At 48.0% G+C, this 144,179-nt stretch overlaps 1 protein-coding gene across 2 annotated transcripts; it reads right to left on the bottom strand.

Moving 5' to 3' along the window:
• Positions 1–37,496: 37,496 nt before the first annotated feature.
• DYRK1A (dual specificity tyrosine phosphorylation regulated kinase 1A) lies at positions 37,497–115,377 on the bottom strand. 2 transcript variants are annotated; one of them, XM_056119375.1, is made up of 11 exons: positions 115,292–115,377; positions 71,367–71,563; positions 66,174–66,293; positions 64,376–64,564; positions 61,127–61,274; positions 56,393–56,679; positions 54,066–54,212; positions 52,516–52,656; positions 44,384–44,690; positions 44,143–44,267; positions 37,497–40,816 (listed from the first exon to the last, which is right to left on the bottom strand). In XM_056119375.1, exons 1-11 carry the CDS (start codon positions 115,299–115,301, stop codon positions 40,196–40,198), a joined length of 2,292 nt encoding a protein of 763 aa, XP_055975350.1. In that variant the 5' UTR covers positions 115,302–115,377; the 3' UTR covers positions 37,497–40,195. The 2 variants fall into 2 exon arrangements, with proteins under 2 accessions (XP_055975350.1, XP_055975351.1); XM_056119376.1 differs by having other exon boundaries at positions 66,174–66,266.
• Between the last annotated feature and the right edge of the window lie 28,802 nt (positions 115,378–144,179).

The following is a 144,179-nucleotide window of genomic DNA, read 5'->3' as shown; positions in this document are numbered from 1 at the left end:
TTTGATATCCATGGGAACTGTAGTGCTGACCCTTCTTTCACTTATGACATTAATTATATGTCTTCTCTCTCTCTTTTTTTGTAGTTTTCCTGGGTATGTACTTATCAATTTAATGAATCTTTTTTAAACATTAGTTATGGTTTTACTGATTTATCTGATTTTCTGGTTTTAATTTCTACAGTTGGTACTCCACCTTTATTGTTATATTCGACTTTGCATTTAATTTGTTCCTCATTTTCTAGTTTCCAGGAGTTAAGACTGAGATTATTGATGTTAGATTTTCTTTTTTTGATCATGTGTTTTCAGTGCTATAGTTTTCCCTCAAATGCTGCTTTCACTGCAACCCACAAATTCTGGTAACTTGTGTATTTATTGTTTAATTTACTTGAGATTTCTTCTCCGGTCTATGTGTTATTTGGAACTGTGCTGTTGAATATCCAGGTATTTGGGGATAGTTTCCATCTGTCTTTCTGTTACTGATTTCTGGTTTCATTTCACTGTGGTCTGACAGCAGATAGTGTGTGATTGCTATTCTTAAAATCTGTTAAAGTGTGTTTTATATGGCTCAGAATGTGGTCTATCTTGTAAATATCCCATGCAAGTTTGAGAAAAAAAATGTACCTAACTGCTGTTAATTTCCTTGTCTTTTTCCATGACAAAAAAGCATTTGAATCCTATGGTTTCCACTTTGGTGATTCTATTATCGGTCGGGTCTTATATCACCATCAGTTCTACACTTACCCTAAATGGCCCAGATATTTTCACTTTGAGTCTAATTTCTTTTAGCAGTTTCACTGATTTCTTTGCTGGCTGTGATGAAATTTCATCACCATCCAGCATCCCTCATCAGCTAAATCTTTCTCCCTTCTCTTCTACCAAACCAAAATCCTTTCAACAAATGGTGAGTTGTGAATAAGGTTCTTTCTAAGGAAATGAATGCTATTTGACAAGTGCAATATCCTCTTCCACAACATGGAAAGTCTCAAGGAAGTTTAGAATTATTGATAAATGGTGTTTGCCTGCATCTTGCTCACCTTTCCACGATCACATAGCTTCAGCACTGACAACTGGCTTTTAACATGGGCATAGCACCACTCTCCTTGAAGCATGAGTCTAGGACCCCAGATATAGGGACTTGTACATATATATGTATACGCTAATACTAGGTGAGGTAAAACTCTTAAACCACATCAATTTCAGTTCAGCTATTTTATTTTAGTCTTATCACTCTTTCCCACTATTAACTGAAAGATAACTTAGTTTCTCTTTCTAATAGCACAATACTAAACCACAAAATATTGACAATGCTCCAGTAAAATTCAATGTTTATTTATTATGTAAGCCATTTCCTCAGATAGAAACTTATCTGGGAAGCTAAATTAGTCCCAGAGTTCAAAACAAGTTCTAAGTTTTAAGATCTTTTCAACACTGGCACTAGAAAATTGAGGACACATCAGCATTGGGCTGGAGAGTGACAGGTTTGTTGACATTTGTATTTCTATTGACCTGGAAGTTCTCATTCTTTCCATCACACAGAACTGCCAGGGAGCATTTAAGCAAAACAAAGACCAGTCACGCTCAGAAGTGGGACAGCATGCTGGAGCGTCAGGGATATGTGTGACTGCTCCATCTCCAGCATCCATTCCTAAAAAACATAACTCTCCTTAAAATTAAAAAAAATTAAATATATATGGCACAGATGTCCTTGATTTCAGCTGTGTTCCCAGAAATTATTCTAAGAACTTGAGTTCTTTTATAAAATATTCACACCCAACAGTTAAAGGAGATGTCTTTTGTTCAAGGTGTGTGAGATTTGTCCATGCTGAGAGCAGGCACCTCCTGTATTTTCAGTCTCAGAGACCTAAGCAAGTCACTCACATCAGACAAGGACAAAGCACACTTAAAATATTCAAAAAGGAGGCCGATACCCGCCCCCCACGTTCTTTTTCTGAATATCCACTTGCTTGGCTGGATGCTACAATATAATGGCCAGTGTCTCAGGCGAGCGACTTGGATGATTAAGAGAGAATGGCATGTCCTCTGCTCGGAAGGTCATGAGCTCCTGACATCCATGTGACAGCACTGTGCCAACTGCATGGGACCACACCAAGCCTATGAGCAAACAGACTCCCACTTGGCAAATGAAGAACTGGAGGCTTTGTGGAGGTCATTTTCTTCCTCTAGTTTTAGGAGTAAGACAAGCTATTAGAGGGAAGAGACTAACTCGGGAGATTTAAAGAAAGCAGATCAGTTTTTGTGCAAGCATTTCTAAAATAATGGCTTCACAGGGATGGAGGGACAAGTGCATGACTTTCCTTGAAATCAAGAAGGGATTCAGAAAGCAGAGGTTTAGGGAGGCGGTGGCTTCTTTTCATTCCTAGCAGCCGACCTCCAGGGTCCAAAGATTGACACTGTGGAAGCAAGACTGGGAGTGATGCCTAGGCCAGCCAGAAGCTTGAAGAGTTTACTGCAGGGTTTGTTCAAATCAGCATTTCTGAAAGCTGGTGCTAACTTGTCAGCGTCTGAGATTCCAGTTTAAAGATCATAAACTCAGGAAAGAATTGTATATCAGTATTTGTTTATAAATATTTGCCATAGCATGACAAAGGCTTATAAGTTTTCAGGTATAAATTTTTCAAAAGAATAACTTCCACTCTTCCACTGGGGAAAAAAATTTAATTTCCTTGACAAAATGTTTTAGGAAAATCCTAAACTTTAGGGTTTTAGGAAAACTTTAGGGCTTTCCCAAAGCAAGGGTCTACGGAAAAAAAATTGTAGATCTTGAACAATACAATGCATGAAATAATGCTTAATCTGAATACAAACAACACAAAGTAAAATAAGGAAGTGTGTTTTTCAAGTAATTCTCCAAAAGGATCCAGAGAGATAGCACACTGGGTAGGACACTTACCTGCATGTGGTCAGCCTGAGTTCAAGCCCCAGCATCCCATATGGTCCCGCAAGCATCACCAGGCATAATTCCTGACCATAGAGCCAAGAGTAACCCCTGAGTATCACCAGGTGTACCTGCCTCCTCCCCCAAACAAAGAATCCTCCCAAGGCTCTGTCTTCTCTTCAAAATACCTAAATAAGGTTTGCCTCCAGCTCAGCATTGCCAATCATTCCACCACCCATAAGAGAGCCAGGCAGTGCTCAAGGCCTGGTTTAGCTCCTAACCATCCCTGGTCCACTTGTAACTCCCATTAGTCAACCCCAAGTACATTTGGGCAAGGAAAATGAGACGAAATCATGTTCACTGTGGAAGCACAACCATTTATTAAGAAATCACTACAAAAAAAAAAAAGAAATCACTACAATGCCAAAAAAATTTAAATAAAGAATAGGTATCTTCTAAAACGCTGTGCTCGCAAAACTGCTTACATATTGAGTACATATTGAGGTGTTCCTTTTTTTTCGGACTGGGAAAATAAATACTTTTATATGATCTTGATTGCTTCTTTGTGTGTGTGTGTGTGTGTGTATTTGTGTCTGGAAGCGCGCGTGAGTGTGTGTGTGTGTGTGTGTGTGTGTGTGTGTGTGTGTCTTTTCAAAGAAGCTGATGGGACTTCCTCCTCTCCAGCAGGGAATGTAAATCACTTTCAAAGAGCCATATCCTGCCACAGAATTACCCAGAATGCTGGTCCTCCCATGCAGAATCCAAGGATTTGAAAAAAACAATCTGCTCCTTTTTTTTCTTCTCCTTCACCTCTTCCCCCACCTCTTCTTCCTTTCTCTCTTCCTCTTCCTCCTTTGTTCTTCTCTTTATGTCCCTTCCTTCTCTTCATTTCTGTCCTCCTCCTTCTTCCTCCTTCTTCCTCCTCACCTTCTTCTTCCTTCCTCTTAACCTCCTCCTCCTACTTCTTTCTCTTTGTTCTCTTTTCTCTATTCTGTCCTTCTCTCTAGTCTCTTTCTTGTGCCTGTCTCTGTCTCTCTCTTCCTCCCTCCACTCCCTTTGTCCTTCCTCTGCCCAGGTTCTGCCCATGACCAGTTCCCATAGAGACCCATCCTGCTCCTTCACTCTCTATGCGTGAGTCTATCCGCCAAGGCAAGACCCACTCACCATCCGTTTACCATTTACACCTCACAGGATTGTTTGCTTCTTGTTTATTTGTTTGTTTGGGGGCCACCCCCGGCAGTGCTCAGAACTAACTCCTGACTCTGGCACTCAGGGTTCATTCCTGGCAGGACTCAGGGAACCCTATGGGATGCCAGAGATCAAACATATCTCAGCCTTGTGCAAGGCAGATGTCCTCCCTGCTGTAGTATGGCCCTGACCCCTCACAGGATTTTTAACCATGATAGTACTTGTAGAGCAGTCTGGAAACTCTCCATCATCTAAGTGCCTTCGCCAGAGGAATCCAGCAGCAGGTGGTAAGACTCAGTGCTGATTGAAAGTAGCATTCCAGGAGAGTCAACCACATTGCCACTACCTTCCATGGGGCGGGCCTGGCCCTACACAACCCCTCAGCCTGGACCCTCTCCCAGGAGACCCCCAACCAGAGCTCTTGAAGGAGCATGAATAAAGGTTCTGGATCCAGTCACATTTTCAGATGACACGCTGGTCCCAGAGTGATGTGAACAAGAGAAACGGCGACGAAGCGGCAGCAGTCACACCTGCCCTTGGGCACCTGATCTATCATGGCACCCTTCATGGGCCCAATAGTGCCCCTGACATAGAAAGTATCAGGCTAAGGGAAATGAGTCAGAAAGAGAGGGACAGACATAGAAGGACTGCACTCATTTGTGGAGTATGAAAAAACATAACATGAGACTGACACCCAAGGACAGTAGACACAAGGGCCAGGAATTTTTTTAAAATTTATTTATTGAATCACTGTGAGAAAAGTCACAAAGCCTTTCAGTTCAAGTCTCGGTCGGTCATACAATGATCAAACACCTGTCCCTTCACCAATGCACATTTTCCACTACCAAGAAACCCAGTATACCCCCCTCCCACCCATCCGCTGCCTGTGTGGCAGATTTCCACTTTACTCTCTCTCTTTCTATATTGATCACATTTATTATTACAACAAAAGACCCAACATTGTTATTTGGAATTTTCTCCAACATTCAGACCTGCCACAAAGACATCATTAGATAATTTGTTTTCTATTGCTGATTATGAAGAGCATATGATGTTATGTGGCCGCAATAGCAGCCACGTGAATTTGGATTTCTGATATTTTAGTAACAAACCTAGAGGGATTACTGCCAGAAGCCCCTGGGTTCCGAGATTGGTATGTGTGCCTCTGAGTTCATGGTCAATCAGAAGCCGGAGGAGGCGTTTGAGGGTGGCAACCCGGAGCATTGTCATGCCAAGAAGCAGGGCCGATTGAGGGACAGGAATATTGCCCCATGGTTGGAAACCTGTCCCATGAACTGGGGGAGAAGGCAACTGGGATAAAGAAGGAATCACTAAGTCAATGATGGTTGGAGGAATCATTCGGATGGGAGATGTGTGCTGAAAGTAGATAAAGGACCAAACGTGATGGCCTCTCATTATCTGTATTGCAAACCATAATGCCCAAAATAAGAGAGAGAGAGTATGGAGGAAATTGTCTGCCATAGAGGCAGAAGAGAGGTTGGGAAAGTGGTGGGGTATACTGGGGAGATTGGTGCACTGGTGGAGGGAAGGGTGTTTGATCATTGTATGACCGAAACTCAAACATGAAAGCTTTGTAACTGTATCTCACAGTGATTCAATAATAAATAAAATAGTGTTGCCCAATGGATAAAGTGACCCAACCCATCCCCTGCATGGCCCCTGACCCTGTGGACATGTTCCACTCAGCCCTGCCTCAGCCCTACAGAATCCCACAGAGAGGAGCATCTGTTTCTCCTGGAGCCCACAGGAAGAGCACTCTGCCCATCTCCGCCCATCTCTGCCACCCAAAGAAGCTCTGGGGACCACCGCACACCAGCCCAGAGACATGGTATAAAGTGGCTTCCTGGTCAAAGGCATCCCTGGACCCCCTCACCTACCCCTGAGGGGTTCCGGGCGAGCTGCAGAAACTATTCTCTGGAGGAAGTCTTCAGCAGGACTCGGTATTTATTTGTTTATTTTTCATTGATTAATGTCTTGGTTTGTGGGTCACAGCCAGCAGTGCTCAGAGCTCACTCCTGCCCTTCATCAGGGATCACTCTTGGTGGTGCTCAGGGGCCCCTAGGTGGTGCCAGGGGTTGGATCGGGGTCGGCTGCGTGCAAGGCAAGTGCCTAAATCCCTGTGCAAGCACCGTGGCTCCCAATCGCTGTGTTTAGATCGGACAGAAGTCAGGCCACATCGCTGCAGAAGCGTGACAGGTGGGAGCTCGGCCCCCTCCCCCCAGAACAATGTGCTCCCCCAGGGGCACCCATCCTCTGAGAAAAGATTAATAGCAGTCACTGTGCAGTGTGGTGCTCTGATTCTTCAGCTGAACCAAGACTGAAGGGCAGGTTCTGGGGCCCCTCTCCAGACGAACACACCATCCCGTCCGTCAATGTGCTGTGGATGTGACATTGGTTCCCAGACACAGATCCTGAGACCATTCAAAGGTACACGCGCCTCCTACCGAGATGCCACTTTCTCTCTCCAAGTGCAATTTCCCTTCTCAGCACCATCACGGCTGCCAGAACCCACCGCCATCCTGGCTCCTGGCCCTGCTTGCCAACGGTGGGGAAAAAAGGACGGGATGAGGGCAGGTCTGGGGGCTCATGCCCAGTCGGAGTTGTCCAGGAACCACCTCTCCATCTTTTTTTTTTCATTGTGTGTATTGTTTTTTGTTTTTTAACTTATTTTACAGACTTACAAATTTTCATGTAGCACTATAGCATTGTCCTTCCATTGTTCATCGATTTGCTCGAGCGGGCCCAGTAACGTCTCCATTTTGAGACTTGTTGTTACTGTGTTTGGCATATTGAATACATCACGGGTAGCTTGCCAGGCTTTGCCGTGCGGGCAAAATACTCTCGGTAGCTTGCCGGGCTCTCCGAGAGGGGCAGAGGAATCGAACCCGGCTCGGCTGGGCCGTCCGCGTGCAAGGCAAACGCTCTACCACTGTGCTATTACTCCAGCTTTACGTTTCAATCAAACAAAGTTCAAGTACCCGTCCCTCCACCAGTGCCCATTCTCCACCAGAGTCCCATTGTCCCTCCCACCACCCCCACCCCTTCCCACCCCTTGCCTCTGTGGCAGACACATTCCCTCTTTCTCACTCTCCTTTTGGGTGTTATGGTATGTAATATAGGCACTAAGCAGTCATCATATTTGGTCCATGGTCTACTTTCAGCACACATCTCCCATCCGGAGTGAGTCCTCCAACCACCGTTTATTTAGTGGTCTCTTCTCCATCCCAACTGCCCCAGCACATGATATTGGCTTGCAAGACATGGTGCCACCCTCCTGGCCCTTATCTCTACTATCCTTAACCATCTCTCCATCGGCCGTGGAGGTGGGCTGGGGGAGTATGTGCTGGCCTTGAAAATGAGCCCCCCAGAACCAGCACTGGTGATGCATCATGGGGGTGTGACATGTTTCTCATTTGTATGAATTTAAATATCTTTGGTTCCCCAGAGGCACTTTTGTTTTTTTTCTGGTCCATAATTGAGTTTTTATTTTCTGACTCTCTATGACTGGCAAACTCCCCGTGGTGTACCCAATATGCCAAATACCAGTAACAATGATGGGTCTCATTCTCCTAACCCTGAAAGAGCCTTGAATATGGCACTTTCAAAAAAAAATCTCAGGGTTAGGATGAAGGAGACGTTACTGGGGCCTGCTCGAGGCAATCGACGAACAACAGGATGGTCGTGATCGTGATCATGACTGGAAGAGAGATGAGAAAATGAAAGACAGCATTGCCCCAGATCTGCTGTGTGCCGGGAAGCCACACACAGCTTTAGCCCTGGATCTTTAGGCGAAACAGCGCACACGGCTACTGAGAGAAGGCAAAGGCCCAGAGACAGTGGAGTGCTCACCCGACACACCACAGAAAGGCTGGAAGCAAACAACGCCAGCTCTCACCCCACACTTCCTTCCCAGGAAGTCTCTGGAGCAAAGTATAAGAAGGAACAAGAATGTGGAGAATAGGGACTGGAGCAATAGCACAGCGGGTAGGGCATTTGCCTTGCAAGCGGCCCACCTGGGTTCGATTCCCAGCAACCCATATGGTTCCCTGAGCACTGCCAAGGGTAATTCCTGATTACAGAGCCAGGAGTAACCCCTGTGCATCACCGGGTGTGACTGAAAAAGCAAAAAAATGATATGGAGAATAGTGGGGAGGGGGCGGGAGGGAAACTCGGGACACTGGCAGAGGAAACGTACCACTGGTGAAGGCCTGGGCATTGGAAAACGGTATGACTGAAACCCAGTCATGAACAACCTTGTAACTGTGTCTCTCACAGTGATTTTGATTTAAAAAAAAATGCAGAGAAAATACTTGGTTATCATTTAAATACTTTTAGGTGCGACCATAATCAAGACTGGTAAGAAAACAACCAAAAGGCCAGAAACCTTCTGGTTCTGCAAGATCACAAAATAGAAACAAAATCTTTGCAAATCATTTTTGCTGCAAAAGAAATGTTAAGGGAAATGTCTGGGGAGTTATTCTTAGACGCCAAGAGTGGGAAAATTAGTGTCAGTGTAGTCGAGCCTGGAGCTGGTGAACTGAGAGCAACAACTGGGGGATGAGCATGTGTGTGTGTGTGTGTGTATGTGTGTGTGTTTGTGTGTGCACGTGCTCATGTGTGCATATGTGTATGTGTGCATATGTGCGTGTGCATGTATGTGTATGTGTGTGCATGTGTGTGCATGCATGTGCATGCATGTGTGTGAGTTGTGCCCATGTGTGTATCTGTGTCTGTGTGTATCTGCATTTGTGATATAACTGTGTGTGCATTTGTCTGCAATACATCTGTATGTGCCGGTGAGTCTGTATACGTCTGTGTCTCTGTGTGTTGTGTTGCTGGGTCAGTATTTGTGATATGTCTGTGCCTGTTTGTGTTTGAATCTCTGTTTCTTTCTGTGTGTGTGTGTGTGTGTGTGAGAGAGAGAGAGAGAGAGAGAGAGAGAGAGAGAGAGAGAGAGAAAGAGAGAGGAAAGGTGAGGAGATGAAGAGGATAGAGGAGAAGCAGAAGGCAAGGGGGAAAAAGATTTGCAGAGACTGCCAGAATCAAGCACCACCAACGAGGCTGGGACAGTCGCTTCTCCCAACTGTGAAGCTGAAGCTGAGACAAAGGTGTCAGCAGTGTTGGTGTCATCAGTGCTGATGAAATTTGTCTCCTCATGGGCCTGCCTCAGTTCTAACTTCCTCCTTCCTGGAAGACCACCAGCCAATCTGGATGAGGGCACGTCAATATACCCCCGCACCAATCTCCAGCCTTCCCTGCCTCCTTAAAGATACTGTGCCAGTGCTGGAGAGATAGCACAGCCGGTAGGGCATTTGCCTTGCACACAGCCAGCCCAGATTCGATTTCTAGCCTTCCATATGGTCCCCTGAGACCACCAGGAGTAATTCCTGAGCACATGAGCCAGGAGTAACCCCTGTGCATTTCTGGGTGTGACCCAAAAAGCAATAAATAAATAAATAAATAAATAAAATAAAACTTAGAAAAGTAGAGGTTTTTGTTTAAAAAAAAAAAAAGATCCAGTGCCACCTGAGTCCCAATTGTAGGCACCAGACTGCAGAGCTTCAACACGTGAATCTCAGGGGAATGCAATCAAGCCCCCATGTGAAGGAACTAGTCTGGGATTTGGGGGCGCTGGTACACTCACAGGTGGTGACATGGCCTCTCGTCCTGCCAGGATGCAGAGAATCACCCTCTACAAATCTCCCAAACCAATGGACATAACATTTTTTATTTTTTTATTGAATCGCTGTGAGCTACACTTACAAAGCTTTCATGATTGAGTTTCAGTCATACAATGAATGAACACTCATCCCTCCACCAGTGTACATTTCCACCACCACCACCAATGTCTCCAATATCCCTCCCTCTATATCCCTGCCTCTGTAGCAAGCAGACAACTGCCCTCTTACTCTCTCTGTCTCTCTCTGTCTCTCTGTCTCTCTCTGTCTCTGTCTCTCTCTCTCTCTCTCTCTCTCTCTCTCTCCTTATGGGTATTATGGTTTGCAATACAGATACTGAGAGGTATGGTCCTTTACCTACTTTCAGCACACATTTCCCATCCCGAGCAATCCCTCCAACCATCACTGACTCAGTGACCCCTTCTCTATCCCAGCTGCCTTCTACCACAGCTCATGAGGCAGGCTTCCAACTGTGGAGCAATCTTCCTGGCCCTTGTTTCTACTGTCCTTGGGTGTCAGCCTCATATTATGATATTATATATTCCACAAAAGAGTGTAGTCATTCTATGGGCATAATATTTTTATCTCTCCAAATTCCACCATTAAAAACAGAAAAGCAACTAGTTTATCAAATAAAAAAGAATTGAAACTTCAACAACTGGACAGGAGACCTAGAATCCCAGGGGATCTCGGAAAGCCAGTGGCATGGGTCACCAGCAGCTACGTGGATCCCAGATGGCTGAGGCTCAGTGAAGACAGAGAGCAGGAGGGGACTTCAACGGTGCGGAGAAAACCTCAGAATGGCTGAGCACATTCACAAAAGCAGACAGTCCCCTGGAGAAGGGTAGGACCCCACCCGTGGAGACCAGACCCACCACTCAAAGTGCTGAGTGCTGAGCCAAGCCTCAGCCCAACCCATCCTGAGGAGACCAGGAGAGCAAAGTGGCAGCAGGGAAAAGTATGGGAACCCAAGTGTGAGATCTCAGAAAAGACAGAGCCAGTGTTGGAAACCTTAGTTTCATAATAAAATTTTCTAAGGAGAAAGAGAAAGAAAGAAAGAAAGAAAGAAAGAAAGAAAGAAAGAAAGAAAGAAAGAAAGAAAGAAAGAAAGACGACAGGGGCTGGAGTGATAGCACAGTGGATAGGGCATTTGCCTTGCATGCAGCCGACCCAGGTTCGATTCCCAGCTTCCTATATGATCCCCTAACACCGCCAGGAGTATTCCTGAGTGCATGAGCCAGGAGTAAACTCTGTTCATCGCTGGGTGTGACCCAAAAAGAAAAAAAGACAGAGCAACGTCAGGTTTTCAGTTATTTTGTTGTTGGTTGTAGTTTTTTAGTTTTTGGGTTTTGGGCTTGTCTGTGTCTGTGTGTGTCTGTCTGTGTGTGTCTGTGTCTGTATCTGTGTGTTTGGTGGGGGGGGGGGGGTAGATGTCATACCCAGTGATACTCAGGGGTCACTCCTGGCTCTTCACTCAGGAATTATTCCTGGCATTGCTCCCGGGGACCATATGGGATGCTGGGGACTGAACCCAGGTTGGCCATGTGCAAGGTAGCCACCCTCCCTGCTGTGCTATTACCCCAGCCTCCATTGTTGTTTTCAATCACTTTGCAAAAGCAGCAGAAAGGGGAGTGCTAGAGCCAGGAGGTTGGAAATCCTGTTGTGACCTGCCCTTCCCTTCTGTAAACACAAACTCACTCCACTTGAACAAGGAGCAAGGTGCTGGTGGGAATGCCGACTGGTTCAACCCTTTTGGAAAATAGTATGGACTAGTCTCAAAAAATTAGAAATTGAGCTCCCATTTGACCCAGCAATACCACTCCTGGGAATATACCCCGGAGAGGCAGAAAAGTATAGTCGAAGTGACATCTGCACTTGTTTGTTCATTGCAGCACTGTTTACAATAGCTAGAATATGGAAAAAACCTGAGTGCCCAAGAACAGATGACTGGTTAAAGAAACTTTGGTACATCTACACATGGAGTACGATGTAGCAGTTAGAAAAAATGAAGTCATAAAATTTACATACAAGTGGTACTACATGGAAAATATCATGATAAGCAAAATGAGTCAGAAAGAGAGAGACAGACATAGAAAGACTGCATTCATCTGGGTAACATAAAGTAAAAAAATAAGAGACTAACACCCAAGAACAGCTGTGATAAATACCAGGTTGTTCACTCCGTGGTTTAGAGGCCAGCCGCACACTCTAGGGGTAAAGGCAGCTCAGATAGAGAAGGGAGCATCAAATAAAGGGTGCTGGGAAGATCCGCCCAGGATGGGAGATGCCTGCTGAAAGTAGTCTATAGACCGAACATGATTGCCACCCAATGTCTCTTCTGCAGACCACAGCACCCAAAAGGAGAGATAGAACAAAAGGGAGTGCCTTGCCACAGAGGCAGGGTGGGATGGGGGATGGGGGGGTTGGAGGGATACTGGGATTGGTGGGGGTGGAGAATGGGCACTGGTAGTGGGATGGGTACTCGATCATTGTACAACTGAAACCCAAGCACAACAACTTGTAAGTCTACAACTGTACCTCATGGTGTTTCACTAATAAAACAACAACAACAACAACAACAACAAAACAAGGAGCAAGGGGCTGGAGCGATAGCACAGAGTGTAGGGCATTTGCCTTGCATGGGGCCAACCTGGGTTCAATTCCTGGCATCCCATATGGTCCCCCGAGCACCACCAGGAGTAATTCCTGAGTGCAGAGCCAGAGTAACCCCTGAGCATCGCTGGCTGTGACCCAAAAGGCAAAAAAAAAAGAGCAAGAGTGGACCATGGCCAACTCTAACAGGATGACCATAACAGAGAAGGAAATGAGAACGTGGTCTGTGACAGGGAAAGAGACTGTTCTTACACGTGAAAGGTGATGATACGACTTAGGAAAATGACAGGCACTAGGAAAGCACACCAAAGTCACAACTAGAAACAATCATTTCAAAAAAGAAAAGGGACTGGAGAGATAGTACAGCCATCATGAAGCTCACCTAGGCTGGAAACCCCAGCCCTGCCAGAAGGAAGTCCTGAGCACCAATGTCACTGTCACTGTCACTGTCCTCCCGTTTTTCATTGATTTGCTCGAGCGGGCCCAGTAACGTCTCCATTGTGACAATTGTTACTGTGTTTGGCATATCGAATACATCACGGGTAGCTTGCCAGGCTTTGCTCTGCGGGCGAGATACTCTTGGTAGCTGGCTGAGCACCAAAGGGTATAGTCAAAACCAAAAAAGCAAGGAATTTCTGTAAGAAGCAATGTCAGGCCAGAATTAGAAATACTTAGAAAACCAAGAAGGACCAAGCAACAAAACAAAGTATGGTGCTATTGGAGGCAATAAGGAGGGAGGGATCAGGTCATTAACATCTACAAGGGCGTAGATTATCTGATTGGTGTCCCACAAAACTTATTTGCTTGAGGACCTATGTGATCAGATACACCATCCCACCATTACCCTATCCCCCTCATTCTCATTTGCATATACAACCAACTGGCCTCTTCAGTTGGATGGAGATAGGATGTAACCAATCAGACATCAGAGACAGCTAAGGGAGCAGGAATACATAATATATATAGACCCAGGCCGCTGTATAGGTGGAGACAGATGACAAAATGAAGCAGGGGAGGAAAGTAGCGGTAAACTGAGCAACGAACAGAGGAAGGCAAACGGGTGATACCAGAATGTGAAGAGAAGAGCTAAGAAGAGGAAGGACAATTGGGTTTCCTGTCTCAGACGCAGAGATTCCTGCTCCCACAGCTGCTGATAATTACGCTGAAGAGCCAGGCCTCAGAAAAGCACTTACATGAACTGTGAAGTAAAGAGCTGTAAAATAAAAGCTGTGACGCTGAAGACATCTGGTGGTTGGCACGCTGATCTTACACACTGTCCACAAGAAGCTGCAGTCTGCTCGAACGCTGAAACAGCAGCATGAGGAGAACTCTCCATGTTAAAGCAGGAAGGTCCAAAGCAGAAAGCAATGAAGAGGTTCTATCTGGTTAGGATGGAAATAATAGTAAAAGACTCTCCCGCCCAGCAGAGGAAGCACTGGATACATCTTCGTCTTGTGTTTTATTTTGTTGTTGTTGCTTCTTGGTTTGGGCACTACACCCAGTGGTCTTCGAAGCTTACTCCTGGCTCTGTTCTCAGGGATCATTCCTCGAAGGGTTTAGGGGACCATATGCAGTGCTGGAGCCTGACGCCAGATCAGCCATGTGCAAGGCAAGTGCCCTACTGTTGAACTCTCTCCGGCCCATCTAAAAAGGTAAAGGTAAAGGCCCTCCCATTGTTCATCGATTTGCTTGAGCGGGCCCAATAACGTCTCCATCGTGAGACTTGTTGTTACTGTGTTTGGCATATCGAATACGTCGTGGGGAGCTTGCCAGGCTCTGCCGTGCGGGTGAGATACTCTCGGTAGCTTGCCGGGCTCTCCGAGAGGGGCGGAGGAATCGAACTCGGGTCGGCCATGTTGGCTGCGTGCAAGGCAAATGCCCTACCGCTGTGCTATTGCTCCAGCCCATCTCTGGCCCATTTATTTTTCTTTAAAGCCACTGGAAGATTATAGATTCCCACAGGTCCTCAGTGTTCAGAGGGAAGACCCCAGTCCAGTGGCCCCTCTCCAACCCCCAGGCCCAGTTCTTCAGCCCCAGCTCAGCAGAGCAGGCTGGCTCCAACAAGAGAAGAAACTAAGAAACTGTCCAGCTTCTGTGCAAATGGGTCTTGGAGCCCCAAACATAGTGATAGACACCCCGATATCCCAACCTCATGCCAAGAAACTTACAGAGCCAATCAGGTAAGGGAAGCGAGGGATGGGCCGCAAAGCCAGAGGGGAAAGGAGGGAAGATGAACTCTCAAGAAAGACAACAGAAACCAGAGAAAAACTAAGGGAATTCAAAAGGCAAGACTTCGAATTGCCAGCTCAACTCTTTTTATTTTTTTTTAATGTAGAAGTACTGCTATTTAGCCATTGATTAGTAAAGTAAGTAAAGTAAAGGCCCTCCCGTTGATCGTCGATTTGCTCGAGCGGGCCCAGTAACGTCTCCATTGGAGACTTTGTTGTTACTGTGTCTGGCATATCGAATACTCTCGGTAGCTTGCCGGGCTCTCCGAGAGGGGCGGAGGAATCGAACTCGGGTCGGCCATGTTGGCCGCTTGTAAGGCAAACGCCCTACCCGCTGTGCTATCGCTCCAGCCCTTGATTAAGCTGATTGAATTGGATATGAACTCCACATAACTTTTTTTTCATTGAATCACCGTGAGATACAGTTACAAAGCTTTCATGTTCGAGATTCAGCCATACAATGATTGAACACCCATCCCTCAACCAGTGCACACTTTCCACCACTAGTGTCCCCAGTATTTCCCCCTGCCCCATCCCAGTCCTCGCCCTGCCTCCATGACAGGCAATCTCCGGGATACTCCCTGTCTTCTTTTGGGCATTATGTTTTGCTTGAATTTTGCCACCACCATTCAAGCCTACCTGCCAGGGGAAGACGCTAGATCGTTTATGGTCCATTGCTCATTTTGAGTATCATGAATACTGTGTCCGTGCACTTCTGAAATGCTATATTGTAGATGGTTGAGTTCCAGAGACATCTCTATAGGGCACTCATCCATTTTGGGGTTCAATTGGGCATCTCTAGACCAGGGCTGTTGGTGCCGTAAGATGGCGCCCAGAGGCACATTGTGGATATGACAGGCAGGCGGACAAGCGGGCAGGGAGCCAGGGAGGGACAGCCCAGCATCTCTGCCATCATGCAGCATGGAGATTTAGTCCTGGAACCCGCATGCCTGGGCCTTGCTTGTGGAAGCTCTTGGTCACCAGGATTCCATCTGGAGCAGGTGGGGAACTACACCTGCTCCATCTGGGGTGCCCCAGTGAAATTGGCTCAGTTTGGGGCCCGGAGATATATCCAGCGCTGTGGTGTCTTCCAGGACTCACTGCTGTGTCTCTGGGCCAAGCCAGCTCAACTCTTGGTTACGCTGCAGAGCTCAGAGCGTGTCCCAGACTCCAAGTCCTAAAAGAGCAGGAAGTTCCTGGAGGGTGCGTTATTTCCTTCCCCTGCTCTGTTTCACACACAAAGCAGCATTTTTTAAAAAGAGAAGAATTCAGTGAGTGGGCTTAACGAAAGACTAAAAAAAAAAAAAAGAAGGAATACACTTGAAAATATGTCAGTAGAATCAGAGGGTTTTATTTTACGTGAACCCAAAATAAATTAAAATATTTTTTTTATTTTATAGGGGAGCAGAGGGTAAAAAACAGGAGCCACATCCAACAGTGTAACTCACCTGTAATGGGAGTAGCCAGGTCCAATGGTGTAACACATGTGTAATGAGAGACCAGAGTCGAAGAGAAAAAGCAGCAGTCAGAATCCATATTTCGAGAGATCTTGGATGGAATTTGATTCCAAAATCGATGCAGGACACCAATACTCTGACCCAATCACTGGCTCACTCCCTGGGTCCACTTTTGCATTCCCTGTGACACTTCCTTTTGGATGGGGGGCTGGAGTGGGTGGCTTTCGCATCAGTTGGGAACTGATAGGATGGATGTATGCGGTTCACAATCATTTCCAGGTAAAATTAGTTCTTTTTTAAAAGTTTTTAGGCCATACCTAGCTGTTCTCAAGGCTTATTCCTGGCTCTCTGTACTTGGGGATCACTCCTTGTGGGGCTCAGGGGACCATATAAGGTGCTGGGTACCGAATCTGGGTCAGTAGCATGCAAGGCAAGCACCCTACCAGATGTACTATAGCTCTGGCCTGCAAAATTGATTCTTGCTCTGTAGTCTAGGGTAGAAATTATTTCCAGGACTAGTACCAACTGCAACAACTCACCTGGCATGGTGACAGAATTATCACAATATATTTGCCTTGTGCTGTGCATTTCTTTAATCCCACAGGAGAGAAGACTACCTGCTCCAGGCCCCGAGTTGTTAACTACCATGACAGCTCGCAATAGTTATGCATTTTCTTTTTCAGTTTTGTTGTTGAGTATGATAAGTGTTCATATCAACTCTATTTCTCTTAGGAGAATCTTACTGTACAGACATACCGTTATAAATCTGTTTAAGCCTTGCAGCTTGAATATAATAATATTACAAGTGTTCTACTAAAATATTAATGCACATAATTTATAATGAAGATACAAGAGGGAAACTCAAATACCACAGGAATGTAAAAAATAATTGTTCAGAAAGTTGACAGAGCTTGAGTAGGCCAGTTAAACTGCAATCCAAAAAGACATCTTGGAATGTTTCAATAAAACAAGTGAGAAATTAAAGACTCCTTATATGGATTGGTATGAAAAGTGCCTTTTTGGGGCACTAAATTTTGTTAAAGTGCTAAGAGAAAACACATTAAAATTAATAGAATATTTAAGAAGCAATAAAGGTGAAAAATGAGTAGAAGCAGCTCCACTATCGAAACAAGACTTTTGTTTTTGGTGTTTCACCATACCTGGCAGTGCTCAGAACTTACTCCTTACTCTGTGCTCAGGGATCAATCCTGGAGGTACTTGGGAAATTATAGGGTAACAGGGATTGAATCCATGTTGGCTGCATGCAAAGCAAGCACCCTACATGCTGTACTATCACACCAGCCCCTAAAAAGAGACCTTTAATAATAAAACTTTTAGATTATACCAAAGGCTGTAAGTTGTTAAGACAAAGAAAGAAAATTCCAACTGAGGGGCTGGAGAGATAGCACAGCGGGTAGAGCATTTGCCCTGCACATGGCCTACCCGGGTTCGATTCCCAGCCTCCCATATGGTCCCCCGAGCACCGCCAGGAATAATTCCTGAGTACAGAGCCAGGAGTAATCCCTGTGCATCGCCGGGTGTGGCCAAAGAGCAAAATAAATAAATAAATAAATAAAATTCCAATTAAAAAAAAAGTAAATAGGGGCTAGAGCGATAGCACAGCAAGTAGGGCATTTGCCTTGCATGTGGCCGACCCGGGTTCGATTCCCAGCATTCCATATGGTCCCCTGAGTACCGCCAGGAGTAATTCCTGAGTGCATGAGCCAGGAGTAACCGCTGTGCATCACCAGGTGTGACCCAAAAAGCAAAAAAAAAAAAAAAAAAGAGTAAATATATCTTTGAAATATTTGATAGCTATTGAATGTTGAGAAGTGAAGACAGAGTGTAGTAAAAAAAGAGTTCCACTTCCCACTTATGTCACACCAAATACTGACACTTTGAAAGATAGAGTCTCTACACTGAGGTCACAGCTGGCCATGCGGCTAATGAAGGATGTCAGTTCAAAGACTATTTAAATATACTCACAAGAAAATAATTTTAAAAAAACTTTGAAACCTCACGTGTGTGAAGGAAACTTGACAGACTGTTTTAATTTTAACAACAATTCTAAAACTTTCTACCACATCATGACTAATGAGTTAGGAGACTAATATTTGCGATAGCACAGCGGGTAGGGTGTTTGCCTTGCACGCAGCCAACGTGGCCGACCCGAGTTCGATTCCTCCGCCCCTCTCGGAGAGCCCGGCAAGCTACCAAGAGTATCTTGCCCGCAAGGCAAAGCCTGGCAAACTACCCGTGATGTATTCGATATGCCAAACACAGTAACAACAAAGTCTCACAATGGAGATATTACTGGGCCTGCTAGAGAAAATCGATGAACAACGAGAGGACAGTGACAGTGAAGCTGTCAAAAACAAATAAAGGGCCAGAGTAATAGTACAGCGGGTAGGGTGTTTGCCTTGCACGCGGCCGACCTAGGTTCAATCCCCAGTATCCCATATGGTCCCCCGAGCACCACCAGGAGTGATTCCTGACTACAGAGCTAGGAGCAACCCCTTGGCATCGCCAGGTGTTACCCAAAAATACAAACAAACAAACAATAGTGATGAGTGAGAGAAAATTACCAATCTGGATTCTTTTGGGGGGAGGTGAGGGGTCCTCCCATCTCATGCCTAGGAGGTCCCAATACCCCTCTCAGAAAATTTTAACCAACTGGGCCAGTGCTTTGGTGCAAGGCTTCAAAATTGGGGCTGTGTCTCCCTGCAGTGCTGGAGGGGTTGCCTGCTCCCCACACACCCACCGGTCATGCTCAGGACTCCAAGGTCATACCTGGTGGTTCTTAGGAAACCATGTGACTCCAGGCACCAAAGCAGAGTTGGCTGCATGCAAGGCATGTACCTCAATGCCTGTAATACCTCCCCAACCCCTGTAAACTCTTTTTAAAGATCATGATCATGATCATCCTGTTGTTCATCAATTGCCTCGAGCAGGCACCAGTAACGTCTCCTTCATCCTAGCCCTGTGAAATGCTTTTTCAGGGTTAGGAGAATGAGACCCATCATTGTTACTGGTATTTGGAATATTGAGTACGCCATGGGGAGTTTGCCAGACTCTGCCATGCGGGCAGGATACATTTGGTAGCCAGCCGGGTTGTCCAAAGTAAGAACGAGATAATAAGATGTCGCGCGGCCACGCACTTCCAGGAGCTGGGTTTTATAGCCTCTGGTCTTGGCCGTTGATGGGATTACCTGGCACCGCGGCAGTTGGTGGGTGTGACGCCTGCCTACTGGAAGATGCTGAGCATCCTCCACCCAGATCCCCATCTTCCAGTAGGCAGGCATCACACCCACCAACTGCCCACCCCCCACACACCCTGGCGCCAGGTAATCCCATCAATGGCCAAGACCAGAGACTATAAAACCCAGCTCCTAGAAGAGAACAGCGCAGAGTCTCCTACCCCCGTGCCTGGCTGTCCTCACCGGGGTCCCTTGGAGGGGATGGGTTGAGTTTCCCTCCCCACCCCAAGCAGAGCCCCAGCAGCTGAAGACCTCCAGAACCAGCCACAGCTATGCGAGACCACTCTCCACATGTCCGGACAAACCTCCTGCATGAAGGAACCGGCAGAGGAACCCAGGCATGTGCGTCCCAGGGCTGAGATTGCCCCAGTATCAGTTTTTAGAAAATGCTGCTCAGGACAGAAGGTCTTGAACAGAATTCTTATGAATGTGGCAGATGTGATTTGCTGAAGGTATAAACAGTTATCAAAGAGGAATGAAAGGCAAAGGAAACAGCAAAGGGTGGGGGTGGGGCTCAGGCAGAATAGGGTGGGTTGAGGCAGGGTGGAGTAGGGTGCAGTTTGAGGACCAGAGAGAGTGGTGGATCTAAAGCAACATACAAGCAAAGTGCAGTGTAAATATGATGAAGGCCCTTTCACTAAATATTGGCAAACCCCAAGATACCAAAAAGGTGAATGAGTGGATTTTCCAAAGACTGTTTGAAATATCAGATCAGTGTCAGCTCTGAGACTTGCTCTTCCAGACAAGGAAAGGCACCGAGCGTTTGCTGGCACATCCTGTCAAACATCCACCCACCAGGAATTCTAATCAGCATGGGGTGGGGGGGGGCACGCTCCTGGGGAACACTTCCATGGCTGTAAGGACCCTATATCAGATCACTTGGAGACTGTCAGTGTGTTTGCATCTCTGTCAGAAAAGATTTCAGAGTCGGTTTCAATGGGAAGAAGGAAACGGCATTCCTCAAGGTGAAATAAAAATCCTTAGGCAGTAGAATCCTTCATGCAAAAACCCACTGGAGATCACAATCAAAACAGAAGTCTCAGGAAGGACTAAACAGCTCTGAGAACAGGAGGGCCCCATCTTTCCCGGAGCCCGGATGGCTCTGGTGTACATAAATCTGGGAAGTCGTGGGGATTTATAAGCTCCATGCACTCTCTGAGGCAGAGGCATCTGTTTCAAATCAGTCGGCTGTCAGACCATGGAGTCTTGTGGAGCTTATGAACTTCTGCACTAAGCTTATCTAGAGACATAAAAGTTGTTCAAGAGTTTCGCTCCCGAGACTGGAGAGATAGCAGAGTGAGTAGGGTACTTGCCTTGCCCACAGCTGACCCGAGTTTAATCCCCAGCATCCCATATGGTTCCCGGAGCATTGCCAAGAATAATTCCTGAGTGCTGAGACAAGAGAAATCCCTGAACATCACTGGGTATGACCCAAAAACAGGGTGGAGGGGAGGGGAGTTTCACTCCTGCAACTACTGGGGTACCTGGTAATTTAGAATTCAAAAGTAAAATGGATCTAAAGACCTTATATTTCACAGAAGCCCCAATGAAATCCACAGCAGTATCCTATATTCAAGGATATTAGCATCTCCTTAGCAAAACCTAAATGTTCCACTAAGTAAATAAAACTGGGTGGCCTCAACTCAGAGCAAGATTTTTCCACCAAATTTGCTAAAGGGTTACAGAATAAAATCCATCCAACTTTGTTTTCAGAGCTGGGTGGATTTGAGGGTTGTGGACAAGGGATGTTGGATTGTTGAAATAAGCTTCATTTCCAGGAAAAAAAAAAATGCTTATAACACAGTGAAAGAGAAAATGCTTAGAACACAGCACAGCTCAGGACCTGACACACTCAAACTCTCAGGAATATTCTCCACATGTGAACATTTACAGATAAGTCCAGCACAAGAGGAAGAAATATCTGGGATTTTAGTCCCCAGATTTTCCTGACCTCAAGGGACCTCCACTCCACAGGTGGCCCACTGGATGACAGGATTCAAACTGGAGAGAACAGTGGGAAGTGGCTGTTCTAGAGACTTCGGGAGAAGGGCATCAGTTCAGGAAAGAGGGAAACAGATTGAACATTGTTTGATTGAAACGTAGCACTGTAGCACTGTCCTCCCGTTGTTCATCAGTGTGCTCAAGCGGGCACCAGTAACGTCTCACAAAAAATTGTGAGACTTGTTGTTACTGTGTTTGGCATGTAGAATTAATCACGGGGAGCTTGCCAGGCTTTGCTGTGGGGGCAAGATACTCTCAGTAGCTTGCCGAGCTCTCTGAGAGGGGCAGAAGAATCAAACCCGGATCGGCCATGTTGGCCACGTGCAAGGCAAATGCCTTACGCTGTACTATCGCTCCAGCCCGATTGAAACATAATTTTGAAAATTTGTAAGTCTGTTAACTGTATCTCACCATGATTCATTAAAATAAAATTAAATAAATTTAAAAAATTGAAAAAAGAAGAGGGAAACAGAGGGCAGAGCAGAGCTGGGAGAACTCAAGTGGGACTGGAGGCAATTTTTTATGCAGCTTTTCTGTAGAGTTTGCAATTCCAAGATTCTTCTGCCCTACACACAGACAGACAGATACACACACACACACACACACACACACACACCCCAACAAACTCCCTATATCTATATATTATAAAGTTACACTTAATTTCATGTTTATATACGAGAAGTGCTGTGAGATAGGGGTGTGTGTGTGTGTGTGTGTATGTGTGTGTGTGTGTGTGTGTTTACCAAGAACAAAGACATTCCTGGGGTCAAGCTCCTCTACTGCAGTGAAAACAGACAATCATCAGGCTAAAGCCAACTTCAAAAAATACCAGTAGGGTGATCTACGGGTGACCTGACTCAACTTACGAAGAATCACCACTGCTAAATAAACGAATGGTCCTCCTCAGAAAACAAATGCAGTATTTAGTAATTGTAGCTTCCAATGTCACGTCGGAGAACATCAAGACATAGAACTACCAAGTTACAGTTGACAACAGGACCTAATAGGCTGCAACATAAGCCCCTGCAATCAATCTGCAGTAGACGTAAATGAAGTCACAAATAAAGAGAGTAGGAAGAAGGTTCCAAAGAAGAAGGGTTTCAAAGTCACTGAGACACAACCAGAAGGTTGGAAGATACAGATACTAGCCTGGTGGTTTGGAAGGGAAAAGAAGTGACCAGGGCAAAGGGTCTACACTTGAGGGAAGGAGATGTAAGACCATCTCTGGGAAGCTTAGGGAGTTCTACATTGCAGAAGACCTGCAAATGGACTACAGTGGAAGATACACTTCCACAAAGAAATACTTCCACAAAGTTGGGATATAACCTGCCTTGCAGGCATGAGGCACTGCGTTCAATCCCTGGCACCATCTCACACGCCCAGTGCCACTCTGACAGCTCTTAAGTGTGTAATATATCCCTGGATGTCGCTGTCGTCATCGTTGTATCATCATCATCTCAGCAATAAAAGGAAAGAGAAGGGATGGGAGGAAACGACGCTGAACTCCTGGAGGCAGCTTTGCTCCTTTGGCACCTTCAAGTGCTAACTGGAGAAGAGCAGAAAGACTGATTACAAGAGTTGATTTGTTGGGGCTGGAGAGAGAGCACAGCGGGGTAGGGCGTTTCCCTTGCATGCGCCCGACCCAGGTTCGATTCCCAGCATCCCATATGTCCCCTGAGCACCGCCAGGAGTAACTCCCGAGTGCAGAGCCAGGAGCAACCCCTATGCATCGCCGGGTGTGATCCAAAAAGAAAAAAAAAAAGAAGTTGATTTGTTGATTTAGTTTGGTTTTGGCGCCACCTCCCACGGGATTTAGCCCGTTTCTGACTCTGCTCAGGAAACACTAGTTGTGAGGCTCTGGAGGACCGTATGTGGCGCCAGGGTTCGGACGTGGGGTGGGTCGGCTGCATGCAAGGCAAGCACCCTACTCGCTGTGCTATCTCTCTAATGTAGACTCAGTCACCTGGAGCCAAACCCCGCCTATGCCACAAAACAGCTGTCTGATCCTGGCCACTTCCAGCCTCCTGCATCTAGAAATCAGCTATAGCCTTAAATCAACATTTAAGGCATTAAATCAACAAACGCCTCCCGGGGAGGGGGGGGGGCCTGTTGCTATCATCCACACTCAAGATAGCATCTGCTACCAGGCCAGGCAGACCCAGCCCTCCTCCTCTTTTAGAGATCGGGAGGCCCTCTGGCTAAGGTCCCTTTTTGTTTCCCTGGAAGGGGGGGGGTGGGGGGGCCGGGGGACTCGGTGAGTCGCCCTTGGAGCGGCACAGCTAGGGGAAGGAGCGCCAGCCGGTCATCCCCGCGGGAATCTGGGGGCCTGGGCATGCTCCGCCGCGGAGGAGGGCGGTGCCGGTTTCTGCTTCTCTGCAAACCCAGCCTGGGCAGCCCCGGGGGTGCCCTGGAGGGTGCCTCTAACCCGGGGCACTCGGGAGAGTCCCAGGCCGACGGCCGGCCCCCGAAGCCGTCAGCTCCCAGAAGGCAGAGAGGCCGGCGGGGAAACCCCGCACTAGCGGACACGTCACGACACGACGCCCCGCCCGGCCCGGCCCTGCCCTGCCCAGCAGCAGCCAGCGACTCCGGCGTCCGCACAGCGCCGCGATCGGGGCGGAAGAGACGGGGCCCAGAAACTGCCAGCCAATCGTCGCCGCGGTGGGGGACGGAAAGGGCGGCTCCTCAGGAATACCAGCCAATCGTCGCCGCGGCCGTGAGGTCACGTGCCACTCCGGGCTTCCGCGTTCCCGCTTCAGGCCCCGCCCCGGCCCGGCGCTGGGCCCGCCCCCCCGCGAGGGTTCTCGCGAGAACAGCCCGAGAGCCTGTCCTCTCCTCGGTCCGACGGCGCCCGATTCCCGGGCTCACGGGAGCTTGCGCGCAGTCCCGCCCCGCGCAGCCCCGGGTTTGTGTGTTGCTGGGCGGACTCATTGGCCCGGCAGCCCCGCCGTTGCACCCCTGCTTCTGCTGCCCCGCGCTGGCGCCCGCCGCTTCTTTAGGGGACCCAGAAGATGCCTTTGGGCCGCCTGCAAAGGACTGCAGGGAAAGGGAGGAGGAGGAGGCCGAGGACGAGGAGGCCCGGGCCTCTGGCTGCAAAGCAAAGGCCGGGAAGGCGCACAGAGCCGGCCAGCCTGGGCTTGTCCTGGGAACCGGGCAGCGACCATCCGTCCCGCTGGGTCACGGGAACGGGCCCCACGGCAGAGCCGAGCCCGGCACCGGCACCTTCAGCTGCAGAGCCGAGGTCGCCCTCCCGCCCGCAGGGTCGCCCCTGCACAGCCCTGAGGTGTCGCAGCCGTCCTTCAGGCGCCGGGTGTCCCACAAGGGAAGAAAGCAGCTAAGCTCTGATGCTGCGATGGGAGGCGAGGCCGGTTCCAGGGGTGGGTGGGGGTTGGGGATGGAAGGAGGACACGCACAGGTGGGGAGAGGGGACCCGAAGAGCATGCCGGGAGACAGCTCTGCACCTGGCGCCGGTCAGCCCGCCAGATAAGGGACCCTGGCCTGGCCCCTCACTCAGCGCTCCCAGCATCCGCAGGGTGCGGCCTGCCCCTTGCTGGTGAGGTGGAAGGGCGTTGGTGGGCGCGGTCCCAGGGATTTGGCCCCGAGCTCTTCAGGGAACCATCACCCCCTGAGCAGCCAGAAGCCCCACGAGGTGAATTTTAAAACTAAGGCTCTCCCCAGAACCATTTTTTTGTTTCCTCATTCTGGGAAGTGAAACAAAGCTACAAAGGGTGAGAACTTCAGCAAAACAAGTTACCAGAATGGTGCTAAAAGGGAGTGAGCTGGGGCCAGGGCAATAGTCCAGTTGGGTAAAGACATTTGCCTTGCAGGCCAGCTTTAATTTCCAGTGCTGCGTATGATCCCCTAAACACCACCAGAATGATTTCAGAGTACAACTGGCTGTAGCCCAAAAGCCCTCCCATTAAAAAATAATAATAATTAAAAAAGCAACCGAGTGCAGGGCTGGAGCAATAGCACAGCAGATAGGGCGTGCCTTGCCAACCCAGGTTGATTCCCAGCATCCCATATGGTCCCCTGAGCACCCACTGTGTGTCCCGGTTGATTCCCAGCATCCCATATGGTCCCCTGAGCACCCACTGTGTGTCCCGGCTCCCAGCTGTGCAAGGATCACCCCCCTCCCCCCCCCAGTCCTGTTCATTGCACAGATAAGGGCAGAGCTGCAGCCGCAAGGCAGGGGACTCCCCAGATGTGCTCATGTGACCAAAGGCAAACAGGATCCGCCCACACTTAGATTTTTTCTCCCAATGAAAAAAGTCAAGTTCACCAGCTTGCCGTTCCTCTCTGCCTTGTCCCTTTGAGGGGCCCCACCCCAACACACCTTCCTGAATGCTTCCGGACTAATTCATTAGCTGCTAGGAACTAAGACCCTGGCCACAAAGCCTATTGTCCCAAGGGGGGGGGGGGGAAAGGCGGGGTGGGCAGAGAGGAAGGAAGGAAAGGCACAGGGCACAGCCCTTAGATTTCTGCCTTCACTGAAGTATCCAGTAGATGATTCCAGAACAGTCATGGCACGCAAAGAATCACCTTTGTGGAAAGAGTTCGATTCCCACCCCCCGCCCAATAAAGGGCCCAGGAACATCGGGTGGCTGTGCGGTTGCTCTAGTAATTGATATCTACTAGGACAAATTCCTGCTTGGCTAATGACAGCCTTCTATTTTTAAACTCATCTACATTCTTCCCCCTCCCCACATTTCCCACACGCTCCAGCAAGGGAACACTCCTACCACGGCCTGAACCACCACTGCAGAGCTGTGAATAGCACGCTTCCGGGGTGGGGGGGTGCCCGTGGCCCCCAGAACGCGGGACGGTGACAGAGACCAGTGAGCAAGCCCCCAGACACTTGAGATGGGAAGGGGTGGGGGAACACAGACAGGACCCATGAGTGCAGGTCTTGCCCCACACAGCCCCGTGATAACGGCACAGACGCAGGGCAGGGAGCACTGGGCCAGGGAGTTGGCTTCAGGCCTTGATTCCTGCTCATAGCTGGTTACCATCTCTGGGCTTGTGATCACATCCTAGGTCGCTGCCGCAGTTGCTCAGGCTTTCCCTGGCTCTGTGTCCGTGTCTGGGGGACCACAAGAGGTGCCTAGGATTGGAACAGGGGTTGGCTGCATGCAGTGTGTACCTATCACTGTCCTGTGCCTCTGGTCCCATGGCTTCCTGGTGTGACGCACGAGAAGCAGTCCTGAAACTCAGAGTGCACCAACGTGACCTCATAATACATTTAAAAAATACCGTCGAAATACCCTTTGAATAATAATAATAAATACCCTTTGACTCATGATGAATTTTTAAAGCCTACCTGGAAAGTTCTTCATTTTGGTAGATTTGCCATTCGTTTGTCCCAGGGCATGCATGGAGCTTTCTACGTGGGCATGTGAATAATCCTCAGCTGGCCCACACTCACCTGCCCCTTCCCTATTTTCCCAGAGTCCAAATGTGATCTGTGTTACCATTTATTTGTTTTGTTACCATTTGATTTGTTTACGCAGTGGTATATGCACTCAACAGAATATGACTCAGCTATCAGAAAAAGCAAATTCTAAGCTGAAACAATAGCACAGCAGGGAGGGCACTTGGCAGACGCATGGCCAAACTGGGATCGATTCCTGGCATCCCATATGGTCCCCCAAACACCTTCAGTGGTAATTTCTGAGCGCAGAGCCAGGAGTGACCCCTGAGCATCACCACCTCCCCCACCAAAGAAAAAAAGAAAAAATTGAGACAAGGTGAATGTCTTAATCCTACAAAATAAAAATCTCTTAGCAATTTATTCCTTCAAGTGGGGGGAGATTGGGCCACACCTCTCTGTGCTCAGGGCTCACACGACTCACTCAGATCACTCCCCAGTGCTCGGGGGACCCAGTGCTCAGGTATCTAACGGATGGACCACGTGCAGAACAAATGTCACCCCTGTACACTCTCTCCAGCCCCATTGCCACACTAGCTCTGCATTCAGGGAACACTCCTGACAGGCTTGGGAAACCCTATGGGGTGTTGGGGGTTGAACCCAGGTCAGTTTCATGCAAGGCCAGTGCCCTCCCCACTGTACTATCGCTCTGCACCCCCGCCAGTGCTCATTTTGGAAGAAACGTCATGAATCGTGCAGAGCCCTTAGAAGCTTTTGCTCCAAATATACAAAACAACAAAATCAAGTCTGGATTTGATCCGGAGCACGGAGATGCTGAACCCGCCTTTCAGAAGTCACCGATGGAGCCGTCGCCGCGAGAGCGAGAGCAGGGCACACAGGCACAAAGGCCGGCAGGAAGACGGCGTCCAGGACCCAGCAGGAGTCGCCAGGGCCAGGTCACTGTGCGGCGGTGACCCCGGCTGCATCTGGTCCCAGACACGCGGCAGACAGCAGGAGCAGAGGACAACAAAGCCGCGCACACATGTCCCCTGTCACTTCACCTGCCTCCAGCACTGGGCCACAGCACCAGGCCTGGACAGGGGCACCCAGCGAGCGGGTGGAACGTGTCTGTGCCCACCCACGGCTCAGGGTGAAGACAGCAGCCAGGGGGACTGCAGAGCAACAGCCCCCAGAAAAACCCAGAAGCAAAGGGCTCAAGCCCAGGTCTGGCATGCCCAGGGTCCTGGCTCTCCCTCAGCCTACTGCCCCCAAGAGCCCCCAGGCCTAACCAGAAAATCGCCAGATCCATGTCTCTGGGCAGAGCCGGGAGTAGCCCCCAGACTTGGCTCTACTGGGGGTGACCCCTCTCGAAAAAGAGGCGAGGCCAGGAAGATCGCCCCGGGGCTAAGGCACTCGCCTGGCATGCAACTCACCTGGGTTCCACCATCCCCGCTGCCACCGGAGCTCCCCAACACCACCAGGAGAGACTCCCGAGCACAGAGCCAGGAGTGAGCCCTGAGTATTGCTGGATGTGCCCAACGCCCACCCCCCACCAAAAAAAACACAAAACCTTAAAAGCCGAAATAAATAAAACCGGTAGAAAAATAAAACTTGTATTTCCGCCTTCCCTCCCCCCCACTTCCCCCAGCAGCCTCAGAGCTTATAGGAAAGCCAGGTATGAGACGGCGGTGACGGAGCAACTGCAGTCTCATGGGAAGGGGGGGCAGTACCGGCTCATCCTTCACGCCCTACTGAGGTCATGAGTTGCCCCTCACGAGCGGCTCTCCGGCACAGTCATAACACCAGACACACAGAAACCAATCTCGCAATTATCTGGCTCTTTGCAGAAATCCAAAATCATTATATGATTCTCATAACAAGCTATAGAAAACAAAGTATTTCACAATGCCTTTTCAGCAATTCTGATTGTTGGGGGGAGGGGAATTCTAAACAAAAATGGTGCATCTTTTGTCAAAATAATGAATGTAATCAATGTAGAGAAGAGTTAAGTAGAAATCATCTGCCTCACAGGCATTGGGATGGTTGGGAGGGGGGTATACTGGGGTTCTTGGTGGTGAAAAATGAGTACTGGTGAAGGGAAAGGTGTTTGATCATTGTATGACCGAGACTTAAACCTGAAAGCTTTGTAACTTTTCCCACAGTGGTTCAATAAATAAATATAAGAAGAAAAAAATAAAATGATGGAAAAAAAAAAAACCTCGTGAAACCATGCCGCTTTGACATGGTGAGTCTGGCACAAAAAAAGGGCACTTCAGGGAACTTCAAACACACATGTGAGATGCAACTCAAGAGAAAGACGGTGCTCACGGAAACAGCCTGAATTTCACTGTGCCCTTCCAAGGAGCCCAGAGTGCACAGCAGTTTCCTTCATGTGCTCATTTGCTTCCCCACCCCCCAGCCCCCAACACCCAGCACAACGGACCACGGGGAGCAGGCAGCAGTCTGCCAGGGAGGTCCAGAAGGTTAGGGACACCTCGCCTGTTACCCCTGAACCCCTGGGGGAGGTGAGGACAAGAAAGGCTGTGATAAGATAGGGCCAGAGAGTGGGCTGGAGCAATAGCACAGCAGGTAGGGCGTTTGCCTTGCACGCAGCCAACCCAGGTTCGATTTCCAGCATCCCATTTGGTCCCCTGAGCACCGCCAGGGGTAATTCCTGAGTGTAGAGCCAGGAGTAACCCCTGTGCATCACCGGGTGTGACCCAAAAAGCAAAAAAGAAAAGAAAAGAAAAAAAGATAGGGTCAGAGGGCTGGAGCAATAGCACAGCGGTAAGGCGTTTGCCCTGCACACAGCCAGCCCGGCTGAGCTGGGTTTGATTCCTCCACCCCTCTTAGAGAGCCTGGCAAGCTACCGAGAGTATCTCACCCGCACAGCAGAGCCTGGCAAGCTCCCCGTGACATATTCAATATGCCAAACACAGTAACAACAAGTCTCAAAAAAATGGAGACGTTACTGGGCCCACTCGAGCAAATCGATGAACAACAGGGGGACAGTGTTTGACAGTGTTTGACAGAGTCCGGGGGGCACGCAGCTGACACAGGTTTGACTGCCAGCACCTCATATGGACCCCAAGCCCCACCAAGAATAGTTTCTGAATGCAGAACCAGGAATTGGTCCCAAGCACTGCCAGATGTGGCCCCAAACCAAAGCCACAAAAATAAATATTATGCAATAGTATAGTGAGTAGGGTATGTGCCTTGCACATGGTAGACCTGGATTCAATCCCCGGCATCCCATATGGTCCCCCAAGTCCTGCCAGGAGTGATTTCTAGTGCAAAGCTGGGAGTAACTCCTGAGCACTGCCAGGTGTGGCCCAATAACCAAATAAGTAACCAGAACTGCAGATCAAAAGCGAGCGGCATCACTCTGTAACACCCGCGGGAAAGACCCTGTTGTCCATGGAGAGCATGACTCCAGCTGCCCCATCATGCTGAACCCCAAGACCCAGCTGGTCCCCTTACACAAATCTGGGGTGTCGTGGCCTGTCTGTCACTCTGAGCTCTGTGGCATCCTCCCCACGACACACCTCTAACTCCAGGATCTCCCGCTGACAGGCTTCTCAGACCACCCCTCCCACAGACCCCCCCAGCACAGTGACAACTTCCAGAAACTCCCAAAACTTTTCATCCAAAGAGAATGCTCTATCCAAACCCTTTCTTCCACAGAGAATGGAGCTGAGATGCAGAGGGCCCCTGAAGATTAGGAGACCCTGGCTGTCGGGTCCCAGAAGCCAGGCTGAGATGCCCCGAGGCCGTGTCTACACGGACGGCTGTGTTCCTGGCCACGCTTCAGTTCTCGGCGATGAAAAACGACTCGGTTAAGAGGGTGGCATTTACAAGCCAGGGGAGCACAGGGCACATAAATACCCAGCCCGTCAGACGACAGCCAAGGCAGGACTGTGAGGAATGGACAGCCGCCGAGGGTCCCGGCTTCAGGGGCCGTGGAGAGCAAGGGACACTCTCCCAGAAACCCGCGGCCCCTATGGCCCCAGGAGCAGAGACGTTTTCCTGAGCCCAAGTGTCTCCCGTTCCCGGAGTCCTTTAAGGAGTGAGTTATGGGGCGCTGCCTCGCTTCCTTTAAATTATGCTCATTGCTTGGCAAAGAACTCTTAACTGCCTGGCCATTCATCAGGCCCGGCCATAAATTTCCCGCCTCATTGCTCTGTGGAGAATCCTTCTGGAAGGGTTTCACGCCGTGGAGCTTGGTCAGGCTCAGCCCAGCACTCACAACCCGCCTACAGGAGCTCGGGGGGAGGGGGGCGTCCAGGAGGGGGCCAGGCCACTAAGGGTCGGTCACAGGTTGAAACTACAGGGTAAAGGGGACAGGCAGATGGCAGGGACGCTGCAGGCATTAGCATGGTCAGGGCTCAACCATCTCTGCACTGGTCCCTATAGAAGGCCCTGGAAGGAAGGGGAAGCACAGGGTGTGGGCTTTGCTGCGGTCCAGCCTCCTTCATCCCCTTTTCTCTCTAGAGCCCCATCTAGGCCTCGGCATGGTGCAGGGTTCCAACGGTGGCACTTGGGGCCAAGCCCGTTCTGGGTGCTGTATGACCGTCCCCACAGCCAGAGGTCAGTTTTGGGCTTGGGTATCTCATACTCATTTTTTTTTTTTTTTGCTTTTTGGGTCACACCTGGTGATGCACAGGGGTTACTTCTGGCTCTGCACTTAGGAATTACTCCTGGTGGTGCTCGGGGGACCAGATGGGATGCTGGGAATCGAACCCGGGTCAACCACGTGCACAGCAAACACCCTCCCCGCTGTGTTATTGCTCCAGCCCCTCGTCCCCATTCTTTTGCTCCCCACTCTCTGTTCCCCTATCCCTCTCAGGGTGAGCCCCTCACAATGAAGCGTCTCTGGGAAGCTGTGAAGAAGAAACCCAGCGCCCCATCCAGAAGCCAATGGCAGCTTTTTAAAGACCTGAAAAAATATACTGAAATGTGCATGGAACCATTAGAGACCAAATGGTGAAGCAATCTTCAGGGGGAGAGAAGGAAGGAAAATGGAGGCATATACAATTTCAATACTTTTTATTTATTTTTGCTTTTTTGGGTCACACCCAGAAATGCACAGGAGTTACTCCTGGTTCATGTACTCAAGAATCACTCCTGGTGGTGCTCAGGGGACGTCCTGGGAATCAAAGCTGGGTCGGCCGTGTGCAAGGCAAATGCCCTACCTGCTGTGCTATTGCTCCAGCCCCAATATTTTTTGAATCTATTTTACAGGTTAGTGTTTGTCCCATAAGCACTTAAAAAGATTCTACCAGGACCAGAGAGGCAGTACAGCGGGGAAGGAACTCACCTTGCACGTGGCGAACCAGATTCCATCCCCAGAAACTTCTTAGGTTCTTCCTGGTCCTAGAAAGTAAGACTCGAGCTAAGATGAGGGGCAGGTGTGAGCTCACTTGCCTTGCACACAGCCAACCCCTGTTGGATCCCCTGAGCACCACCAGGGGTCACTCCTGAGCACAGAACCAGGCCTAGCCCCCGAGCACTGCCAGGTGGAGCTCCAGAACCAGATAAATTTGAAAAAATGCGATCTGGACCACAGGGAAATTGACAAGGGTGGGCAGCTTCATGGAGATCCCTGTATGCATGCTGAGGAAAGGGGTGTGAGTGTGTGTGTGTGTGTGTGTGTGTGTGTGTGTGTGTGTGTGTGTGTGTTGGGGGTGGTTTGGACCACATCTGAGGGGCTACACCTGGGTCTGTGCTCAGGAGCGAGTCCTGGAGTTGCTTGGGGGACCACAGGCAGTGCCGGGGGGTGTTTGGGGGAATCAAGGTCCAGGTCAGAGCTATAGTTCAGTAGGGAGACGCTCGCCTTGCACACGGCCACCTGTGTTCTATCCCCCACACATGAGTGCCACATATGAATGCCCATGAGTCTACCAGTAGTGAGCCCTAAGTGAAGAGCCAGGAGCAAGTCCTGAGAACAGATGAGAGTGACTCAAAAAACCAAAGATGGCATGTGAGTCAGACCATGACTTTGAGAATTTTCTTCTGAAATGTGATGTGCCATTATGGGGGGGGGGGGGGGGGGAAGGATCGACAAAGATAACCAGGAAACAAAGCGAGCAGAGTGGGGGGTGGGGGGTGGGGGGGTGGGGAACGGCAGCCCGGGAGAGTGCAGGCTCTGTGGGAACTGAACTGATGCGGGAAGGCACGCCAAGACCCCCACACGCTATGGCAACATGTGAGAAAGTTCGAAGCTCCAGCTCAGGCTGACATCCCCACAGGGTGCAGGAGAGATGGAAAATACCAGCTAATGGGGAAAATGGGGACTTGGAATAAGTTGGACGTTGGAACACCCAGAAAGCCATTTGGGAAAATAGGAAAATTGAATTCACACTCCACACAATACACAATAGAATAAATTCCAAGCAGATCAAAGACCTACATGGAAAACAAAGTAAACAAACAAACAAAAAAAAACCAAGATCATTCAAAATATCTGAACGGGGGAAATCTTTGCAATCCTCAGAGTATCGGAAGCAGATTAGCTAGTTCTACAGAGACTTCAGTGACAAAAGCCACTGCGGTCGACATCTGGACCTCAACAGAATCCTTGTTTGAAGAAACCCACAGTAAAATAGATTTGGGGGAGTGTAGGGACATCTGTCTAGGGACCTGGTGTTTGATGACAGTCAAGAATCATTGTCAATTTTGTTCGGTGTGAATTTTATGTTCGGTGCAAGCAGGAAATTGTCGGTCTTTCAGGGCTGCATACGGAAGCAATTTGGGACAATAGATCATGTTTTCAACAAAAACGCTGTCAAAGTGGTGCCCGTGGATCACTGGCTCGGTGCGAAAGTCCCCAAGCATTCTGCGTGGACAGCTCACTGCCCATCCGCTCCTCCAGGGCTGCTGCAGGCCCCCCCACTTCCGCAGGAGAAGGTCCGGTGACACCCCGCTCCTAAGGGGTACCCCTGAAGATACAAGGCAGCCTTACGTCACTCCAAATGCTCAATGCCACACACCTGCCTCGCTTGTAGCCAGGGTCTGAGACAAGCCCCCGAGCCAGGGAAGAACCTACAACAGAGACCATTGCGGGACGGCTCTCCGAAGTTCCTGGGGGTCACCAGTTCCTGGGGGTCAGGAGGGTAGATCAGGGATCCACTGGAATCCCGCGGGCATGAGCTGATTAGCGCCTGCCACACACCCACAGCTACTGTAATTCCAAACAGCGACTGTGTGAGGGACCCTGCCCTTGGGGGACTGACCTCCTGAGAAGCTGAACCCACTTCCTCCTCCTCCGCCTCAGCTGGTGAGAGTATTTTTGTCTGCATCCCTTTCAATTGGTCCGGGGGCCGCACCTGGGGGTGGAGCTCAGGGGTTACTTCTGGTGCAGGTCCAGGGCCATATGGAGGGCCGGGGAGCAAAGCCAGGATAGGAAACTCCTGAGCCGCTGTACTCTCTTTCTCTGACCCTTCCGTTTACAAAGAAAGGAAAAAGAAATTGGATTCATCTGACATTGAACATTGTGCGATTTAGGGAGTATCATGTATTGTACCACTGTATCACTGTCCTCCTGTTGTTCATCTATTTGCTTGAGCGGGCACCAGTAATGTCTCCATTGTGAGACTTGTTACTGTTTTTGGCATATCGAATGAGAGCGGGGCGGAGGAATCGAACCCAGGTCGGTGGTGTGCAAGGCAAATGCCCTACCCGCTATGCTATCGTTCCAGACCCCCATACCTGGGTATGGGTCAAATAAATTTCTTGCTATGTTATGATTGACCCACACATGTGAAAGGCCAAATGTCATGTTTTTTTTTAATTTTCTGGATCAAGAGGCCAGGTGTGCACGATACTATGTACACATATAATAGATACTCAAACATGGAATCCATAGACTAAACAATAATCGTTGGAGTTCAAGCATAAAAATGAGTGCAAGATTTTTAAAATTTTGGTCTAAAATTAGAATGAGGTTAACTCTGTCTTTCGGCGGTGGGGGCAATGTTCCCCTTCACTGCTTTCAAAGAGTGTTGCCGTCAAAACCAATGCACGCTTACTTGCTGGTGCTGAGTGATACGGGCTTGACAACTTTGCCTCTCCGAGAACGCCTCCCCCCAACAGGAACGGGTCTATAAGCTTGTTTGGGGGTCACGCCCAGCAGTGCTCAGGAGTTACCCCAGATGTTACTGTACTTGAAAAACCGTATGTGGTGTTGGGGTTGGAACTACGCCCACCAAATGCCTTGACCCCATATTCTCTCTCCAGCCCCTACTGACACAGAATTCTAAACTGCGTTTATTTATCACGTGAGAGGCATTTATGGAATCCTATTTGATTTTTCTCCTGATATCTGCCTTTGAAGGGATTAATTACTTCAACAGAAGGCTAGAAGCAGCTCCTCAATGGCCATCCATTAATTCTGAAATAGGGAAACTTCACAAATTGGGGGTTGCACTACAGCTACTGGAACCCTGGTTCGGGCCCAGCTGTTTGTGGGAAGGGATTGATACCAGGAAGGGGCTTCCCTTACAAGCCCCCGGCCAAGGCCCGATCCCTGGCACCACCTGCGGGTTCCCAAGCTCCGCCTGGCGTGAGCCCTGGGCACCAGTCGGTGTCGCCCCAAAGACCGGCTGCTTCCCACATTCCGGAACATTCCCAGTATCTGCTGTAACACCCATTCGTGTGTTCTTCCCCACCTCCATCACCTCCGCCCAGCCCAGCAGCCTTCAGTGGAACCTGGTCCACACTGGCTTCATGGGAACAAAGACCGGGCCTGTACTCACTCGAGGGGCGTAGCGAGGGGCCTTCACACATCCTCTTCCACCACTGCCCGGCTGCTCAGGGGGCCGCTGACCTCTCAGGAACTGTTTCTGCAGGGCACATGGGCTGGGCCACAGGACGAAACCTCCCAGAATGGGCTCGGGTACGAGTCATGGGTAGCCAGGCACAGCCGGGCGAGTTTGTGGGTGGGGAGAATCCGAGCAGATAACGGGTTGGCCAGCTCCCAGAGAGCCCTGTTCAGAACCAGGGGGCCCCGAGCCCACCCCACCACACCCCACCTCACCCCACCCCACCCCAACCCACGGAGGCCGGCGCAGCTGTGCCAGGTCGGAGCCAGGCACGGGGCTAGGCCCGCTGGGTTTGCATGATGATGTCTGTGTCTCACACACTGCCACAGGGCTCAGTGTCCCGCATGTGTTGGACCCCATGACACCCACCCAGGCGCTTCCAGATCCGGTCACACCTCAGGCACATGAGCACCAAGACCCTGACCCAGAAGGTCTGTCTCTAGGATGGTGTGGGGAATCATCTACCCTCGTCCGAGCCGGTGGATGGAGAGCCCCTCGCTCCCTGGCCTACCCACAGACTAAGGACGCGCACCTCTGGCTGCTTTGGGGACACTCATGCTCAGGGTCAGGGGCATGGCGCGGCCCCCTCACTCCCGCTGGGAAAGCAGGAACTAGGAGCTGTGATGAGACACGCGTGCCCTCCACACCAGGGTGTGTGCTTCATCGGTCCCCACCCATGGTGGCTCTGATGCTCTGCCCCTAGAGTCCAGCACCATGGCCAGGCCCCCCTGCGTTGGACAGACAGTGGCCCCGGGCAGTTGGCAGGGACGAACGAGACACCCACAGGGTGAGAGGGTGGGGGTCTGCTCTGCTCCTCCCCAGCCAGCGTGCCCCCAGGAGGGTTGGAAACCCCTCAGCCCTGGAGCAATGTGCCCCTTTCAAGCCCGTCTCATTCGGGCACCGAGAGGAGCGTGCAATGGGACAGGCAGAGAGAAACGGGGGCCCACCTCGGAGCCCCATCTGCTCTGGCCCTAGCACTTCTGAGCGTGTGAAGTGGTGTACCCACAGACAGCTCTCAGACCCTCAAACCATGCCCAAGTTTCCTTCCTCATGTGTGGTGGGTACGACTGGGCAGGCACAATGAACCTCATTTGACTTTTTCAAGCCAAGAGTGTCCTTGTGAAACTGGCCCGACTATACACAGAACAGGGCGATCTCTGAGCAGAGTTTAGGATGGAAAGCGCCTTTCTCCGATTTAGTTCTTAAAGTATGGCTGTCTCCCCGCATGAGGATCTGGGGAAGGAACCACCAAATGGCATTTCTTGACTTTGACTTCCAAGTCACTGGCCAGCTCCTGTTAGCGGAAATCGGCCGACTCGCAGGTACGCCAACCCAGTTAGCTATGGAGCACCGTGCATCAGAAAAGCTGTGACCAGAAAGGCCTCTCTCGTCTCAGTAGCCGAGAGGCCACTCAGACTGACCCCAAGGCCATGTGAGCCCCAGCCCCAGCCCCAGGAGGCCGACTAACACATGTTGTCCAGGCCACGTTGGGCAGGCAGGTAGTGGGCACTGTTTTTATTCAGAAACGCCAAGTTTCTGCCAGCTGTCAACCCCACCTAGTGTGGACATGGGGCAGGGCTACCAAAACCAAGACCAGAGCAGCTGTCACACGGCCTGGCATGCTCGGGGCAGGAAAGCCGCCCTGGGAAAGCCGAACTCCGGCTCAGGAGAGCGAAGGAGAAGGAAGTATAGGAGGGGCCCTTGTCGGGAAGCCTGCAGCCCCCTGACGGGGAGAGTCAGAAAACGCTCCCTCGGAGGGTTGACAAAGGAATCCAAAGGTGCTGGGAAACCGTGTGGGAAACCGCCACGGTTTCCCCTCAGTTCTGTGGCCCAGACCTTCCCTTTGGTATATGCGCCGGGCTGCACTTAGAGCTGGTCTGTACCCGCCAGGCCACCACCTGGTGGAGGTTAACTGCACACAAAGAGTTGCTTCCATTTTCTTTACATCACTTTTAAAAAAGCATAGTGAAGAGTCTGAGGACAAATTATTCAACTGTTTATCATACATAAGACCGCATGACTATAATACAAAGGGGGTTCTTTTTCATTTAACGTTACAATATACACAGCAAGTCCGGACCAGATCTTACAATCTGCACACAGGTATTTAACCTTTTCCATGCTGTTTATGTTTACAATGCACAGAAGTCCTGTAACCAAACCGTGTAGTAAAGCACACAAAACTGGACTGTAACATAACACAGTATGCAGAAGCACTGGATTTTATGATTTCCTTTATGTCAATAGCAGTGTAGAAACCGCTATCTTTGTTGTTGCTGTTTTTTTGTTTTTGTTTTTGTTTTTTTGGTGCTTGCTAAGATGTGGCAACCAGCACAGGGGGAAAAAAAAAGAAAAGGAAAGGGAAAAAAAAAAAGAAAAAAAAAAAGACCTGCCCCATGCTCGGCCTTCGACTCCACCCTGCACAGCAGTGACTACCGACCCCCTCGCTGCCACGCTCCAGGTGGCGTCCTTCCATCCGAGGCACACCTTTCAGGACTACCGAGTTCAAAAATCCATCCACAGGCTTGACATTTAATTACGAAATAAATATGGATTTCCTGATTAACAACAACAACAACAACAAAAAAGGTTGTGTGAAGGTTCCTAAAAACAGGGTATTTCCAAGCTTCCATTCACATTCACGTGGTTCTCAGCCTTCCTTCCGTCGCTGTGCACAGAGAGAGAGAAACCTGCTTCTGTCCCGAGAACACTGACTTAGCCCCACGGCACCTGCGCCCTAGCGGGTGGGTGTGCGGCTGAGCTGCCTCCGACAGGGGTGCGGCAGAGGTAGGTTACTGCTTCCTTCCTAGGCTTCTTTCGCTCCCGGACAGGGAAAAATCATTTCTCTTCATTCTCCCAAGTCAACCGCTCAAAAATACAGCACCCTAAAATGGGCCAATTTAAAAACGGGAACACAAACTGAGTGACTGCCAGACTGCGTTACATTAAGGCAGCAGCATCTCAACGTGAGGCGCCGGCCCGTCCCCTCGGTCACGGTGAGACTCTGCTTTACTCCTGCTCAGACAATGGACCTCTCGGGGCCAGCAAGGTCTTGCTTTCAAGTGTACGAGTAGGTTGATCAGGAATACAAGAACCGACTGCTGGTTCCAAAGCATCTGGATCCAGTATCCCTTTCCCGTCAGAAGCCTGAACATAGTGATAACGTAACCAATGTGGTGATCTTGAGTTAGATGTCAATCTATTATGTTCAGTACACAGATTGCTGTAAATGTATTGGCTATGGATTCAACAACAGTTCCAGTTTTGTTTAAGCAATAGTACAGCCATAATTTTCAACTGACATTTAAAAATGGTCTAGTTACACCTTGTGTCAAAGTGCAGAACTGCTACATTATTGGTTACAGACATCTATGTGCTATAAAAACAGCTTTGGTACAATAAATTATCAAAAAAGAAAATAAATTTTTGTAAAATTCACAGCATAATTGTGAGGCAAAAAAGCAGTCACATAAAATTCTGCATTTTTTAAAAAATGTTCAGGATGAACAGAAGACATCTTTGTGCAGAAGAAATGGTGGAGATACCACGTGCCGAGAAAAAGCAAAAGCAAAGTAAGAAGCAGGAAGGGACACAGCGGTAGCTATTTCCGTCAAAGCAAACCACTACTCTGTGACCTTCAACCGAGAAGGAAGTCAACTTTATGACACACGCAAAGTGACCTCGCAATACCTTACAATGAGTGGGTCACAAAAGTCTATTGGAAAAGAAAGGCCTCTTGAATTACCCATCCTCTGTGTTTTCAGCATTAAGGACTGTCTGCGAAAGCATGTCCAGCGTGATTGCATCTGAAATGGTAGGCTCTTCTCGTTTCGAGTCCAAATCCATAAGGCCAAAGGTTATCCCAAAGACCACCACTCAGACCCCCCCGCCCCGCCCCCCGCCCCGGGACTGGCCACGGCTGACCCGTTGATTGCTTCTCAGTGCACCTCGGTGAGCAGACCAGTCACGCTCCGTCACTCTCTCCGCGGCCTCCGTGCGCCTGCTGCTCTGCTCCTCGCGCTCCAGACAGGAGAGCCCCGACCCCGCCACCGCGCGTGCTTCCTGCGCCTTCTCCCCACGCCAACGCCACCGTCCCTTCCAGTGAGGGTGATGTCTGGGAGCTGGAGGGCCCTCTTCCTTACAGTACTGCATTTCCGTGCCCAAGTGTGTTTGGAGGATTTTAAAACCCAAACTTCCCACCCCCCACCCAAAACAAAACAGAACAAAAGGGGGGGGGGGGAACCAAAAGAAAGAAAGAAAAAAAACACCCTCACGGGGCCCTGTATGCAAATTATGTGCAGTGCCTTAAAAAAAAAAAGAAAGAAAAAAGAAAGTTGGCAAATGACCAAGACCAACATCTGAACATGAACTTGTGGAACAGAAAGACAAAAAAACCCCACCATGACCGGGATGTGGCAAGTTAAAATGGGGGCGGCAAAGAGAGGGCACCTCTGAGCTATCCGTGAAGATGGGCTTGGACATGGCTCTTTTAGAAACTTCATTGTCCCTTTGCAATCTTTTCAAGTGAAAATAAAAAGTCAGCTCTGCCCTCTTGTAGCGGTTCAGTGTGTTAATCTCCTTCTGATTCAAGCAGCTTTGCACTTTGTTTTTTGGAAAAAAAAACACCACTTCTATAAAAACACACAAGAAACAAACTCCAGTTTCAACGTAGTCACGAGCTGGCGACGGGGCTCTGCTGCACGCACACCCCCGTCATGGGGGACTCCTCCCTGTCCGCCCCCTGCCGCATGGCCAGGTGTCCCTCCGTCAGGTAATGTGCAGGGCCCGGGTTGGCGGAGAACTGGTACGTCGGGTGTCCAGCTAGGCCAGTCTCTTGGCGGGGATTGGAGTAGACGGTTAAATTCACGTCCATGGCTCCGTTCTGTCCAAAGTCCAAGGTGTTAGCAGCCACGGGGCGGTTCTGGTAGGCCTGATTGCCTTGGTTCCCAGTAGAGGAGGAAGATGTCGAGGAGGAAGTCGTGGAGGAAGACAGTGACGTCATGGAGTGGTGGCTGTGGCCGACCTCCATGGAGTCCTGGGTAGAGGAGCTATTGGTGGGAGAGCTGTAGACCCTCGGCCTGGTCCGGCTCCCCAGGGCTTGCTGTCCGTGGTGGTGGTGGTGGTGGTGATGGTGGTGGTGATGGTGGGAACTGTTTCCGTGGTGATGATGCAATGCGTTCTGCGGAGGGGCTACGTGAAAGGTCGTTTCTTGAACGGGATGAGTTTCCACAGTGACCTGTGGAGGCGCTTCAGGGCCCGACCAGCCGAGGGGGGCAGGAAACTGCTGACGCACCTGGAAGAACACACCGGCATTTCAGAGCACTGTTCTGGAGCTCCCACCGTCAAGTGAGGGCCTCGACACGAGAGCTCTCCTTAACTGGGAGGGGAGGGGCACGTTCATATCAGAACTTAACGCGACAGACAGTTCCGTAGCGGGAAATGTCTCTGCTGACCGGGGAGAGGCAGAGCCCTCGGCCCGCGGAAATGAAGCTCGGTACCTCTAAGTGGGGCAGGGGTGGGGGAGCTGCAACTGTTTTTTTTTTATAATGAAAATCTGTGATGGTGATTTCTACAAATAGACACCTTACTTCCTGATCCTTTTTTTTTCCTTGGAAGCACTGTTTATGCCAGGGGTCAGCAAATTTTCTCTGCTAAGGACCAGAGGACAACTGTTTAAGGCAGAGTCTCAACGAATTCTTCCATTTCCCCTGGGGCCGGAGAGATGGTGCGGCAGAATGGGGTGCCACTTCCCCAGCACCACACATGGACCCAAGCCCACCAGGGGTGTCCCTGAGCGCATAGACAGGAGTAAGCCCTGAGCACTGCTGGGGTGTGTATGTGTGCTGTGTGTGTATCGTCGGATAACTTCCGTGTATCTGTGTGTTTTGTTGGATAACTTTCCATTGCACTGTCGAATGGGAATGAACTGGGGCGTGCCACTGTGTGTGTGTATGTGTGTAAATCACTGGATAACTTCCCACGGCACTGTCCAATAGGGATGAATTGGGGTGCACTTGTGACCAGTCAGCCAGCGGCAATAAATAGCAGAAGCTGCCCCTGAGGGCCACTCCCCACCCCAGGATCCAAAAAGGAAAATCAAACAAACAAAAGAAAAAAAAACCCACTAATAGTCCTCAAACTATAAAGCTACTCAAAAACTTCACACATTGAGAAATCAGCAAAATAAAACTCTATGTAACCAAGTATCGATTTTTCATTTCACAATGAACACCACCACTGCGTTGATGGGAAAGCTAAACTGGTCAGTGTGGAGGAGGAGTGACCTGCCAATATCTATCAAAGTGACCATCTCGTAACTCTCTGACCCAGCCATTCCACACCCAGGAACTCCTCATACAAACTCCCCAAGTTGGGGTACTAAATGTCTCAGGTGATTTATTACAGCACCATCTGTAATACTACGGGAGACTGGAAATAAGTGGGAGGCCCATTAACTAGGGACTACTGAAATGACTTGTAGAATACATTAGAAGATCTAAAGAAAATAATACCATATAACCATAAGAAGCATCTATGTGTTGATAAAGAGCTCCAAAATATATATCCAAGATATACAAAATATGTAAAGCAAGTAGCTGTTTTACAAAAAATATGGAAAACAAGGGGACCTCCTACAGGCAAGGCTCTGATTCCCTCTTACACTAGGATTTTTTTTTTTCAAACAAACAACCCCCATATTTTTGTAAAACAAAAATATGTGAAACTGTGTGGAATGCAAATATTACCTGAAGACGCTCAGTAGTTTCCAAATGCATAAAGTATCTCCCTTACCCCACTGGGAAAAAGCTAGAACACTTAAAAAATCAGAAGCTGGAGGACATAAAGGCTTTTCATGAAACCTTTTCTATATTTACATATTTTAACCATGTGAATGTACCAATCACTTATGTCTTTAAAGGGTTGTGAGGGAGGCAAAGGCAGTATTTTACTAACTTTCATCAAATACAAGTAAGAGGGTCACAAATGTCTTATTTCTGGTTCTTTCTTGTGTATATGCACTATCTTCTTTATTTGGAAGATTATTTGAAAAGGAGGAAGAAAGGGGAGGTATAAAGATTTGGAGAACTGAAAAGAATAAAACTAATCAGTCCTGGCGGGGATGTAGGAGAAAAGGCACCCTCAACCACTGCCAATGGGGACACCAACTGGATAGGACACTTCTCAAAAACAAAAGAAAAAAACTAAGAATTTAGATTCTGTGCGACCCAGAAATTCCACTTCTGGGCACCTAGCCCAGGGGCCCAAGAACTCCATTCAGAAAAGACCTTTGCACTCTTACGTTCATTGCAGCATTACTGATAACAGCCCAAATCTGGAAACCACCCAAGAGTCCACAAACAGAGGAGAGGATCATCTCTACAACGGACAGCTCCTCGACAGTCAGGAAGGTGAAATCCTGCACTCTGCCTCTGCGTGGAAGGAACTAGAGGGGTGAGGCCAGGGACACGAGCCAGGAGAGGGACAGAATCAGAACGACCTCTCAGGTGTATGATATAAAATGGCCAAGGGTGAGAGAGAGGAGCTTCGAGCTGGCCCACAGCTGGGCGGGACTGGGAGGGTGGAGCGTGAGCCCATGGGGCAGGGAGTGGTGCCCACACGCTGCACGCATGGAACTGCCCAGGAGTGTCCTGCATCACCATAAAGCTTTATAGAACAGCAACAAAAACTTAGGACAGCCTCTGGGAGCTAAGGACATTGGAGATTTCAGACCCGAGCCACAGAAAGCAGGGGGGAAAGGTGGCCCAGAGGAGACAGAGCCACTGATAGAGCCGTGAATGAGAACTTGCTAGGGTTTTAAAAACGAAAAGAAAACCAATCCAGTGAGCCGGATGGGTGAGGAGGAGGTGGAGGACGGGCAAGGCAGGACCACTGAGAGTCTGGGATTCCCTGCGGTGGCCAAGGGAGAAGGGCTGCAGGGCGTGGACAGCCACCCCGAGTGCGGATGCGCTCAGAGCCCCGGTCTAGGGACAGACGTGGCGAGAAGCTGGCGAGGGAGGCAGCACTGAGCTCCAGGGTTCAGGTCGGGAGTGGGGGGAGACAGCTCCGTGCCTCCTGGGCGGGCTGCAGCGCCCAGCGTGGATGTGGCGGGCAGAGGGGGCACAGGGCCCGTCAGGCACGGGGAGACGACAGCAAGAGCAGGAGACGGGACTATCCGAGGTCTGAGGAGCAAGGCTGGGTGGGGGGTGAGGGTGGGGGGTGGTGGAGGGTACCCCGGGGCTGGGCACAGCAGAGAAGCAGGACGGGGACGGGCACTGGGCAGGGCTGGGAGGTCCCTGGGGCCCTGGTGCAGCAGAGAAGCAGGGGGGATGGGAACTGGGCAAGGCTGGGGGTGGGAGGCTCCCCAGGGCTGGGCCCAACAGGGCAGCTCTCAGCCACTGTGGAGAGACTCGCGTTTCACCGCCCCCTGTCTGCTTCGCCCCAACTGAAAAAAGGGAGAAAAAAAAAAAAGCCCATCAGGTCCTCTCTTGGACAGGTAGGAAGGCAAAATAAGGAGGAAGGTAAACCAGCGGGGAAGGAACCTCAAAGCAGCAACTCCCCAAGGTGAGGCCGGGGCCACCTGGCGAGGCGAGGGCCCGGGGAGCCTGGCAGGGCGCTCACCTGGGGGCTGTGTGTCTCGCAGTCCATGGCCTGCACGGCGGCCGTGAAGTGCCCGCCGCTGTGCCGGTGCTGGTGCGTGGGGTCCGACCGGGCACGGCCGCTGTTGCTTGTCCCTGACGATCCGCCTGCAGGAGCACGGCATGGGTGAGCACCCCGGGGACCCATGTGGGCGCCCGCCCCGGCCCCGAGCTCTTCCCCACGCTGCCCCAGCCCCATCCCGGCCCGCGGCCCGCGAGGGCACCTGAGCTGGAAGATGTGCTGGATGTGGTCCCCGAGGACTGGGACTGCTCCATGGCGGGGCTGGTGGACACGCTGTTGCTCGTGTTGGTGCCCTCGTCGGCCGTCTTCTTGAAGAAGCTGTGCTGCAGCGCATAGTAGGGCTGGATCCGCGTCTTGGGGTCGTAGTCCAGCATCCTGAGGATGAGGTCCTTGAACTTCAAGTAGTCGGCCACCGTGTGCCCCGACTCCCCGGCACGGCGCCCTCCGGGGCCGCCCGTCTCCACGCCCAGGATGTTATGAAGCTTGCGGGTGCCCGGTGGTTTATACTCCTGCAGCGGGAGAGAGAGAAGGCGCCGTGAGCCGGCACAGCAGGGACCCGGGTCAGCACCGCAGCGGCCAACCAGATCCCTGCAGAGGACACTCTTCATAACCAGTCACTAACTCATGCTGCCAGCCAAAAGTTCACTTTCTAACAGATAACCTCAAACTCTCCTAGGACCAGCTAATAATTGATGTAGAATGGTTTCCCAGAGTTTTGGTTTGAGCTCCCACAGAACCCAAGAAGCTTCCGCACTCCCAGAGGCTTGCCGGGGGCCGGGAACCCCGAAGTACAGTGGCCAGGTGTGCGACGGCAGGGCAGCAGGGGGCAGGAGCCTTTCACGGACACACCTGCTGTGACCACGTACAAACTGCTGACAAGGCAAAGAGAAGAACCGAAACCCAACAGTCTGGGTTCAGTGCAACGCCAAAGAGGCTGAAGGGAAGTAAGATTTCACTCATCTCAACTGCTGTGACACAAAAAGTCTGGCATAAACTGAAAAGTTACAGGTGCATGGACTAAGAACAACAGAAATAAATGACTTCAAGGCTGGAATTAAATAACAATTATAGATTAAATGGAGAACTTACAGAAAAAAAAAAAACCCTACTTAAAAAATGGAACAAATGTGAAAACGTAAGACTAAATAATCCAGTGTTAGAAAGAGAGCCTCTTTTCTTGCTGCACTATTTACAATCGCCAGAATCTGGAAAAAACCCTAGTGCCTGAGAACAAATGACTGGTTAAAGAAACCCAGATATATCTACATAATGGAATACTATGCAGCTGTTAGAAAAAAAAAATAATATCATGAAATTTGCATATAAGTGGATCAACATGGAGAGTATCAGTTAAGTGAAATGAGTCAGAAAGAGAGAGACAGACAAAGAAGGACTGCACTCATTTGTGGAGTATAAACATAATAGGAGACTAACAACTAAAGACAGTAAAAATAAGGGTCAGAAGGACTGCCCCATGGCTTGGAAGCCGATCTCATGCGCTGGAGGAAAAGGTAGCTGGGATGGAGACAGGAGCACCAAGTAAATGATGGTTGGAGGGCTCGCTCAGGATAGGACATGTGTGCTGAAAGTAGACCATGCACCAAAATGGCCGCTTGATACCTGTATTGCAAACCAAAACACCCCAAAAGACAGAGAGAGTAAGAGGGATTGTACCTGCCACAGAGGAAGGGGGTGGGAAGGGGTGGGGTGGCGGGAGGGATACTGGGAACATTGGGGGTGGGGAATGGGCACTGGTGGAGGGAAGGGTACTCGATCATTGCATAACTGAACCACAATCATGAAAGTTTGTGAGTCTGTAACTGTATCTCACGGTGATTCACTAAAATAAAAAGAAAGGGGCCTCCACTGAGGTTAAGAGCAGACTGAAGCCAGCAGCAGAACAACAACTGGCCGAGAGAAGGTCCAGACAGCGGTGACGCAGAGCAAGCACTGACGCAGAGCACGGCGACTGAGGGTGAGGGGAGAGGCCGCGGTGGGGCCATTCTGAGAAGATGACGTCCAAGTGTTTTAAGAAACGATGGAAGAGATGGACCAGCAGATCCCAGGAGCTTCACAAATTCAAGGACAAACAAACCAGGCAAAATGACAGCTTGGGGCCTAACTGTCCAACTGCTGAAACAGCCACAGAAACAAAGCTGACTCAGAATCAGGGAGCAAAGTGCGAACCATCACATACCGGAAACAAAGCTCAGGCAAATCACTGGTTTCCTGTGGAAACAGAGTGACACATGAAGCCACGCCAACTGCCAACCCGGTCCCAACAGCCCCTCCCCATCCCCGAAGTGGGGGACGGTGGTCCAGTCAGAATCCTACAAATCCTCGGAGAGGTGCTTCTCCGCAGCAAACCTCTCAACAAGGTGTGTAGAGGCTTCCTGGCGAGGGCTAGTCGGCCTCTGTAGGCCGGGCCAGGCAGCATGGAGAGGGTAAAAAAGGGGTGTACATGCGCAATGGGAAAAGCTATCACCACCTTTGTTCTCATGTATCTTTCAGGGGCAGGAGAGAGCATCTGTGTGGCTGACCCGATAGTCACCCCCACCAGCCCCCTCGCATATGGGCCCCAAGCCCGCGCCCAGAGGCAGGAACAGCCCCCTCGCCCCTCTGGGCATGGCCCAAGACCCCCTCAGGCCTCCGAAGACGTCATTCCTCAGAGGAGCAGAGGTGGCGCGCGGGCCCACACCCCGGACAAGGGCTCAGACACAGTTCCGACACGTCTACTGAGGGGCAGGACAGCAGGTGATGGTCAACGGGCAAATCAAGAGCAACACTGAAAACCATAGGCTAGCAAATAGACTAGTGACTGAAAAGTCCTTAGAGGCCATGAAATAAAACAAGAAGTACTCAGCCCAAAAGAAGGCAGGAAAGAGAAAGAGCCAGCTAGACAGATGAGACAAAGGTCTGAAGCCCAACCCCCTGGATGATTAAATGCCTATAATCAAAGAGACTCTAAGAATGGATAGAAAGTGTATTTCTGGGGCTGGAGGCAGAATGTTTGCCTTGCACGCGGCAGACCCGGTTTCAATCCCTGACATCCCATATGGTCCCCCAAGCACAGCCAGGAGTTATTCCTGAGTGCAGAGCCAGGAGTAACCCTGAGCATCACTGAGTGAGACCCCCTCCCCCCCAAAAAAAGGTATTACCAGGGACTGAAGAGATTGTACGATGGGTAGGACCCTTGCCTTGCACATGGCAGATCCGGGTTTGAGGCCCAGCACTACCAGGTGTGACCCTCCGCAAAAAGAAAAGCTCTAAAAAGAGTGTATTCCACTATAAGGAGTATACAAAGGTCATACTTTAATAGAAACTAGTTTTAAGTAAAACAATAGAAAAAAAAACATACAAGAACAAGAAAGTGGTGGAGTTCATGCTCAATTCAATCAGCCTAATAATCAGTGGCTGAATAAATGCAGTACTCCTACATTAAAACACACACACACACACACACACACACACACACACACACACACACACACACACAAGAAAGTACTTCTGGCTCTAGGAGTATCAGAAAGAGCGGACTGAGGGGTCAAAGCGATGGGACAGTGGGTGGACTTGCCTTAGATGTGGCTGACCCGGATCTGATCCCTGGCAACCCATATGGTCTCCTGAGCATTGCCAAGAGTGATTCCTAAACATAACTAGATGACTAGATGTGGCCCAAAAACCAAAACCAACACACACACACACAAAATAAATTAAAAAGTTTAAAATAATAAAAAAGAAAAAGAAATGCAGACTTAAAGACAAAAATATTCTGATATAAAAGGGGACATGATAAAAGTCAACTGATGATGAAGTCATCATGATACCAATGGGACTCCAAAGAGTGAGATTGCTCAGAAAACTAGAGCGAGGGCCAGAGAGACCGTACATGGGAACGGCCACACAGCCAACCCCAGCGTTCACTCCCAGCACTGTTACGGTCACCCGAGCACAGCCGGCAACGAGCCCAGTGCAGGGCCAGGAGTGAGTCTGGGGAAGCCCCACCACGCCAACAAGATAAGTCAGACAAGTCCAAAGCTAATATTACTATCAGCTGAGGAGCAAAAATACACAGAAGACAGGAAGAACAGTATCGCACAACTGGCAACTGGACCTACCTATACTGACATCTGTACACCGAAATGCTAAAGTTTATTGATGGTGTTCAGGGGCCCATATGGGATACTGGGGTCAGCCACATGCCCTACCCACTAGATTACCTCTGACCCCAACAATCAGCATTCTGAACAGCGACGAGCTAATACAGAATCACAAGGGAAATAAGAGAGATTTCAAAAAGACCACTTAGGGGCTGGAGCGATAGCACAGCGGGTAGGGCATTTGCCTTGCACGCAGCCAACATGGCCGACCCAGGTTCGATTCCCAGCACCCCATATGGTCCCGAGCACCGCCAGGAGCAATTTCTGAGTGCATGAGCCAGGAGTAACCAGGAGTAACCCCATTGCCGGGTGTGACCCAAAAAGCAAAAAAAAAAAAAAAAAAAAAAGACCACTTAATATGTATTTAAAGTTGCAGAATGCCACAAAAACTGCACTTCTACCTACTAAGAAAGCCACATGCAAACTGAAGAAAATAACAAGTCTCAAAAAGTCAACAATGTAGAAGGAAAAAAATCCAAAAAATCCAAATCTGTGTGTCTGTAAAGATTTAGAAGCATGATAAAGTTCTAAAGAAATAGGGCGGGGGCATTTAAAAAAAGGAGATAAAATGCAAATGACCAAAATCAGAAAAAAAAACAAGACTATCATTACAGCTCTGCCAAAAATTAAAACCATAATAAAAAATAATATGGGCAATTTCATGTCAATTAACATAATAGCTTAGATGAGAACATGTTTCTTGAAATTCATAGTTTCTGAGCAAAAAAATCAACTCAAAAAGAGCAATTCCATATTTACTTGTAAATGATTTACAGTAAGTAACTTCCTAATAAAGAACACTCTAGAGCCGGATAGTGTCATCAGTGAACTCGATCAAACATTTACTAAAGAATACTGCTTCTTATACAGGGGGCCAGAGAGATAGTATAGTGGGTAGGGTGTGTTTGCCTTATATGTGGCCAACCCGGGTCCTATGCCCAGCATCCCATATGGTCTTCCCCAGCACCGCCAGGAGTGATTCCTGAGCACAGAGCCAGGAATAACCCCCGAGCATTGCTGGGTATGACCAAAATTAAAAAACAAACCAAAACAAAACAAAACAAAAACCCTGCTTCTTATACAAACTATTTCAGAAAAAGCAAGGATATTTTATAAACCCCGCATACTACCGGGATCAAAGCTGAATGAAGATATTGTAAGTTTTAGACATTCATCTAATGATAATAAAACTTACACCAACAGATTAGAACAAACTGAAACAGGTAATATATATAATATATACACACATATATAAATATATATATGCGTACATATGCGTAGCACATAAAGGTTACGTGTGATATTTCATTAAGTTGGGTTAAATATTCTCATAATCATCTCTACAGAGTCAAGAAAAGCACTTCAAACCCCACCCAGGATTTCAAAAGCCTCTCAAACACTAAACACAGACAAACCATTCCTGTGACCCAACGGAGCCTAGCAAGGGGAAACCGCGTCCTCCATCCAGCCTCTGCCTTAGTCCTGGAGACACGTAGACAAGCCTGTCTCACCATTCCCACCCAACACAGGAGGCCCTCGCCAGGACGGTGAATTAAAAAAACACATCTCTCAGAATGTGTGCCTGAGAGAAGCCCGAGCATGCGCGCACCCTCACGAGGGAGCAGGGAGCAGCGTGGAGAGCCCTGTGCTGCCGGGCCTGGTGCCACAAGACAGCGAGCGCAGTGGAAAGAGCTGCAGCCAGGGCAGAGTCGCCACCAGAAACAAGGTTTATGGAACTGAGGGAGAGGATCAGTCAGTAAAAATATAAACACATTAAAGACGAACCTGCTGGCTGGGAAAAACTCACGAGACCCAGTAACAAGTGTTACAAGGTCTCCAGTGTATGAATTCGACTACAGACGGAGGAAACGAACAGAATGACAGGAGGGTGGTGAAGCGACAGGCCAGACTTATGGAACTTCCCTACAGTGGGTTCTCTCAAGTTTTCGAATGTGGTTACAGTGTTTTATCCAAGGCTGAAGTCAACACATGAACAGTTGAAGTATATACCTATCACTGAATATAAATACAGGTTGAGATGCCACCAACTTTTTCTTTTTTGGGGTCACACCCAGGATGCTCAGGGGTTACTCCTGGCTCTGCACTCAGAAATTACTTCTGGCGGTGCTCGGGGGACCATATGGGATGCTGGGAATCAAACCTGGGTAAGCCAGATACAAGGCCAACGCCCTACCCACTGTGCTATAGCTCTAGTCCGAGATGCCACCAAATTTCAGAAGGGAAAAGATTTTTTTTAAATGCCCCCATATATAAATAATAATAGAATAATTATAGCTCTTTTTTTTTCCTTTTTGGGCCACACCCAGTGACACTCGGGTTACTCCTGGCTCTGTACTTAGGAATCACTCCTGGCGGTGCTCAAGGGACTATATGGGATGCAAGGGATTGAACCCAGGTCCACCGTGTGCAAGGCAAACGCCCTACCCTCTTACTATCACTCCAGCCCTATAGCCCAATTTGGGAGAAACGACAAATTCCAGTTCAGAGTGGTTTAACTGTAAACAGCAGAGACTGGAGAAACAGGACCAGAAAAATAACATATTTAAAAAACCAGAAGGGGAGGCAGAAACAAACGAAACTCAGCGTGGAGAACACAGTGATCTGACTGCCCAGAGACAAGTCATGAATGCCGAGATGTTACGGTGGCGGCAGGCTGTGTCTTGCCCCGGGGAGAGGGCCGGGGCAGAGAAGCCATGGGGACAAAGGCTCCTGGACAGAGGCGTTTCGGCTTGGGTTTTCCCACCGGGCTTCACAGGCACGTGCTGAAAGGAGCTGCCGGATACCGCACCGCCTGATCCTCGAGGAGAGAGCGAGATGCGGGGACACATCGGCTGTGAAGTGCACAATCACGCATCTATTTTTAGGTATCAGAGAGACAAAGTTCAGCATCCAGAGCCACGTGACGGTGAATGACAGCAAACCGCTCATGTCAGTTCACCAGCAATGACACCTGGTGGCAGCATCACGAGGTCCACAGCAGCACCAGCCCCATCCCCCACCAGCCCCACCCGTGGGAGGCCACGCACGCAGGTGAGGAGATCCGACACAGTCACGGATGAGTCCAGCATGCCATTCTACTCCACACTGGACTACAGTGTTAGATCATTTTCAAATACACAAAACAAAAACATACATCAAGATGCAAAATTGCCATCAACTTCTTAAACCGACAGTTAAACACCCCCCTCCCCCCCATAGAAACACTTAGAGAGACGCTACAAAGAAACCACAAGTAAACACTATAAAATAAAGCCTGACTTGGAAAACAACTCACTATCAAGGATTCCGGGGACGTGGAATTCCCGAGATCCATGCCACTGAGCAAGGAATCAAGTATCGGACAACAAATTTCTTATTCTTATCATAAAGCCAAAACTTTTTTTCTTGGGTGACAGCAACAGTACAGTGGGTAGGATACTTGCTTTGCTCGAGGCCGACCGGGGTTTGATCCTCAGAACCATTTATGGTCCCTGGGCCCTGCCAGGAGTGATCCCTGAGCTCAGGGCCAAAAGTAAGCCCTGAGCCAGACTGCCAGTCATAACCCAAAACAAAGAAATTCTTTTGTCCCACGTACAGTAATGGACATTTTTAAAAAAGGAAGACATCATTGCAATTACAACTCGTACTGGTCCCAGCTGCAGTACTGATAACTGTGACTTCACTATGAAACCAAACCCTTGAAATGAAGTGCAGGGCATTTGTGAAAAAGCTGCTCTATGGTTTTCCAAACAAAGCTTTCGAGAGAAGTCTGGCTTTAAACTGACACTCCTTCGTAGAGGTCTGCCACTGTCACTGTCCTCCCGTTGTTCATCGATTTCCTCGAGCGGGTCCAGTAACATCTCCATTGTGACAACTGTTACTGCGTTTGGCATATCAAATACATCACAGGTAGCTTGCCGGGCTCTCCGAGAGGGGCGGAGGAATCGAACTCAGGTCGGCCATGTTGGCTGCATGCAAGGCAAATGCTCTAGCACTGTGCTATTGCTCCAGCCCTTCATAGAGGTAATGCAGACTAAATCAGATCCACCCTTGGAACTACATAATATACCTGTTATCAGAAAGGAACTATTAAGTGTAAAAAGGCAGCTTCAGTGAAAGCAACAGAGGCTCAAAAAAAGAAAAAACAAACCAACCCACAAGTATTCCATTTTACCCGTTTTCCATCTTTGGTCTTCTTTAAGTTCCAAGAGCCATCTGACAACTTCTCAAAGAACTTTCTTGCTTTTGGTGCTTGGTCGAGAATATGAGCAGGCGGGATACCCAGAACTTCCACTATTTTATTCATTTGATCTACCTGTATTAAAAACAAGAACAAACCTGTAATGTCTATCGGATATCCCATCTGCCTCTGTACGTCCACTCACCCATCCTTGCATCAACACCAAATGAGCATGTCCTGGGGACCAGGCCCGCATCCAGGCTCACAGATGATGCTGAGCACAGGAGCTAGATGAGCCCCTGCCCAAAGGGCAGGGCAGCCCACCCACGCTACTGGGTGGTGGCAGGAGGCCGTGAACACCATAGAACAGTGAGGAAGGGTGGGAGTCTCACAGTTCAAGCTATGACATGTTCTAATAGAACCACCAATAAAAAAATCGACTTACTCAAAATACAGGTTCATTTACCTCAGTACTGTGTGTCTACCACATTCAATAGAATAAAGCAGTGAACAGACAAAAATTGCTCCCCCCAAAAAGTCTAAATTACAGTCTAACAAAAATAAATAAAGCAAGTGTGCACAGCCCAATGACAATTACTAACAAAACGCATTCACTACCTAGCAACACTGAATTAAAAGAATGGAAAGGGGCAGTTCCTGAGACCACCTGACAGTTCCACAACCCAGATTCAATCATGAACTTTTCTCTGCTGTATCTTTTCTCAATTCTAAGTGAATGAACTGATACAATCTGTGCCCCGACCCACAAAGCCCCGCAAGGAAGTAGCAGTTCTGCAACAAAAGGAAGCTGGGTTCTTCCAACAGCGGGACTCCCTCAGGAACAGTCTCTGACCTTCAAATCTCTCCTGGAAGAGTGGCTGGAGCTTTAGTACAGCTAGCAAGGCGCTTGCCTTGCACACAGCTGACTCGGGTTCAATCCATGGAACCCCATATAGTCAACTGAGCCCTGCCAGGAGTGATCCCTGAGCACAGTGCCAGAAATAACTCCTGAGTACTGACAGGTGTGGTCCACCACCACCCCCTCCCCCTCCCCCCAAAAAAAACATCAAAAACTACCTATGAATACAGGCTGGACACCTGTGGAATACAAGAGTCTGTAACTCTAAAATCCTACAAACCATATTGACTCTGAGTGATCTGAAACAAACCTCTGTTAGCCCAAATCAAGTGGCCTTCAGATCTTCCACTCCACAATATGCAGGCTGTCCCCTGCACCTGGGTGAGCTTTTTCTGTTGCTCTATTTAAAATCCCTAAAACTGGATACCAAAAATATTTCACATTCTCTGACCAAATCTAAGAAACTTCACTGCCTCATAACTTCAAATTCAAATTCACTTTCATATGACTGAATAAAAAAATGTCAGTTAAAAAAAGCAACTCAACTCAGCATTTGAATGATTAGGTTGGTAAATAGATTTCACTTCCCCCACCATGACTTTCGGAACAGACGATCACAGACAGAAAACAAGCATTGATGATGACGGCAGCTAAACCGCACCCCCCCCCCGCATTCCTCACTTACCTCATTGGCCCCACTGAAGAGGGGTTCCCCGGTGTGCATCTCCACCAGAATACACCCCAGGGACCACATGTCAATCGCAAGGTCATAAGGCATTCCCAGGAGCACCTCTGGAGACCGGTAAAAGCGACTCTGAATATACTGGTATATCTGAAAGGTATGTCCAAACAGTATGAGTTCCAAAACACTGCATAGCCATGGTGTAACAGGACAAACTGGTTATTAAATTAGGATTCCTCTTATGCTAAACTTGGACATTAGTCTATAAATATTGTTTAAGCTACAAAAGATTTCAAGGGAATGAATGATTAATCTGTTGTGAAATACAAAATACATAAAATGCAGATATTTTCATTTAGTCCAAAACTGGTAATCAAGATACATCTTTAAAATAATTATTCCTGGGGCTGGAGCAATAGCACAGTGGGTAGGACGTTTGCCTTGCACACAGCCGACCCGGGTTCAATTCCCAGCATCCCATATGGTCCCCTGAGCACTGCCAGGAGTGACTCTTGAATGCAAAGCCAGGTGTAACCCCTGAGCATCGCCGGTTGTAAAAAAAATAAATAAATAAATAAATAAATAAAAAAAATAAAATATCCCTCATCAGAAGAAAATACTGAGACTAATTTCTCAATTATTCTTTCCTTCTGATATATTTATAGTGACAAGCATGTTCTTGTGCATCTTGAGCACAATGCCCTCACAAGACCCCCTTGAAGCTTCTGGCATCTGCACTGTTCTAGTTCTCAGATTAATTCTGCAAATAATCCCATATGCAGTTACAGAGGGAACGGTCATTGCTCTGCTCTCTTTCCACTACCCCATTCAAAGATATCTTTGGAAATCCTGAAATGAGCTTTCAGTACAGGAGCTGAGTCTGAGTCGGAGGGGCTGAAGCGTCATGTGACTGACCTGCTTCTGGCTCCTGCTGAGAACTCCCATCACTTTCTCCCCAAGTGGCCTCAATCCAACCTTCAAACCCTTCCCAGAGGGAAGAGGGTCAGTGACTGTGAAGACCTGCCACACTTCCAAGGTGTCTTTTCTTTTCTTTTTTCTTTCTTTTTTAAAAAAAAGCCAAATGCATGACAAGCTCCAAAGATTCCCAACTACTTAGACTATCGCATTTTCTGGCTTATACAAGATGCTTATCGCCGCACTGTCCGGTCTGGTAAGAGAAGTAGTTGGCAATTTTCTTTCTTTTCCAGAAAGGTACCACCTTTTACTTCTATGTGGTATGCAAGATGCTTTACAATAGATTTCACAATGATCAAATGAACAACAGAAAAACTTTGCTTTCCCAAGCCCACTAACCCTAAATCTATTGCTACAGAAAGGACTGGGTTGCTGGAAGCAGCTTAAACATGTGTCAGAATTTCTACAGAGAAAAGCAGTTAAGTCTATTTATCAAAACCGATTTGCCAACTATATAATATCATCTCATTCCTAATTTGGTCAAACTGGCAGGCTACCAAATGTAACATGCCCACACGGCAGAGTCTGGCAAACTCCCCGTGGTATACCCAATATGCCAAATACCAGTAACAATGATGGGTCTCATTCTCCTAACCCTAAAAAAGCCTTGAATATGGCACTTAAAAAAAAAAAAAATCTCAGGGCTAGGACGAAGAAGACGTTACTGGCACCTGCTCGAGGCAATCGACGAACAACAGGGTGGTCGTGATCGTGATCGTGATAATTTCTCTATTACTGCCACATGCAATGCCAAAATTATAGATTTTATTTTTCATCCATCAGCTTTGGGGGAAAAAATTTATCTTGAACCATCAACAGTAAACCTTCAATATTCTAATTTTGAAAAGATAAAACAAACAACAAAAGATCCCTCCTCTTTGGTAACTACAGATGAAGCAACATTTAATTCACTCACCTCCCTTTCTGTCTTGTAACACTTAATATCCACTCTGAAAACCCACTATCTCCTCCTCAAAGTATTACCCTTTACATTTAAAAAGGCATTTTCCCCAAACTAGGGATCAACAGTCAGTGGCCCTGGTGTGACACTGAGCAGCCACTCCGTAATGCTGTTGAATGACACACAACAGGGACAGACCAATCCTCTCCCTGCACCATTTCACATTCCTTCAAAACTCCTCGTCAGAGAGGTGAGTCGGGGAGAGCGCTTGCCTTGCATGTGTGAGGCCCAGGGTTCAAGTCTCGACACTGAAAGAAAATGAGTCCAAAATCCTGACCCTGAGGCCAGAGAGAGAGAGTGCAGAAGCTAGGCGCTGGCCTTGCAGGGGCCTGGTTCCATCCCATCCAGGAGTGGCCCCAAAACCCCAAAAAAAGAAAGTCCTGACTCTACTTACCCTCTGCCCCAGCTGACAGGAACTGCCGAAGTCAACTATCTTGATTGCACTGCGTTTGGGGTTGCAGAGGAGGATATTCTCAGGTTTGAGGTCACAGTGAATGATACTAAGTTCTGGAGTCGCGAGGAAAAGCAGTGCAGTGCACATCTGCTGTGCAAATTTCCTTGTTAGGTTCAAAGAGACACCTCGGAAATTGGTATTCCTCAACAAGTCATAGAGGTTGTACGACAGCATTTCAAAAACTAAACAGAGATGGTTTCGAAACATAAAGTGGCGTTTCAAATGCACTGGAAGAGAAAAAAAAGGTTCATTTTAAATTACATATACCCATAGAGTAAGGCATTCATGCACTCAATCTGCAACATGACCAAGTCAAATGCGGGGGGGGGGGGGGGGGGGGGGGGAAATTAAGCCAAAATTTGGAGATCAGTATTCTGCATAAGTTTTAAATTAGCTAAGAATATTATTAAACTGCTTGACTACTGAAGTAAGCAATACAATGCCTGTCAGTAGCCAATATAATGTACAAAGGGAAAATACGAGTAACAAACTGGCAAAGAACACTGAGAGAGAAAACACACACACACACACACACATGCGCGCGCGCGCACGCACACGCATGACAGAAACACACAATCTACTTCGCTGAGTTTTAGGTTTTACTGATTTTCCAAAACAAGTGTCCAAGGCAGATCCTTCTTTCCGTCTGGGGAACAGAGCAAATGTCTGGCACCCACATTAAGATTTCCTGATCCGGGTTTCTGATCAGGCTCATCAAACTGACTGATGGGGAATCTCCTGTAAAACTTAACCTGGAGGTTTGGGAAAACTTCAGAATAAAGTCCAGCCAAAGATGATTTAAGTAGTGGCCAACGTGGGGAAATAGGAGATTTAATACTTGCTAACACAGCTGACCCTCTAGAATAAGGTCTGACCCTGACTGCGTCAAAGACTGCACTTAGGTATTAGTAGCGACTTTACCTCAGAGGAGCTAATGAACTGCAGTGTCACTCCTAGCCACGAAAGGCCTCACATACCCAACACTGAGGTCCTGTAACCCAACTGGCATGACCGCAGTGCCCTGACGGTGGGAGAAAGCTCTGCAGAGATATCTCTGGACAAAGGACCGAAGGCCAGGCCTGGCCCTGGACACAGCTTACAACCGTGCCAGGAAGCAATGCACCATTTCCAAGGCAGTTTTCAGACCAAAAACAGGGTTTCTAGATTGTTCTCGATACACATGACCCTAATTTAGAATAAAACACAAATAATACAAGGCTCTCAAGCACAACCCAACATTCTGCAAAATAATAAAAGGATCCCAAGAGGCAATCTGGATGGAAAACGGCCACAGGGCCCGAGCAGCACCCCCAACCCCCCCGGAAGCCACTGGTTCTAAGTTGAAACACAGATCTGGGTGACAGGCTGATGCCCGCAGACAAAGTACTGCAGGAGCTTTAACCAGACTCAGCGGAGTCTCAAAGGAGAGCAAGGAATAACCGATGTGACTGTCCACCGCGAGAAACTCCACAGTGCTCCTCGGAGTTCCCGGGCCCGGTAGCTGCAGCTACAACGTGCTGAGCTCCAACAACTACCAAAAAGGCTCAGACCAGAGTGCCCGGTTTGTAATGGAAAGGAGAAAGCAATATGCCCCTTGATGTAATTCCTCCCTTGGGCGGACCTCCTAGAAGATTTTCCCCTGAAGGAGGGGCTTTATGTCTGTTCATTGTTTATATTAATGTTCAGCTACACCTATGTGTAATTGCTATCCCCCAACCATTTGCGATTTCTTTATAATTATCCTGATAATAACTTGAATAAACTGCCACGGTTACCAAAAATAAAATAAAATAAAATAAAGTGTCTGGTTTGTATCCGTAAGAGAACTTTGAGACCAGAGGGATGGTAGGACCTTGCTCTTCACGCATAACCTGAGTCTTCTTTTAATCAGATCCTAGCATAAAATAATAAGGGAATTTTAACACCTCTTAATCTGCCCTTCATCACACAGCTACTGGGTATGTGTTCTCTCTGACCATCCCATTCGTGAACTATACAACACTTTATGAACTGTGTGTATATCTGCAGTGTGTTTAATGATATAAAGGTAAAGGCCCTCCCGTTGATCGTCGATTTGCTCGAGCGGGCCCAGTAACGTCTCTATTGGAGACTTTGTTGTTACTGTGTCTGGCATATCGAATACTCTCGGTAGCTTGCCAGGCTCTCCGAGAGGGGCGGAGGAATCGAACTCGGGTCGGCCATGTTGGCCACTTGTAAGGCGAACGCCCTACCCGCTGTGCTATCGCTCCAGCATATGAAAATGGGTATATTTATACACTTCTATAAAGAACAGCATTTCAGAGCTTCAAAAATATTCTAGCATTCTTTGAAGAGCAGATAGAATAAAGCAAATTCACTGCTCTTTAAAAAAATAGTAATAATAACAATAATAATCTTAGATCATGATAGGTACAATCCAGACAAGCCTTGATAGTTTTTTTACATTCATAAAGTCTATGAAACTCATCAGAAAAATGATGGAAATTTCAAACGAGGGGCAGAAAGACAGAGCAATGAACTCGAGCCTATGCTGATCCCACAATCCCCGGCACCCCCAGGAATAACGCCCGGGCACAGAGCCAGGAGGAGCCCATGAGCATTGAGGAATGTGGCCCCAAACCAAAAACAACTTCAAAACAAAATTTATGCTATAAGAGCAACATGACTTTCTGACAATGTAAGAGATTAATTCTACTGGTGTAATTCTTTGGGTTTTTGTTTGCTCTCCACAAGAGAAGCTTTGTTTCTTGAGACACTATGCATTCAGCATCTTCCTAAATGAGAACACAGAGAAAAGCAAACTCATCCAAAAGAGTATCTGTGGTAACTAATACAGAACTAAGTAGCTCTCACTATACACGCCTGCCATAAAGGCAGAATTAAAATGCCACTACTACTAGATTATCAACACTTTCTCCACTACATAAGCTAACATACAAAATAGACAACACAAAAATGTAAGGAGAAAGAAGAGGGAGGCATGCCCAGAGACCTCTGTGTGAGTCTAGCCCCATTACAATTTTCTGATGGGATACAAATGACCTGCACAGGAGTGACAGAACCACGGCCCCCATGCCTGGAGCTAGATCTGAACCTACCCGGGCCTAAGTCCAAAGCCTTAGTGTGGTTCATTGTCACCCGTTGTCCCCAGAACAGCTTCCGGAAATGAAAGGTGGAATCAATTAACAAAAACAGTGAAAACCAGGGGCCATTAGCATCTGGCTTCTCATCATCAGTTACCACGTGTTTAATACCAATGAGATACAAAGGAGGAGCAAATGCTCAGTGATGGAAAGAGAAATGATTTTAAATGCCGATTTATTAGTATGACTCTATTAGATATGAAAAGGGGGTGGGGGGGACCCGCGGAAATCAATGAAATAGAATCATTTTACTTTACCAATGGAGAATGGAAAGTGTCTCAGAAACAAAATCTAATACAAGTTTCTTTTAGCCTCACATCTTCAAACACCCAATTTGGGGGGCTGGAGAGCTAACACAGCACGTGGATGTTAGCTCCGATGAACCTGTTAGCAGCCAGGTTCAATCCCAGCATCTCATATGGTGCCCTGGGCCCCCGGGAATGATTCCTGAGTTCTCCCTTCTTTTCTCTTATAATTAAATGCTAATTTTTCATGAAGTACCTATTCCCTTACCCTAGTTGCACCATGTCCCCCTGCCAAGTTTCTTAAACCTTTGTCTGTTAAGTAAAATGGAAGCACATTACCACGTGGAATCAGCATCTTGGAGTATCTCTGAGTTACTCTGTTACACGTCTATGGGAACTACTACAATCAGCTGACTGGAAGGGCTGTGCCAGGAAACAGAGAGCATTTATACCTGGCAGCTCTTTATTTCTCAGAGGTACATAAAATAATGGCATCAACAACCACGTAAGTCCCAGTTTTGACTGGAAGAGTATTAAACACGTGGTAACTGATGATGAGAAGCCAGATGCTAACGGCCCCTGGTTTTCACTGTTTTTGTTAATTGATTCCACCTTTCATTTCCGGAAGCTGTTCTGGGGACAACGGGTGACAATGAACCACACTAAGGCTTTGGACTTAGGCCCGGGTAGGTTCAGATCTAGCTCCAGGCATGGGGGCCGTGGTTCTGTCACTGCTGTGCAGGTCACTTGTGACCTGAAGTTCCTACAGCATCCTTCTCCGTCATGACCACTACAGACGGTGGGGACACAACACAGGGATACGGCCAGGAGCCACAATAAATGATGGCTCTTGGGGACCACGTAAGGTCTGACCAGCATCAAATACCGCCAAAGACAAAACCACAGAAGACGGCTCTTGGCTCAGACCTTCCAGAACTGAGTCTGTAACTGTTAACATCTTAGCTTACTTCTGGTTTCTTAGTTCTATCAGAAACAAAATGGTCAATGATCCCAGAATCTCCAGAAAGACAGAGAGCATTAAAGCAAGCACTACTTGTAAATCGTAAAACTTGACACTACTCTCCTGAATTTCTAAATTGCATGTCACCTGGACTGCACCTTCCCCAAGACTGGAATAATTTTGCCAGATCAAGTAAATTTGCATGAAATCAATGCCCTTCAACGGAAATAAAACAGCTGCATTCTTAATCCCAATGAGGACAGCCTCAGCCTCTGCTCAGAAGGAAACAGCGGGCAGGGGGCCGTGGCTGTCTGTGCACACCCACCGATGTAGTATTTCATCTCAGTGTCATGTTTGTTCATCAGCTCGAGCAGCCGCACTTCTATCTGGGCTTGGTTCAGAAAAGCCTTCTTGTTCTTGATGATTTTAATGGCAACCCATTCTTGCTCCACACGATCATAGGCCTTTACAACCTGAAAAAGAGAAAACAGGATGGGTACTGGATCATTGTATAACTGAAACCCAAGCACAAAATTTTTTAAGTCTACAACTGTACCTCATGGTGTTTCACTAATAAAAATTTTTTTAAAAAATCTAAAAAAAAAAGAGAAAACAGACATATTCCATGAATGGCAACCACTCAACAAGCTCCCGGGTCCATGGATGCTATGCTCGTCCCTGATGCGTGCCGGGGCAGGGGGTGGGGGGTGGGAGCTCTATGGCTCCATCGACCGCCCTATCCACTCTGCCTTTCCATCTACCCTCCCGTCTGTTCCCAAGCATCACTCTTGCATCCTTCTCAAGACTCAATACCGAAACAGGAAACTTTCTGCGCAAGTTAGATACAACTACTCTAACTTCAGAAAGTCACTGAATCTCAACCAGTGCTTTGGTTTTTCCATCTTTTTTTAATTAAAGGAAAGCCATAAGGGAAAAAAAAAATCTTCAGATTACCTCCACTACACTAGTAAGAGAAAAACCTAGGGTTTTTTTTTTTTTTTTTGCTTTTTGGGTCATACCTGGCAATGCACAGGGGTTACTCCTGGCTTTGCACTCAGGAACTACTCCTGGCGGTGCTAAGGGGACCATACGGGATGCTGGGAATCGAACTTGGGTCGGCCGCGTGCAAGGCAAACGCCCTACCCGCTGTGCTATTATTGCTCCAGCCCCAGAGAAAAACCTAGTTTTAATATGAAGTAGATGTGTAGAATATGTGAAAGGTTTTGGTCATGTGAAAAATGCAGGTAATGTTATAGCATTAGATTTTCATAGGAAAAGATACAGAACAAAAGAATTCATAGCCTGTTTAAGAGATTATGATATTTAAAAAAATAAAAATAAATAACGCTAAGAAAACGGAGTGTCCATGTGCACCGACTCTCTCATCTTCAACTGTTCATTCAAGGTAAGTTCCATGTTACAAATAAAATATTCACCAAAAAAAGGGGCAAATCACTTCAATGAGAAAGAACATCACATTTCTACAGACCAGAGACAACCATCCCTGACAACATGCTAAGTTAAGTCTACACAGTTTGGCCGGATCCTTGTAGACCGTCATCTGAAGGTGAGGTGAGAGCCAGCAGGCACGGATCTAATGAAGTCCAACTTAGAATCTGTGATTCCAGCCCATTCTAAACAATCCGGGCTACTAAATCAGGGTACTCACATAAACATCATGGACAACACTGGCTCTGCCAAGCCCAGTGCCTAGATCGCATGGGCAAAGGATGCCGAGACCCAGCAATTTACTAATTTAACAAATATTACCCTGCTAGATGCTAAAACAGTGTTTCCCAAAGAGTGATACCAGATGGGTATGTGTGTGTGTGTGTGGGGGGGGGGGGGGGGGGGGGGAGGGAGGGAGGAGGACGGAGGTGTGTGGGTGTGGGGGGTGAAGAAGAGGGGTCACATGGGTGCATTCTGTTAATTTAAGGTAGACTTCAGGGGGAGACGCTGAGGGCTTTTTCCCAAAAGGGGGGCAGTAGGCCAAGGACATTTGGGCACTTCTGTGCTAAAGCAGTGAGTTTCAACCCTGAACTCCAGACTCATAACAGGCAGCTTAAGAGACAGCCATGCCCACAATCCATTCCAAAGAAACTCTAGTTTAACTGGTTTGTAGCCCAGACATCAGTCATTTTCTTGGTTTCCCAGAATTTCCCAGGAAAGTTCCACGTGTAACTGGGATGAATCCCCACTGGTGTAAGAAGCTACCAGCGCGTGTGACGGCTGCAAACAGGCCAGCGACACCCACTGACTCACAGGGGCCTGGTAGGAGAGAGAGCAAGTGAGAAGAGGAGAACAAACCCCGAGCTCTAGAAGACTGGATTCTTCGGGTCAGCCACGAGGAGAGAAGGGGCACAGGGCCCCAGTTTCCGAGACGGGCCCCACCGAAGCTAGAGAGACTGTCCGCTGGGGGTCCTCCCACCCTTACCCCCACTGCCTCGAGGCGCCAAGTGGCGTCACACCTCTGCTCCTAGTGCCAGCGTGCCTGTGAGCCCTGTCACGGCCAATGGACGAAAGACTGCCCTCTCCTCCAGGTCCAAGTGCTTTCTCTCAGGGAAGGGGCGGGGCAGGAGGAGGGGGCAGCCCCCACGGTTTGAGAGAAGTGGGCTGATGGCAAATGACAATTCAGGGGCAGCCAGCCATGAAACAAGCACATGAACGGTGGGTCAGGGTGCAGGCAGGGCAGGCACTGCTTAACCAACAGCCACTGCAGCATCCAGTCAGGGCCACAGAGCCAAGGGCGGCTGAGAATGGGCGCTCAGGTGGGCGGACAGCCAGGGCACTCAGGCCAGAAATAAAGGCTTTTCTCTGCCCCCCACCCCCCCATGACTTTTCTTTATGAAAGCCTCATGGTTTACAAACTTACTCGCATTTGGGCTTTAGTCAGACGATGTTCCAGCACCAGCCCCACCACTGGGACCCCTAGGTCCCCTCCCAGTCCCCCAGCCCGCACCTGGACAGACACATTTTAAACTTTGGTTATTTTCTAAAAGTGCGAGGAAGAGGCACGGTCCCTGGGTGGCCTGGTCCCTCGAGAATGAAGACTGGGGGCCATGAACGCTACAGAGGCGGGGTGGGCAGGTGATGAGCGATATGGATGGGCAAGGGCCGGGCAGGAGGACTCACAGGTCCACCGGATGCCTGGCGCCTCCTTCCTGCAAACAGCTGCCTGCACCATCCCTCCCAGAGAGGGGCCATGACCAGTAGGAGCAGCAGCTGGAGCTGAGGGGAGTGTGGGCTGTGCAGGAACCCCTGAAGGCCACCTGCTGAGCAGAGGCTGCCAGAGGCCTGACAAGTCTGTCCCTGAGCCCAGCTTCAGGCTTCCTGGGAACCCAGAAGGCAGAGGGCACCTGCTGCAACAGCTAGGGGTACTCACTCTTTTCTCTTCCATGCTGTGGGGCAGGCAGGAAGTGACCCTAGCCTGGAGCAAGCCCAAGTACCGCTCAGCTCCAAAATCAAAATAAACAAAGTCAATATCCCAAGTGTCCTGTTGAGGACCAAGCGAAAGAGTAGGGCACACTCGGGTCTTCTCCCCTGTGAAATGGCCACTTTCCATTCAAGTACCTACCTGTCCAAAGGAACCTTTGCCAATTAATGAATCGATTTCGTAACGATCCATCCACTTCTCTCCGTTTTTTACAATATAGTCATAGTTATCGTCGTCATAGCCATCGTTGTAAACCTTCCTCTCCTTCTTATGACTAGAGTCGTCTCCCTGGCCCTGCTGGTGTCTCCGCTTCTTTTTTGCATAGTAAACCTGAAGTGAGAATACATATTGTTAGTCTTGCTTACATCACTGCCGGAGGTGCTCGAGGCTGGAGTACATACACAGATACACATATATAAGTCAATATGTATATATACACATACATACATATGAGTACATATGAGAAAAATCTACTGCTGAACAAAGAAATATAACAAGTAAAAGAAGCAGTTGGTAAGGCTGCCAGAGTAAGACAACGCTACCAATGACCTGATTGGGGACCTTTGGACTGAGGTCCAAGAGTATCGTATGTTAAGTTTTTAAAACTGCAAACACTAAACTCACCAACAAGTACTAAATAACAAGTAGTTTCATCCTCTTCACATTCCCTCGTGGCCCCTCCCAGTCATTCCCAAGTTTATGTATTAATCGTAAGGCAAAAGATTTCAAAACATAAACTCCAGGTGCACGTGGGTCACTGCCTGATCCGACAGTGCTGGGGGATACGGCTGTTCTCGCTCGGTGAACAGGTCAGCACGGTCGCCTCACAGGGACCGATCACAGATCGAGGTATTCCTTCTATTTATGTTTCTGATGGTTTTTCAGATTAATGAAAAAATAACCAGAGGAAGAGGTAGAGTCTGAGGGATGAGCCACTACCTTGGGGAGTTTCTGCATGGCGCAGCCAGGGGCACAGGGGCAGCGCCCCACACCAGGTGACATTCCACTAAAAACAAGGAGCAACAAAGCCACTTGTTCCCAACCGTGTGCCCGGGGCTTTGGTAATGATCTGGGGGAAATCAAGGTCTGTGAACATGTTAGGAGTCTGTTTGCATCTTCAATCCAAAGCTAGTCTGAAGCAATCTTCTTCATAAGACAATCGCTGTGTATAAAAGAGGCCCAACTCGGAAATGTTCCTGAGCTCATCACACAGTCTCTCTTGTCAGAAGCTGGCAAGGGAAGTATCTAGTATGAAAGGACAACGCTTTCGGAAGCGAAAGCATGGTGGGGTCTCCTCTTGTCCAGAAAAGGGCGTTAGAGCTCCAGAGGCAGCCGAAAGGCTACAGCGTGGGCGGGGAAAGCCCAAGGTCCCAGACACTCCGAAAAATAACTTCAGGGCAAGGAGCCAAACGGTGGGGTTAAGTAACTCAAAGTGCTGCAGTGTTTTATCCTACTTACTTTCACTAGAAAGGCTTTAAAATAGTATACAGTGAAAAGATGCTGATTTAAAAGACAATTTAAAACCAAAGCTACATAGACCGGCCAAATAAATGAGATAAAATGCTTGTTAGCCAGGGTTTAAATGTATCTCAGATCATGTGACATCCCTGGGAAAAACAATAAATAAATAAATAAATAAATATATAAGCAAAGCTTGAGGATCCTTTTGGAGCGATAGCATCATTCTGTTTGGAAGAAAAGTGATTACAGATATTAACTAGAACTCTGAGAAACAGGTAAAGGAATGTCAAATTTAAAACCTTTGTTGTCCTTGTTAATATACATATTTTATACATTATTACAAATTATGAGTCTTCACAATAACTATCACTATGACAATCGCTGAGTACAGAAAATGTTCAGTGTGTTTAAATAAGTCATAATTTGCCCCATGCCCTATGGCCGGACTGATGCGGTTATAATAGATGAACGCTCTTACCTCATTAATATGCTTATATGTTTTGATCAAGTCAACAGAAAGTTTTCTCAGGGGAGCAGTTGCTGGATCTCGGAAGGTTTGGGGCATCCGCCTCTGTAACATGACAATATCAGGCATCACCTTAAATAGACAGAGAAGACTAGCACTTTAACGACGGTCTGCACGGCAGGAAGGCCCCCTCTCACTGTGCACATCCATGTGAAAAGACATTCGCATCCACTGAAAAGACTGCCCCTTCCAGCCCACTCCAGTGCAGACCACCACCACTGGATCGGATGCATGAAATGAGACCATGCCCAGCATGTCCGTGAGCCTCAGGGCTTACAGACACACAGGAAGAACCCTGGTCTGGGACCCGGATAGCTCCTAGGAGAGCCCAAGGAAAAGGCTCCTCTGAACGTTCCGACCAGGCTCCCGAGGGAGACAATCTCCTGCCACAAGGGAGGCTCTGTAGGGCCGGTGAGAAGCTCCAGGCCTCCACATGGGCCTGACAGGCACGGTTGCTCCCGGCGCTCACTTCACAGCCGGTCTGCATGAGCGGTTTCCCCAGGGTCCTCTCCCCTGCCTCCCTGGTGTGGGGGGCTCGGGTATTCTAGAGCTGGACGGATGCTGGTGCGGGGCCAGTGCGGGCGGCTGCTCCCGGCCTGACCTGGGTCCCTGCAAGCACAGAAGCAGTCCGCAGCAGCTGCAAGCCTCTACTCTACCCTCTGAGTGGAACCATTTCAGGCTGCTGAGCAGAATAACTGGGTCATGCATAATGAAAAACAATAAAGCAAGCACATAAATTTATTAGATTTGGTTAAGAACAAAACTGCATGTGTGTGTGTCCGTGAGTTTCTGACTCGCCCGCTGAGCAGGGGCCCCAGTACTCCAGACAGGCCAGTGCGAGCCGAGGCAGAGGCGCCATCTCCCCAGGAGGAAGAACTCACTCGAAACACCCAACCCCCGAGCCCAGGGGACACTGACGAAGGCCACTGAGCAGTGCCTTCCTCCCGCAGACAAGGAGCGCGCTATGTGCTTGGCACACCACCAAAACCACAAAGGTCTTCTACAACCAGTCCGGTTCTGCCTTCAAGGCCAAAGCAACTGGCAGATTCTAAGGAGCTCACTCTCCTCCCGACGCATCTGGATAGAAGCAGCACACAGGCATGCTCTGTTCACCGAAACCCGTCAGGGCCCAGACCCTTTCAGGGCTTCAAATGGAGTCTTCCACAGAGAAAGGGCTCAAAAATGAAGAAAAGAACAGGATAATTTGTATGAACCAACACTCCCCTTCACGAATTTCGGTGTGACTTCACGTTAGGTGACAAAATTCTCTATTTTTTATTCCTGTGCTGCCATGCAGAGTCCAGAATTAGAAAGCAGCTTTAACAAAGACAAATACAAATATCCATGCTAAGGCTCCAGCCAGCCCTGAGCACCTGTGCTTTCTCTACTCCTGCTTCTGGGGGGGTCACAGCACCAGAAGAGCGGCCCGGACGCAGAGTGCCTCCTTCTACCTCCCTGAGGCGGGCCAGCCTCAGCCTCTGGCCCCATCAGAGAAGTGGATGGACTCTTCTCCTAGCACAGGTCAGCGCCCTGCCCTGGGAGCTGGGGAAAGCTTCGCCTGCTGCCCGCACCTCGGGCCAGTCTGGGTAGATGGGACCAATCACAAGGGCGCAGAGGGAGCAAGGGGGTAACAGCGTGCCTGCTCAGCTCAGTCACAAAAACTAAGTGGCCACCCACGCCAAGACCTGGCAGGGCAGACTCCAGAAGGTCCAACACTCTCTGCTCATCTAACGCCCCTTTCACCTGCTCAGGTAAGTGTGACCTCCTATTTCCAAACGTCATGCAGGATCGAACGCTGCCCTGGGCCTTCCCTGTGACTCTGTATGACCCGTCCGTGTGTGCGCCCAGGGAAGAACTTGGGGCGATACCGGGGTAGGTGAGAGACCAGATTCTACTCAACTCGCCAAACTTCAGTCATGCGTTCTATACGTTTACATTTTTGCTTTCCTAAATTTATCTTTTATTCGAAAGATAAGCCTTTTATCTCTTTTAAAGTTGTTTTTAAAGCTACTTACAAGAATTTTTTAAGTCATGTTTCATCTTGTACCAAACACACTCAGAGAAGATAAACTACCAGAAATAAAATGTTTGCATTGTCCTTTCAGCTTCCTTGTACAAAAAGCACTACTTAAAAGACACTAATAGGGACAATGACAAGAAAAGTGGGAATCAAATCACCAAAGAGCTTTGCACTAGAGGACACTGGGGACAGGTAGGGGCCCTTCCCACAGGAACCAGGGTCAGCACCTGGCGACCCCCTGGGTTAGACCTGCAGGGCGTGGGGCAGGGGTCTTGCTTCCACAACAACGGCCTCATTCAGTTAAGGAAACAAAGGCTCCCAGGACTGCCGGGCCTGCAGCATCACTGGAAGCAGCGCCTCCCACCATAGGCCCTCAGAATAGTTGTGGTCACTGCCCACTGGCCTGGCCACACTCACACCAGGCTGAGACTCCAACACAGACAGTGCAGAGCACAGATGTGAGAGGCTGAAGAACGCAGACTTTGGGAACTATTTTCTTCCAGGCTGGAGCCACAGAGGAGTGGTTAGGGCACCTGCCATGACTGTGGCCGGCCCGGGTCTGATCCCCTAAACTCGTAGGGTCTCCCGAGCCCAAGAGGAGTAATTCCTAAGCACAGAGACAGAGCACAGTCAGGTGTGGCCAAAACCAAAACCCAATCTATCACACACACCCTGAACAAGCTTTATTTTACAGTTAAAGATGGAAAGACTCCACGAATTCACTTATTTTAAAATAATCCGCAATCAGGATGCTAGTTTTATGCAAAACTATGTCCTAAGTCAACTGACTTTCCGGTCGCAGTGACAGACCCCTAAAGGTCTCATCCAGCGAGTACTCGGAGGGGTACTCAGCCCGGCCCAACAAGCCCTCTGGAATCAGCAGAGCACACAGGTCACCGTGTTGTCGGGGCACCAAGCCGGGCAAAGGCACCCAAACAGAGTTTACTTTCTTCTGGCACAAAACCAAACACTTTACTAGTGGGAACATTCTGACTGCCAGCTCCAATTCCCAAACACGACTTCTCAGTATCACACAAAAACCAAATTCATTAAGTTCTGCCATCCTCAATAATCATTCCATCTTATTATGGCTACTACTCTCACGCTTCGTACGTTTTACACACGTGACCCCGGTTCCACATGTGAACCCTACTGCGCCTCCCGCCCAGGGCCCATAGCAAAGGTCCTGCTCTTTCTAGGCGCTGGCTGCTCATCGGCCCTGCACACCCTTCACCCCGAGAGAGCATGCTTCCTTCACACAGCCTAGTACGGAAAGAACAAAGTTTAAGTCTTCAAAGTTTGTCGATTGTCACTTGATAATATCAAAGACCAAACCCAAGAGTGGCAAAGTAAACTCCTGAGTACAGACCAAAGCGATCACTTTTCGTAATCTCAGTTCCACTGGGAACACCGCGACAGGTAGAAAAAATAATCCTCCCCTCTCTGGGGCTAGTGAGAGCGTACAGAGGGCAAGGAACCTTCCATGCACTCCATCAACCCTGGTCAGATCCCCAGAGCGCGCTGCCAGGACTTGTCCCTGAGCACAGAGCCGGGAGTCTCCCGAGGACCCCTGGGTGTGGCCCAAAACCCAGGAGGTGACAGGGAATATTCCCTCCCAAACTAATCATCAGTGCAGCAGATGCAGTGGACTATCCTGTCAACACGCAGATGGCAGACAGTGTGTGTCCATTCATCGAGAGGTGTCAGCATTAATTTTCTGTACACCGCCAATTTTGGGGTGGGAAATTGCTGAATCTCTAGTTTGAATTTTAGAATGAACAGCATGGTGAATTTACGTTTTCTTTCTTTTTAATTAAAAAAATTGCATTTGTTTTTATAAATGGGCACAGAAGTAGTTTATTAGCAGCATTAAAAACAAAACCCCAAAATGCTGTGCTTTAAACTTTGCTGTACAGCTCAGTGGCCGCCATCCTCCAGAGGCCACTGAACAGTCAGGTTTGGGCCCTCAGTGACAAGACACGCAGGACCTCATGTGATGGGTCTGGAGTCAGCCCTTTCCTCCCCATTCCAAAGAGACCCGCGTCGCCACCCATGAACGGCCTTTCTGGCTCCTGATCAAGCTACTTAATGGCCATGATCCCAGAGACTCAGAAACAAATCTCGGAACCCAGCAGGTTTTGGCAGAAATCCCTCCAGATTTAAGTGTAAAAATTTTGTAATTTCAAAATCGCACGGCTACTACTGCAGTCACGCGACATCATATGTTATTCATAACCAGCAACAGAAAACAAATTGTCTACTGTTGCCTTTTCAGCAGAACTGAATGTTGGGGTAAAATCCCAAATAACAATGGTGGGTCTGGTGTCAAAATGTTGAATGTGATCAAAGAAGAGAGAGAGTAATGTGGAAATCATCAGCCCCACAGGTAGGGGGAGGGTATGGGATGGGGGGGACACTAGGGCTTTTTGGTGGTGGAGAATGGGCACTGGTAAAGGTACAGGTGTTTTATTGTGTGACCGAGACTTAAACCTGAAAGCTTTGTAACTGCTCTCACGGCGATTCAATACATAAAATTATAAAAAATGAAAAAAAAAAAACAAACAAACAAAAAAAATAAGGTGGAGTTCATGACCAATTCAATCAGCTAAACAGGGGCTGAATATATAGCAGTACTCCTACATAAAAAATAAATAAACTCTGCTGTAATGGAATGTGACTTCTACTCTTAACATGTCTTCCTACTTAGCCTCCTTTCTATGAAAGTAAGCTCTGTTTCTTAGTTTATCTGCTACTCCTCATTTGTACAGTTTTGGTTACATGCTGGGACTCAAACCCCGAGCCTCACCCGTGCATGCTCGGCAAATGCTCTACCACTCAGCTCTATCCCTGACCTGAAATTTTTGGAAGTAACCTTTCCTCTTGCTATTTCAGGTGATGGAATGTGGTTTTGAATGTTTTTTTATAAATTAAGTGAAATACACAGTAAAAAGAAACCCAGCTAATTTTTGAATGCAAACTTTCCTCATGTCATCTATTTTAAGACTCCTGGGCTTCCCAGGGTCTGGAAAGCTGAAAGCCGGAGAGCATCTTTGCATCTCCTCTTCGCCATGTTAAGAAATTAGCCCCCATTTCAACAAGATGCCTCGGCTCCATCCTGAACGTACCTGGTTGGTGAGCGGCTGCTGGATCTGGTCAGAGTAAGGTAAGGCAGAAACCTGCTGGTCACTCAGGCTCGGCTGGCGGCGCTCACTGTACGGATGCGGATGGGGCATCTGTCCAGCCATCGGAAGGCCAGCAGCATGGAATGAAAATGACGGTGCGAGCCGGACAGATGAAGGTTTGCATGCTGAAGTCTCTCCTCCTGCGGGAAGACAGGTCAGGGTTAAAACGCACATTCTTAGCGTTTGCTTCTTAACATTTGCACTCCCGGCCCCCCGCATCCTTCCTAAATAAGGTCTTCGGGACATTCAACAATATTAAAGATTTTTGAAACAAGAATATCACTCACACCATTTTATGTTAATGTACATAAGATGTATGTATGATTAAAATGATCGTCTGTGAATCTCTATGAAGGGGAAAACTCTTTTTTTACCCCCTTCTTTTTTGGGTTACACCCGGCAATGCTCAGGGGTTACTCCTGGCTCTGCACTCAGGAATTACTCCTGGCGGTGCTCAGGGGACCATATGGGATGCTGAGAATCAAACCTGGGTCGGCCGCATGCAAGGCAAGGGCCCCAAAGGGGAAAATTCTTGGGTCTGTTTTTCACATGCGATTCCATCCACTGAGTGCCTGACTTGCAGTGAGCAGCCTGCTTCCCGGCCAATGGCGTGAAATCCGGATGGGCAGGTACCACTCTCAGCCTGTGCTCCAGACTCTTCCACCACAGCGCCCAGAGAACCACAGCCAGCAAGAGCACCCCAAGAAGGAACAATAAGGTCACTATTCCACAGCGAAGACCGCCAAGGTCTGCCAATCACAGTGGAAATGGAAACCAACAATAGTCCACAAAGCTAGTTCAGTAGTGAATAAAAATGATTCCCCTTCAAAAAGAAAAAGAAAGGGTCTTTCTCCTTACATTCAACCAAACCTGTAACTGCAACCCGCATCCAAAAGACAGATCAAGTCTCTGCACCCCAATACTGCACCTGTCATCCTGAGCGACCCAAGCTCACAGGAGACCTGTAGTCAGTGCCAGGGTCTGCTCCGGAGAGCAGCAGCCACATGGCAAGAAGCCACAGCGCCTGCTCCAGGCTGTTGCACGCGAGACCTCAGCTCAGCGCCTACTGGCGGGTGTAGCACTGCACCCCCAAACGCCTGACATGATGGCACCCATCTTGAAGGGGATATGCTTGAGTTCACACACTTCAGCTGGAAATAGTACAGGAAGTGAGTCTGACCCTGGCAGCACCAGAACTGCCCTCTTTCCCCCACAAAAAAATAGAGGGTTCTTTTCCTCCTGAGACCACCCAGTTATCAACCAACCAGTCTGGTGGGCTCTCTTCCCAGAAAACTGTCCAATCCCACCTCTTTGCTCAACTCCACTGCTCCCTCGCAGAGCCCCCGCTGTCCCACTGTGATCCAGTTCCTCAGAGAGACTCACTAAACTGTCAGGTCTACGGCCCCCAGCCCTCCTCCTCAAGCCAGAGTCAGCACCTGCCTCAGCACTGCTCCAAGCCTGAGCAGGGGTCCCCCTGCAGTAGGAGACCTCCCTGATGCCTGTCCGTGCCTAAGGAATGCTGACTCCAGGGGCCAGCGGGATGTGACACAGAAGGCAGGGTGCCTGCCTGGCACGCAGCTGACCGGGGTTTAATCCCTGACACCCCATATGGTCCCCTGTGCACCCCGAGTGCTGAGCCAGGAGGCAGACGGGAGCATCGCCGGGTGTGGCCGAAAAGTGGGGAGAATGTCCACTAAATAAGTAAAAGGACCATTTCCTATGAAAGTAGACGGGGTATCTTTTATAAACATTTCTCATTGGTCTTAGTGAAATAACACACACTCATTCTGCCAATTCAATGATGTGGAGTAATTCTGAGGAGTGGAGATAAAATTTTCGGGGGTCTGGGGATGGCTCGAGGGTGCCAAGTGCTGCCGTAAGACCCTGAGACTAACTCCATGGCGGCCCGCCAGCCCCTGCAGACAGGCCCTTGGCATTCAACCATGTGCAGCCTCCAGTTCACACATCCCCCTGACCCAAGGTCCCCACGGCCATGCGCACAAACACACACGTGACCACAGCCAAGGTGGCCAAGCCCTGGCAGCCAGCACCATGACCAAGCACGCGACTACTGGTCACTCCAACAACTGAGGTCAGGGAAGGAGATATCACTATTCCTGAGGTCAGGGAAGGAGACATTGCTAGTTCATGACCCTCCCGGGGAAATAATGGCAGATCAGACAGAATGTTTATCGCACTATCATTGCAAGCAGGAAGAAACGGCAAATGTCACAAATGGAGGGAATGGGGGGGCCTTAGTGCTTTCAAACTGCATGTTAAAAAAACACGAAGAACGCAAAGCAACAGGCAAGACACCTCTAGGGAATGGAGATCCGGCAGGAGAGATACAGAAGGACAGGCGCTTGGCGCACAAGCAGCTACCCTGCGTTTGATCCCTGTGCAGAGCTGAGTGTAAGCTCTCAACAAAGTTGGTCGTGGCCCCAAGACAAAAACAAAGAACTGCAATCCCCACTATAGAAAACAGCCCTTAGAAAAGAAGGAAAAGGAATAAGACCCTGAAAGGCCAATCCTTAACCACTCTGGGTCTCCGTTTCCCTCCCTCTAACTGTGATCACTCCACAAACCCTCGTCCCCAAGGCTTGACGTCGTCTCCCGGATACACCAGTATCCCAGAATCCAGCACAGCTGGACCTCACACAAAACCCTTGGGCACACTACTAAAATAGTAGGTTCTGTTCCTATTATCAACGTCAGTATTGTGCTATATTATTTTTGGCCACACCCAACAGTGTTCAGGAGTCATCCCTGGCTCTGTACTCAAGGATCACTCCTGGCAAGCTCAGGGGACCATATAGGATGCAAGGGATTGAACCTAACTGAGCTGTGTGCCAGGCAAACGTCCTTCCTGCTATACTATCACGACGGCCTCATGCTATATTCTTTACTACGATAAAAAGGACAGGGGTGGGAGTACAAAACACATCGATAATGAACTTAAAACCATGACCATAACAGAACCTGAGTGACCAGAAAACAACACAAGGACCAGAGAATTCGGCAGGGAAGACATTGGACCCTGACACCACATCTGATCTGTGCAACACCGCCAGGAACGATCCCTGAGCTTAGCGGGATCCGGAACCCATCCAGCCCACTCAGAGTCAGTAATCACGCCTGCCTGTCCACAAGTCACTTCTATTCTGATGACTGAAACCACAGGAGATAAACGTCACCAACACAGGTGTGTTTGCTTACTGTTGGTTTACCAGCTGGAGCAGGATGTTTTTATCCAGTGGACGGAGCGCTCACTGGCAGGGTATTCCCTCTTTCCAGTCCAGAGCTAGTGCACTTGAGGCCTCTGCTATAGGGTTCTTGTTCAGGTCCCTTTGTCCATGGACAATCTGCTCCCTACAGTCATCTCAACCTTCCCCACACGTGCATACATGCACGCAACCCTCAGCTTCACTGATTCCAACCCTTCGGGGAGATGTGGTAGTCCCCATTCCTCGTGCCCTAGCTGCTTGCTTTCCTAGTTCCCTATCAAGAAAGTCTTTGCCTCAAGGTGACTTGCAGGGTCACTCCATCACTCTCAAAGGTGTGTTTGATAAACACAATACCTTTATTTTACCCAACTTTTGCTACAGAATTAGTGCTTCTGAAATGCTAAGACTACTGAAACAAGTCCACTCACACTGCGACGGCAGTGGTCTGAGGTCTGGGTCCTGCTCTAGGAGGGTCACCTCAGTCTCCCGGAATGGGGACCTTTACCTGAGACCACAGAGCACTGCTGCCCGGACCTGTTTCTGGATTCTCTCTTGTGTTCTGCTGGAAACACACTGCACTGTAGGTTACTCTCTAACATGCATGTGTTAGAATCAGGTACACAAAGTCATCAAAACAAACTCAGGTTGGAATCTGGTTAAGCAGCAATGGCCCAACCAGAGTTTTCCGCAGATTGATCGGCGCTGTCTAATGAGCAGTTGCTTCACTTATTACTGGGCGCCTGAGCAGTTTTATTTTCTCCCTCCTGATCTTTTCTCTTTGAAGCCTTACTCCACTTGCTGGGATCCCCAGCACAATCATCAAGAGAAGTCAGTCTTCTATGAAAACTTTCTTTGGCCCACAATACACCTGTTTCATAAAACTGAACCGGCTATCTTTATTCCAGTAAGCTAAACTTTAGCTACAATATTTCAATCCACAATGCTTACTTCAAATGTATCCACAAATCATCACATGCCCATCAACCCTGGACTGCAACTGTAACTGCCGTCACTAGTGTGAAAGGCAAACTGGGAGGGAGCCGCTCATGCCAGGAAACCAGGGGGCCTGTCTGCGCCTTCTGTGTCTTGGGCTACCCTGACCGTTCCTGTCACAGCCAAGCTTCTAAAGCTCTTTAAAAGCTCATAAAATTTTTGTTAGTAAATAAAGTTTCCTTTAAAAGCAAAGGAACTTTCTCGCTCTCTCAGGGGACCAGAGACCTGGAGCTGGAGACTCACCAGTCTGCAGGGTAATTTCTTAGGGTCTCCACCTCGTCTCTTCCACACAACCGGCTCTGCATCCTACTGATGCCTGAGGGGGCAGATGCGGAGCCTGGGTGGTGTGCAGCGCAAGAACCCTTTCCGCCGTACCACCTCTCCAGGCCCCTAGCGTGGGAACTCTGAAGAGGCAACATTTTGCGACAGACTCTCCCTAAAGGTGAGCCAGACTGCCGTGAGAAGAGAGTGGGATGGTCATAGAAGACAAACGCCTAAGAAGACGCCAACAGAGCCACCAGGACAGGGAGCAACACCTAGCACGTGGCCCGAGTTCAACAAATACCCACCAGGAATATTTCGAATATGAAAAACCGGTGGAGAGAGGAAGGGAGGAGAGAGCTGAAGGAGTAAGAAGTATTTTTACAACGAGGGGGCTCATGAGTCAGAAATAAAGAATTGTCTTATCATAGCACAAGTCAGAGCTGTTGTTTATGTCTATTTCTCACACTCATTTTTATATCCAAAAGTGCGGTGTCTGAATTCAGAGACTGTGATTAATATGCACATACCCAAGTCAAACTATGCGATGGCTTTGTAAACTATCTCAAGACAGGAACAAATGGACTGGTTTCTGATGACTCGCTCGTTAGTGACCAGGAAGTGTTTGTCACCACGAAACACTCATACACAAGCTTACCAGCCAAAACAACCAAACCCATGTTCACTCAGACAATCCCTAAGTAAGTGCTCAGTGCTTTTACCCTCAACACAGATAGGATTTGTGAGAAACTGGTAAGAGTAACAACAGGATCGGGTAGGGACTCTTTTTAAAGCCTGTGATTATCAGACTTCCACTTCTCACAGCCTGGAGCAGGATCCTTTCACCATTTATGAACAACTCCAAAACCTCGGCAAGTACTAGGAACCCTTCTAGGTGACCACAGTGAAGGACTGTCGTCACTGAGAAGCAGAAAACATATAAGGTTTCCACCTGGAGTCCACAGCGGGGAAGGGAAGGCGACAGGACACAGCAGACTGGTCGAGTCCGGAAGGCCGCCTAGCAGGAGGGCTGGACTCTGAGCCAGAGCAGGAACCCAGGTTGGGACCCCCAACTGTCAAACACTCAAGCTGTGCGATGTTGGCACAGGGTCCAGGAAGGGGGCAAAGGCCAGCAGCCGGCCAGCTCTGAGTTGAACAGCTCCTCGAACCCAACCACCCGGTATAGGGCCCTCCCGTCAGCTCAAGTGGAGGCACCAAAGATGCTTGCCGTGCAGAGTCGAGCTGGCCGCATCGTGCCGCAGGCCCAGCGAAGACCCAAGCGAACTTCAAAGGACTCAGCTGACTGCAAGGAAACTGCTGGCTGGCCAGGGCACAGGTCACAACTCTTGACAGGACAGCCAGCATGGCCAGCTGCTCAAGACGCTAATGTCCTCAGTGCTCGTCTCCAAGCAGAGGTCGCGCATGAGGCACAAACACGGCCTGGGCACGGGAGGGAACAGTACCCTTAGAGAGTGATTATTAAACCTCGCCCAAAAGGCTTTTAAATACAAAGATAAACATGATGACAACAAAATAAAGGAAAACTCTAAAAAGGGAGGTTCTACATAGATATTCAAGAAATAAAAAAGTATACTGAAAAAAATCTCGTAACAGATTAGACATTGCAGACAAGGTCAATGAACATAAGAACAAAGCAAGATAATTCAACCTAACTGAAACCAAGTACAAAATATGTGAATGCGCTCGCTCGCGTGCTCTCTCTCTCTCTCTCACACACACACACACACACACACACACACACACAAAACCAAGCATCTTGTTTGGAAAAAGTGGCAAAAAAGGAAAATGAGAGAAACTGGGAAAGAAAAAAAAATGTTGAAAACTGCTATTCAGGTCTTCCACATTCACAGCAGAGCATCCAACCACTGATCCAAGTCAGCAATCTCCAAGGTGCTCTCTTGTTCCCCCCCCCCCCCCCCCGTGTCAAGCCAAACTGCTAAGCAGCAGCAATGAAGAGGGAAAGCACTTAGAACACCCCCCACAGGAAACCTCCCACCCCAAGGAAAGCCCCCTCTCTACGAGCTGACAGAGGCCGACTTGGTCTGCAGCTCTACATCCAAGTCTCTCAAACACACAAGCAAAGAAGTGCCCAACGCATGCCAGGCCTGCAGCCACACACGGAGAGTGCAGGCGAAGAGGACCCAGACACAGACCCCAGTCCACGGGAGTCAGGAGCACGGCAAGGGGTACGCAGCACAGCCAGGCATTTCTCTGGGCCGTATTTCAAAAGGTAAGATTGAGTGTTTAAAGCAGAGCTCCCCAAATGTATTGACTCTCTTACACTTCTGGGGGTGGGGGGAGCCACACAGTGCCCATCCAACAAAACGACCTTAGTTCAGGAACAAACAGAACGCACACCCCCCAAAATTCCCACTACTGCCCTGCCCCCTCATCTGCTTGCAGAGGGAGGGATAATAATTTAGCTCACTTTGGAAAACACTCGTTTAAAACAAAATTAAGTTATTGAGTATATAGTCCAAAGTATATATAAAAGTAAAACATGGCAAGCATCTCCACGAGAGAAAGCACTCTTAACTTTGCAGGGGCAGGGGGTCAGGTGCAAGAAACCTTAAGACATGCCTGAAACTCAACCACAAATAGTTTTGTAGATTATGGTGACTTAATAAAACATTTTAAAAAATGAATAAACTTGTATGTGTCAATTCCTCAAACCACCACCACAGAGATGATAAAACAGATCAATGAGCCACCAGAGAGCCACTAAATTAGGAAAATAAAATCTGAATTGCATTTAACAAATAAACAAAAGTCTTGATGCTTTCAGACTAATATACAGATACATACATTTTATTCACTCTATCTAGTAAGCTCATATTATTTTTCGTTATTCTACTGTCATTGACAATTAGATTACAGAAAATATTACCTAACCCCATAGTAATGGGTCCTTAGTTTCAAACTGCAAGACAAATTCTTAAAGACAAAACAAGATGTCAAAAAATTATTTTTAGGAATAGCATCTGGAACACAAAAAAAGATTGAGCTATTCATATAGAGCTGCTGGATTCATCACCAATATTCTAAATGGAGAAAAAAAACTTTTCATGTAGAATTCATACTAGAAAAGTAGTAAATCAGTAATAAATCCACTTAACCACACAAACAGACAGACAGACAGACAGACAGACACACACACACACACACACACACACACACACACGAAATACTGAAAGCAACACATCCGATGGCTGGAATGAATAATGGTCACCTGTATGAAATGCTCACACAAACAAGGTCTTGGGCAAATCAAAACTATCTCCAGGGGCTAAACAGGCAGGGTGCACTTGTGCTCAGCAGACCCAAGTTTGCTGCCCAGCACCCCAAACAGTCCCTGAGCCCCGCTGGGTGAGGCCCCGAAGCCAAATGCCAAAATCATCTTTGCAGCTGACTTCATGTACGGTTCTGGCTGCACCGGGATTCCAGTCGCAGGCTCAAAGAGGCCTGAATAGCTCAGATGCCCACTATCTGCTCACCCACCTGCCCAGTCCCAGGAGGGGCCAGCGATAACTCACTTATGGGCTCTGACTTTAGGTGGCCTAACCCTGGACAGCCCGGCAGGACGGGAATCCATCTGGACCCCAAGAGCAGCTGGTGGGGCAAGGGGGTGTGGGTCAGGGGTCAGGCCTGTCACAGGGCGGCTTCCCAAGGCGTCTCCTGACACCGGGCTAAACTGCGACCACGCTCCTAAGACTTGAAGGAACAGACGGCCGGCAACCTGGAAGCCGGCATGCAGGGTTGGGGACTGGAGGAGACCGTGGCAAGGTCCACAGGAAGCTGGACCTTCACAAGGACTGAAGGACTCCAAGTGTTGCAGAACGGACCATGAAGCCTTTACACTAATGAGCAGGACTGGCTCCAATGGAGGCAATCCCCCCCCACCCCCCGTCAGACAGACAGACACACACACACACCTACACACACGCATACACGCACACATGCGTGCACACCCACTCAAAGGTTGTCAAGGGACAGACACTCCGTCAGGTCGGCCAACAGTCACCTGAAACAGGACAAAGAGTGTCACTCCCACCCGGGGAAGCAGCAAGGCCCACTGCTTGCATCAGGGGCTCGCAAGCCCCATCACCCGCCTGCTGGAACAATCTAAAGAAGAAGGCTGTAGTCTCCAGGGACTCATGGTGGCCTGTGTGAAGCCTACAGTCCTGGCCCGGCCTGCTCTCTCTCTGATTCCTTTTCAGGCGAGCCGGACATCTTCCGCCCCGAGCAGAGAGAGGCAGATACGCGGAAAGCCCCGGCAGGGTCTGCAAACAGAAGGCCAGACCAAGGCTGAGCACTTCCTCTCGCTGGCCTTTGCACCAGCATACACACCACATGCCACCAACAAGCTTTCTCCAACACGAAATGAGATGCCTCAATCTCTTGTTGGTCTGTCCATCCCAAGTCTGCTCACCTGAATCAGGCCCTGGGGGGAAGCACAGCACAGACCACTACTATGGCCAAGCACAGCCACTCAGAACGGACAGCCTCCAGCACTCTTCAGTGAGGGAAGGAAGAGTCCAACTGAAGTTCCTTCCCACAAACAAGACCACCTACCCCTAAGCCACATTTAACCCGCACCTAAGCTCTGAGTCACACACACACACACACACACACAGGCACAGGAGGGTCTGTGCTCCTACGGTGACCCCTGCCCCACTCTTCAGAGGCGCTGACCATGACTCTGGCAGGGCCACAGGCAGAGCCAAAGCTGCCTTCCGGAAACCTCCAGGCACAGGAAGGAAAGGCTGCTGAACGGCTGGCAAGCGATGGCAAAGCTGAACAAGGCTCGCTGGGCAGCCGTTTCCTCCGGGACAAGGGGGCAGTTCCCCCAGAGAGGCAGCCAGCAGCACCGCCCCAGCAGGAAGGGGACCCGCCCCGACCCAGCGCCTTTGCCCCACGAAGGCTTCTCTACAAAGCAGCCACCCTGTGGCCCACAAGGACAGCTCCCAGGCAGAGTGACTGCAGGAGTCTAACCCGGGCACCCCACTGTGTGAGGGGAGACACTAACTGTGAGGGGAGGAAGGCGAAGGGAGCACTCCTTTTCTCACTTGACCTCTGCCTGAGGCAGCCACGAAGAGAGAAATGTTCTGGTCTCCCCCTCCCCCTCCACTAGCCAGTCAAAGGGAGACCGCACACACACACACACACACACACACACACACACACTGCTCACTCTCTTCAGTTCCCACAAAACAGCTGTTAAACATATAGGATATTTTTAAATCTAGTTAAGGACTTGTACTTGGGTACCTATATTGAACTGCAGCATAATACTTAAAATTAACCAGTGAGGCAATCATTTTGGCTCCGTGATTCCAATTAAAGCCCTGTATTTATGGGGAGTTTCCATCACAAAATGCCCAAAAGGCAGGATATTCATCTGACCCGAGATAAGTTTAAAAGTTATGCAATGAACAAATTGTTAATTGTTCAATCCAATATTAAGAGTGTATGTATGGAGCACATAAACATCATTTTAGAGCTCATAATCAGTGTTCCCTCTTCCCATATCTACTGTGCAAAAGCGATTAAAATCTGCATCTGCATCCTCTTGTAAAAGACAAGTCAGTAAAGCATCACTGTTCAAAACGTCCTGCAACACCTGTGCCACAGAAAGGAGGTTCTCCTTCTCAGGTCAGGGCACTCCACCTGGGCCTGGAGGCCGGCTCACTGGCACTCATCAGGGGTACCTCAGGCAGACCGCTGCTCCCCACAGCAGGGAGCAACTTCCAGGACATCCTGCAAGACTGGATGCGATCCCTAAACCCAAAAATCCACTACAATCTGTCCCATCTCTAGAAGACTAAAATCAGACACAGATACAACTGTCACCAACTACTAATAGCAAATTTTTTAACTCACCAAAAAGTTAAAAAAAAAAAAAAAGAGAGAGAGAGAGATTTTATTTTACCTGTTCCACCGCAGAGCGTACCCATTGTCTGATGACAGCCCATTCCTGGACCTCTCGCAGAACGGACAGTGAGCGGTTCTCCATAGTCAGATGGAGACAATACAATGACCATCAGTCACAGCACTGACTGACTGTATTTCTGTGCTGAGGACTGCTCCAGAGTACCTTAGACTCGATGAGAGCTCAAGAACTGAGGTGGCATGATCCCAGACGCGTGACCAGCGATACAGAAGCTCCCTAGTCCAGAGGCCCGCAAGGGCTGCAGTGGGCTGAGCGGGTGGTGGCGTGCACACCAGACCTGAGCACAAGCTCTCAGGGGAAGTGCTTCAGGAACAAGAGAAGAAAACACGGAAGGCAGAGCCGAGCATCGCCCGCCAGGCCAAGGTCCATCCCCGATGGAAGGGACAGCCTGAGCATCTCCCGCCAGATCAGGGTCTGTCCCACATGGAGGGGATGGCCGTGCATTGCCCACTAAACCAGGGTCCGTTCTACAAAGAGTTGATGGCCGAGCATCGCCCACCAGACCAGGGTCTGTCCCCCATGAAGGGGATGGCCGAGCATTACCCCACCACCAGAGTCCATCCTACATGGGACCCTCTGAATGCACTCAGGTGAATGCAGGTGTGTTCTACATGACAGAAGAGAGTGAATTTCCAAAGGAGTCCAGGGGAAATGAGGCGACTTCACACAGCTCAAAGAACCCGCATAAAGAAGGTTCTAGAATCTCTGTGAGCTTGTGACCAGCTCACATAAACGTGCCATGGACAGGCCCAGACTTGGGGGAGCGCCACAGTCTGGGCCCATCTCACCCCCGAGGACCCCAATTCTCCCCAAGTACCCCTCCACACCTGTGTGCCGTGACTGCCCTCTCACTACCCGACCAGATCCTCCTGGACATGCCCAGAGGACCATACAAGGATGTCCGGGATCAAATCTGGGCCTGTGGCGTGCAACACAAGCACCCAACCTTTGTGCCAACATCAGAATCGGGGTGCTGAGCTGTGAGGACTCCGGACTCGCTTGGCAGAGGGCAAGATTCCAGTGGCAGCACTAGAGCAAACACGCGGGAGGGTGTGGACTCCACATCCACCTCAGGCCAGGCTTCTCCATGACACTATGGAGGTCGCTGGAATCTGGGCCCATTTCTTCCCGCTCCAGAAAGAGCTCCTTGATAAGAGGATGGAAGTGCAGGCTCTGAGGAGTTGATGGCGCGTGGGAACACAGCCCCGCCCCCCCCCCCCCCCCCGTACAACAGGGAGGGGCCCAGCTACCACCTCCCGGAATGGGGTGTGACTCTGGGTCCCAAGACTGCCCCCAGCCATGCACTGCAGCGGTCTCCATTTCAAGCTCCCACAGTGCCAGCGTGGGTGACAACGTGAAGGACAAACAGGAGAAGAGGAGAGAATCAGGAAAAAAGTGTGGCAGAGGGAAAGAGAAGTGGAGTGAGGCGAAGCCCAGGGTTCTAGTCTGAGCTCAGGTCAGCCGACGGGCAGTGGAGTGGCGACCTCTCTGAGCAACTGCTGGTCAGGCCTCCAAGCCCACTCACGGCTCCCCACACACGACCCCGTCTCAGAGAACTGTCCGGGGGAGCCCCTGCCTTTGGCTCGGGGTCTGGCCCAGCGTCCCCCTCCATTCCCTCCCCACCCCACGGAGCTTCCCCAGCCCCTGCTCTTCACTTAGGCTGCCTTAGTTAGTACACTAGAATTCCCGCGTGGCCGGCCACTGACTGCCTTCTCCCCGAGCATCAGTGACACCGAGGCCTCAGCCTCCTGAGGGACTGAGGGCTGGCTCCACTACGCCCTTCCCCAGACCACGCGGATGCCCGTGTCCACTCCCGCACCGAACGACATGGCGGCCATGCCTGCAGGGCAAGGGGCCAGCACCAGTCCCCGCCTAACCACCTCCATAGACGGTGCCCTCCCACCTCAGCCTAGAACCTTCCAGAACCTCGCTCCCTCTCTCCCTCCCAGCTCCTCCCCTGCTTGCGCTCCCTCTTTCAGGCTTCGCAGTCCTGCCTGCAGTCCTATCCTGCCCACTGATGTGCCCTCCTGGAGCTGTGCTCAGGCGGCCCCGCGGGGATCTCTGCTCATGGGGGAGGCTCTGTCTCCTGCCTGGCTGCCCACTACACCTCTCCTCTCTGGCCCGGACTCTCCCTTCCCTTCTCCCAGGAACGCCAAGCCCACACCGTCCCCAGCCCCTCTGCAGAACCCCCTGAGGGGTCCCCTGGCCCTAAGACTCGCAGGAGGCCCGGCGTCCTCACACAGGCCCCCAGCATGTTACATGAGGAGGGATGGGGGAGAGGACGGGTCTCCCCCTTGATTTACAAAAAGGTCTGTGTCAACTCTGACAGATTTGGCCAGAGCGATAGTACTGCGGGGTGGGCGTTTGCCTCGCACACGACTGACCTGGGTTCCATGCCAGACAGCCCACATTGTGCCCTGAGCACCACCAGGAATGACCGCTGAGTGCAGACCCAGGAGTCAGCCCTGAGAACCACCAGGTGTGGCCCCCAAAACTAAAACCTAACAGATGTGGTGATGACTCACCCAAAGAAGTCTGTGGCCAAACCAAAACCATCCCCCTTTCACTACTCTCTGCAAACTTATCGCCTCCTTATTTCTCAGTTGCTCCAGACTTGGACACCCAGGCTGGTCGGCAACTGGGGTGGGGGGTGGGGGGGGAATGAGACATGGTCCTCCCTGACCGCCCAGGTACACGGCCCCTCCCCCTCCCTGAGGCACAGTAGAGAATCGGAGGCAGGGGCTATGCGGCCACCCAAGGGGGAACCGACCCCCACAGCAGGAGCACCCTGACCAGCAGGGCCGGAGGCGCGTGTCCAGCTGACAGTGACCCCTGGTCTCTGCTACCGTCAGTCCACCCTAAAGCAGCCAGAGGCCATGTCTACACCCAGAGGCACCCCAAACCATAACGCGCAAGACACACAACCTGGGCCAAGGAAGCTACACTGTATTGGTACAAAGCAAATCTACGCTAGAGACAGACAAGGACATGCTTACGACATAGTCTGCACATTATTACATGACAGCAGCTAGATTTAGGAGACGTCATAGATAACATTAAGTGACTTTAACGTTTATGTTTTACTGTTTTTAATATTTAATGTTTTAAATGTTTTATAATTTTGTATTTATTTCTATTATACATGCATTTGGGTTATTATCTCTTTCACCCCAACTATATAATAAAGGCCCTGTCAGAATGGAGCTACTACTTTATTCACTGACAAATCTTTACTGTATAAGTACCAAACAGTAATAATAATAATAAATAGCACTCAAAACCTGTCATTGTCTGACTCAAACTTCATCTTCGGAGGCTCTGCCGGCTGAGCATGAGATGGGGAGGGGCCCCGGGAGAGGCAGACAGGGGTGCAGGTGCACACCTGGGGCCCGGCCAGGCGTGGGGGCCAGGCCCCAGCACTCTGCACCCGAGCAAACACCTGCCTCTGGCCATGACTCAAGACATGCCCAGGGCCTTCTCCAAGGCTGGCTGTCCCTACAGGGTGTGAGGATGAGAAGCGGCCCAGCCCACACTGCAGGCCACCTTCGAAGCCCTCGAACATGCAGAATGCAGGAGATGAAAGCTGCTTTTGCACTCCAGACCCTCAAATGACAGGAGAGCCGGACTTAGAAAGCTGAGTGCCAATTTTCCACGACTTTTACGGAATTCCTAAAAATGTATAAATACTTTAAAAAATTTTCCCGTTGACACAAATAAGCCATTTTCACTTTAAATGGGCGGGAGGTGGGGAGGTGATGGTGGGTCCCTTGAGCTCTCCCAACAGTGCCCAGGAGAACAAGGGTAAGCCCCAGGGACACTCAACCAAGTGGGCCGGGGAGGTCCATGCTCTGGGCCCTGCAGTGCCAGGAACCTCCAGAACCGACCTCACTGGGCCACACCGTGTGGTACCTGGTTTTGAACGGGGTCCCGGTGAGTGCAGAGCACCTCCCCAGCGGAATGAGCTAAGCCCACGGCCCCAGACCCTCATTCTTAAAAAGGCAACCGGTCAACTTTGCTTCCTGTCTCACACCTGCTGGTACTCAGCACCACAGTACTGTGTGCAGTCCATTCTAGGGAAAGGCTTAGCACAAGCATCTTCAGAGATACGCTCGTAAGTGGTTAAGTATGTGCAACATCATTATGTGCTAAACCAGTGAACGGAGTGGAAACTTCTCAAACTTTCAGTTATAAAACGTCCTTCCACAGTATTGAAGAGTATACATGTATGGGTGACCAGCAAAGATTTCTATCAACTAAATTTTCCTGTACTTGACGACATTCTTTTTTTCACGCCTAACCCACAGTGGTAGCAAAACCCACTGAGTGTTCTAGAAGCAGGCGAGCGAGCACTGTGCCCCGTGCAGGTGACACCAGGAAGGCTCCCTGTGCTGTGGCCAGCAGGGAGCCAGGCCCAGGTCAACTGCCAAGGGCTCCTTCTCTCTCAATTTCCACGGCTTGCTCGCCAGCTACTGCCAGTCGCCTGCTTCTCCGCTCCAGCAGGGAAAGGAATGTGAAGTCAGTCAAAATACAAGATTGAATTTGTAAATCTTATGCATGAGTAAGGTTGGCACTATAGGCTCAAATATTCCACAGGCACATGTGTTCACTTGAAATAAGTCAAATGAAATGGGCGCAAAGCAGCCTCCCGTGAGTGCTGGGAGGTGGCTCTGATGAAAAGGCCCAGGCCCAGCCGCAGGACGCAACAGGTTTCACACTCCCCACCCTACCCCCACTCTTCTCCAGCCCTGCAGAGTGACCCACCACCCCGCCCCGGCCCGCCCCGGCCAGGCCCGGCCAGGCCCACTGCACCCAGAGTGGCTCCCCTCTTCCAGAAAGCATTTCTTTGGGGATCCCGGCCCTGATGTGCCAGCAAAACTAGACCGTGGCCCACCACCTCCCTGTTGAGAGGTTCGAGGGCAGAGAAAATGCTCTGGGAAAGAGTCGGGACTGACAGAAAGGCCCAAGCAGTGGTACCTGCCCATCCGCCTCCCTGCTCTGGGCCCAAATGCTCCTCGGCTCCCTCCCCCTTTTCTCCCCCCTCCCACCTCCCAAGGGAAAGGCTTGGTACAATCCACGCATAAGTAAGGATTTGTTACTCCTGCCATTGGTACTTCTTGGCACTATCTCCAACCCGGCCAACTGCCCCGACAGCCAGGGGAACAGAACCACTGGCTCCCCTGTACTTTTTTAACTCTTTAACAGGCTGTCAATGCCTTGAGGACAAAATTAAAATTCTGAAAATTTCACCAGTTTATCTACTCTTGACAAATAATATTTGTCTGTATATTTCTGTACTTAGAACTTGTGTAGGCTCCATAAAACATTGGCAGAGTAAATGAATGTGTACCTGTCTTGCTAGAACCACCTCTAAATGGCTTCCCTGATTTTATACTGCTAAGCTTTGAATTCTTCTACAAGTACTTCTCTCTCTTCAAATGCCCAGTTCCTACAACTTTTCTGTCTCACCTCTTGCGTGTGCACACACACCCACACACCACCTCTAAAGCACTACCAGTTGTCCTAAGGAGAGGAAAGAAAGAATTGAGGCAACATTCCAAAAAGAGACCTCTCTAGTTCTTCACAAATTTTTGCAAGAAAAATTCATTAATACAACAGAAAGCAAAGTTGCAAGGCTAATTCTGATTCACAGGTAGCTTTTCAAGGGCGGTGGGCAGAGGAAAGGAAGGAGACACATTCCAAAGCTCGGGAAGGACGTAAGTAGAGACCTAAACGCACACGGCGGGATGCTCAGGAAACATCTGGGGAGGATATTAGAGGGTTAATTGTGTCCTTCCAAAGCTCATGTGCTCAAGTCTCAACTCCAAGTGACTCCAAATGTGACCTTATTTGGAAACAGGACCACTGCAGACGTATTTAGTTAAGGTAAGGTCAGTTGAGTGGCTGGACCTTATGAGAAAAGAAAATCTGCGCACAGAGGCCAACTTCAAGAGGAAGACAGAACTCAGGGTGAAGCAGCTAGGCACCAGCCGCCTAGCAGTCAACCCACAACCAGACGTACCAGCAGGCCTGGGGGAGCCAATGACAAGGTCGCATCTTTAAGGGAAGAAACATTTGCACGGGTCTCACCTACGAGCTGTTCAAGCGTGGCTCAAAAGATCAACTTACTTCCAAGTAACATAACTTCCCCAGAAATAGGTCACAGTTTTTACAAGAATGTAAAAATACTCACTAGTTAAGTAAACACAATATACAATGGAGGAGAGAAAGAGGATCAATGGACCCTGATTCAGAATTCACAGTGCCTCTTTATCATTAGACATTAAAACAAATACTAAAAAATAGATACCAGAATTTCCCATATTTTATAATTGTTAAGAAGGTGCGGAAAATAGTTTTAAAGAAAAAAAAAATCAACCGAACGTGTACAAATATGAACTCCTAGTGTGTAAAATGGAAAACATATTGGATGGGATTAATAACAGATTGGGTATTGAAAAAAAATATGAGTGGACTCAAAATAGAAATACAATTCCACAACTCAATTCTGCCCTCAAACGGGGGCGGAGACTAAATGAAAAATTAACATTCACTGAGTTCTGAAACAACTTTCAAGTCCCTGGATACACATAAGATAAAGCTCCAACAGGGAGCATGGGGCTGGAGAAATACACAGAGGATGAGGCGCTCGCCTCACACACGGCTGACCGACCAGACCAGCATATCCAGCACCACATATGGTCTGGAGAGATCGCTGGGTGCAGAGCCAGATTTAAGCCCTCAACACAGCTCAGTGTGGCTCAAACTACAAGCTCGCTCGCTCGTGCGCGCACACACACACGCGCACACACGCACACATACACACACACACACCACAGAGGAGAAAAAAAAACCTTGAAAATTTATGATTAATCAAAAGGTAGAGGGCAAAAGGGGATACAAATTCAAGACAGAACATCTAAGAACATACACAACACAGCTCACTGAAACACAGCATTATTTACACTAAATGCAAGTGGTTCAAATCAGGGCTTCTTAAAACTTTTTTCACACAGGCCCCCCCTTTCAACCGAGATCTGAAACCCAGGAAAGAGCATGGGCTCATGACAAAGTCTATTCTGAACTGCTGCTCATTAAGCATTAAGAAATGTTTTAGATGGGGCTGGAACAATAGCACAGTGGGTAGGGCGTTTGCCTTGCCCGCAGCCGACCTAGGTTCTATTCCCAGCACCCCATATGGTCCCCTGAGCACCGCCAGGAGTAATTCCTGAATGCATGAACCAGGAGTAAATCCTGTGCATGGCCGGGTGTGACCCAAAAAGCAAAAAAAAAAAAAAAAAAAAAGTTTTAGAATTACCAAGTTTTCGATACCCCACATTCCATTTCACACCCCACAAGGGATGTTGACCTGGAATTTAAGAAGATAGGGTCTAGCAATAGCAACTGAAAGGGAGAGATTTCCAGAATGTGAGTGGGGAAGGTGCAGCCAGGTGCTGTCTACAATAAACATATTTCAAATACATTTAGATGAGAAAAGGTGTATCATGCTAATTACTCAAATTACGCTGGAATGGCCACACAGCTCTCAACTACAGCACTCCAGCATACTGCAGTCCCAAGAATATGACTAGGAAGGGAAGTTACCTGGGGACGGTGGCAGGGTGGGTTGGGTTTGGGGCCGCACGTGGCAGTGCACGGAGGAATCAAGACAAGGCCTTACCTGAGCCACTGTCTCTCCCACCTACTATAGAATAGAAATAGGACTAGGACAGAAGTTTGACGATGCCAAACCACCCTAAATGTATATATAATTAATGAGCTTTAAACTACTCGGGAATTTTTTCTTTTATAAAGGAACAAGATACTTTTAATAAGAAATATCTTGTCCTCTCAATATTAGGGAAAACTGACAGAAAATCTGTATGAATACAAGAACATTATCGACAAAGTGACATCTGTAAACACTTCACCAAAGAACAGCAGAGTTCAGGGCACACTCACCAAGAAAGACCACCTTATGGGTCAAAAAGCAAATCTAAATAAATTAGAGAGATCAAGTCTCTACAAGATATATTGCTGATGACAATGGCATGAACTGCAAATACCTAGATGACAGTTCTCAAATACTTACAAAGTAAACAATACACTTTTGAACGTGGCTCAAAGAAACTAATTAGCATATCAGAAAAGTACTTCAATATGAAAAGAAGTGAAAACATATCAAATTTGAACAGTACAGTTAAAGGAATATTTAGGGATAAAATTACAGCATGAAACACTTTATTAGAAAGAAGAGATTTCCCAGAAAACACCTATTTTCTACCTTAATAAACTGGGGGAGCAGTAAATGAGATCCAAAGTTAATGGGGGTTGGGAAATCCTCCAGGATAGGTATCAGTAAAACAGAAAACAAACAAAAGAAGTGAAATCCCAGTATCTCCCAAAAGGTAAAGATGCAAAGACTCCTAACAAAACTCTCTCTAGCAAACTCAATCTAATAGTCATATAATATAGTATCAAAACCATTTCTCTCAGAAATACAATGTCACATAACATTTAGAAACCAAAAACATTCAGCCAACTTAACTATGAGACTGCCATAGACTATTTTAAAAATAAAACATCGAGCCCGGCAAGTTACCGAGAGTATCCCGCCCACACGGCAAAGCCTGGCAAGCTCCCCGTGGCATATTCGATATGCCAAACACAGTGACAAGTCTCACAATGGAGACGTTACTGAGCCTGCTTGAGCAAATCGATGAACAACGGGAGGACAGTGACAGTGACTTTACAGCTACCATTCTTGATTTAAAAAAAAAAAAAAGACTCCCAGTATCTAGGCCTCTATGAAAAGTGTCACGTTCCTTCGTGCTGGTGACAAAGCTACAGCTGGATCCCCCGGCCCACTAGTAGCGGATCCTTCTCCCTGTGTAAAATCAGGGGAAAGCGATATGTGAGTTCTGTTCCCACTGCCACGTATCACGTATTTTTATGTTCTGGATACTATTCCACCTTCCATAGTGGTTCTTGTCAATGCACTAAGGCAGGAAAAAGAACTAGGAAGAAGCAAAGTAGTCCCAAAAAACCAACAACAGAACTTCTGCGTAGGTCTGTGGAACCTAGAAAAAGCCCTAAGAGTTAAGTTATGATCATGGGTGCAGAATGTACGATTCATACACAAAGATCATTTGTATTTCTTTGCATCAGCAACTAAAACTAAGAACTGAAGTTTAAAAGAATTTATAATATCAAAAGTATAAAATACGCATGTATAAATCTGACAGGACTTGAAACTCTGAAAATCTGAGAAATCAAAAACAGAAATACGCAAAATCAATGAAAGTAAAACACAATCCCAATCAACATTCTAGCGTGACTTTTTGGGGTAGATACCGATCAGAGGGCATGATCTTTCAGATGGAAGCATGAAGACAAAGGCCCTACAGTACTCACGTTAACTTCAAAAACAAGGCCTGCTGTAGGGCTGACAGCAACCAATTTCAATATTTTGTAAGTCTATGATTATTAAGTGAAGTTAAATAGTTTCATTTAGGAAACAGGAGAAGCGAGAACCATGAAAGGAAATAATGCACTACAAGTTAGGGTATGCGGATAACTCCAAAAATGGAGTGCCTAATAAATAAGAAACAATTATAAAGAAAACATGGTATTAGCAATCATCACACACAAATGGACTATAGAACAGAGAAGTTCAGAAAAAGACCCACACATATATGGAAGGCTATTTCTTATAAAAATACCAAACCAATGCAGAAAGAATGATTCTTTTAATAAAGGGTTGCAGAATAACAGGATATCCACTTACCCAAAATAATCATTTTTTTTCTTTTAAAGCCGATCTTTAAGCACTTTACAAATACTAACTCCAAAGCTGTCACATATCTAAATGTATGATATGTATAAAATTGGGGGGGGGGAGGGAGACCACAAACTTTTTTGATCTTGAGACATTTAGGTTAAGCTTTCTAAAAGCAAAATCCACTAAAAAGCAAATCAATAAATTAGACTTCATAAAAATGAAGAACATCTGCTCCTCAAGATAATTTATTTTAATAGGATAAAAAGATACAAAAAAAGATAATGAACTAAGAGAAACCCGATGCATCCAAAGGCCATGCATCCAAAACATAATCTCAAACCTCAATAAGGGCAAGAGGTGGGGGATATTTGGGGGGAAAAACACTTTATTGAAACTGACATAAAGCACATGAAAAAAACAATCCACCTCATTGATTAATGGGAAATGCAAGAAGATACACCTACCCCTACGTACCTATAGGAGTAACAGAGATGAAAGCAGAGAGCTCACAGACCACAGCAGGCTGAGGCCGTGGAGGCACCAACGCTCCTGCCCCGCTGGCCAGGAACAGACCGTGGTGCAAGCATTCAGAAAGCAGCCTGTCATGTGTTGCTGTGTGCATGGAGCTGAGGAAGCATGGTTACAACCATGCTAACTTGCATGGTTCCAGTGTACAAAGTCACTGTGCCAGCGCCACGAGACCCTCTACCCTATCCTGCTGTCACTTCCAGTCGAGGAGTTTCCTGGAAAGAAAAGCATAAACACGCTACCATCACCCCACTAGTAGGCATTTACCCAAGATAAATAAAAGCACGCCTAACTAGAGACATGAGTACAAATACTCACAGCAACTGCAACAACTCGAATCTCCTTTCAAAAAAAGAAGGGCCATCCTTGTTGAGCCCAGGGTGTAGCTAATTTTAAGGCTCTGAACTAAGGAGGTCCAGGAATGGGGAAAGGGAGAAAAGGGGGGGATTAAAGGGGGGGAAGTATCCTTTCAACAAACAAATGTGTGCACTGCGGTACATGTACACAGTGAAACACAACTTGATAATCGAAGGAGTGAACTCCAGCGACATGCTGCAACACAGATCTCTATGTGGTTGCACTGACCAAGAGCAGCAGACCACAATGACATCACAGTATGGTTTCACTGACCCACAACTCTAGAGAAGGTGGCGAAACGCAGGGGAGAGTGCACAGCAGAAGTTACCTAAGGATGGAAGGCTGGTAGGCAGCAGAAAGCAAATTAGCAAGTTACAAAGAAGGGGGGTGGGGGGGTGCAGGCATTACTCTGACTGCAGCAAAACTTCCACAGGTGATAATCAAAATTCATCAATTCACTTGCAGTGAAGATGGTACATGCTAATTAAAATACAAGTTGTTTTTACAATGTTTCAACTTACCAAAAGTTAATTATTTGTAAAAACGTCCCCCCCTCCCACCCCAAATAACTCCCACAACATATCCCATTCTTGTGAAGGCGACTCAACACTGCAGGTTCTAGGGCAACAGTACAGCAGGTAGGGGCTTGATCCCGTTCCCTATATGGTCTCCTGAGCCATATAGGAGTGATCCCTGAGCACTGCTAAGTGTGCTTACCCCACCCAAAAGAAATCTACTGTGAAACACTGCTATAAAAGAATTTCAAATGACCGCTTTTTCTGTGGTCTACTCTGCCCACTCTCCCCAGCTCACCTAGCACACTCTCCCCTACAAGTCGCTTGTGAAGCGAAGTTGTGCAAGGAGGCCCCGCCTCCAACAACATCCCCACACCAGTCTGACAGCAGCAGCATCTCCAGCTCAAACCCGAGTCCGAGCCCTTCCCGCAGGCCCTGTGAAATCCCCTCAGAGCAGATCTCCGCCTATTACCAACCCAAAAGGGCTCTCCCTCCTCTGCATCCCTACCTCTCTGGTGTCACGTGGTACATTACATAAAGGTATCTCACCCACCTGTGAAATTATAAGTTCCTGGAGTGCAAGAGTCTATGTCACTTTGGATGTGTTAGTTTAGAATACATCTTCGGGGATACTTGCCTAAGAAGTATAATAATCAGATGTTAATGTCTAATTTTGGCTTTGAGTCTTTAAAAGGCCATGAGATTGTCCAATTAACTTGTCTAATTTAACAAGGTCCTTAAGTAAAGGACAAGAACAATTATGGGGATTAACTTTTAGAAATCTTAATACAGACATCTAAATTCACATGGATCATATTTGGTACTATCCTGTTTCAAAGCTTTAAAGGCAAGAGGGATTAAAGTTAAGAGGTCTTTTTCTTCAACCGACCAGAAAAGTGGAACACAATGTTTATCTCAAGCCAAGTGAAAAACACAATGAAAATGAGAGCAAGAACAGTAAAACAGATGCTAGAAACACAGCAGCCTACTCAGAAGCTTGGCTCTGAGAAGACCCCTAAGCTGAGAAGATTTTTGATCATTGTGAGTCCTATATTGGATACCTGAGCACTAGCAAAATCATTATCTGTTTGAAACACTGAAATGATTTTCCATCCCCTTACTGCCCAACTACTGGAATCCTAAATCCCATCTAACCTTAATACAAGCTCTAATTTCCTACGCCCCTATCCTCAAAGTGCCTGCGGTTCATTTTTCCGACACACTTCTAGAGAAATCCTTACAGCACTTTCTAGATGGTCAGCTTGTATTTCTATGTAATTTTGTAATTTATTTACTCTTCGACTCTTAACCTCCTTGAACAAAGCAGAGAGTTATGTATTTCTTAGGGAATCTGCTACCCAACAGTCCAAATAATAATTCAGTATAAAACAGAGATAAACAAAATACAAACAACAGCTAAAACTCCAACATAATTCCTGGTATCTCCGCCCCCACCCCACCCCCAGCCAAAAAAAAAAAAAAAGGGCATGGCTTAAATTTTAAAAGGTAGTAATAGCAAGAGGTGAATAATCTTAGCTTTAACTAACAGAAGAACACGGGTAGCGAGCGGCTCAAGCTTATGCTCCAGACTCCTGGAGTACATGCGCAGTCCAAGAGAAAACCTGCCCCAAAGCTTGCATCAATTTATTAGAAACAAACATGTACTTTCATAAAAAGTCAAAATCATGAGAAAAATCAAACATGCTGCTTATTGCAACGGTACTGTTTTTAATCTGCAAGAAAAATGTCAATCCTACTGCACGGAGGCTTTTTAAAAAAATCTGTACATGGCGCTGCTACCTGAGTCATTTTTAGAGACAAAGCTAGTGTACCTCCCTTTATGTTAAAGTATTTAATTAGACAAAGATTTTATACAACTTAGCGTCTATAATACAATTCACTATTTTGGTTACAGGTATTTAACAGAACAATTAAATCCTTATTTCCACTTCTGTTCTAAAATCCGCCTGCCCGCAGTGAGTGGGAACTGCTGCAGATCATTAAACACTCATTTATCAATGTCTCTCACCAGGCAACACAATGCAGCAGAACGGCACACAGAAACCATCCCGAACCCCAGCAACAGCAGCTAATTAGCATAGCCTACCACTAAACCGACACCATATGATTGGAACTGGTAGTCGGAACGCTAGCCAATCAAACTAGGCTATGCAAATAGCCTTTTTTAGTTGCCAGGGCAGAGCTACTTCCAATTGTCCAATAGGAAAACAAGCAATAAACAAGAAATGAAATTGAGCTTTGTCACATTTTCAAGTTGCTGTTAACACTTTCAGGTTTAGAGCAAAATTAAGAGCAACTGTAAAGGATTAAAATCATATTCTACATTCCACTCCAAAAGCAATCCAATAGTAACACAGAATACAGTTCAAGTAATGTCATTGTAATTTTAACTTTTCTACCACACGGATCCAGGTTTTCCTAGCAGAGGTTGCCATCAATGTTTTAACTTTTCCCCTCACCTATCCAGAAACAAAAATATATTCCAAACATTACATTTTAGAAAAATTCTACAAGGTGTTTTTATTCAAAGTAGACTAAATAAATGCCGCGAGTCTAACAGAACACGAGGGTCACTGGAAAACCCAAGCAAGCTCTATCAGTTAGTGCATGACTGCAAAATTAATTTTCAAGTAACAAAACGCAAATTAGGTGTATGTCTTTGGCACATGCAAGTTGGGACCAAATACGTAATACGACTCTCTTAGAACCAAGCTCAAGTGAGATATAAGAATAAAATAAACACATTGTATTCACATGTAAATTTTCTAATAATGAATAAAACACATTTTAAATTTTGTCAGTACACACCAACAACTACAAAGATCGGTTTAAGGAATATCACCATTCTGACTGGTAGGGAAAATGTCTTTAATTTCACATATTCAGGGAAATGCTTTGAAACATGTCAAGGAGACACAGTTCCCATTTGTGCTTTATAATTGTATCTTTTAAAAAGATACAATTTTATTTTAAAATAGATCAACTTATCCCACCTATTCTAGCAATTGCCTCCTAAATGGAGTTAAGTTTCATCCCACACCAAGAAGGGAGTGATTTTTAAATATGCTTTTCCATAGAACAACTGGAGGAAGACTTCTCATGTTTGTAAAATACACTGAATCAAATGAGAGATAGTGATGATTTCCAACCTCAAATTTAAGGAAAACAGTGTACTGGTCTTATATGAAAACTGAAGCCTTGGGGTCAGCAAGAGAGTGCAGCTAGCCGGGTGCTTGCCTTTGCACGTGGCAGATCCATGTTCTATACCCAACACCCCACACAGTCCCCAATGCCCCATATGGAGTGACTCTGGGTGCTGAGCCAGAAGCCCTATGTACCACCAGATGGAGCCCAAAAACAAGGGGGGAAATAGGTGACATGAGGAAAGCCCTGTTTCCACCATCTCTGTGCACCCTCACCCCAACCTGTCTCCTAGCTCTTTCCCAACCAAACCACTTAGAAATTCTGGACAATAACCACTAAAGAGTCCAATGAAACCAAAGAAGAACCAACTTGGTTTCACTGGACTTTAAGTGGTTTTAAATAATTGAACTAGAAAGCTGAAACAAAGACCACCTGGTACTAACCCCTCACTCTATAATCAAATACTTTCAGAAAAAGCAGTGCTAAGACCCTGCATCTGGAAACTGAAGCCTCTCCAACTATCTTCGAACAGGATCTGTGAATAATGAGGTAGCAGCAAATCTCTGCGGTCTGCTGGTAAAGCTTGCTGTTTATTTGCAAATATGTTTATATAAAAGTGCTGGGAAGACCAGGTCAGAATCATTCCCCTTGTTATCTACAGCTTATACTAAGCAAGACTTTAAAATGTCTTAAAAGCACTCTTTAGCCCAAAGCATTTTATCTGTTTCCTGAAAGACTCCGGCTCAGTTTACTTCAAACCTTAAGATACCATTTGGCCAGTTTTGAAACTATCTGGAAACCTTACAAGCGTCCTAATTCCCAAGGCAAAAAAGGGGGAAATCAGAAAGTCAACTGCACTCATACTTTTGCCAATGACTGTTTGCTGTCTTGGGTATCCCAGATTCAAGCTCCTCTTGTTCCTTCCACACTGACAAAAGCAATCCTAACCCAGCCGGTCTTCCAATTTACAGCAGTAAACAGGACATTTTCCATGTAAACAAGAACTGTTTCCTGCTCCACCTCTCAAATTCTTCCTATCAAAACTTTCCCATCCTCGAAAGGGGAAAAAGTTGAAAACTTGGCACTCTTACTTCCTGCTGGGGCCTAGAAACACCAGGAAACATCCTCTGCCCAATGACAGATGTTCCAGGAGGGAGCCACCCAAATTAAAACACTGTTTAGCTTATCAATTCCTTTTCAAGCTACTTACATTGCGGCAGTTAGGAAAGTATCAATAAGTAGCACTTACAGAACCAACCATTAATCATGCGGATGTCTAAGAGGAGGGAGGAGTTCACTCCCTGAACTGGGATTTTTACCTTAAACGTGTATTTTAGAATTCCTAAAGGAAATGTTTTTTCGGTATACAATCAACCACTAATTTGGTCAAGGGCCCAGGTAGGAGCTTAGCAGTTCACCTGCAAAGGCACAAGGCCCGAGCCCCAAAGCCCCCCTGAGCGCAGTCCTACAGAGGCCCCCAAGCACTGCTTCAGAGCCCCCCAGGATAAACATACAGAACCAGTAACTGATAACCTCTGACAGTTAGTGATGCTCAAGAGAAACAGCCTACACCTTTCTATATGTAATTATTATGCAAAAAAATAATTTAAGATGACCTCAAATGAAAAATCATACCATATCACATATTTTAAGGAAGAAATACAATGTACCATTTTGAGTTTTGAAACACTTAAGCAGACAGAAATACATTTCCCTTTTAAATTATCTATTTGAATGGGGGTACGGTGCCGCCAGCAGGTCAATCTGTACCTGTGAGGCGAGTGCATCAGCAGCCTGATGGCGCCTTCGGAATTCCAGATACCCCAAAATTGCTGCTGTGCCTTTGGCCAGAATCCCAAAAACTTGGGGCCAAGTTTACCATGAAAGTAAACGGCCAAAAGTCAGGTATGTGGGAGACACACCCACAAACCACCTCTGGCTCAGCTATATAATTGGAGGCAAGGCCTCTCTGGATCCTGATTAACTGCTTAATGGCCATGATCCCAGAGACTAAGAGACAAATCTCGAAACCCAGTGGCTTTTGGCAGAGATGTGTCCAGTCCCTGCACTGGGTTACCTGCGCCGGACCACCCCAGGGGGAAAGGGTGTTGTCCGTCTGCCTGCTCCCCCTTGGCGGCTCGGTGGCAACCATCTTCCAGAGGCCATTAGACAGTCAGGTTTGGGCCCGCAGTGATGAGACAGGCAGGCCTCATGGGATGGGGGTGGAGCCAGCCCTTTCCTCCCTGTCCCAACAACAACCCGAGTTGCCGCCCATGAATGGCCTCCCTGACTCCTGATCAACGTGCTTAACAGCCATGATCCCAGAGACTCAGAAACAAATCGCAAAACCCAGTGGCTTTTGGCAAATATGTGTCCGGACCCCACAGCAGGTTACTGTCGCTGGGCCACCCTAGGGGGGAAAGGGTGATGTCCCTCCACCTGCTCCCTCTTGGCAGTTCAGTGGGCACCATCCTCCAGAGGCCACTGGACAGTCAGGTTTAGGCCCCAGTGACGAGACATGCAGGGCTTCATGGGATGTGGGTGGAGTTGGCCCTTCCCTCTACCCCAACAAAACCCCCCGAGGTGCCGCCCACGAATGGCCTCTCTGTCTCCTGATCAAGCTGCTTATCAGCCATGATCCAAGAGACTCAGGAACAAATCTTGGAACCCAGTGGCTTTTGGAAGAAATGCGTCCAGTCCCCGCAGTAGGTTACCATCATCAAGCCACCCCAGAGGGGAAAGAGTGCTCTCCCTCCACCTGCTCCCCCTTGGCGGCTCAGTGGGCACCATCCTCCAGGGGTCATTGGACAGTCAGGACTGGGCCCGCAATGATGAGACATGCGGGGCCTCACGGAATGGGGTTGGAGCCAGCCCTTCCCTCCCCGCCCCAATAAGATCCTTAGTCGCTGCCCACAAACGGCCTCTCTGGCTCCTGATCAAGCTGACCATGGCCATGATCCCAGAGACTCAGGAACAAATTTCAGAAGCCAGGAGGTTTTGGCAGAAATCCCTTCAGATTTCATTGTTAAAATTTCAGAATTCCAAAATTGCGCGGCCACTACTGCGGCCACTACTGCGGCCGCACAGCATCATATGCTACTCATAACCAGCAATAAAAAACAAATTGTCTACTGTTGCCTTTTCGGCAGATCTGAGTATTAGGGTAAAATCCCAAATAATAATGGTGGCTCTGATGTTGAAATATTGAATGTAATCAAAGTAGAGAGAGAGTAATGTGGAAATCATCTGCCCCACAGGTAGGGGGAGGGTGTGGGGTGGAGGGTATACTGGGGTTTTTGATGGTGGAAAATGGGCACTGGTCGAAGGGACAGGTATTTCACTGTATGACTGAGACTTAAACCCGAAAGCTTTGTAACTACTCTCACAGTGATTCAATAAATAAAATTATAAAAAAGGGGAAAAAATAAGATGAAGTTCATTCCCAATTGAATCAGCTTAATCAATGGCTGAATAAATAGCAATACTCCTACATTTAAAAAAAATTATCTATCTGAAGCAAACTAAGCTGGAAAAATATTTTTTTTAACTTTGAGCAACTACTTTGGTTAGTAAATCCTTGAGGTGTGGCGTACACAGAAGATGTCTTACTGGCCACCTTCCACAAAAGATAAGCCCAGCAGGCACCTGTGACCCCCAAGGTTACAGATCTACCCTGGGAACAAAAATAGTAGGGGGGTAGAGGTGTCTGTTTTGCAAGCAGCCCACCACAGTTCAATCCTGGCACCTATATGGTGTTACCCCTGGGCACAGAGCCAGATATGGCCCAAACCTTTCTTTTAAAAAAGAATTGGGGGTGGGGGGGACCCAATTTTTTATTTAAAAAAAAAGTGGGGGGAGTGGTTGAGGGGAGGGTCCATCACGGTCCTTTTTTTCCTTCCTCATAAATCTGCTTAAAAAACCTGAAGGCAACTTTACTTCCATTTGGGTCAGAAATAATTTTTTAAATCTAAACTGTTCTTTATTCTTGGGAAACAACTAATCTATTACTAATCTGTCTCCAAGGCCATGGGTCCATCTGGCCCACAGGCTAAGGTGTGCCGACAGCCGGTTCATACCCCTGGTTACTGGGCAATGACAGCACAGTATGATACAATACTCAGTAGTACTGAATGTTCAAGAATACAGTGAGTCCACTGACCGCCCCGCTCAGACCTACCTGCCATCGTCCCAACAATGGACACGAACAGGTATAGACATAGTTTCTCTCCAGGGCAGAACTCTGAAGCCTTATTGTGTCATTCTGTACCCCTGAGCTTTGGATCTGATACGGTTTATGACAGATGGATTTGCTTTTGAGGATTGGTCAGATCTTAACCTCTTCCTTCTCTCCCTCCCAAAACAAACCAAAAAAAACACCTGAAACTTGATGAATAGACACTGCTACATAATAAACTTCTGCTTCATCATCCAGGTATTAAAGAAAACGCCGAAGTTCATTTATCAAGTCTTTATTTGAATGTAATCCTAATTAACGCATACTGTAAAGAAATCTTGCAAATTTACTTTAAATCCATTTTTGTATTTTGCTTATCAAAGCAACAGAATATAAAAAATGGTTTTATCATCCTTCGGTATCCCCATGTACACAAATAACATTAAGTATTTTCTTGCCAATGAAAATAGGTGGACAGATTTACTGTCAGGGAGTATATCTAGCCTCCTAATATAAAGGTCACACCTTCTGAACTATTCGCTTTCAGGTGAGTCTGGGTGGAAAGCACCCTAAAGGTCAAGAGCCATCCTCCATGCAGCTGAGAGCCAGGTGAGGGGGAAAGGCGGCACTCTCCGATCCGGGGCCGAGAACTCAGTGTCAAGAGTCCAAACGAAAAGGCTGAATCTGAAGTCCCAGTGTGAGCGTCCCCCAGAACTGCTCGCACAGCCCACTCTACACTACCTAGACAGCAGGTGGGCAGCAGCAAAAGGCCACTAGTCACAAGTACACAGGAAACCAGACCCGCCGCAACAGAGGTGCTCTGAATACAGCCTCGAGTTTAGCAGGAAGGGGGAGCAAAGCCAGACACATGAGCTCGACTTCCAGAAGGGGGACAGGAAGATGCAGACACAGAGGAGCCCTGCGGTCAAGCCCAGTACCTTCTGGCCCACCCACCCTCACCGGGCAACTACAGGGATCGCCCAAAACCGAACACTGCAACCGGAAAGCATCAATGAAGAACCAACAGGACACGCTCGGATTCCCCACACCATTAGCACCACCAGCCACCAAGACACAGAGGCAGAGCAGCTGCAGTGTGGGACGGAAACAGACCAGGGAGTCAAATTCATGGACATGGTTCTTGAATGAAAAGTCTACTGTAGGGGCCGAAGCAATAGCACAGCGGGGAGAGCGTTGGCCTTGCACGCAGCCGACCAGGGTTCCATCCCCAGCATCCTGTATGGTCCTCCGAGCACTGCCAGGAGTGATTCCTGAGCGCAGAGTCAGGAGTAATCCCTGTGCATCGCTGGCTATAACCCATAAAAAAGGAAAAAAAAAAAAAGAAAAAGAATCTACTGTACCACACCAATAATTAAAGCGCCATCACAAAGATCAAGAGGTGAAAGATGGCAGCAGGAGCCACAGGCCAGGGCCACGCAGAAGAGAGAGTTGAGGAAGAGGGGGCCAAGGCTGGGCTAGCCCACGCAGGGCCGGGCGGTCAGCCTCTCCAAGCTCAGGATCAGCTGCAGTCCATGCGCGATCAAGTACCCTCCAGATACCCTGTGAGGACTCAGCACCGCGAGAAGCCAGGCTGAGAACATGGGCCCTTCAGCTCCTACAGCCCTCAACTCGGGGGAACCTTACACCCAGAACTCATGCACACAAAGCCAGGGGTGCCCTGAAGCCGCTCACCCAGCAGAGAAGCAGGTGGGGCCAGAGGGTCAGGCCCTGGTTGAGCCAGGCTCTATTCAAACACTCACCCATGGTCCTAAGACCACTGTCAGAACCAGACTCTACAGCTCAGGGGTAAGAGAGATTGCACAGCATGTAAGGGGCTCGGCTGCCTTGCACTCCTTCAGCCTAGGTTCCGTTCGTTGAGCCCCAAATAGTCCCCCGAGTCCACCAGCAGTGATCCCTGAGCACAGAGCCAAGAGTAAGCCTATTACTTAGCACTGTTGGGTGCAGCCCAAACCAAACCCTACCCCAGCAAAAAATAAGTAATTTTTTCCGAATAAAAAGTGTGAGTGACATCAGACAATTATACCACTGGGTGTACAAATTCACACTTGGCCGTGTGAAGGGGACCATACACAGTGCTGGGGACCCAACTGGGTTTGGATGCATGCAATGCACGCATGTTAACCCCTGTACAATCTCTCAGGCTTCATTTTAGGCACCATCTCGCATTGCACTACACCTCAAACCCAGAGTAGACATTTCTCATCTAAAACGTTAGGACAAACGTTTCAGGGGAACAAGGAAGCAGCAGGGGCACCAGCACTGGAGTGTGTGTACAGCATTGAGGCCAAAGGGGGAGGGGCAATCTCGGGGACCCTGGCGGATGGTGTGCTGGAGTGATGTGTGCAGAGAACTACTAAGGACAGAATCAGAAATCATGATGCCGCAATAAAAATGAGGGAGGGATTAGAATGCTAAAAACGAGAGTTGGGATTTGGGGGGGGGGGGGGTTAAGTAAATAAATAATAAAAACCACGTTAACTTTTTTTTTTTAATGTCTGGACCACACTTAGCAATGCTCAGGACTTACTCCTGATGGAGCTGGACCATAAGGGGCATCAGGAATTGAACCAGGCCAGACCAGGGAAAGGCAAGCATCCTGTCCTCTATACTCTCTCTGGTTCTGAAGCTGCTGTTTTTAATTTTCAGGAGAATCTCAAGGGAAAAAGCACAGAACTCAATTACGAAAAAGTTATGCAATTTTACAGACATACACACAATGTAAAAGGCTGTGGCTAGTTGCTAGTGTGGTGCTAAGAACAGAAAGGGCACAAAAGCCCTTACATTTCAGATTCTGGGAAACCAGGAGAAAATGTCTAAAACAGAGGGTCAAGAAAAGTTTGAATCATTTTCATAATGATCTAGTAAACTCAGTAAAAAAAAAAAAAACTTTTTAAAATAATAATCTTGCAAAAAAAATAATCTTGCAAGAAGAGAGTTAACAAAAACTATTTTGCCTTCATCTTTCTGGGAGAACCTTAGTTTCGTTTTGCTTTTTAATAACAGGTCTGTGTAAATAATGCTGAATTTAAAGTAATGGACACAATCAAGAATTTTAAAATGAAGACTGTGCAGCATCTGACAACTCAGGAGCAAGAAAGAGGAAAGGAAAACTGGTTTCTTACTTTCAGGATGGATTGTATTTTATTAACAGTAAGCATGCTAACCGAATAATTACCATTAATGTAGAAGAAAGCACAGATCTGCATCTAACATGTTAGGTAGAGCATGGCCTGAAAATCAAAGGCAGAAAGGCTGACTAGAGGTCACAGAAACAGCAAGCACTCCGATCTTTTTAGATCTAGAACTTTACACAAAGAAACTCTAAATTCTTGTTACTATGAGAAGTATTTACATTTTTCGGGTGTCTGCTTTTGAGTATCTGATTCCATGTGGTTAACAATTTGTGGGTGATTAAGTAAAACTGGAAGCAGGGGCTAAGAGACAGTGCAGCAGGTAAGGCACGAGCCTTGTATGCAACAGACTTGGGTTTGATCCTTGCACCCCATCGGAATGGTCGCCCTGCCAGGAGTGATTCTTGAGCACAGAGACCGGAGTAAGCCCTGAGCACAGCCAGGTGTGGCTCAAACTCTGAATTTTTTTAATTTCAAAATGGAAGTCAACTTCTTGTGCTTTCCTCTTATCCCAAACACAGACCCAGTTAAATAGGGTCTATCTTTGTTCCACTGTGTTCCAAGACGAACCTCAAAGAAACACAGGTCCTTGGGCAAAGGAATGAGGGTGCCCAACCTTCACTCCCCCAACCTTAGGCAACTGCACCTGCTTGCACCTGCTTACACCTGCTTACAGCAGCACTGCCCCCCCCACTTTTCTTTTTAAAGGATCTTATTAAAGTCAACCAAAATTCATTAAAAAAAAAAACTTTTAAAACAATGCACAAAACTTTTTTCCAAAACCATAAAATTCAAATTACTCCTGATGCCAAAATTTAACTTCACTTAAATACAAATCCACATTTCAATTCCACGGTCACGGTCACGGTCCTCCCGCTGTTCATCGATTTGCTCCAGCGGGCCCAGTAACATCTCCATCATGAGACTTGTTGTTACTGTGTTTCAATCACCGCCAAATAATATCTACCACTCACATTCAAGTCAGAATACACTCCCTTTAAAAGCCATCATGATGTTCACACTTTCCAGAAAAGCTAACAAGGAAGCTCATTGTATCTTACCAAAACCAAAGAGTAAATTACTTGTAAAACCCCTCAGAATCCCTTTAAAAGAAAAAAATACAATACAAAAACAAAACAGAAGGCCACAATCATTGAGATTAGCAGTTTTATTCTCAACTGTTCACCGAAAATTTGAAAACCTATGTATTATGCTGTAGGTATTATACTAGTAATGAGTAAGATCTAGTCGAACACTCAGCTCAAACTCCAAGACCACCTTAGGGTGCAGAGGAGGGCCAAGCAAGGAGCCCCTGGGACAGGAGCATGCAGGCTGAACAGGTGCCCTCGGCCTGCTCCTAACTGCTCGCTGGGCTCACCTCTGTGTCTCCCTGTGGGCTCACAACCGTGTTTAAACAAATTTGTTTAGAACAGGGACTGGCATGAGCCAAGACTTCAATGAGGAGTACCTAAAACTCAGAAACCTATCCAAAAGCAACAAAAGAAACAGGAATTCAAAGAACACAGGAATAACTAGCAATAAGTAGTCAATCTCACTAATATTCAAGCTAACACAAATATTTAGTTACGTTCCGTCAAATTAACAAATCTGTTTAAATACTCATGATTCAAGAGTATGGAAAAAATTCCATATGCAGCTGACAGAAATATAAATCATACCTGAAAGATATATTTGAAGAGTCGGAGAGATAGTACAATGGGGAAGGCACTTGCCTTGCATGCAGCCGACACAGGTTCAATCCCCACCCTGGTTCAATTCTCAGGTACCACATAAGGTGTGTCTCCCCCAGAGGCCCTCCAGGAATGATTAGGAAAGAGTAAGTAAGCCCTGAGCATCTGAATGTGTGGCCTAACAACAAAACAAAAAGGATGTGAAAATATGTATCAAAGTCTTAAGCATGCATATTTAACTTCCAGAAAATGGACCCACAGCAATAAAGCAAAGAGGAATACAAAGACTGCCACAGTAATGTTCTTTTAAGCAATATTTATCAACTAATTAGAAACAATGTGGGAATAGGTTAAATAGTAAATGATTTGGAGAATACTAATTAGCCACTTTAGACCAGACAGTAACAGAGTACTACTGACGGAGAACTGTTTCATTGAGCAGACCGCAGCCAGGCACAGGTGAGGAGGGAACCAGCACCCAGCACCCAAGACACAGCTGGAGCACTGGAAAGTTTAACTTTCTTTACTCAAATTCTACTAGAACTTGGTTTTTTAATCAAAATGCATAAAGAACTGGACTGTGATGAAACAGTACAGAACCATCTGAGCACATTAAACTCACCCTGGGCCAGCACCAAAGCTCCCAGGCTGGGCAGCACTCTGCAAACAGAAGGTGGGGGCTCCGTCCCAAGGACCCCCAGGTGGAACCCTGTAGCCACTAAGCACTGCCAGGCCCGGCCCAAAAAGAAACCAAAACTGGTTCTTAAAAGGACTTTATGGTATGCAAATTCCAAGTGGAAGAAATACACTCACACTCACACTCAGAGAGTGGGCAAGAGAGAGGCCCAGCGCCCAGAGGGGAATGAGGACAGATCCTCCCCCACCCCGCCTCCCCGGGGTGGCAGAATGGGAGGGCTGCATCCACCTCAGCTCTTCCAACAGGAAAAGTGCCGACCGCCATGGAAGGCGAAAAGTTCCTGGAGATGATACCATGTATGGATCATGGATCGTATGCAAAGGACAAAGCATGAAAAACTGGACTGTGGTTTCCAGAAAATGAATCCCTTGGTTCCTGACAGAACTCTGTCCCTGCCCTGTTTTCCCTCCCTCAATGTGTTCCCGCAGTCCTGAGTGATTCCAGAGTGCAGAACCGAGGCTGAAAAGGAGTGGTGGATCAGTGAAAAGTCAGTGTCGTGTCTATGACAGATTAAAGCAGGCAGAAATTCAACAATACAGGCAGAAAAGTTAAAACATCAATAGATCATATGAAAAGACATCAAATGCCTAAGTAAAGTGAACATTGCTTTTTTTTTAAAATGGGCAGGGAGGGGGGAGCCTCCAAATAGACATAAACAGTATGGTAGAAATTGAGATTTAATAAAAGTGGAGTACACCTACAAGGCATATACCAATATACAATCAGCACTGTATAGATTATGAAGTGTTAATACTCAACTGTGCTTTTCATTGCCCACTGAAGGAAGTGAGCGGTGCCTTATTATTGGTTCTCTTTATTATCTTCCTACTGATATATCATACTTCAGCTCTCTACTATCTTCCTCTCATTAAGTGTTCTGGGATAAGCAGGTCTGAGCTGGCAGCTCCCCTACTTTAGAAATGTCACTAAAAATCAATGGGGCCAGAGAGCACAGTCAGTAAGGTGTCTGCCTTGCACGTGGCCCACTCAGATTCGATGCCCACCATCCAGATGCCCCCCCAGGGCACTGTCAAGAGTTAATTCCCGGGGCCAGAGGAATATATATAGTGGAGAGGATGTTTGCCTTGCACACAGCTGACCCAGGTTCGATCCCCGGGATTCCATATTGGTCCCCGGAGCACCGTCAGGAGTAACTGCTAAGTGCAGAGCCAGGAGTAACCCCTGAGCATCGCCGGTTTGGCCCAAAAACTAAAATAAAAACAACCCAATTAGCAGCTCCCTCATGCCTATGTTTCAAGCATGGGGTTTAGAGAATTACCCTTTACCTCCCTGCCACAAGGCCTGATTCATTCTTGCTGTGGCTGCTTGCACTGTTTCTTCAACACGACATTCAAACATGTTGTCTGGGTGCTGCAGGGATGGCACAGTAGGCGGATGGAGTGACTACTGGCACCCCGTATAGCCCTGAGCCACCGCAGGAGTGATCCCTGAGCTCGGAGTCAGAAGCCCCCAACATCCCCGGACGTGGCCCAAAGACAGGCAGACAGAGTCCGATGTTTTCATACTGGAGTCATTTTCACTGCTAAGAGCCCTGGCTCACATGTTTTCCTAGAGTCAGTTTGGTTAATTTGGGGACGTCACCTGGCAGCGCCTAAGAGTCAGCCCTGGCTCGATGCTCAGGGGACCACGCAGAGCTAGAGATGACACACATGAAGCATGAACTCCAATCATCTGAGAATTTCTTTTATACTGCTCCCTTGCTGATGGTGTGTGCGAGAGAGTTCTTGGGGTCAGAGAAGGCAGATAGCACCGCGGTGCTGGCTTTGCACGCAGTCAACCCTAGTTTGATTCCCCAGGATCCTGTATGGTTCCCCTGAACCCCACCAGTACCGAGTGCAGAGCCAGGAATAAACCCCGAGCATAGCCAGGTATGGCCCCAAACCAACACAAACTTTTACCATCTTGCACACTTCCCTCAAGTGAGATTTAGTTTTGCCTTGATACCAAGGATTTTCTTTTGTGCCCAATAATTTGTAGGGAACACATCTACAGTCCTGGAAAGGCAGTACAGTGGGTAGGGCAGTTACACCCTGGGTGCGCCATATAGTCCCCTCCTCCCAAGTCCATCAAGAGTGATTTCTGAGTGCACAGCTCGGAATAACCCCAGAGCAGCATCAGGTGTGGCAAAAAAAAACTAACAGGAACATATCCATGTAGACAGCGTTTCTGCATCAATTTCTCAGGTATTTGGGGCCAATAGCTATTACTCACCCTGGACTCACTGCCCAGCACCAGCACCAGCTGGCCTCAAGGCATCACAGACAGAGCCCTGCAAGCTCACGAGCACTGCTGGGGAGCACGGGTGGGCCCCGCCTGAGCAGCAACACTCTGGGGCCCATGGTAACTGATGCTTGGGGGCTGGTCCCGACACCCCACCGCCACCACGTGGGAGGCCCTCCACCCCTTAGTGCTCCTCTGGCCAGGTACACATGCCCTTTCCAAAAAGAGTAAGAGCATTTTTAATTCCTGGGAATCAGGATCGCAATCAGTATTTATTAAGTTTCACTACTTCCAGGGCTGGAGCAATAACACAGCGGTAGGGCGTTTGCCTTGCACGCAGCTGACCCAGCTGAGGCGGGTTCGATTCCTCTGCCCCTCTCGGAGAGCCCGGCAAGCTACCGAGAGTATCTTACCCGCACGGTAAAGCCTGGCAAGCTACCAGTGATTTATTCAATATGCCAAACACAATAACAACAAGTCTCATGATGAAGATGTTACTGGGCCCGCTCGAGCAAATTGATGAACAACAGGAGGACAGTGCAGTGCTACTTGGGCACTTCTTCAGACTTTTTGCTTACATGTCTGTCAAAAAAAAGCTTCTTTAATAACGCATATTCTCTAAAATGGTCCTTTAATCATTTTTAAATTCTTTTTTTAATGTTTTCTTTAATTCATCTATTCTTCTAAAGAAAGTTTCTATTGTGGTTTTGCAACTATATGACCCTCCTACTTTAGACATCACTTTTCAAAATGATTTTTTTGTTGTTGTTCATTTCTTTTTCCTAAGTTATCACCATTTTCTCAATTTCCCATATTTATTTAAGTTTCTACTGCTCTTTCATACCTGTGTTATTTTCTACCATTTTTTACGTTCATTTTGAAACACCAGGTAATAGTTTCCGTTTGTTTGCGGACAGTTCTCACTGGCTTGCTTTCACTGAATAGCATCCTCTTCATTCCTTTTTCTTCTTTTTCAAGAAACTGGATTTCACTGCAAATCTTGTCTCTCATTGTCATATAAAATAAACTTTTAGGAAACTGCAGTAAGTCGCTGGACCCCAGCAATCATTGTCTTGATGAAGTTCGACAACTGCCCCAAGAATACCATCTCCTGGATCCAGGGTGACAGCACAGTGGGAAGGGCATTGGCCTTGTGCGCAGACAACCCAGGTTCCATCCCTGGCACCCCAGATGGTCCCCTGAGGCCACCAAGAAGTGTCCCAGAGTGTGGCCCAAAAACAAAGCAAAGAAACAAGAAATCTCCATCTCAATCACATGACAGAGACCATCCTCTCAATTTTAATTACTGTTTCTTAAAAACAAAACCACCAAGAACCACTGCACTCTCTGGAGCTCCCTCCCTCCCTCTGGTCAGCTGCTGACCCTCTGTCTCCTGCTTATCAGGAGTTCCCTGCAGGGACCAGATGGCTGCACCGTCCCCCTGCCCCCAGGAGGTGGGAGACCGACCCCACTGGGCCTTTGGAAGACTGGCAGCTCAGCCACTCTGCAGGCTTGCCGGACTGTCTCTCCAGCTCACTCCTCAGGCCTGCCGGCTGTCCCGTCTCCAGCCCCCCAGAGGCCGCCACTTCCCTCCTCAGCCCTGCACAGATGCTCACTAGTCAGGCCTCGCAGGGACTGGAGCCGTTGCTACTCACCCACATTAGGGTTTGAGGGGACGTTGTTTACCTGCTCTTCTAAAAAGTGTCCACACATCCTTCACTGTTACAAAAAAACAATAAAGAAAAGATGCTCTGCTGTCATCTTTCCAGAACTCAAACATTCCTTTGGAGCTACGTTTGGAAAGGATCCTAAAATCTACAATAATGAATGTGACTCTATTTGTCTTCAACTCGGTCTTAAAACAAAGGAACTAAAAACTAAGAAATTCAACTTTGCAATGTGGCTGGCCTCAGGTTTTCTATCTCCTATACTGTATGTTCTTTTATGGGATACATACATAATTGTAATCACTGGTTGTTTCTGCTTATATACTTGAAACTTAAATTCAGATGAAAATTGTTTTCTGGTATAAGAATGGCAATATATATATATGTGTGTATATATACATATATATGTATGTATATATATATATATAATCCTTTTAGAAGTGCTCACTGCACACATTCTCTGACCCAAGAATTGATGCAAGACAGACAATAGGTTATACCAAGATTCTAAGTCACAATCCTCTGATTTGGAGCAACTATTAAGAACTGTTAAGATAAAAATCTAGTAAGTAAAGAAAGATGGCGGCCGCACGGGAGCCTTGTGGAAAGCGGGTTTGAGCTGGGCTCGGGGAAGCGGCGGGGACCTCATGGGAAGGGGGGCTTTGTGGGCCGTCCCCCACGCCCCACCGAGGTCGCCAGCTGCCCCCCACGAGCGGCTCTCCGGCACGGCCACGGCCCCGGAGACACAAGGACTTAGCACAGAGAACCAGCCGCTTGGAGCAGAAAAGCAAATGGACTTGTGTTGATCCGCGCCACCAAGCCTGCCCGGAGGGGGAAGGGCGTTGACCGGCCCACCCGCTCCTCTCTGGAAAGAAAGATGGCGGCCGCACGGGAGCCTTGTGGAAAGCGGGTTTGAGCCGGGCTCGGGGGAGCGGCGGGGACCTCATGGGAAGGGGGGCTTTGTGGGCCGTCCCCCACGCCCCACCGAGGTCGCCAGCTGCCCCCCACGAGCGGCTCTCCGGCACGGCCACGGCCCCGGAGGCACAAGGACTTAGCACAGAGAACCAGCCGCTTGGAGCAGAAAAGCAAATGGACTTGTGTTGATCCGCGCCACCAAGCCTGCCCGGAGGGGGAAGGGCGTTGACCGGCCCGCCCGCTCCTCTCTGGAAAGAAAGATGGCGGCCGCACGGGAGCCTTGTGGAAAGCGGGTTTGAGCCGGGCTCGGGGGAGCGGCGGGGACCTCATGGGAAGGGGGGCTTTGTGGGCCGTCCCCCACGCCCCACCGAGGTCGCCAGCTGCCCCCCACGAGCGGCTCTCCGGCACGGCCACGACTCCAGGGCACAGAAATCAATCTCTTAACTAGCTAACTTTTAATAGAAATTCTTCCAGGGTCAATAAGTAAAATAGCAGAAATTCAAAACCGCGCGGCCGCTATTGCGGCCGCGCGACATCATTTTATTCTTAAACCAAGTTGTAGAAAGCAAATCATTTCACAACGCTGTTTCAGCATGTCTGATTGGGGGGGGGGGGTGGGTCGTAAACTCTAAACAATAATTGTGCATGTTCTATCGAAATAATCTATCTAGTCAAAGTAGATAGAGTATTAACTAGAACTCATCTGCCTCATAAGAATTGGGAGGGGTGGGAGGTGGGGGTCTATTGGGGTTCGGGGTTAAAAATGAGTATTGGTAAAGGGAAATGTGTTCGGTATCTACATGACTGAGACCTAAACCCGAAAGCTCTGTAACTTTTCCCACAGTGATTCAATAAATAAATAAATTATAAAAAAAAAAAAAAAATCTAGTAAGTAGACCATGTGCAAATGCCATAAAATCATTCAATAAAAACCACGTCCTAGGGACTACAGTGATAGTACAATGGGTAGCTTCCCTTGTACACAGCTGACCTGGATTCAATCCCCAATACCCACTTTGTTCCCCAGTAGTCCACCAGGAGTGATCCCCAAGCACAGACCCAAAGGTAAGCCCTGTGCACCACTGGGTGTGGCCCCAGAACAAAACAAAACAAGACCATGCCCCAGAAACAAAGAATACTGGGAAGAAAAGTATCTACTATTAGTGTTCTTACTTTATATTCCTTAAACTTTTTACTCCACTCAGTACACACTCTCATAGTTTCTAAAATAAAAGCGTCCTCCCTTTTGGCAACTAGAAATTTAATCTTAAACTATAAATCTCCATGTTCACAGGACTAGTGAGATAGTACAATGGGTAGGGCGTTTGCCTTGCACACATCTTGCACACCAAATTTGATCCCTGGCACCACTTTGAGAAGTTATATTGCGGATTTAAACATTTATAAACCCTCTGATCCAATACATACCATTCCCAGGAATCAACGATAAAATGATTTAACATAAAACCAAACATTTATACACAAAAGTTAATACTTTTTTTGGAAGTGAAAAGGAAAAATGAAAAAGCACTCTTATAAGGCATATCTAACTAACCAGGAAAAGATCATACAATGAAAACATCTCAAAGCAGCACACTTTAAATTTCTTAACAGGGGCTGGAGTGATAGTACAACAGGTAGGGAGTTTGCCTAGCGTGTGGCTAATCCGAGTTCAATCCCCGACACCCCATACGGTCCCCCAGCACTGTCAGGAGTAACCCCTGAGCATCTCTGGATGTGACCCAAAAATCAAGAAAGTAATTAAAATTTAAAAATTAAATTTCTAAACAGACTCATCTTCAAAAAGTTAGTCATTTTGATACCTCTGGGTTTACTCCAAACTCCAAGTGATGACATGGCACTACAATTAGCAAGTCATTAATGACAGTATATAACGAGTATTACATAATGATAAACAATTAGTGAGAATATATAAATAACATAAAAATTTTCAACCCTTTCAAGAACATTCTCAGCAGACATTAAGGACGATCTCAATCAAACCTAACAGAAAACAAACAGCAAATGGGTGATGGTGCTGGGCACAGAGTTTGATTTGTGTCCCAGATCAGTAACTGTGTTATCTCCCTATTAAGCACTGAGAAAGAGCTTAACTCCAAGAACAAAAATCGACTGGATTTACCACGCAACAAAAACATTAAGTTCAATAAACCACTGAGAGCCAAAGCAGAGAGCCCGATGACAGCACCTACAAAAAGCCACCACCAGGCACAGGACAAACTGTTTTCTCCCCCAAAGCTGCAAACACTGTATCTGAAATAGGCCAATGACCCTCATATTAAACTAGTACAAAAACATCTATAAACCCAGGTATTAGATACAAAGTGACTTGGGCATGCTGCAAGGGTGGGTCATCTGTCTATCAGGCCCAGAAGGCCCGGGAAATCCACTTTCTCTTGCGAGTACACATGAGCACTCTAGAAGAAGCGTTCCCTGAAGGCTCCTCTATCGTCTGGATGGCTTCTAGCCATTGAATAAAAATTAAAAAAGTATACATACAATACATACAAGAGCAAACTGCTGCTACATCAATGATCATGAAAACTGTCCATTTTGTGCTACTAACAGTAATATTCAAATTCCAAATGGGAACAATCCCACCAATAATGTGAATCCCAGGAGCAGAGCAACCCTAAGGTCTTTCCTTTATTAGTTAATAAATATTACTAATTTGTAAAGAATACAAGGCTGAATAAGATTAGCTAATACACTAAACTGAATTTTTTATGTTCTAGCATTCGTAAAATTAACTTGAGGGGCTGGAGAGATCGATCGTACAGTGGGTTTGGTGCCGGCACTGCACGTGGCCGAGAAATCTACGGTTCAATCCCAGGCAGCGAACACTATGCCTCATCCCTCACCATCCCTAAGCACCGCAGATGGTGGCTCCAAGCCCTCCCTTCAATGTTTTGTAACTTGATTCCTTTATAAAGGTCTTTACTTTTCAGACAGTTAATTTCAATTACGAGCCTTCTGAGGAAACGTTCTGTAGGGGCCCAAGGAGATAAGAGTCTATGAGGCAGTCGCCTAACATGTGGCTGACCCCAGTTCAATCCCTGGGACTGCATATTAGCCCTGAGCCCAGATCAAGCCCTGAGTGCTTTAAGTGTGCGCCCCTCACAGTGTGTGTATGTGTGTGTGTGTGTGGGGGGGGGTGCGCTATTTGGCAGCCCTCTGTGTCTTGAAAAAGTGAACTGGAAATAGAGCAGCAACTCTGCTAGCTAAAATCTCGTCTCAATCTAGGAGACACAGCCCCTGGGTGGTGAGGGCCGAGGGAGCAACGGGGCAGAGGCAGCACAGAACAGCTTACGCCATCTAACAACGAAACTTTCTTCTGATTCTATCTCTTCTGTACAGATCCCCGTTTCCCTGACGATGAAAGGTGTGTGCAATGGCCACTAGCCCTGAGACAGGCACCATGTCCACATGGCCACAGACCACCCCTCTCTCCCCTGCTACTCAGGGAAAGATCAGATTCTCTGAACCCCTTGTGGAAACCAACCACAACAGCTTTACACCAATAATGTAATTAAATAGCTAGTCATGACTTACATACTGGCTTAAAGGCCAGTCAGTCTGTCAAAGACGACATATGCAAGACACCTAGTTCCGCAGAGTACCTCACAATGGGCCTGGCCTGATGTAAGAATGTACATGTGCAGGGGCCTAAGGCCAGCAAGGAGGACACCTGCCTGGCATATGGACAAATGGTTCAATCCCCAGCACTCCAAACGGTCTCCCAAGCCCATAAGGAGTGGCTGCTGAGCACAGAACCAGGAGTAAGCCCTGAAAATCACTAGGTATGGCCAAATATGTGTGTGTGTGTGTGTGTGTGTGTGTATGTGTAAAAGTTAACAATCCATTAGCTCCATTATATTTTCAAGCGTTTAAATATAGTCATAAATGCTTTTAACAACCTATACTTTTCCAGGTATTAACAACATATCCTCAATCAATTATCAAGCAATCAGAGTAATTCAAAAATGCTCTCTCCTAAATACTAATCACAAAGAATGAAGAAAAGAAGACAAGGAGAGAGAAAAGAGTACACAATAGGGGAGGGAGAGGCAGAAGAAACAAGGAAAAAATAAACTCCCAAACCAATCGCACTTTTTGTGGAATCATGTTACAGGTGTAACATCTCTGACTGTCAAACTGTTATTGAAGATTAACAGCTATTCCCTGTGCCTTTGAAACTCTTAAAGATGTGTTCTTTTCTTTGAAACACAATCATAAAGATGTATCTCTTATTTTTGACAGAAATACTTCAAATCTCACCAATATACTAGGCAACCACCTAGGTCAAGAATTAGCAATTACTATGTTGCATTTGTACCAATACTACTAAAAGTCAGAGATTACCAACTAATTCCCAAAGTTTAACAAGTATCCCAATGATCTTAGCATTTATCAATCTAAGCCACACCCCCCACTAACCCTGCTGACCAGAAAGCGCCCCAGCACGCATTCATTCTCTCAGACAGGTACAGTTCAACTACATTTCAAAATTTGAGTCACCTGTATGCATCGTCTTCTTTCAAGTCTCATATCATCGTGATGGGGTGGGGGAAGGGAGGGAAGAGTCCGGCAGCAAAACTAGAACACTGTGTAGAGAAAAACAAAGTATGGTAAGAGATGAGGGTGCAGATGGTCCCCGCAAGGGAGGACTCTAATGCAGCTACAATCCCCAAAACAATTATTACTGCAAATTTATTTACTAACATTAAGTTTACTTAAAAATAATTTTCATTAATAAAAATCAAGTGTATACATATAATATATAAACATAAATGATATACACACACATATGTGTGTATATATACACACACACATATATAAACATAAAGCGTCCACTTATCATAGAGAAAAGCAATTTTAAAAATCTATCCGGTACCAATCAAGTTTTCAGCATTTCTGGGTATATGTCCACTACCTACCTAATTTATCTGACGGGGAAAAAAAAATCTGTATTTTTGTATCTACAATGAAATTGACAAATCAGCATGAGTGTGAAATCATTTTGCTAACAGTTTACAATGAGCTGTACACAGAGGTGGGGAAAGTCACTTCATAGGAAAAGACAACAAGTCAAAACTGACCCCCTATTCCTTGTAAACCGCGCAAACACACGACTCCCCCGAACCCGCAAAACCAAGCCCGTGCTGGCAGGCCAGGCAACTTCTTTCAGGACACGGGAGGATCTGCGCCAACCTCCCACTCACAGCCTAGAACTCCTGGTCCGGCCAGCAGCAAAATCACTGCTTTCAGTGCCCAAAGGCACATGAGTAAAGCACTGGTCAGTCCTAGTGCTGTGAAGGTCCATAAATATTCCTATGAAACAATGCTGCTTAAATTTATTCAATTCCCAGCCTACATTTAAAACAAAAACAAAAACAAAAAACTACTAATCAAAACACAAAACCCAGGTCCTGAGCATAGAGGTCCTTGCAAAAGAAATACCCCAAGTCGAAGGCAGGGGTGGTAGTACACAGGATGCACTGCCTGCAGCTGACAGGGTTCAATCCTGGAACCACAAATGGTGGTCCCTTCTCCCTACCGCCCCCGGCCCTCACCCCCCCCCCCCCCACGGAGCCAGGAGTAAGCCCCAAGCACTGCCAGGTGTAGCCCAAAAAAAGCAAACGGAAAGAAATACAGAAAGTTAACCAATTCTAAGAGCCGCTTTTTTCCAAATTCTAAACCAGGCTGTTCCCTCAACCAGAACCCTCGCAATTCCTGGCACAGCAGAACTCTCAAATTTTCTATCCTGGCACCCCAATCCTCCTGTTTAGTCAGACTTTCTCCCCAAGCAATTCTAGATCCCTCAATTCCCATTGAAAGCTCACCCTGCCTAAGTGCAGCTCACTCTAAGTCCTCAACAAGAAGCAACTGATTGGACTGAAATAATTCACTTGATTATTAGTCCAAATAAACTCCTAATTGGTAAGAAAATAAAATGCAGCGGGGGCTGGAGGGTGCTGGGGAGGGGCCCAGGGGCCATTCCCAGTAGCTGATCAGAGCAGTTTCCCATTAGTGTCGGGTCCCTGAGCATGCCGGCCAGGCCTGTGGTCCAGCCCTTGTGCTAGCTCTCCAGCCCCAGAGTCTTGTCAGTATTGCAAAATAAGCAGAAAACTACAAAGGACACTTGAAGATGAATATTTTTAGGCAAGTGGCTCATAATGCAGATTTGAACCTACATCTATTTCACCAAAATATTGCTGGTTTCCACTCACTTCTCCTCCTCTTCTGAGCCACCAAATTCTCTAAAAACTCAAAACCTGTGATTCCAGTATCAAGGGCAGATGCCTTCCTGACGAGGCGCTAATGAAGGTAACCTATCCATGAAGAAACGCCTAGGTCTGAAATCAAGACTGATGCTCCGGAAGACATCCCTCAAGAACCTTTCTGTTTTCGACACGATTATGGTATCAAACAGAATCTACACAAGAGACCAACTGCTACTCAACTTAGGCAGTATATGAATACATAAACCAACAGAACAGTAGAACAATATTCAGCTTTATTACCAAAAATATTTCAATCATCAAAATTAAATTTTTTACTAAAACATAGATTCCTAATATTTTCCCATCACAAATGGTTGGTCTAACATCCCAGAATGGAACATGGAAAAGATCTCCACCAACTATGTATTATCAAATCCTTTAGTCTCTCAAGAACACAGTCTCCTGAAAAAATGTCTCAATGCTACCTCTAACCTTGCCAGCATTGTTTATAATTATTATGCTGACAGAAAAGTTCATTGTAACAAAGAGCTAGGTCAAATAAGATAGTTTTTATTTATAAGAAGTTTTAAAAGAAATTATTTCATTACTGTTTTTAAGTATCTAAAGGTAAGAAATCTAAGAAGCAAGAAGCACAGTAACATAAGAGATCTTACTGTGGATCAAATACTTGCCAAAACTGATCCGAAAACTGAAATCCTTTTGAAGTTATCCCTTATCTCTAGTAATTTGAAAAGCAATCTTTAGCAAAGAGCCAAGTAGCTATAAAATTGTAGTTTCAAGCAAAATTGCTGATACAGAAAGTATGCTATCCTCAGAGTAAGAAACCCAAGTTTTTACCCTGGGTTTCTTTAAATTCAGCTTCCAATGAGTACTCATTATATCCTTCTATTTTTTTAATAGTTTATTATTTCTTTATTGAATCACTGTGGGAAAAGTTACAGAGCTTTCGGGTTTAGGTCTCAGTCATGTAAGTATCAAACACATTTCCCTTTATCAATACTTATTTTTAACCGTGAACCCCAATAGAACCCCACCTCCCACCCCTCCCAATTCCTGTGAGGCAGAGGAGTTCTAGTTAATACTCTATCTACTTTGACTAGATACATTGTTTCGATAGAAGATGCACAATTATTGTTTAGAGTTTACGACACCCCCCCCCAATCAGATATGCTGAAACAGCTTGCGAAATGATTTGCTTTCTACAGCTTGGTTTAAGAATAAAATGATGTCGATTGCGGCCGCGCGGTTTTGGATTTCTACTGTTTTACTTATTAATCGGGTCGAGCAATTCTTAAGAGAAAAAATGGCTTGTATCGGGTCAGTTTGATGACAATGAGTGGACAACAGGAAACAGCCAATGTGGTCTGCCAAATCTCTACGGCCTTGAGGTTGGGGGTGCAGGCCACAGGGCAGGAGACAGAGGCGAGTCCTGAGCACCAGAGAGATTCTCTGGAGCAGCAGAAAGGGAGCGGCCATCCTATTCGAGATTTTCCCAAGAAACACCAACAGTGACTCTTTCATCTTTTTCCCTGTAAATGAAGTAATCCACAAGTCATGAAGCAGAATTAGACACTGATGGAAAGCACGCCCTATCTGTACCACAGGCCCGGCCCAGAGCCTCGCATTCTCTAGCTTGCCAAAGGCAAGTCTGAAAACTGAGTTTGAAGTGGTTCCTGAAGCTACCCTTGCCAGCCAATTTTCAGTTGTCTGAAAAATCACTGTGCTGAATTAGCCCACAAAACATCTTCAAGGGCAGGATTTCAGCAGGCTGTCTGAGTTTAAGCACATGGTTTGCTCACCTAGGCTGGCAGAGAGTTTTCTGACCTGCAAAGACTGAGAGTGAGAAAACAGAAGGAAACGAATGATGAAAAACGCCAGTGGAGGCCAAAAGGGGAAAAGTAAGAACCAAAAGAACAGCTACAAAACAATTAAACCAAGAAAATCTGTAGCAAGATTTAAACTTTGATTTGATTTTAGGGATTAAAATTACGGTGCAGGGGGGCAAGAAGATCACTGAGAGGCAGACCTGGCAGGCCAAGGCTGTGAATCGCTCCCTGGGCACACAACCCACAGACACACAGAGGAGCAGCCCAGGTGTCCCTCCAACCCCCAGTACCGCCAGGCCGCAGCACCAAAGCTGTCCCGCCCAAACCACCACAGGTCGAGCATCTCTAGAGAATGGCCACTGCTTTTTAAAACTAAGATCATTATGTAAAAATTATAAACTGCACTAACTTACTTTATAAACTTCTACACATTCGTGTAATAAAGAAATGACTGCAAAGAGAATTTTCTTTTTCTAACATTAGAAATAGATTTTCTAAATATATGGTGATCAAATAGCATCTGGAGTAAAATAGTCACTGACTGGGGTTTGAAAGAAATTCTTAAAACCAAAAACATGTACGACTCTCCCCAGAAGCCCTAGGAAATACCAGAACCTTTCAAAAAGTTAAAATGACAGGAACACAAAACTTGAGACGTGCTATCCAACCATAACTCACTCTGTAAAAGAACATCTGAACACTGAAGAGGTACCAAGCACTGGGCTGGGACAGAGCCTTGGACGCAACGAAGCTTCTGACAGAGCCACAAGCAGGCAATGGGATTTCAATTTCCTTCCTGGGGGAAGCCAGGGTCAGAGATGAAGCAGTCAAAGGTCACAGGAAATGAACTCTTTGAGGGTTACTGAAATGCCAATGAGACTGCAACAAAGAGATAGGAATCTGCCGGTGCCAAAGGCTGGTCTAAACCTGGTACACACTTTTACATTCAGCCACCCACAATGTGAGAAGTCTCATGAGCAGCAAATTAATTTGTAAAAAGCAATTCTACTTAGGAGAATGGAAAAGAAACTGTCCAAAAGTCTAGTAGAGAAACTGAATTTACAAAATCCTGGATTATGTTCCCTTGAACAGCCCCCACAAAAAAAAAAAAAAAGAGGAAAAGTAAAGAGTAAAAATCAGCAGCAAATTGACCCATATGCACTGAAGTCTTAGGCAAGATAAGGAACCCCCAAATTATTCCCCTGGGTACTGGGGACGTGGGGGAGTCCGAGCAGCGCCTTCAAGTGATGGGACAAGAGGGCAGATTTGCTCCTGACAGGAATTACAAATCCCAGGAGAAGCGCCTCAGCCCTAAGACAGTACAGAAGAGAAGACGGAGAGAACTCAGGGCTGAGTCCATTCACGTGGGCCCCAAAGAAGCTCAGGGGCCAGACCCACAGCCTCAAGGTCTACACACCTGGGTTCAAATTCAACAGGCGATGATTGGGTACCATAATGAATACAGAAAAACAGCAGGAAAAGGCCTCCTGTGCATTTTAGCTGTAACAACACATAACGTATTGACAAATAACTCCTTTAAAACTGCCCGGAAGATACTGAGACGTATCAAGGGCTAAGCTATGACCAATGAATAATATTCTGGGTCAGTGGTTTTCCACCTTTGTATACCTGTGTACCAGTGGGAGGGAAAACCAGCGCTGATTTCCCTAGGCTAGTTACCACGGCTTCTCTTCTCTGATCTATCCTTTGTCTTCCTTTGATGACTGTGGAAATAGAGAACTGCACAGATTTCCATCCATCTTCAGCTCTATCAACACACTGGCATGCACTCTCGTGCATTCTGAGAATATGAGAACCCGAGACTACAAGAACTGAAACAAGAATTCTCAGACCTACTGGAGAGTGACTACTATAGAAACTAAAAGCTGAAGAGGGGGGACCCCAGTCCCGAGCACACTTCCATGACAGAAGATGCATTTCAAACAGTAACCGGAGTGCAGTTCTGTGTGGAATCAAGCGGACTGAGAAACGGGTTCTCTCCGAGGGCTCCGGAACCCAGTGGACGAAGCTGGACCGCCCACATCAGTACCGTTCCTCAGCGTCTATCTTTATGGCACATTTCCTAGTCTCCTTTCATTCACTATCCACGGGAAATTAGATGGAATAAACAGCACTATCGTTTCTACTCTCTAGGTGAGGAAACCCAGGCCTAGAATAAGTGATCAAACCACCCCCAGGTCACACAGACCAAGGGCAGAAAGAAAAAAATGTGCACACACAAGCAAAGGGAGTCCCAAGGCCCCCAATACCGCCAACACGCACCACCCTGCCACCAGGTCCCCAGCCCGGAACCCGGAAAGACAGAGCCGACCGCACAGGAAGCCCATCCTCGCCCCACCGGCGACATTCACGAGTCTCATCATCCCGACCCCAAATGCAGAGCCCCCAGTCAGCATCTCTTCGCTCTGGCCTACCCTGCGCCCAACTGACAGGTGGGGGGACACTCCCCTCCTCTGCCTCAGTCACTCCCGGCTCCTGATGACTGCCCACCCTCCCCCATTCCGCTGGGTGCCGCCAGGTCAGATCTGAGGCTGAATGGGGGAGTCTCCCTCCCCATTCCAAATTAGAAACCTCGTTTTTTCTCCCATTGTTTGTCTAAAGTAAACACTTCTGATTATAAATAGTACAAGTTCATTACTTTGAAAGTGGGAAGGAAAAAAACAAATGTCACATAAATTCCCACTTAAAAAAAAGTCTCTGGCTCCTGTTTCTTTACATCATTGATTTATATTTACTTCATGTTTAATAGCTGTACAGTCTAGTACTCCACTCTACTGATGTGACGGCAAACTACGAGAGTATCCTGCCCGCACGGGCAGAGCCTGGCAAGCTCCCCGTGGCATATTCGATATGCCAAAAACAGTAACTACCATTACAGGTCTCATTTCCCCTGACCCTGAAAAAGCCTCCAATCACTAGGAAAGAGAAATAAGGAGAGGCTGCTAAAATCTCAGGGCTGGGACGAATAGAGACGTTACTGGTGCCCGCTCGAGTAAATCAATACTGGAGAATATTTGGGTTGTTTCTAAATTTCATGATCACAAACTTGAATACTGGTGCTTATCTTTATTATCTGCTATTAGGAATGAAGGGGATGAACAAAACGAGACGTCCCATCTATTCTGCGGAGGGGCTTGCTGATGGAGCAGAGTTCTTGTCACCCATACGTACTGTACCCAAACTTTCTCGTGTTCAAACAGATCCTAGAATATCAGAATTTAAAAGGAGTGGTCAGGGGCTCGAGGGAGCCCAGGGTGCATCCCTGGCATAGCCCGGGAGGCAGCCAAGCACAGGGCTCTGGGCACTACCTCACGGCCAGACGGTTGTCTGTCAGACAGACGCATCATTGAGGAAGAGCACGCACAAACTTATTTCTAAGAAATACATTTAGAAAATTACTTGCTCTCTCTCTCTCTCCTTGGAGATAACACCAACTTTTCTAAATAGGATGGCTTCACATATTTATTATATGTGTAATTTTATGTGTATGCCTGTAATTTTATTTATAAAACATAATTTATAATTTATATAAGCATGCTCCTATATACTTAGTTGGTTATATATACTTTTACACATATATAATTATATATAATTTTATAAATCACTTTTAATTATCCTTGCGTTTCAAAATACAGAAAAAAAAAAATAACAAGGCCCAGAAATAATAAATACTATTAACAGCTTATATTTTCCACCCCAAAACCCTATGACTAGTAACTGAATTCGGTTCTGTGTTCTCGGTGCACTTGTGCTAGCGTTTATAGAGGCTTCTGGCCGGGGGACCACGCTGGAGCCCACTGTTCCTTGAACATTCCAGCAGCTCTCTTTCCACAGACTGTCCCATCCGGTCCCTCTACCACTGAGGGCTCTGCACAAGCTTCCTCCAAGGAAAAGGCTTTGGCAGACTGAACTCTCACCTGCCTCCCCTCACCCAGGCTGGTCCGTGAGCGCCCGGACCCGCTACATGCCAAGTGACCCCCCTCGGCTCACTGAGCTCAAAGCCCTGCCTGCCTCTTTCCACACACCCATTCCCTCACCCAGGCCCTGCAGTCCCGCCCACCACAACACCCAGAAGGAACGCCCAGAAGTGCAGCAGGAGGAGCCAGAGAGACCTCTGTTGCTTAAGAACAAGCTTCCGATTAGGAACCATGTGGGAAGATCTGCAAGGAGCAAAGGCGCTTAACCTTCTCGAGGCCACCCCTCTGCCGCAGGTTGTGGCCGCACAAGCCTTCCTGAAGTCTGGCACTGGCACCCGGAGTTACACCTCCTGTAACACCAAAGTTACTGGCCGAGACTCGAGCTCACCACGGCCTGCTGCTAAACCACAGCTCAGCCCCCGCCCCCACCTCAACTCTGCCCCTGTGCTCCCCAAGGACCCCCGGCCTTCAGAGCCCCACCTCTTCTCTGGGTGTCCATTCAACACCCCCCCCCCCGCGCCCACCATGTTATCATCGACCTTGGTTACACCAGACACTCACACCAGCCCACCGGCTTCCTAGTGAACTTCCTTTCCACCCCGGGGCTACCTATCCCTCGATGCATCTCCTATTTCCATCACAGGACATCAGATCCAAAACCTCACTGCTAGAATACAGCACGGAAAATATTTCACACAGAAAAGTGGGCTGTAAAGGAGGATGCTGAGAGCAGATTTGTTTTTTTTTAAGAAGAAAGTTTCCACAGGGGCAACTTAGTAGTCCCCGGCCGGTCATACACCCAAGCATGAATGCAGCTATCCAGCAGGAAACAGCCGTCATTTTCTGTGTCTCCTAGATTTTCTAATAGCAGTGAATTCTGCAACGAAACAAAATCTCTAGACTAGAATCTCCAGCCTTACCTCTATCCAATTTTTCTTAATTGAAGAGAATTCTCTACAGCCTGGTGGCGGTGGGACCTGGGCATTTGCACAGCCACTAAGCATGGACTTCTGGCTCCAGGCCAGTGCCCTGCAGTGTCTAAGGCCCCGGTCCAACCTCCAGGACTGCCACAAGACGCATCCAAAGACCCACGGCTAGCTGGGTCGTTAGTGTAACCACTTCCCTATGTGGGCTTCAAATGCTTCAGCAATGGGCACTCAGCCTTCAGGACCTCATTCATAACCTTGCACACCAACTATACACAGCAAGCGATTTATTTCTCTATTTCTCTAGTGGGCTGAGAGGCTTTTATTTTCTCCTTTGAGTCTGTCCCTTTACTTGAGTTACAAGGAACACAGTGATTGTCCTCTCTTATTTCCATATAAAACAAGGGAGCATACAACAGGTAAAACTGAAATTAAAATAAATCTATCTGCGTGATGGAAGTCTGGGGAGAAAAATCTATTTTAAGAAAAACCATCTTAAAAAGAAAAACAAACAAAAAAACCATCTTCAGCACCCATTCCCCAGAAACAATAGAAACAGAATACAATCTTTTATATAGTTAAATCTACCCATTTCAAAGAATTTCTCAAGATACACATGAGAAATTTTCAATCCTTAGTCACAACTGTATGCCAGACCAACTGAAATTCATAAACTTTTTATAGGCCAGAAGTTCCCAAACTTACTACATCTACCACCCCCTTTTCAGGGGAAAAAAAAATTCCTCAGTGCCCACCCTGGCAATCTAAAGCAAGTGATCAGAAAGGGACCCCCCCAATAATACACAATGCTACAACTGACCCCACTCGGCCGTGCTAAGCATCCAGCAGAGCCCGCGAGGGCCGGTGCTCCAGACTGTAGGGGCGATGCTGGGTGCAGTCCCTTCCCAAGGTCAGTGTCTCCATTACGGTCCCCAAACTGGCACTGACGCCTCTGACACATGCCCAGGCAGCTAAAGCCGGTCCCCATCCTGGGATTTTTTTTCTTCACGGAGCACTGATTCATGTTCCATTCGTGGTCTATTCTGCCTCCTGTTCATGCTCTACTTTTAGAAACCCATTTCATGACAGAAAGCTGAACATTTACATATAAAAGTAAATCACTGAAAAGAATAAAAAGTGGGACAGCGATGGCCGCCCGAGCACCGCCAGGAGTGATTCCTGAATGTAGAGCCAGGAGTAACCCGAGCATCACTGGGTGTGACCCAAAAAGCAAAATAATAATAATAAAATAGTTGGGTCAAACTGTTCACTTAAAAGAAAAAGTGACATAAGCTATGGCATATTCACATAAACATCATGTACTTATCTTCTAAAGAAAAAAATCCTAGCACACTCAAGACCGCCCCCCAAAGAACAGTCACAGTAAACAAACTGGGGGGAGGAGGAGAAGAGGAGACACATCACAGGGCCTCGGGACTCTAAAAGAAAATATGTAAAATTAGGGTCCAGAGCCAGAGTGATGGCGGAGTGATAGAGTGGGCAGAGCATCTGCCTTGCACACTGCAAACCCCAGTTCACTCCCCAGCATCCATATGGACTCCAATCCTGCCAGGACCAATTCTTGAGCTCAGAACCAAAAATAATCACTAAGAACTGCTGGGTAAGGGTAAGGTAAAGGTAAAGGTAAAGGTAAAGGTCCTCCCGTTGATCGTCGATTTGCTCGAGCGGGCCCAGTAACGTCTCCATTGGAGACTTTGTTGTTACTGTGTCTGGCATATCGAATACTCTCGGTAGCTTGCCGGGTTCTCCGAGAGGGGCGAGGGGCGGAGGAATCGAACTCAGATCGGCCATGTTGGACGCGTTTAAGGCGAGCGCCCTACCCGCTGTGCTATCGCTCCAGCCCTGCTGGGTAAGGCCCCCAAACAAAAACTTCAGCATACCTGAAAGCCTATTGTAGACGACTTTGTGACCCATGGGGTCTACACTGAAAGAGGTTAGGGGATGGAGCACAGTGCCACTTCCAGGGCACCTGTGCATGCACCTGACCGGGTTTCATCCCAGCACCCCAAATAGCCCCCCAGGGTCCCAACAGGAGTGACCCCTGAGCACAGGCCAAGAGGGAGCCCTGAGCTGTGGCCCAAACCCCACACTAAAATTTTTGAACATATAAAGTTACTGATATGTCTCGGTCTAATGAAATTCTGCGAGGTTCTTTTTTTCTACGGGCTGGAGCAATAGCACAGAAGGTAGGGAGTGCACACGGCCTTGCACGAGGCCGACCCAGCTGACCCGGGTTTGATTCCTCCGCCCCTCTCGGAGAGCCCGGCAAGCTACACAGAGTATCTCGCCTGCATGGCAAAGCCTGGCAAGCTACCCGTGACGTATTCGATATGCCAAACACGGTAACAAGTCTCACAATGGAGATGTTACTGGGCCCACTCGAGCAAATCGATGAACAATGGGAGTACAGTGCTACAGTGCTTTTTTACTACACCAAGGGCCGATCCAACAGCACTGGGGACACCCACCAGGGCCACGCAGGGCCAAGGACCAGACTGGAGGCTTTGCCTCACCCACAGTCCAGCTTTCCGGGCTGGCCCCACAACCCCCAAAGCTCTTTATACTCCTGAGTGGTTGTGTACACTTAGCGGGAATGGCTAGCACCCTCAGCCTCTATCCACATAAGCCACCGTGGCTCTGCGCTCCACTCCCAGCTCAGAGTGGGGTCCTCCAACTCCTAGAACCACGCACGCACGTGGGAGCCCAGGCCCCAGGAAGATCACGGTCTCCACTCGTCCACTTTGCTCTGGGGCCCACTGGAAGAGCCCAAAAGAGCACCTACCCTTTCCTGGGTGGGCCTGACCTACACCATCTCTGCAGGGGCACTCCCACACGAGGCCTCCATGCCGAGGTGACTGAGCAGTCTCAGGTGCCAACAAAGGGAGCGCGGAAGTCCCTTCAGTGCTGCCAGCAGCACAGGTAAAGGCTCAGCACACTCCAGCACCCCCCAACCCCCCCCCCCCCCGGTTGCCAGCCACTCACAGAGGACTTCAGTCCACTACTCACAGCACTGCTGGGCTATTCCAGAACCTTCCTGCCCCTCTTTGGCCTTGTCTACACTATGCTGTCAGTCCTGCATCCGTGCCTTCTCCCCCTGAAAGTCTCTAGTCAGCGCGCTGCCCGCCTCAGGCCAGCATCTCCCTGCAGCTCCCACTGGCCCAGAGAAGAAAGAAACTGTCACCTAACCAATGTATCTACCTTAAGCAGCTTTGTTGAAACCATCAAAGCAAAAATGTTTTCCTCTTTCGGACACAATTAAGCCACACGGGCATCTTCCTGGTGGACCTGGAGGGTCACCACAACTCACTTCAATGCAAGACACACAGAACTTGAAAAATATGACACAATTACCATGATGAGTTAAGTTTGGGCTTTTGTTTTGCTTTAAATACCAGCCCTCTTTTGTAAAAAATTATTTTTAAACATGGCATCATCTATGCTGGAAATGTCAGGAAAGTAAAAGGGCAAACTACCCACAGCTGCTGGAACCAGACTACGGGGCCTGAGGGCTCCTGAGGCTTCTAGACACTTCTATGTACATTTCAAATTTTCCTTAATTAAGAGGTATTTTTTAAACAAAAATACAAGCTGGTCTATATGGAAAATAAGTGTTGCAAATACAATCTTTAAATTATAACTAAACCACTTCACTACAGCTGCAAATGAAAAGAAATTCAAAGGTTCAGTAATATCTGATGACAAGAGTTTAAATAGCCATGACAGACGGGGAAAAAATGGTTTTTAATTGTCTTGCTTCTCTTTTGGGAGAGCAAATAGGAGTGATCTTAAATAATCTCTAACAACCTTTTACCTATGTATAGTTTGGTTTCTACAAAACATTTCCTGAAGTCCCTCTGAACTTGATGGTGAAATGGCACAAGTTAGCTTTGTGGCTCAGCACAGAACCTTCCAGAACCCAGGAGATGGACCATCAAAGTCTCACTGGCTGAGAGTAACGTCACTCAGAGGGGGAAAGGAACTCTGTGCCCACCTTCCCCAAACCTTGCTACCTGCGATCACATTTGATTTTATCATGCTACTTTTTCGTATCACTCAGAACAGGATTTTCTGGTAACATATAATAACACATTGTAACAACATTGTATACATGTAAAAACACTGAATAAATCACCAGACTTACAGCTAAAGGGTTTTTAATTTCACTGGATCAAACAATACTTTAACTACAAATGTAGAAAGTGAGATCCAGGTTATGTGCTTCGCATACATACATACATGTACATAAAAAGTAGAACAACAAAGATCCAGGAAGCAAGTACGTCCCCATCCCTGGCATCGCATGTGGTCCCCCCCAAACCCTGCCAGGAGCAGTCCCTGAGTACAGAGCCCAGGACAAAATATCACCAAAAAATCCAAAAAACATTAAAAAAAAGTCAGTCTTTTTTTTTTTAAATGAAGAGATACAACCAAAAATGCCTAATTATCAAACCAATGACAGAAAGATTTATCATTTTAACTGAGCATTCAATTGATGTGTATGTACAAGACAGCATGTTTAACAAGACACAATGCATCAAGGGCTGGAGCGACAGCACAGCGGGTAGGGCATTTGCCTTGCATGCAGCTGACCCAGGTTTAATTCTTCCGTCCCTCTTGGAGAGCCTAGCAAGCTACCAAGAGTATCCCGCCCTTGCGGCAAAAAGCCTGGCAAGCTCCCCGTGCCATATTAGATATGCCAAAAACAGTAACAACAAGTCTCACAATGGAGACGATACTGGTGCCCGCTTGAGCAGATGGATGAACAATGGGAGGACAGTGACAGTGCTACAGTGCTACGGTTTCATCAAATAAAGCGCGTGTATGATCTGTACCCTACAGACAGGATTTGATAGGTCTCCTACTGCTTCTCTGCAGAGCCCCAACTCTAACGCCCCGAACCAAGTGCAGACAATACGCCCAAGATGACCCAGTGTGGAATCATGCCCAGCCACATTAGAGGGGCAAAAGGGCCCCTAAGTTTTCTATAGTTCTTGTCTCATGAATGCATAACCAAATCAGTCTGGTTAAGTCCAATCAACTTTCTTAAACAAAGAATTAACACTCTATAAAAAGGAAGCAGAACTCAATCAGAAACTGGAGGAGTCAGAAAGAGCACAGCAGGGAGAGGGCCTGCTCGATTCCATCCCCAGCACCCCGTATGGCCCCCCGCGCACCACCAGGAGTAATTCCTGAGTGCAGAGCCAGGAGCAATCCCTGAGCAATGCCAGGTGTGATGCAACAAAAAGCCCCCACCCCCCCCAAAAAAAATAATTGAGAGAAAAAAGAAGAAAAAGGGCCAGAGATGGTGCAAAGGGCTAAGGACAGGCTTTGCTTGGGGTGGGGGGCAGGGAGGGTGGGGCTTCGAACTCTGGCACTGTATGATTCCCCCCCACAAACACTGAGTGACCCCACAGAGACTGGAATAGCCAGCCCCAGCACCACCACGTGTGGCCCAAAATCAACACTCCCCCAAGAAAGAGGAGAGAGAGGAAAGGGACGGAAGAGAAAGGAAGGAAACTGTAGAAGACCCGAGTGCAGAGCCAGGAATAACCCCTGAGCATCGCCGGGTATGACCCAAAACAGGAAAAAAAAAAAAAAGAAAGAAAGAAATCTTGGCTAAAAAGCTCTTTAAAATCTCTCAAATTCTAACCACACTAAGTTCTAGGTAAACAGCAGCCAAAGATGGAGAACGTCTTAAAAGCTGCCTTAGAGAAGAGGCTCTCTCTTTGGGCGGGGGGGTGGAAAGTAATCATCACTGACTTCATCCAAAACAGTGAAGCCCAAAGCTAGGGGAGCATCCCCACTCCTGGGCTGAAAGGCAAAAAAGAACCAACCTGAAAACGCAGGATCCAGTGAAAATAACATTCGTGCAAAAAATCAGTTTTGGGGGTTGGAGAGAGAGCAGAGCGGGTAGGACACTTGCCTTGCACAAGGCCGACCCAGGTTTGGTCCCCGGCACCCCATATGGGACCCCTGAGCCTGCCAGGAGTAATTCCTGAGAGCAGAGCCAAGAAGAAACCCTGAGTATGGCTGGGCATGACCCCAAAACAAAACAAAAAAAAGGAACCAACAAAATCTGGGTGATTTCTTTGCCAGAGAACCTATACTATGAGAAACACCTGAAGTATGTTCTTCAGTCTGAAGGGAAACTACGAGATCAATCTCCACGGAGAAATGAAGGGGCCAAGATGGTACACAAGCAGGCAAATGCTCATAAATGAGAATCTTCTCGTCTCATCATCTAAAAGATCACTAGCTGCTTGAAACAAACACAAAAAATTGTAAGCTAGAATTTAAAACAGCAAAAGTCATAAACTTGCAGGGCCTTACTGACCAAGCTCTCATTCACGGGAGTGAAGCCATGACCAGCGGCCCAAGGGTGACAGGTGGAGATGCCCGTGTCTGCAGTGCCCTTGCAGGGAGGGGCCAGGCCGGAAGCAGCACTGAGGCTAAGGGGTGCAGGAAGAGGCATCCCACCCTGAACAGAGCTCAGAGACAAGGAGGCCGGGGAGAGGTGCCAGCAAGCCGGTCGCACCATGAAGGACTCGAGACCACAGGGTCACCAGCACGGAACGCAAAGTACGTGTCTGAAAATGTAGAGAGAAGTCTTGCGAGTGAAAGGAGAGGACAGGTTCCCCCTCCCAAAAAAAAACAGGTATCAGGGTACTCACATCACACATACATGCAGACACCACCATCACACACATGCACACATGCATGCACACACACATACACACGCATGTACACACATACACGCACAAACACACACAAGCACTTACACATGACACGCACACACACATGCAGGCACAATCTGAGTGGGCTCATGACTACACAGCGCTACACTGGCACCTGCTACTATAAATGTGAGGTGCTTTTTATTTTTAAAAACGTCACTGCTTAGTGAATTCTATTTGAACTGAGCTGTATTAGATTAGTGTAAAGCTAACTAAAGGAATGCACAATTAAAAAAAAATACTGTAACATGTAAACTTGACATAGCAACTTCAGGAAAAGGAAAACCAAAGTATATTTTCCTGGAGGGATAGAACAGCAGGTAGGACGTTTGCCTTGCATGCGGCCGACCAGGTTCGATTCCTCCACCCCTCTCGGAGATGCCGGTAAGCTACCAAGAGTGTCTCGCCCACACGGCAAAGCCTGGCAAGCTACCCATGACGTATTCGATATGCCAAACACAGTAACTAGTGTCACAATGGAGGCATTACTGGGCCCACTCGAGCAAAATCGATGAACAACGGGAGGATAGTGATAGTGACAGTGACAATCCTGCACCTTCTTATAGTCATTACAATTCCTAAACTGCTAAAATGTTTCAGTAATTTATATCATTTCCCTAAATCTAGGATTTTTACTAAGTGCCAGACAAAAATTACCACTGAAAATTTGAGCCAGAACTAAAGAAACAATAACCTCCAGTACTCAGTCAAGCCACACAAAACCTTGCGTGAAACTGAAGAAGATGTGGCATCATCCAACCAACACTGAAGTTACCAAGGTGTATTACGGAGTCTGTCTGTAGTTGGAAGATAAATGTTTTATATATGAATATATAAAACATTGTTAAAAAAACATTCGTAACATTGTATCGTTAGGTAGATGCAATAATTATAATACCTAAAAGTTATTGTTCCAAAAGCAACCTCTCTGCATTTCCAAATAATCTGTAGAAATACCAGTTTTTAAATGCCTACAAGGAAGCCCGAGTGATAGTACAATAGGCAGGGCACATGCCTTGCATGTGCGAGGCCAGGTTCAATCTCTGGCACCGTATATGGTCCTCAAAGCCTGCCAGGAGGAATTCCTGAGAACAGAGCCAGAAGGAAGCCCTGAGCACCGAGTGTGGCCCCCAAATGAAAATAATTCTTAAAACAATATTAAAAGGTCACACAGGGCCAGAGGTAAAAGAGAGAACTTAAGGCACTTTCCTTCAGTGTGGCCAACCCAAGTTCGATCCTGGCTTCACACAGCAGTGCCAGAAGGGACCTCCCAAGAAGAGTCAGGAGCAGCCCCGATGCACTGCTGGGTGTAGCCTGCCCACACCTCCCCCCCCCCCAAAGTCACCCTGACTTCAGAAAGCTGCAAGTGGACAGGGGTCCTTCCAGGCGTGACTGATGGGGTGCAGGAGTGCGGGGGGACTCACCGCCTGGAGGGCAGAGAAGGAGGGAGAGGGAGCCCGCAGCCATTAGGAGAGCCAGGCTGTCCCCCTGATCTCCGGGGGACACCGGGAGGCCGACTGCGTTGTACTGCAGCCTGCATCACTAGGTCTGGGAAGACCTGCTGCAGAGCCACAGGAAACTAATACAGATGGTAAAAGCTACTTTTCTAATGTTCTCCAAGCAGGGGCATTCCACCAATACCACCTACGGAAACGCTCCAATCTGCACTGGTATTCTGGAGTGACTGAGGAAGGGGGCTTGATTCACACCAACGTCTCATCAGAAATGCCAGGCGAGCTTGGAGGCGAGTTAAAAAAACGCTTTAGAGAGAAGGACCAGGAGAAGTCAGCACCAACCCCAGCATGCCCGGCCCACAGGTGCCCAGGCCAAGTCCAGGCTGTCCACAACAGGAGAGCACCGATGTCCCGGTGTGCCGTCCCCCCAGTCCCCAGCACTGGGTGCAGGCGGCCTTTCTACCTCAACATTCCCGGCCAAGACCCGCCTGTGTTCCACAGCACACGTCCCTCTGCTGTCCGCCAGGAAGGTCTGAGGAGGTGTGGGAGCACCTCACCTGCCCACAGCAGGCTCTGACTGGTCCCAGGAGCCAGATGGGACTCCACGGCAGCCGGCCCCTTTGGCAGGACTGCCTCGCCTGGACTCACACTACCGAACGGCTCAGGAGAAGGTGCCAAGCGCCTGCGAGCGGGTCCGCCCGTCTGTCTGCTTTAGTCCTGCTTCCCTTTACCTCAGGGAAGGGGAAGCATCCTGAACCTTCCTTGCCTCTACATCCAGGCAGCTGGGAGTCCTCCCGGATCCTGAGTGGCCGCTCCCTCTGGGCGGGGAGAGAAAGGGAAGTCCCTGCTCCCGCCTCCAGCTGGGCGATTCACCTCACACGACCTCTTCCTGCCTTTGAACTCACACTGCCTTTGGACATCACACTGCGAGGGGGCTGGCAGATCCATTCTTGAAAAAGAAAGTGCTCCTAAGACCAGGGGCCGCTCTGCCCTGGCTTCCTTCCCTGGCGAGCACAGCCGACGGAGCCTGGCCAGGCCACAGCACAGAGCAGCCTCCCACCCCCAACAAAGTGTCTGGGCATCTCACTAGAATCATCAGCGGCCCCCAAGTGTGAGACAGGCTCCGGAGGGTGGGGGGGCCTGTCTCAGAAGCCCAGAGATGCTGCGCCACCCACCCTACACACGGCCTGCTCAGACGCCCAGCACTGGCTGCAGCCTGGCTCACACCACCACTGAACAGTTTGACGACACTTTTTGCTTATTTGGGGGCCTCCAAAGCAGTGTTCGGGGGTCCAGGGACCACTCCCAGCAAGTCAACCAGCCACAGTGACATTGAAGAGCCACATCTGGCCCTGCTCCAGCAGCACTGAGTGCCAGGGACCATGATGGGCCCTAGACCATCCCTCCCTGCCCCAAAGTAACTATTTCAAGCCGGGCTCACTCCACACTGAGCCCCACAAAGCTCAGGTGTTGAATTCAGTCATCTCACAACTGAGACTTAAGACTCTCACACAGTGGTTCTCAAATCACTGACAGTTGCACCAGAATCACCCAGAGGGGCTTGTTAAAAATTCAGTGCCAGAGACCCTCAAGAGTTTAGGGCGCAACTCAGAGTCTGAACAAGGGCCCGCTGCAATTCTGACACCTGACAACTGAGGAACTGCCCGAAGAACTCACAGCCCAGGAAGCTGGAGGGCCAGGAAAGGTGGAATTCCCAAAGGAGCTTCCGTTGACCAGGCAAGTGCCCTGTGGGCTGCTCCTGCAGCAAAGAGGCCTTGCCCACGTTCAGAGAACATACCGCACGGCAAGACTGAGCCTGGCTTGTACTTCGGGGAGACAAAACACAAGCAAGGTTGATTAGTCTTGTGTTTCTGTTTCATTTTCAAACTTGTCTTTTGACAGATGACACTCTCGGTATTTTGACCCACCATTTGCCAAAATAACATACTATCACTTTGTGTTAACTGCACTGATGTTTTGCTAAACAAAGACCGTAGGAAACAGTAGAAAACAGAAAATTCCCCCAAAAAACAATGTGCTAAGAAAATTAAAAGTTTCATCTCAAGTGTATGCCCTTTGGGTGGTCAGGTGAAAATCTTTGAGTATATTTTTAAACATCTCTCCCATTAAAATTTGTGTTTCTATTTTATCACTTAAAATATAATTTTATAAACATTACAACACTAAAAAAAAGTTTCATCTCTACTATTTCTCCAGAAATAGCTCACTACCCCCTCCCCTAAGGATGAGAGCCAAGTGTACGCCCAGCAGGGGACACTGCCCAGCCTCCCTGTCAGGCCAAGGGCTAAGTCCCCGGGGACGCAGCTGGGGGGAAGGGGGATTAACACTTTGGGGGCCTAACTCGAGTGGACTTCTGTCTCTGCTTTCCTATGACCTGGGGCCAGAATTTCTCAGATGAAGCACAGAAGTCCCCTGGCAGGAACAAGAATGAAGACGTGTGTCCATGACTGACCAGCTGAGGCGGTGGTACGTGACCCCCATTCGTTCATTTTCCTGCAGCAGAGAGTATGTTCCCGGGGACTCAGAAGGGCTGTGGGATGCAGCAGCTCCACTAAGCGCAGGAAGGCAGAAAAGAGGGATTCACCCCACTCCACCCACCAGCCCAGGGCATGCCTAATGCTGGAAGGAGCTCACAGCATTTGCTAATGCAATTCTGTATCCAAAGCCCTCTTAAGACTGTGGAAGTGGGAGGACAGCAGGGTGACCGCCAGCTCAGTCCCTTGATGCTGCTCCAGACCGCGCCCTAAACTTGCAAGAAAGAGAACGACTTGCTTTAACAGTTAACCTTTGGATTAATTTCATTCATTGACTCAACAAGTAATCTACCCCAGCATCTGTGTGTTGCCAAGCAGTGTGTTTTCAGCTGGATGTAGATTTACAAAAACTGTATTTCCTGGCTCTGGATGCTTTTAACTCTGCCTTCCTGGACAAATGACACAGAAAACAAAATCAAGTTCCAACAAGTTAACACTACCTTGAAAGGACGTCAGATAGGCAAATCTGGAGATAGTACAGCAGGTAGGGCATTTGCCTTGCATATCGCGGACCCCGGTTCAATCCCCAGCATCCCATATGGTCCCCTGAGCACCACCAAGAGGGATTCCTCAGTGCAGAGCTAGGAGTAACCCCTGAGCACCAATAAGTGTAGCCCCAAAACAAAACAAAAAGATACTGCAAATCAAAACCTCTCTTCTTTATAGATGGTAACATACTAGATCAGATGACACTGGAGCGATAGCACAGCGGGGGAGGGCGTTTTCCTTACACGCGGCCGACCCAGGTTTGATTCCTCCGTCCCTCTCGGAGAGCCTGGCAAGCTCCCCATGGCATATTCGATATACCAAAATCAGTGACGAGTCTCAAAATGGAGACATTACTGGTGCCCACTCGAGCAAATCAATGAACAACGGGAGGACACTGCTACAGTGCAACATACTACAAACATCTCCTGTGCCTCTCTAACTACTCTCTAGTAATTCACATTCCCCCCAAAAAGTTTCACTTATCCCCTGTCCAAAGCAAAGAAAGAAGTCAGCAAGCCGAGGCCACAGTGACCCTGGGCAGCTTCCTAGGGACCTGAAGGTCCTGCCTTCCCCACCTGCCACCTCACCACCCCAAAGGCAGCAGCAGCGAGGAAGAGAGAGCTCCTCGCATTCCTCATTCCCTTCACAGACAGGGAAGGCTCCTTTCCAGCAGCACCAAGAGGGCCCAGAGAACTGCTAAAAAGCTGAAAGTTCCCCCGAGTCCAAAAGTCTCTGTTCTAACGGCACCTAAGGATAAAACCATTTGGCCTGAATGCAAAGCATCACTATCATTCTCACAATCTTTGAAAGGAAAACCCCGTTAATGTCAGTAAATCTCAGCATTCTAATTCAGTCACACAGAACGTCATGCTAAGAATTCCCAGGGCGAGCCGGGGACCTACAGGGTGGTCACTACTTCGGAATGACTTGTAGGTCAATGCTTCTCAATCTTTGCCCCAGCATCCCAACCTCCAGAGGAAAGTTTAATGCAAACTAAGTTTCTCCTTACTGAGAAAAACTAAATATTGAGAAATATTTTATTTCTCTCAGCCAGAGAGAGCAACAAATGCAAGTGCATACTTTGTGTTCCTTGAAGACCAGGGCCATCCCAACCCCATGCCGCCAACTGCAGGAGCAAACCACTGAGCACAGAGTGGGAGAGCGCCTGCACACCACAAGGGGGGCCCCCAAAGTGAAAACAAGTATGACTTCAGCTGACCACGGGAGCACCACAAAACACTAAGACCTGCACTTCTGTATCCCCGACCCCCAGACCTGGCAATTTCCGCCCCCATGGGGTAACCCCTGAGCACCAATAAGTGTAGCCCCCAAACAAAACAAAGTGCAGAGTGCATGCCACAGGCTCTAGACACGCGCACGGGGCCAGTCTGCACCACAAGGCGTCATTCGGAGACACCTGGACTGATGGGTCTGGGGTTCGACCCCAAAGCTGACTTCCTTCAGGACTCTGGGGCGTGTGTCCACGAGACACAGACTGTGCTCAAGTCTCACGGTCCCACACAGCCTCTGCACAGAACCACCTCAAGATGAAATGTCCAACTAAACAGACCCTCCAGGCCATTCAGAAAGAGAAGGAGATGATGTGGAGCGCCCCAGCAGCATCTCCATCTCGCCCCTCCCTGGGCTGCTGGCACTGCCAGAGGGGCTGAACCCTGGGGACTTTGAAACAAAGGGAAGCCCTACCCCAGGTGAAGGAGGGCTGCCAGGGATCAGGACACAGGTAAACACTGGGTCTTGCCAGGGCTATTAAATAGATACATTTAACCAACATTTCTATGCAAACAAACTTGGAAGAAAAATTACAATGCAACAATTTGAATTTGAAACATTCTAGGTCTTCCAAAATTACTTATCAGCAAAAAAGACTGGCAAATTCTAATACTGTATTGTGTCGAAACACCTGTCCTACAAACCTACCAACTCCTGCCAGTTCCTACCACTGGTTAATTCAATACCAGGAGACAACAGGGTACAGACCCCACAGCTGTACCGGAGAGCTGGGCTGCCCACCCACACAGGAATTCCTGTACCAAGCCTGGTAACAAGCCCACCTCCTTGTGAGGAAGTCCTAGTGAGGAGGAAGACAGTGAAATACATCCTTGTGAAATGTGTGTACTCACACAGTGAGGTGCTCAGGGCTCCTCCTGGCACCATGATTAGAGTCACTCCGAGTGATCAGAGCCCACTCAGCCACAGGGGTGGAACCTGGCCTCCCTCACGCCAAGCCTTCACTCCAGCCCTCTGGGCATCTCCCTGGCCCACAATTAAAGCATTTAGGGAGATTATGACCCAAGCTGAATACTGAGAAAAGTTCCTGCTCAAAGCAGCTTAACCTGGCAAAGAACCCCGAAACAAACGATAATTAAGAACAATACATAATAAAGATGTAAACATTAAAAAGGATCACAGAAGAAAAGCGCTTCTTTCTACAGCATTCCTGCCTTCCTACTGGACTAAAAGCAACTGAAAGGAGACGGCAGCAGAGATGAGAGAGGTTCCGGAAGGCTTTTGAACGCCTGGGGCTGGGGAGCCAAACGACTGTGTGATCGGAGACACAGGAAGAGATCCAGGCCGGATCCCCAGCACAGTGGGGTCCCCTGACCCTCCAAATCACTGACAGCAGCCCCCAAGCACAGGGAAAAGCAGAAGAATCAGGAGGAGACCCCAAGGACTGCCGGGCCTGGTCCCCAAACAAAATACCCAACAAACAAAAAGAACTGAGCACTGCTCCCACCAGGAACACAGGCATCTGCTCTGCTCCAACCCCTAAATCAGGATCTTGGCTAATAACCACACAAATATTTGTGTGACATTTTGACTTCCAGTTAGATGACCTTGGGCCACTCACATAACATCATTTATAAAAGATGAATAATGGCTTACAGAGTTGCTAAGAATAAAATGAAATACTATACAGGAGTATTTGGAGAATGAGCGCAGACAGTGAAAGTGTGGGTGCCGCAGTCCCAGAGGCGCCTGGAGGCCAGGCCCCGCCGGCGCCAAGGGGCAGGAGAGCAGAGGCGTGCGGGAGGAGCGTGGGGAGGCAGCCACCCACCAGCCAGACCCCGATACCCACCTCACGGGGGCTGCAGCCTGCAGAAATGAGAAGCACGGACGAGCCCGGGCTCAGAAGAGCCCCTCGGGGTGGGAGCAGGTGCAGCGAGCAGGAGAGGCCGAGTCACCAGGGCCAAGAGCTGAAGAGGAAACGGGACTGGAAGGGGGCTATTACAGCTTCATCAACACAGATACACACACATGACCTCTACTCTCACAAAACCCCACCGAAAGAGGGTCAGCAAGGAAGTCAGAGAAGGAGAAGAGAGGTGGTGAGGGTCAAAGATCAAAAAGATGAACCAGTTCCCTTGGGAGAACCAGTTCCCTTGGGAGAACAAAGGTGTTGGGAGACAGTGTCTACATTTGGAGCCATCAAGAAAACCAAACAATGCACCCCAAAACAAGGGACAGCACAGACCACTACTCTGGCCTTTGCACACCCACTCCCAGCCATGGGCACCCCACATGCCCGACTGGGGTTTCTATTATGTGTGGTGTCACACCCAGCGATGCACAGGGGTCCTAGGCTCTGCACTTGGAATCACTCCTGGCAGTTCTCAGGGGACCATATGAGATACTGGGAATCAAACCCGGGTCAGCCACGTGCAAGGCAAATGCCCTTCCCACCGTGCTATCGCTCCAGCCCCCTGACTGCACCATCTCCAGGGAAAAACAACCAGAGTTCTCGGCAGAGTCCGTCAACTGAAACCAAATGCATGATCCAAAGAAAAGTGAAATATAGTGGACTTCTGAAATACTGGGCCTCACAAAACTGAAAACTTCCACTGACGAAGAGCATCAGAAGAAAAAGATGAGCCCTGGATTAGGATCGAGTACGTGCAGACCACTTACCAAAAGAAGACAGATTATGGAGAGTATATGAAGATCGCTCATCTCAGCAGCAAAAAGCAGACAACCCAAATAAAAACAAAGCAAAGGACATGAGTAGATATTTTACCAGACATTTATGACAAATAAGCACATGAAATGATGTGCAACATCATTAACCACTAGAAAAATATACGTAAATATAGCACAATAGTTTACCACTAACCCACGAGAACTGCTCAATTACAAAAGTGATAGCATGGGTCAAAGAGACAGTTCAAAGGGCTTGTGCACAGGATGGCACGCAGGGGGCCCAGATTCAGTCTCTGGTACCACATGGTCTCCTGGGCACTGCCAAGTGATAACACCACATGGACGGTACCAGGCTCTGGACCATTCCTACACTGCTGGGGAAATATGTCATAGTGCATTCTAGAGCATGGTCTAAGCATTCACAAAACTAACCGCACCCTTCCCCCGTGACGAGCCAAGCAGCTACATACACTCTTGCCACCCACCTACCCAAAGAAATGGAAAACTACATAAATGTTCACATGAAAACCATTCTGAAACGTTCAGGGCAATTCTATTCATAGTTACACAATGTGAGGCAGAAAAATCCTCTGTTGGGTGAATGGTGCCTCAGACTTGGTTCAGCCAAAGGAACACTACTCAGCAAAACAAAAAAGTAGTGACTTTTTTGTGTCACACCCAGCAGTGCTCAGGGCTAACTTACTCCTGGCTCTGCACTCAGGGATCACTCCTGGTAGGCTCAGGGCCATATGGTATCTCAGGGATGAATTCTGGGTTGGCTGTACTACGGCTCTGGCCCACAGGATAGTAAGTAACTGTGTGTGTGTGTGTGTGTGCGCGCGCGCGTATACGCGTGCGTGCGCTCACACTTTTCACAAGGAAATACTGGAACTTTTTTTTTTTTTTTGGTCAGGGGAGAATAATTTGGGTCATACTGAGCTATGCACAGGGGTTAGAACTGTTCTGGGCTTGGGAAAGCATATAGAATATGGGGGATCAGATACCTGTCAACTGCATTTGAGGCATAAGCCCTACCCGTTGTGCTATGGCTCCAGTTCCCCCATCATTTTACTTTTTTAAAAACAAGGTAAGGGGGCTGGAGCGATAGCACAGCAGGTAGGGCATTTGCCTTGCACGCGGCCGACCCGGGTTCGATTCCCAGCATCCATATGGTCCCCCAAGCACTGCCAGGAGTTATTCCTGAGTGCATGAGCCAGGAGTAACCCCTGTGCATAGCCAGGTGTGACCCAAAAAGCAAAAATAAATAAATAAATAAAAAATAAAAACAAGGTAAGAGTGGTTTAAACAGTACAAGTGCTGATGTTTTCTGTGTACAATGTTATCATATTACCAAAATGCCAATATCCCTCCATCACTCTCCATGGTTACTAAAGAACCCACTTTAGTACCTCCAATTCTGCTGTCAGAAAAAAAAAAAATCACTGATGCATATACGCTAAATGAACTTCAAGGACATTGCGCTTAACAAAAAAAGTCCATGCCCAAGAGTGACATTTAGATCCGGTTCCACTTACACACCATATTGGAATCACAGAACTACAGACGCACAGAGTAAAGGGAAGATGGAAGGAGCACTGGAAACGCAGAGGGGAGTAAGAGCATTGAGCCCTGCAAGGAGGGCAGAGGACAGTTCGCGGAAGGAGCGACACCCACCCCACCCACAGCACTGAGTCAGAAGTCGTCCCTGAGCACTGCCAGGTGTGTCCCCAAACCAAAACTAAGAAATGAAACAAATGAAGGGACAGTTCTGTTGATCCTGGGGGTATGACACAAAGCTATGCATGGAGCAGACAAAAGTTTTAAAAAACAAAAAAAAAATTCAAAAAAAGGCAGCCGGCTCACACGCAAACACAGGTTTATAATGGAGGCCCACCCGAAAGTGTCAGGTCAATGGCTAGGTAATGGAAATGTACCAAGTATGTCAATTTCCTCATGCTGACACTGTACTAAGGCTACATAAAAATCTCGCTACTGAGGAGAGCTGGGTGAAGGGGTTATTGAGGACTTCAAACTATTTTTGAAACTTCCTGTTAGTCTATAATTATTTCCAAAAAAAAAAAAAATTTTTTTTTAATTTTTTTAACTGGGCTCCTTGGAAAAGTGCCTGATTTCAATTCCAAGGCTGAGACAAAGTTCAAGAAAAATCTGGAAATCATTCAAAAACTGACAGGGCGTGGCCAGAGAGACAGCTAAGGAGTCTGGGGCCTGTGGCTGAGTGGGAGCCCAGGACAGCACTGCCCCCAACCCCCACACCAGCCACAGCCACGCGTGAACTAGGCGGCTCAGTCGCCATGGGGGGGGGGGGCCCTTGGTGACCGCAACACCACTGAGACTGGCCCAGAAGGGGCCCCAGCAATTGCCTACGAGGTTCCCCCCAAAAAACATTTTTAATGAGGAGAGACACCAAAAGGACACAGGAGCTTCATTAGCAAAATCCAGAACTAAGACGTCAAAATAATCGAGTGCGTAAAACAAAAAACCAGATACCCATGCAAATCGGACTTTTTAAAAAGTAAATTAAAGGAACATTTCATGGGACATTAAAATAGAGGGGCCTGAAGAAATAATAGAACTAAATGAAGGTGCCCCCTTAAGCAAGTGATCAAAGCAAACACTTACCCGGAACAGGGCGAGTTACGCTCACCGGCAGGTAGCATTGCTTCACCCACCCTCTCCCCAAGGGACCCAGGCCCTGATCCTGGGGACCTGCTGGCCAGTGTGCGGGGCAAATGACAGGAGCAGAAGAACTGATACCAAGACTACCTTGGGTCACACAGGTGGGTGCAGGGTTGCCCACGGACCAGTAAATGCTAAGAGTGAAGAGGAGGGAGGGAGGGAAAGAGGGAGGCACTTAGGGGCGGCAGTTGGTCGCCGCTGCTACAAGCACTGAAAGGGGCCCTGCACCCAGGAGTGCGGACCCCCAGTACAGAGGCCGCAAAGGGCGAGCAATATGCACTCTGGGACAGTCCAAAGGAAGAAAATCCTGCTGATTCCTTGAGGTGAGCTAAACTGAGAGCTCAGCATTCTCATTTAAAAATAAAAATATATATATGTACTAAGATTATGTTTTTCATGTTACAAAACATGCTGTTATCTTACAGTGGAGATGGGAAACCAATACTATAGCACCTTACAGACTGCAGTGAAAAAAATCATAGCAGCCAGAGAGAGCGTGCAGGATGTTTGTACAGGGTGGCAGGTTGCCCTGCACGTGGCCGACCCAGGTTTGATCTCTGACATATTTAGTCCCCCAAGCCCCGCCAGGAGTAACTCCTGAGTACAGAGACAGAGGTAAGCCCTAAGCACTGCCAGGAGAGGGGAGGGTGATAGATTAAGGCTTACTCCATGGGATTCTTGCAAAGCCTACAGAACATCAGACAATGACAGAGAGACTGCTGGCTGGGGTCCGAGCCCCAGCAGGGAGGGAGCTTGCCTTGCATGCGGCCGACCCAGGTTCAATCCCAGGCATCCCATATGGTCCCCAACAAGCACTGCCAGGAGTAACCCCTCTGAGCATCCCACAAACAAACTTCAAAGTCATAAACAAAGAACAGTTGAGGAACCAGAACCCTTCTAGAAAGAGGGCAGACAAGACCTGATAACAAACTGGGGCAGAGCCCAGACCGAACCCATTCCCCTGCACAACAGGACCAGGACAGGTGCTCAAGCCAGTGGTGCTGCTGGACGGCTGTACTGAATCAATGCTCAACCCCTGCCTCCAAGGCCTGCACTGCGGCTATGCAGGAGAGCAGCTCTGTTTGTGCCTTATGCACAAAATTCAAAGAGAGACACCATGTTAACAATTTTCTCTCCAACATGTTATTCAGGAAACGAAAACGGTAGGTGATATACCTACAACTTTCCTAAGGTAGTTTCACCAAGTAACTAAAGACAGTGAGGTGCCAAGCTGCAGTCCAAACCCCATCCAAACTGCCACGATCCTGCGCCCAAACCGACCACAGGCGTGTTCAGGGGGGATGGACAGGCTCAATGGGCACCTCCTGGAGCTGTGAGGGGCACAGAGGCAGGACAGCTATGCCGGGTACTGGGGGAGTCCAGGGCACACCCACCAAGGCTAAGGCGGAGCCGTTGCCTGCAGAGCGGGCCCCAATGCCCTTGCCCGATCTGTCTGCACCAGAAACGCCAGTCTCGCTCAGGAGGAAGCCAGCCCTCAGCGACCACGACGGCCTCAACGAGCCTCCAAGTCCCAGGACCACGCCAGGCTCTCAAGCACAAGCCTCTGGCTTCGGGAGAGCCACATGTCTGAGGACAAGCACCACCACCAGCAACAGAAACTGCAGGAAGCAGGAAGCACAGAAGCAGGAAGGCCGAGGAAAGAAGAGGGCTGAGAGGAGGAGGCGGGGCTCTCGCAGGAAGGTGCTCCACGTGGGAAGAACAGATGCAGCCCTACACCAAGACAAAGAGAGAGGGCAAAGACCCCCTGTGGAAGAGGAGAGCGGAAAATACATATCCCCAGGTGGCTGAAAAATCTAGAACAACGATGCAGACAAGATAGCAAAACTGCACGTCACTCGAGAAGACCAGGCAGAGCAAACTATCCAGGAAATGACAGGGAAACTTCCCCATGGCGAAGGTAGCCCGCCAGGCGCACCCCAAACCCAAAGGCAAGCAGAGCTGATAAACATATTTTCCAGGGATGAAAGGAGGGGACAGAGGCGCCAGGGTTCCCTACACTACTAGAAAGGTCCTTCCACTACTAGAAAGCTGGAGGGGAGCAACCAACGCCACCGAAAGGTAGTGCCAGCCGTGCAGTACCCCACCACCACACCACACACACAGCAGAAAGAAAAAGGGGGGGGGGGGAGAATTTTTTGGTTTTGTTTTCTTGGTTCCGGGACCACAGTGCTCAGAGCAACCTACCCCCAGCTCTGTGCTCAGGAGGTGACTCCTGGCAGTGCCCAGGGCACCACGAGATACCAGGGCTTAAACCCCTGCCTGGCAAGCCTGTGCTCAGCTTACTGAGCCCTAACTCTCTCTGGCCCCAGCACTGAAATTCCAACAAGCTCCTACATCTTCCTACCGAGTGCCATCCCGGCAACAGCACGCAAGCTGAAGGGAGCCATGAGAGAGGCGGTTTCCTCAAAAACTCAACTCAGACAAAAGGCAACAGACGATGGTGCAGCGTGATCTCTCCAACACCACCAGGAGCATTTCCCGAGTGCAGAGCCAGAAGAATCCCAGAGCATCGCTGGGTGTGGCCCAGGAATGGTGCTGAGGTTCTGACCCGTTATCTGAGACAC

The sequence above is a fragment of the Sorex fumeus genome, unplaced genomic scaffold (assembly GCF_029834395.1).
Source record: "Sorex fumeus unplaced genomic scaffold, SorFum_2.1 ptg000041l, whole genome shotgun sequence".
NCBI lineage: Eukaryota > Metazoa > Chordata > Mammalia > Eulipotyphla > Soricidae > Sorex > Sorex fumeus.
This window is presented reverse-complemented; position numbering and strand designations above follow the sequence as displayed.

What these genes read in the sequence shown, in the direction of transcription:
- DYRK1A (XM_056119375.1), bottom strand. An exon ending in CATATAAGCATATTAATGAG is followed by an intron (nt 64,565 to 66,173) that starts GTAAGAGCGTTC and finishes TTCTCACTTCAG; the next exon opens with GTTTACTATGCAAAAAAGAA. An exon ending in AGACCAAAGATGGAAAACGG is followed by an intron (nt 44,691 to 52,515) that starts GTAAAATGGAAT and finishes CTCCCGCTGCAG; the next exon opens with GAGTATAAACCACCGGGCAC.